The sequence below is a fragment of the Asterias rubens genome, chromosome 8 (genome assembly GCF_902459465.1).
Source record: "Asterias rubens chromosome 8, eAstRub1.3, whole genome shotgun sequence".
In the NCBI taxonomy this organism is placed as follows: Eukaryota; Metazoa; Echinodermata; class Asteroidea; order Forcipulatida; family Asteriidae; genus Asterias; species Asterias rubens.
In genome coordinates, this window is record NC_047069.1 from 6,744,848 (window position 1) to 6,855,385 (window position 110,538).

The following is a 110,538-nucleotide window of genomic DNA, read 5'->3' on the forward strand; positions in this document are numbered from 1 at the left end:
GCCATAGTTTTCGAGAAAGAAGTAATTTTCCATGAATTTGATTTCGAGACCTCAGATTTAGAACTTGAGGTCTCGAAATCAACCATCTAAAGCAACACAACTTCGTAGGACAAGGTGGTTTTTTCTTTCATTATTATCTCGCAACATTGATGACCAATTGAGCTCAAACTTTCACAGGTTTGTTATTTTATGCAGATGTTGAGATACACCAACTGTGAAGGCCAGTCTTTGACAATTACCAATAGTGTCCACTGCCTTTAAACCCATTTTATTGCAACTTTTAGAAACTACCAATAGTGTCCACTGCCTTTAAACCCATTTTATTGCAACTTTTAGAAACTGCAGTCATGAAGGGTTACTCATAAAGTTGAACTTGAATGGACTCCGTTGTGGGACCTAACCTTGATTAACTCTTAAGAAACATATCCATCATGATGTAAGTCATACTTTAAATGATTAGTTTCGAGTACTCTCACTAACAAATGCCAGTCTTCCGTACTAATTATTGTAACTACAAAACCAATATGTGTAAGCTTCTCAAACCTTGTGAAAATGTTAACAATAATGAGTAAATAAATATTCTGTATAAAAAAAACAATTTGCATGAGGTTTTGATCTTTGACAGAAAGGTCACTTCGGGCGACGTTTACAGTGTTTTACCAATACACAGTTTGTGTGGTAAACACTGGAAACTTCACATGAACCGATGAACTAATATTTGTTGTGATGCTACATTAGGCCTAATCTTTACCAAATACCAACCTAAACACTTGGTGTCCAAAGTCTAGACAGAAATGTTACCAAACTATCGGTCATTGTTACTGTCAGTTGGTTTTGAATGTGTATAACATTATCACGTATCAAAAGGGGAGTTTTAAGTCCCTGGGAGGTGCCTCCCCCAGTTTAAATATATTTGTCATGATAAGTAATCTATGGAAATTAAAACATACACATTTAGGTCTTAAGCCAAAATGATCACATGCACCCCTAGTTGATCACCTCGCACAACCCTAACCAAAATGATGACATGCCCCCCTAGTTGATCACCTGCTTGTATCTGAGTCAAGTGATTATAACGTCGGGCCAGTAAACTCATGTCCAATGGTCTAGTCTTTTTGAATAATAACACCACTGATTAATACACATGTATTTCAATTTTTTTGATTATTGAAGTTTAATCCATAATAAAAAAAAAATAGATGTGTGACCCAATCTGGGTGTCATTTTTGATTCAATGATGACGTTCAAGAACCACATTTCTAACACGGTTCGTTCTGCTTCATTTCACATCCGCAACATAGGAAGGATCCAAAAATATCTTGATCACGCTTCCACAGAACAGATTGTCCACTCCTTTGTTAAATCTCGTCTTGATATGGGAAATTCTCTTTTATTTGGGCTTCCAGATGTTCAGCTATCCCGCCTTCAACGCATACAAAACACTGCTGCTCGTGTGGTCACCTTAACAACGAAAAACTCCCATATAAAACCTGTTCTTTTAGATCTTCACTGGCTCCCAGTATCTTCTAGAATCATCTATAAACTCTTGCTCATTGTCTTCAAATCTCTAAATGGGCAAGCACCTGCTTACATCCAAGACATGCTCAACATCTACAAACCATCTCGCAATCTTCGTTCTGCTAACAGATATCTTCTTCAAGAAATCAAGTCTAATCGCACCTGGGGGGACAGATATTTTTCTATTGCAGCACCTCATCTCTGGAATCAACTTCCTCTTCACATCAAAACATCCACTTCTATTCACTCTTTCAAAACATCTATCAAAACACACCTCATTTCGAGAAACCGTTTTTTTAAATTATTTAATCTGTTCTTTGTGGTTTTCTTTGTTTGAGTTTCTTTGTAATAGCGCCCTGAGCACTTTTGTGGATATGTGCGCTCTATAAAACTTTGTTATTATTGTTAATATTCATTAGTACTAATCCAAAGACAGCTCAATTTGTGAAACTGTAGGTAGTGTTCTTCTCAATTTGATACTGGTCTTGTAGCGCATTCTCTAGTCCAGTACAAGTTCTGAGCTACAATCCCTGAAGTCTTGAGGTTTTCTTTCACCTTCAGCCTATGGCAGGGCCCAATTTCATAGAGCTGCTTTCTAAAAGCATAACAAGTTATGCTTACCAGAATAAGGTTACGTGCTTAAATACCATTTTACACATACACAAAGTAACTTGTATATCCTGCTTAGTTGAGCTTAGCAGACAAATGTTAAGCAATATTTTATGCAATAAGCAGCTCTATGAAACTGGGCCCTTGTTATATATAAGTACATTGATGTTGTTTATGTGTGACACATTCTCACAGTGTATTATTTTGTTTACAAGCTAACCACCACCTAAAAAACAGATCAATCAGGAAACACTTTGAGAGATTGATCTAGAATGTGGATGCAGTGCAGCCGAAGGGAGAGCTCATATAGATATATCTGGATGGCAATATTACTTACTAGCTCTGACGTGTGACAAAGTAACCTAAATCAGATGGGAGGAAGAAGAAAGAAAAAAAAAACATGAAATAGTGATCAACATGTTGGTACATGTATGTTGTCGGAGATATATGCCGATACCTTTGGCATGCGCATGGTCGTTGAGGATGCAATCTAAACTCATCAGCTGATTGTTAGATGTCTATCGCTCGGCATTCACACACCTACATTCATTGTAACATGCCTAACGGCATAAACAGTGTTACACTCAAAATACCCACTGGACCCCTTGATGCAAGTCCAGTGTTGCAAGCTATTCCTCTATTTTTCTTCATTTTCTGTGCACAAAAGTATAGGAATGTTATCGTTTCCTCTTTTTTTCTTGCCCGGTTTTCTCGTTTCCTCTTCTTTCATGGATAGTTACTCACATGCCTGTTTGACAAACAATGTAGTTCAAAATTGTGATCAAAAAGCACAAAACTGCTCAGAAAGAATTTATCGTGGTGTTTCGTCTTGTCTCGCAAAGATCCTGAACCATTAAACTTTAATATCTGTGGATGTAATGTTTGGAGTCACAAACCCTTCTATTATGTCTATGTACTCGAACAAGATGAACTTGATTTAATCAATGAGGAGAGTTGGTGAGTGGATGTTGGTGAGTTTTTCTCGTTTCCGAATATCCTGCCAGTGAAATTTGTTTAATTAGATATATTCATAGGCCAAGGGCTTGGTTTAAAAACGTCTGGGATGTTTACAGGTGGAAACTCTGCAGTCCATGCAGTCAGGCTTGAAATTTGCAAGGATGCCTCTCTTGCCCATCGCCTTGGCCTTAGTGCTGGCCTTCAAACTACTCCTGTAGCAGGCCTGTATGTTTTGTTTTTGAAAGGGCAAGGGCACCAAGGCGTTTTTCTCCTTAGTAAAGGGCACCTTCTTGAAAATTGTAAATTTCTACTGGAGTATTTCAAGGGCACCAAGGCAATGACCAGGGGCCATTGAGGCGATCGCCTTCATTGCCTCCATGAAGTTTTGAGCCTGCCGTAGACTCTTAACATTTAAAACGGAAGTACCCTTTGCAAAAATGAACATGAGCTTACTCCTAGAGAGGTATTCCTGAATCTTGAGCCATGCAAGTGTACGCCGCTTTAACTTTAACAACCGCGCGACAGATGTCCTCTTGTATATATATTGTTTCGTGCTTCATCAACCATCATCATAAAGTCTGGCCTTGAGTTTGGGTCCTAACCGTGTTTGATCCATACCTGAGCCATCGTTGCGGTTACTATCTTCGTTTAATATGGCACCCCCCTCTGCAATGTTGACACTCCTCCTGCGTTCAATGTCTCTCTCTCTACTATTGTCCGTCTCTCTCACTGCACCATACCAAGGTGAAAGTGATAATCAATTCACCATATTATCATCTCCGCATCTCCTACGCATCAGTTTTATCCCCCCTCTTTTAATATTGAGACGGTAGAAGTCTTCTTCGCAGAGGGATTCGTATTTTCAGAAGGGATTGCTGGGAAGGATTTTTTGTAAGGATGTGCTCGCTGGTTGCTGCCTGCTTGTACGTCAGAGGCAAGTCGCTCAGGATTCAAGTATGTAATTGTGTTGTTTAGTTTTTTAAGAAGCAATTTGTCTGTTTTTAAGTGGAATTGTTTTGAATTGATCTTCATGTGGACAGGTGTATTTTATTGTTTTATCACCGATCATTGTGTACATTTCGAACACTGCTGGAATGTGAATATTTGCATACTATGTTTATAAAATTGTTAGACTTACACAAGGTACGTCCATGAAAGGGTGCTTTTGTAATGTACAGTTGTTTACGGTGGACATGTACAAAAAATGTTCATCGTGTCTGTAAAACGTGGTAGATGCTTCTTTAAAAATCATGATTGATGCGCTACTCAAAATAATTGGGTTTGTGAATTTGATTGTAAAGGTAGCAGACTTGTTATTAAACAATTTGGAGAATAAAATAGGTCTCCGTTTGCAGAATTTACTTTAAAATATTTTACTTTTATGACAAGTGGTGCTATTAAGATGTTCATTGACTTCACATTTCTTTGGTTTTAGAATCACTCTTAAATTAAATGGCAAAACAAACTTTTGCGTTTAGACAGTTCGATGACATATAGTAAGTTGAGAATCATTTTACTTTGTAGTAATGTGGTTATGGAAAAATATGCCAGTTGTCGTACCAACAAAGTTTGAATCTGAGAAGCATTAACTGATAGTAAATTTCAGATTGTGTGGATTATTCTTTCTGTCTTAAAATAACCGCTCTAGATTTGTGTTGAAAGCTTAAAAATGTGACCCTTTGAAATGATATTTTCACAGGTTTGTACATATAGGATTAAAACAAGGCATGCAACGTTTCAGCTGGTCAGCTGATTTCTTCTTTTTCTTTTCAAAACAGTGCCATAGAAGACTGAAAAACACTGTTTACAATAGTTTCGTGTGATCAGCCATTTTCTCTTAGATTTTTGCAATTAGAAAGTTTCATGTCTGGTCTATGGAAGGGGGACCATACCCCGATGACCGATTGAGCTTAATGTTTACATTATGTATGTTGTTTCATGGGTCATATAAAGTGTGTGTATACGGGTCTTTGATAATTACCAATGTTGTTCTCTGGCTTATTCAGATGACAGTACACAACAGAAACACTATCCTGTGTTCCACCTTTTTATGCACTGTTCCTCTCCCATTTTCCCGCCGAACATATTATGCAAATGCGCCATGAATGTCTCTAGATGGATACCATCACGTTGTAAATGTGCTTTGCTATTACTATTTTTCTGTTCAATCAAACCCACGGTTACCAGTGATTATATTTGACCTTTTTGCACCCGTCGAACAGCATAGGAAATTATTACGAGAAAGAGTAAAATCAAAGGGCAATACTGTTTTGTTAGCGCATGGAAAATTCACGGAGCAAAAAGGCTTGGGATGTTGTTTTAGAGTCGCTTGATAGGCTGCATGTGTTTTTTCATAAAACATAAATGATAACAGGCTTGGATAAAATTGACTTCAGGGAGGTAATGTTTTCGAATAACTCCGAAAACAGGGTGAAGACATTTTTGCTTGGGGATGAACACTGTGGAAGATTTTTATGAAATCAATTAAAGAACAAATTTACAAAATGTGTCTTTTAAAAGAAAATGGAAAAGAATATCTGAATCTTTAGTGCATTAAAGTTTATGTTTGAATGGGTCAAGTTTAAGTTTTAAGAAAATATTTTGTGATTTTTATTTTTCCTTCAATCAATTGTTGTGTGATGTAAGACATAATCTACCTTCGGAAAAACAGTATTATTTGTTTACAATGTTTCAAAGATATATGTCATACGTCAATGATATATGATATATGATAATGCCATATGATAATGCCATGTTATTAGGATATTCAGTCACCTTGTATTCTGTTTTATTCAACATGACATTGATTTGAAAGTTGTGCAATTGAGAAAAACATCATAAAAATCTTGTCGTTAACAAGGAATAATTCTTCACAATAATTCTTTCATCTTGTGCCCCCATGTGCTTGTTCCAATTTCTAGAAATCATATTAGTTTGAATGTAACAGTATTTTAAAATGACATTCGTGACGCCAGGCACCACCCTAACTAAAAGGGTTACATTCATGAATTTGTCGCACACTGATGACTCTCTCTAAACTAAACCCCATGTTGTAACTCCCTGCTATGTGTATAATTGCGTTAACCTATTTAGTGGCGGCCATTATGTTTCACCAATGTACATTAGATTGAGGACTACATGCGTTACTGTTGCTATGAAGGCTCGCCAGGGCTTTTTCTTTGATTAACCTTGATGTCTCTGAATGTGAAGACTAACATTTAGGACGGCGCTGATGGTAATTAAAGGCACTGGACACTATTGGTAAATACTCAAAATATATGTTAGAACCTACAAACTTACTTGGTAATGAGCAATGTAGAGATGCTAATAGTATAAAACATTGTGATAAATGGCTCCCTCTGAAGTAACATTGTTTTGGGAAAGGGGTAATTCCTCACCTAAAAATTAAAAGACTTCATGACTGAAGCCTTTTATTGTGCATCTGAAAGCACACAAATTGGTGCAACAATGACTTTTCTTCTTTCATCATTCTCTTGCAACTTCGATGACCAATTGAGTTCAAGTTTTCACAGGTTTGTTATTTTATGCATATATGTTGAACTACACCAAGTGAGAAGACTGGTCTTTGACAATTACCAATAGTGTCCATCCAGTGCCTTGTCGCCCAAGTTGTGTGCTTTCAGATGCTTGATTTCGAGTCCTCAGCTGATGTCTCAAAATCAATTCAAATATTTTAATGAGAAATAACTTCTTTCTCAAAAACTACCTTACTTCAGAGGGAGTTGTTTCTCACAATGTTTTAAACTATCAACAGCTCTCCATTGCTTGTTACCAAGTAAGGTTTTATGCTGACATTATTAATTACCAATAGTGTCCAGTGCCTTTAAACAACTCAATAATTAAGTGTCTTGCTGAGGGTTATTGTCAAGCAGACTCCCTTTCAAGCTTCGGGGCTGTGTATGATTAAACATTGCAGGGTGTTCCTGTGGATGGTTGATCGGCAGACTACAAAACTAAAAACCAAGGTTTGCAGGAAACACCATGAGATAGTCTAGCTAATGAGTTCTGCTTTTGAATTGAACTGATCAGCAAACACATAGATGTAGTAGATTTGCTGGAATACCATGAAATACATGTGTGTTACATGTATGAGTTGTCATGGATGAGGGCACGGGACTCTAACGCCGGTTCAGCAGAGTGTGGGTTCGAGTCCCTGTCGTGACACTTGTAGCCCTAAGCCTAAGCAAGAAAATTCAAACCATTATTGCTGCATCCTTAGGATGGAACAAGCTGTTGGTCCTGTTGTGAAATATCTTTGGAGTTGTGGATTGTTCTGAATTGAACTGTATAGCGAACTATAGTTGTAGAAGGTTTGCTGGAACACCATATTATATGTTTTGAGTTGTGGATTACTTGTTCTACAGATATACATGTAGAATGTTTACTGGAAACACCATCTCACCAAACAAAAATGTGTCTTGCTGATTTGTGTTCTTGAGTGATAATGCCCTCTTGTGACACCTACAATTGTTTACATATTTTGAGTACATAAAACAGATCGTACATTTGTTTGATAATTGCGCCTTTGTTGTACATAAAAGTAGATAGTTCATGTGTATTTGCAAAGATAAAAAGTTATACAGCATTTAAGGCAGTAGACACTATTGTAATTACTCAGAATAGTTGTTAGGATAAAACCTTACTTGGTAAAGAGTAATGGGGAGAGGTTGATAGTATTGTAAGAAACAGCTCCCTCTGAAGTGACGTAGTTTTTTGCGAAAGAAGCAATTTTCCACGAATTTGATTTCGAGACCTCAGATTTAGAATTTGAGGTCTCGAAATCAAGTATCTGAAAGCACACAACGTTGTGTGACCATGGTGCGACAAGGGTGTTTTTTTCCTCGTAACTTCGATGACCAATTGAGCTCAATGTTTGTTATTTTATGAATATGTTGAGATACACCACCTGTGAAGACTAGTCTTTGACAATTGCCATTAGTGTCCACTGGCTTTAAAGCATTGAACCCACAAGAGGCACAGCACCAAATTGATAGTCAAAATCAGAAAATGAATAACAATTATAGTAAAAACAGTTTATGCAACAACACCAGATACATAACCATTCATCATCAAAACAAGTGTGGAGATTGAATTTCATAACGATGAAAAATGATACATCAGGATTTGTTTTGAATAGAAGAAAGAAATAGCGGTCTCTCTTTGCAATAATTAATCAAACAAATCAATGGACTGTTTATACAGTGTCTGTACATCTATTCTCTCTCGTTCGGTTGAAGCAATAGAAACGTCATTTATAAACCCGCAGGGGATTTTCTTTCCCAATTACATCTCAGCGATAATTTAATCAGACCTATTGGCTAGTATGATTAAAGAGTGTATGTGTCTGTGTTTTCATCGGTCGTGCTCTACTGGATAAAACACATGGTTTCGCACTGGAGGGGGATCCCTCACAGGGCCAGACTTCATTCAGTGAGTCAGTACGATTTAATTGAAACTTCAAAGGTGCAGTGAACATGTACTGTAATTTTTTTTTGGGGGGGGGGGGGAGTTATTTTTGGTAATTTTTTAATTTTTTGTTTGCGCAGTTGTCAGTCTCAAAGTGAAGTAGGGATTCGCCAGAGCAAAAGTCTCTCACAATAATTTCATAGTGGCTTCTCATATAGCACTTATACTATGTATCCGTCACTCAGTGACGCTCAAGGCACTTCAACGCTCAGTATTTTCCTGCAAGGTATTGTGGAGCTACGTTTGAATATTGTGAGACCTTTTTCCTTTACTTAGCACCATGTTATGGTTCTGGTTGTGGTGAAATACTGCATAATCTCCAAATACGGGGATTTACACATGTGCAGGTGTACAAATAAGATTTACAGGGTGCTGCGTTACAATGCAATATGCTGCCAATCAAACCAGGCACACTAGGGTAAACCCCTTCTCTTTTCGATAAGTGCACTATAGGTACTTTTACATGCATTAATCAAATTTTACGTGCGTTATGTTCATAATGAATTCAGGAAGGCTGTAAGAGCAAACTGTGGCCCTTTGCAAAGTTGCAATACATATTTACATTTTCCTCATATTAGCCTACTGCCCCTTACTATAGAAAAATTACTGTACCCCTTCAAGAGCGATTCAAGGCATGCAAACCTGTATCAGAGATGCAATTTTTCTGATTTTAATCGGAAAAACATACTTTTTTGTTTTTTACCCCTTAAATGTATCAATCGGATCGAAAATGTCGGATATTTGCCAAATTTATGCTTCCAAATTTGCTGTTTTTAAATCCGAAAAATTTGAAAATCGCTGATAAAACTTTAACACAATCCCGTCTGGTAAAAAAACATCAGTCCAGGTTTAGGTCTGTGAGGTGGGCGTGGTTAGTGTCCAAAATGTAACCACAACATTATTCAGATTTTTTTTTCAACACCTGGGTTGCATCTCTGCTGTATGTATTTATGAGTTGATCAAAATGTTATGAGTTGTCACCGACCGAACTATCAACATTTACAGCATGAATCGTACCAGTCGGTTGTTATTTCCGACGTGCGATATACTTTTGAATGAGTTGGTCACGCAATTACGCTCCGCACATATTCCTCGAATCCCCGTAGACATTCCAGATGACCTTCCTAACAAGTTTGGTAAATTCCACTGTCAGTCTGAAGCCAGAATCGGCCTCACCCACGTAAAGTGACATTTATGTCTGGATAGGGAATTGTGAAAACAATCAGTGAGAACTGAGAATGTGGTGAACGCTCCGTGATTGATCACACCAAAGATGTGTCCCGAGTGTGACGTTAAAGAACTTAACGGGTCTCTTTCTCTGTTCCCCCCCCCTCCCAACCTCCCCAAGGCGATCATCAACTAAACTTAAGTCATGTAGATGAAACAAGAGAGGGCAAAGCCTGTTGATGAAAACCTAGGTGTTAATAGTTTGCTAACCCCTTGAAACTTAAAAGGCTGTGAACTTTGTTACCATGATCATCTGTGTATTAAGAACACAAATGGAAGAGGGGGTGGCCTTTACAGGCACGGAAAGGGAAAGGGCACCAAGGCATTTTCTCCTTGGTAAAGGTCACCCTATAAGCAAATTGTTAATTTCTACTAAAGCAATTCAAGGGCACCAAGGGAAGGAATCTGGGCTTAGAGGCAATCACCTTCATTGCCTCCGTGTGAAGTATGGGGCCTGCCTGTAATTTTGCTGCAATTTTCAGTTGAAACCATTTAAGTTTGTCAAATGACTAAGTTAAAAAGTAAACAAGGTTACAGACTTTTTTTTTTTCTTCAGATTTATGATACTGATCAAACTTGATTAGCTATGTAACTCAATAGAGACCATTAATTTATGTGTAATTGTTAAGATATGACTGGATTTTAACAATTATTTTGTTTAATCAGATTTCTTAGCCCATATGTGTCATGATAGTTATAATACATACCATACACAATATTCTCAAAAAGAATTCTAGACATGCAAAATCATTCAAAGGGTTTACCCTTGTGATGGTTTGCGGCCCTGCTATTTCGTTCCTTTAGATAGCCTCTAGAGGGATTATTACGTATTTATCTTTGATTCTCTTTTACACTGCGTGGTACGTGGTACATTTGCAAACAACCCATCGCAGTGTCAACAGGGTCAATATTGTTTGACACACCACATCTCTCTCCGCTCGTGTTAATTAATTTCCAAGCAAGACATTGTAGTCCGTTTTGCGGCTTAGTCAGATGCTTGTGATCGTCCTCAAACAAAAAGACAATCAATATTGTCATAATTAAGCATCCTACGACGAGATAGTAATGCATGAATGTTTTTTGGGGTTTTTTTTCTTGGTCATTATTCCATCTGTGCTGAGGATATCTTGTCCACCATCGTGGTGATGTTTGCACATTTTTTAATGAAATTTTTTTCTTCAGTTTTTAAAGGGATGATGGTGCGTCATGAATTAGAAATCCCAATAGATCCATTTGGTATAAAGCCACAAGTTCAAACAGTGCCCCAAATGAGGTAAAAGGAAGACTTAGTGGCTGAGAGATATGCATGCCACATACGCTTCTATTGTGTGACCTCAGTGATCCAAGCAAGTGGTTATGTTCCCATTGGACTTTTGTTTCCGCTGCTAGGCGGAAAGTTACCAGGACTGACTTTGGTGTAATTCTACCAAACCTTCCCATCTGGACTTTTATTTTGTGACGTTTGCATAGAGCTTTACAGGGAATTCACGCTAGATTTAGATTTACAGCGCGGAGCCATTCCCATTGTACTTTAAGCAAACCTTTCAATTTACCTTGACAGCGCGGAAGTTTTCCCACGACCCCTTTCGGCCTGTTAGTTTTTACATCACAGTCGTGGTAAATTGACAGGGAGGACATGCAGTTTACCTTGTGTCCCCATTGGATTGGATTTCGTCATTCTACAGAAAAGTTGTGGTACTTTAACAAAACAAAGTCTAATAGGAACACTGCTTAATTACTCATTTGGGAGTGCCATTTTGAACGTATTATTCTATTCTTGTTATTCTTATAAACTATGATACCTAGACCTACACAAAATTTCATGCCAGAGAACACAGTTTTTCTTGTTACGATTTCACAAGTAGAATAGAAAATCAGCTTGTACGACATCCCTGACTTGGTTATTCATCAGGATTTTCTGGCAAGCACAACCACTCTATGTGATGAATTTTTTTGAGTTAAGATGTGTGGCTTATTGAAACTAGAGGATTGCATTGAGTTTCTTGCCCAAAACCAACAATCCTTTAAATGTAATTTAGTGTATCCTTTCGGAGTTATTCCTGTAAAAAGTTCTCATTGTGAGGAAACTTGCTGATATTCTCAAATTACATTTTTTATATTCTCAAATTTACAAAATCTGTTAGTGAAGGGAAGGCAAATGTGGCCACCTTCATTATATCCACATCAACGAACAAAAGTGTTGACTTATTTGAATCCCTGAATAAATCCATAGACTCGCCAAATCTATCTAACAACAGTTACCACAATGACGATGCGTTCTGACCATTTTCTAACTATGTGTTTTTGTGTTCCTGCAGTGTAAGATCCGTAAGGTTCAATCAAAGTGTCGCCATGCCCACAATCAAAACCTCTGTAATCTATGTAATGCACTTTGTGTTTACCTACGTGCAAACGCAAAGATATAATGCTGCCTGCTGCAAGCGTAGCATTTATTACTGCTGCAAGCGCATTACTTCATTGCCTGTCTTAAAATGTAGAACTGCTACCATAAGCACTATTCTTGTTCCCCTACTATATTGTCGCTTGTAAGCAGTATGAAACCCTGAGAGGTACATGAGAGTGATACATGTATTCTAACAAAGTTATGAATATGTCTTTTTATATGAATTCGATGGAGTCTGCAGAATTCTAGCAGACATTGCAGTTGATATTTTGGTCGGAAAACCACTGATGGTTCTCCACCATGATAAAGGACACAATATTGTCAATATCTTAGTTTGGAGAGTGCCAGTCAGAAGCCATGCAACTGTTAACTGCCATGTAGCCAAGGTTTATAGGTTAGTAGGTTTATACTTCACAGTACAGTGATATCCAAAATAAATTGTGACACTTTTTTTCTCATTAATTATTATAAAAAAGACTTAATAAATCGCATCAACTTAATAAATCGCATTGTGTTGCATGGATACTGATGTGGCTTTTACATTCTCTGTGAAGTATGATCTCAATTATTTTGTAACCATGCAAAGCTTGTTGTGGTTGCATTTATTTGTAATGAAAGAAAAACAAAATGGCCGCTGCCATGCTGGAGGTTTGTTGACACCACAACTGTGCCTAAATGAGACTGGTCCCTGACTTTATCCTCACGGATAAAGACAGGCATGGTTTTTCAGACCCAATGATTTCATTGGATGCAATGATTTAATTGAATAAAATGTGCTGTGACATAAGCGTTCCATATCTGTGTTGTGATTGGTCCGAGAATTGCACTTTTGATCGGCTGCGTCTACTTGCAGCGTACATGTACTTGTGCATAAAGTTGTGTGTAGTGTTGTTTTGTTCATTATGTAGTATGTGTACTACAATCATGTGAACTGACTGCGAATCTCCATGTGAAATGAATGTGAGTTCAAATGTGTACATGTAGCAACATCTATTCAGGCTGGTAGGTGGATTCATGAGCCTCGGTGTATGAAGTCAGATGTTCAGGCTATAGTGCCTCGTTAGTGTCAGCGGCTGTTGCTAAGGGCGTATTGGCCTGATCTGCTTCAACACTTGTAGTCATATAGCCGCATTCTTAGTCGCCAACTTGGACGAGGCCTAATAGAGTTTATTGCAGCTAGATTTAGCTATCTTTAATGTAATTACACTAATCATCCAATTATCTGAACACTGTATAGGTCTAATAGGATTTGTGTTAGAGGGGATAGCCAACTTGCACTGACAAATTGCATCTGGAGGCCAGAGGTTGTTTAATTAAATAAACCATTTGGGAGTAACAATTTGAATAATGTCTGATATAGTAACAACTAGAGGTCCAATTGTCAATCTAACAGATTGGAGGGATTATTGCCATATCACCTGGGTCCAATTTCATAAAGCCTGTAAGCACAAAAGCGTGCTAAGCAGAGACAGAAAAAGTATACTAGGCATTCCCTACATTAAATTCCTGCTAGATAGCTTTATGAAATTGGGCCAAAGGCCCAGATTTATAGAGCTGCTAAAGCACACAAAGGTAACCATCCAAACTACCATGTCAATTTGTGACTGGCATCCTGCTCATTTCTGCTTAACAGAAAATTGTTCAGCAATATTTTCTTAGTTCGTTTGTGGCAAACAACAGTATCAAAGACCAGTGTCTGCCCTTTGTGATAAGTGAAACAAACCCTGAAAGTCAAAACTCAGAGGTCGAAATCAATTGTTTAACTCATAAATTCACAATTTGTTATTTTTTTCTAAATGGCTACTCAATGCACTTTGTTTTTAGAAAAACTCGGAATGTGAATTAACGTGACTGACATTGAGCTTGAGTACAGAAGTAAACTCAACGAGTTATCCGATAAGATGTCACTGTTTGATTGACATTTTAATTAAGTGAAGCACACACTGCTACGCTTCTAGATCTTGTTGTGTATTTAGTGGTGTGTATGTATCAAGAACGAATGTACCACACCTTTAGGATGGGAGAAGAATTCCATTTGAACTTAATCAAAATGTAGTCAGGAGGGCTATGAAATTGCAAAACAGAGCACAAACAAAAAGTATTTAAAGGTATTTAAAATTAATTGGCTTAAAGGCAGTAGACACTATTGGTAATTACTAAAAATAATTAATAAAACCTCACTTGGTAACGAGTAATGGGGAGAGGTTGATAGTATAAAACATTGTGAGAAATGGCTCCCTCTGAAGTGACGTAGTTTTTGAGAAAGAAGTAATTTTCCACGAATTTGATTTCGAGACCTCAGATTTAGAATTTGAGGTTTTGAAATCAAGCATCTGAAAGCACACAACTTCGTGTGACAAGGGTGTTTTTTCTTTCATTATTATCTCGCAGCTTTCGACGACCGATTGAGCTCAAATTTACACAGGTTTGTTATTTTATGCATATTTTGAGATATACCAAGTGAGAAGACTGATCTTTGACAATTACCAATAGTGTCCACTGTCTTTAAAGGTAGAGGCCAAATTTCATGGAGCAATTTCATACAAATTTACATTTTTCCTCATAGAGTGGCCCACCCCAGAAGAAAATTGCTATGCCCCTTTAAGAGCAAAGTTCAAAGCCTGATATTGTATTAATGAGGGCATATGTTGATAAAGACGTCAGTCAGTCCAACTACTGAAAATATTTGGGTTATTTTGATATATAATAAAAACTGATTTGATGGTCCAACAAGGATATCAAACCATTCTTTACACTCTATTGGTAAATTTCAAAGAATTTCATTAAAGCAGCCAACCACAGTTGACCGATTTACTTCTTTGATGTTTGCAGACCAGAAGTTAAACGTAACCAATTTTTTTTTAAAACAAACTTTGATCGGTGATTATAGGGTTTGATTAGGGTCATTTACATTGAGTGTTGCGGTAGCTACCATCATCAGACTTTGCTGTAAGAAGTAAACAATTTTATTTAGATTATGATCCCCCATTTTTTCTTTGTGCAAAAGGATTGTTCTTTTTTTATTTTGGGCCGACAGTCTGTATTGACTCGAGTTGTAGGGGCCAGCAAAGTATGCATAAAACAAACAAGTCGGATCCCTATAAAACGTTGACCGCATTCCCGTATCACAGAACGATATATCGTTGTCTGGAATGTGTTGTGACAGGCCGACCAGGTTTTTCATTCTGTAACCATGTTATCTTCATGTTTGGTAGTTACTCAGGATTGCTTTGGAAGACTATACCTCTATGTACGCTAATCCAATGTCTTAGTATAAAGGCATGTTCCAAGAGTTGCCTGTGGAAACGAGGAATAAACTTGTTGCGGCAGTGAGATTTAGTCCGTTCTTCAATGCATGAGTGCAACACTGATATATCTTGCTTGCTATCATGGATGTCCTGCAAACAGTAGATGAATAGATCTAGCGAGGAACAAGTTCCATTTGGTTTGATGGTTTTATGCACTTGCCACGAAGTGACAGCGAGGATTTTTTAAAGACTGTTCGGGCAGCGCACGGATAATGTCATTATTAAAGAGTTACCGATCCCTTTCATTGCCAATGGTTAGTGGAAGGCCGTCATCAGGTGGAAATGCGTTAGTTGCTGAGTTCAGCTGGTTAGAGGTATGGAGTTTGTTTTGAAATTTAAAAAAAGGCAGTAATTTGGGTGGAGAAAGGTGGAAGAGGGAGGTCATGATCTTTGATTTGCAGGTCGTGTTAATCGGTTGAGAGCACTGGACTCTAGTTCTGGTGTTTCTGATCCCCAGACACAGATTTGTATGATTTATTTTATGAATGTAGTATGACAAATTTTGTGTAATTTATCAAGGAAAGTTTAAGAGAATGTCACACATGTGTTAATTGTTTAATGAATGCAGTCTGACAACTTTTCTGTATACTTAGTATTTTCAAAACAAAAGGAGCATGAAGCAAGTTTAGTTTCTACAAACTTAGACTTGCTTTAAAGACACTGGACACTATTGGTAATTGTCAAAGACCAGTCTTCTCACTTGGTGTATCTCAACATATGCATAAAATATATGCTGTAAAAATTTGAGCTCAATTGGTTGTCAGAGTTGCGAGATAACTATGAAAGAAAAAAACACCCTTGTCACACGAAGTTGTGTGCTTTTAGATGCTTGATTTTGAGACCTCAAATTCTAAACTTGAGGTTTCGAAATCAAATTCGTGGAAAATTACTTCTTTCTCGAGAACTACGTCACTTCAGAGGGAGCCGTTTCTCACAATGTTTTATACTATCAACCTCTCCTCATTACTCGTTATCAAGTAAGGTTTTATGCCAATAATTAGTTTGAGTAATAACAAATAGTGTCCACTGCCTTTAAGAAGGACAATATTATGTACACATGTGTATGTCTCTAAATTCCGCTGCTCTACATTAACATTTAGGAGCATCACGCTGTCACTTTGCTGGCGATTACCTCCAAGGGATCTAGAGAAAAGTGCATAGGTTCACTTTACCGTGCCCCCTATAACAAAAAAAGCTTGATGTTATTAATGGTTTTAATATCCAGGCGTTTTAGGCGACCAGTTTTACAAATATCCCTCGGTCAAGCGTTCTGACATTTCCAATCGAATTAAGGAAAGACAACTGACTTTTTGGGATTGTTTGTAATACGTTTGTGCAGCTGTTTGTGTTCCCTGAAGCAGAGGGGGCAAATATTAACGTGATCGATTTGGACGGGCTGGGGATTTATTTTTTCCTTTCTTTTTGTTTTTTTCCTCGGAGGCGTTTCTTTCATCTTGAATGTTCTTGCGCTAGCTTCTTTTAGATTGTTACAGACAGGGGGATGGCATTTGAATGCTGGTTAAGGTGTTTGATGTTTGTTTGTTTGTTTGTTTGTTTGTTTGTTTGTTTGCTGCAGAAGATCTGCTGTTATGATTACAGATATAATGATATAATATCGACCAAACAAGGTACTCAAGGCGCTGAGTATGTACAAACTTTCGGAGTTGGAGTGATGATTTCTGAGACCCTTTTATTTAGCACCTTGAAAGGGTTAAGGTGCTACGGTGCATAGGCCTACAGCAGCCAGAGCCAGGAACACCGGGGCGAACCCCTTCTCTTTTCGATAAGTACACTTGGGCTCTTTTACATGCGTTACACAACACATGGACGATGATATGTACATGTAGCTGAACTGGTCAATGTGCTATACAGATTTAATATATTTAACCTCTGGTCCTCGCTATTTTCCTTTCTCATAAACATTAACTAACCAGTACCTGGTAATTGGTACCAGCAGCATTTAAAGGCACTGTACACGTTTTGTAATTACTCAAAATATATATAAGCATAAAAACTTACTTGGTATTATGCAACGGAGAGCTGTTGATAGTATAAAACAGTGTGAGAAAGACTCTCTGAAGTAACAAGTTTTTGAGAAAAAAGCAATTTCTCACTTAGAACATTTGAATTTGATTTCGAGACCTTAAAGTTAGATGTTGAGGTCTCTAAATCAACCATCAGAAAGCACACAATTTGTTCAACAAGGGCGTCTTTTCTTCCATTATTCTCTCGCAACTTCGAGGACCAATTTAGCCCAAATTTTCACAGGCTTGTTATTTTGTGCATGAGTTACACCAAGTAGTAGACTGGTCTTTGACAATTACCAAAGGTGTTGGAGTGCCTTTAATGATGCCTTAAATCCCTGATTTTTATTCCAACTTCAAAACTCTAGCAATATCAATTCAGGTAATCCCTACCCTGTCCATTTGCTATACTGCACCATATCACCAATACTGTATCAAGCAGTGCATTCATGGCAGTACCAAGCATTATAGTGTGTGGTGTATGCCACCACACAGTGGATAACCTATTGAATAATTCCACCTTGTTCGCTAAACGCTATTCATGCAGTGTGCCCCTATTAGTTTCCTGCACGGTGTCCGATTCATCTTTAACTACTCGGGATCAACCGTAAGGCTGGATACCAGGTGGGATCCTATTAATTCCAGCATAAATAAACCATTATTCCCCCAACGAGGAGTTGACGTATTCAAAAGTACCGAGGTAGTGTTTTCTTTCCATGTAACCCGTACCCTCCTCCTCAGTACATATTAATTAGCGTCTATCCGCGCTGGCGAGGAAAAGTGGTCTCACTGAGATAAAATATCGGGTTACTTCCGTTGAAGGTGCATGCTAAGAATGGGGTTGGATACCGCTCGTTTTGATTAAGCCATAGAAGCCTCCTGCTGTTACAACCAGGGTAGATAATTTCCCTGAAGAGGACCAAGTCATAAACAAGACGATTATCCTTTTTTCTTCTTCTCCATCTTCTACTTCTTGGGGTAAAGTCACTTACCGAACTGGTACAGTGTACGTGGTGACCTGGTTGTCGTTTAAAGATGTGCGCACGCAGGACGGTTGTTAGTTCTAATGTTTTCCTGTAGACGCTTCATTTCGGCTTGTTTGGATTGGACTGATGATTAGTGTGTTTTAACTGCGTGGACCATGGCATATTGTGTGCATGCCGCCCTCTCACAGACTGAAATGAACTATAGCCGAAACTCCATCCTGTGAACATCTTTACTCTCTTGGTAGGCAGATGATTTCAGAACTCGTTTCCTCCCTCGGCTCATTTGTTTCTGAGGAGGAAACTTTTTCGGAGGGTGTAATTACCAAAGACATACCTTTTGCTGAGAGTAACTACCCTATACATGTACCTGGATTTCACCCGCTGAGTCAGAGATTTACTAAAACGATTCTAACTCTGAAACTCAATACATCTGGTGCAGATTTTCATTGTGGATTAACTTTAATGAAAGTCCATCCTGTACTGTTGAGTAGAGAAAGACTTTGAAAATCCAACTCTTTATTCCTGAACTTTTTCATCAAGAACGGAAAATAGTATGCACAGCTTCAAGTTCAGATGTTATCTAATCTAAGTGGACTTCTTTCTTGTTGAGAAATGTATACAAGTAACTAGTTTATCATCTACAATGATCAACACTTCTCTCTCTCTCTCTGGATGAATTTCAAAGTTTGGAGGACTACAAATGCTGTTTGGGGAGATTTGTGTGTGTATCTTTAGTTCCACTTCACTGTTGATTAAGTTGATAAACGTCAAGGACAGAACAGATCAAGCATTACTGTGGAGTGAGTGAAACATTTTGACACTTCTTGAAGAGGATAGCCTCCATGTAGTGTAGGAACTAAACATCGGATGCACTCACTGTTCAGAATTTCAAACTTTTAGTAACTATGGAGGGCTACAAGAACTACAGACAGGTAAATGAAGAATCGTGTTGGATGCCACAAAACTTTGTTAAACAAAGAACCGATTTGGATTCTTCAAACTGTTTATGAAAGAACAATTAGTCTTGGATTCTACAAACAATTGATAAAAGAAAAATTAGTTTTGGATCAACACAATGATGGTTAAAAAGAATTTATGTCAGATTCTGCAAACTGTTGGTAAAGAAGGTCCCGTGTTGGATTCTACAAGCTGCTAGCATATGTGATTTTAATTACTGTTGGAGAAAGTTTATGTGACATAATCTAAAAGATATTGATTAACACAAACTAATGCTCAATAAACTCGTTAAAAAAAATCAGCACAGGCAACATTTACACATAATTTCTTCAGGCCATGGGATTTAAGCGATTAAGTTTTCATGTATGCAAAGCCATAGTTTAACTTGAAATGACGTCAGGCCCTCTCTTGGGGCTTCGGGGAAGGAGGTGACTGTCTCGTCAAGTCACACCTACTTTAAACGATCCCTAGCACGATGTTAAAGACAGAATATCTCAACTCCGTCTGAAACGAGACTGGTAGCCGAACTGGTAGCCGCAGTATAAATTGATACGTCCTGCTTGCTTGCCAGAAAATGTTTTTCCGGGGCTAATAGATGCGTTTGTGGTGATTTGGTTGCGGAAGTCTAGTTGGATAGCTTTGGATTGTTGAAGGTGTTCATTCTGGAATCGAGATGGATATAGCCTGGGACGAAAACTTCTGGTTTGAGGTATGATGTACTTTTACTCAGGCAAATTTGAGTTATTTCCATTATTCATTCATGTTTTGTTGTTTTTGGATACATTGCTGAGGGTAAGATGGGAAAGAAAAGAATAGAGGAAGTGGGTTGTAGGAAACATGTACAAAATGCTGATAAAATATAGGATTTAAACTGCCACTAGCAACCGGGCATTCTGGCAATCGCATTCGCAGGACGAACCAGGCCTAACAGTACATGAATACACAGTCTAGGAATCTCAGACACAAATTTTGGCTATAAAAACTTTTAGCTTTTTACATAGTGAAACAATTTTCAAAATGCTTTATAGGTGCAAAAGCTGCTGTAGGTTTCTAACCAAAAGGTATTATTTCCATTAACATCAAGAGTGAGTAGAAAATGCTTTCTTTCCCTTGTTAAATAGTCAAACTCAGAGGGGGATTGGTCACTTACAAATGCTGTACCTTCACTATGGATTGTGAAGTACCTTCAAAATCAAAGTATTTGTTTTTTAGTTAAATTGTTTTGTACAAAACTTTTTAAATGCCCGCAAGACTGACTTGTCCAAATTAACTTTGATGAAACTTGAGAGTTGTTGTGTTTGTGATTTGATTGCATTCTGTGATTGCCATTTATGTGTTTGTATATAATTGCATTTTCTGTGCCTTGGGCATCTGATTAAGATTGAATGGCCAATTAGAAAGACATTTTATGATTCTTGTTGTCTAGACTGGGTGCCTTACACAATAATTGGTATGGAAATAACCAAACTGATGCCTCGTAATTGTTCTACTGAAAACAAGACCAAATGAGTTTGTGGACCATGTCCGTTCAAAATTATGCTGGTCCTTAGAAAAAAAACATTAATTGGGAAATGTTTTCCGCCCTGGTGTGGTTTTGGGCAATTTTATTTGTGCACTGATTGTATTCACTTATATGAGCTCTGTGCATTGAATTGAATGAAAGCTTTTTACCGCATTAGGACCCAAAATGTACGTAATAGCATGTTCTTTAGTTTATCATTAATTTTGTCCATTGTACATCACTGCTATGGATGGAATAAGTTATACGTCATGTATGAAACTGGTATCATGGTTTACATGTATCAAACGTACAGAAATGATCAACGTGACTGGAAACCTCAAGATCAAAGCATAATTAAAATAATGCGGTTATTTTGCACTGGGTTATGAAAACTACAGCTTTTATTATTTAATTCGTCAAATATTTTTTTAATTTTGTTATTGTTGAAAATCTTTGAAAGGAAACAGGCAAGATTAATTCAGCGTTTTGTGTGATGGTCGTAAATAGTGAACATTCTGCCAGTGATGGTTGGAGAATTCTGAGTTCTATTGTCATGGTTTTGCAGCACTGACCACTGTTGGCCAATCCATGACAATAGATGACAGGTTGCGTACTAAACAAGTCAGAAAACACCTTATGCACCATATGTCACACTACAATGCAGTATTGCCATAATAAGAATTATCATCTCAATTGGCCACTTGACACACAGTAAGTGCTTAACAAGATTGGATGATCGGATTTTAACGAGATTGGGTGGGTTTGATTTAAAACGAGCAACACTAATTGAGTCATCATGTCATTACAGCGAAATACTATACAGCACAAAGCGTAACCAGATCTCACTCACAACGAGTTTATGCAAATGAGAATCATTAGCAACATAAGTCGTCTGCAATAGTCTTTAAGCACTACCAACCGGGGAGTAGTACATTTACATTTTAATTAATCTGTGAAAAGTGTTTGTCGTTCAGGGCATTATAAATTAGCAGCTGGACATGACGTGTGGTCCTTAATAGTTCAATTTGAATATATATATAAAAAATGCAATTGCATTCATGCAGTCAGTGGTAATATAGCTTGAATGGTGTATGTAGAAGAGGTATTAGTGGTCGTCCAACACTTTATTTACCATCATGACCAAGTTAGAATGTGACTTCTGAATGTTTGGATGTATATGATTTCTGTGGACGGCGTTTGGGGACAACACTCGTCTTGTCGTTGTCGTGAGGATTAGATTTATGTCAGATGTATGCCAGACTGTATGGACCAATAACATGGAGACTACTGCTTGCTCACAGATGTCTGGTAAACTTGTCTAAGTATTAGGGATTGATTACGTTTATTGGAACCCACTGTTTGTTACAAATTGTAGATATATAACATCAAACTAACCTGTGAAAATTGCATTTGAAAAGATGGTAGTGCTTTTGAGATATTGGCAAAGATCTGGAGCGGTTTTGTCCATAGGGGAGGGAGATTGATCTGCTGTTGGAATAGACAGTCTGAGAAACGTTTCTGTCAGCCAAATTTAAATTGTTTGGGATAACTGATTCCTGAAAATCGCTGGATTTCTAGCTTCAGAAGTTTTGAAGGAAATTATTAGCTGGCATTTACAGTAGAAGCATCTTGACAACCCATAGTGCAAGGTTACAAAGTTGCATCAACCACACAGTACTTAAAATGGATGCTGTCTGTTCTTTCACATTACACTCGGCTGGTTTTGTGTTGGTTTTGTGTAAAGAGCCGTGGCGTAGTACAATATCAAGACGTGCTCCCAGTAGCGCTTGATGGTTGATGTGGGAATTGCTGTTCGCTACTCTGCCTGTAGGGTTTGTTCAGTGACTAGTCAGTAGGACTAGTAAGTTAGCTCGGCATTTCGCTAGACATTCAGCTTTTTCACCGGTCAATCTCGTATGAAATCTAGAACGCTTTTCAATGTAGGTGTTTTGTAAAGACTGGGAGTGCTCCGTAAGGATTTTTGTGTGCAAAGTCTATGGGAGGTTCTTAATTACAGGGACGAAGGAAAGAACAAAAGATGTCTCCACATGGAGGGAGGGGGTGTCTGTAAAATGTGTTTTGGCAAAATGAGTTCTCAATTTTGTGTCTTTTCACTTTACATAAAGATAGGCACCCGGCAGCTGTTGAAAATAACGTGCACCATCATGGGCCTTGTGAGTACTATCTATCAACTGATACAGAATGTGATATCGAAAGTGGAGCATGACATCTGGGATGTACACATCATTGTGTTCAATATTTTGAGCTAGAAATCCTATTTGCTGTCGATGGTGCAGTCAAATTGAGCTGGACTCCAATATTATAGTGAAATCTGGCTTTTCCAATTCATCGACCTCACCTTGTGAAATGGAATAGTGCAGATGTGACCGTGTGATTATGTTCTGCAACAGTGCACTCATATGCATCCAATATTTGTATAACAACATATTTGTAATGACATTCTGCACACATCCTTAGAGTATACATCCTGAAACCAAACTTAAAGGCACTGGACACTATCGGTTATCACTCAAAATAATTGTTAGAGTAAAAACTTACTTGGTAACGAGCAATGGAGAGCTGTTGATAGTATAAAACTTTGTTAGAAAATGGCTCCCTCTGAAGTAACGTAACTTTTGAGAAAAGTATAATATTTGATTTGATTTTGAGACGTCAGCTGAGGTCTCAAATTCAAGCATCTGAAAGCACACAAGACGAGGGTGTTTGTTCTTCCCTTATTCTCTCGCAACTTTGACGCCCAACTGAGTTTAAATTTAAGGTTTGTTATTTTTAATGTCAGACAAATTCATTCACATGTCATCATGTAATGATGTGAAGTGGGTTTGGGTGATAAACAAATGAAACCAAAAATGGGACCTAATAGTCCCATCAGTTGACTGTAGTATAAGATCCGCACAGTCTAAACAAATACTGTATACACTCATGTCTTGAACTTCGTTATTGAAGGGGCAAAGCAATTTCCCTCTAGTAAGGGGCACTTCTATGAGGAACATTTTAGTTTAGATTGGACACCATAGCAAAGGGCACCACAGCAAAAGCAAAGGGCACCACTGCAATTTGCTGTTGGTGCCGTGGGTTATTTGAAGGCCCGGTATACATGCACCTACATGTATGTACAATATGTATTCTACAATGTGGTTTTGATTATAGTTATGATAGAGGTGCTCAGATTTCCCAGTGCTGCAGGGCACTTTGTTTTATTTATTCCTCTAAAGGTATCAGCGCATTGTGTGGTACAGCAATTATTATATAACACCCAAGCAGATCCTTGCCATTTGATTGGAGGATTGTCCGTCACGTGATAGCAAATAAAAGTACCATTGCACGCTGAGTCACTCACCGTGCTTTTTCGTTCCATCCGAAAAGTACCATTGCACGCTGCCAGCGTGCAATGGTACTTTTCGGATGGAACGAAAAAGCTGAGTAAAAACATCACTGCGTGCGCGTGTCGTAACGCAGCAGTGTTACTGCAAGGCATATTAGTAAAATTACTAGCATTCGGCTTCTACAATTAAAAATTGTAGGCCTACGCTTTGTTTGTTTTGAAAGTTGTATCTTTCAATCAAAATGACAAAGATCTACTTGGATGTTATATAAAACAAATAATGAATGTTTTTCATTCGTGCAATGGTGCGAAAATGTTCATTCGTTGAAAGCTGGAATGTTCCATTCAACTCGGCTCCGCCTCATTGAATAGAACATTCCATCTTTCAACTCATGAACATATTTGCACCATTGCACTCATAAACATTCATTATGTGTATACTATTGATTAAAACCAGTTATATCATAACACAATACATAATGCATTTGTAATTGATGTACAGACACGTTCCTACATGTACATCCATTGATTGGCATAATGGTTTTTCATCTTTACTTTCAGTACCTTATGCCAACTGTATTGCGGTTCAAGGTTCCACAATAAATATATTTTTAAAAGCTAAATTTAAAATGTTAAAGACAGTGGACACTATTGTTAATTACTCAAAATAATTGTCATCATAAAACCTGTCTTGATTCAGGTAATGGTGAGAGGTTGATAGTATAAAACATTGGGAGAAACGGCTCCCTCTGAAGTGATGTAGTCGTTTTCAAGAAGAAAAACAAATTTCCACTAATTTGATTTCGAGACCTCAGATTTAGAATTTGAGGTCTCGAAGTCAAGCATCTAAACGCACACAGCTTCGTCTGACCATGGTGCGACAAGGTTGATTTTTCCTTTCATTAATATCTCGCAACTTCGACGACCGATTCATTGTTTGCCCCTTGCTGTTTTCTGTATGCTTTCTATAAACCCCATTCATGTATTTCCACTTCACTGCTTGTGTTTCACTTAGTTACCTGTTCATGTTTGTTGTGTTGTCATTTAGCCTTCGAGAAAGACTCTGCTAGGGTCGAAACGTCAGGCCATTAACTATTTTTTTAGTTCAATTTTCATGGGTTTATTATTTTATGCATATAATGTTGAGTTACAGCAAGTGAGAAGACTGGTCTTTGACAATTACCAATAGTGGCCAGTGTCTTTAAGATGCCCTTGGACGGCATGTCTACATGTTCATTATCTACACTTCTGATTTGACCTGGGTGACTAGTGTTGAAGTTGCAACCATAGTGATGTATTGTTGCAAAGCAAACTTCACATTTCAACCTGAATTTTACCTTCTTGTGCTTGCTGCGACCCGTAATCTTTGGTTTTGAAAATAGTTGCGGGTAGTGATTGAAATTTGTCTCATAATTACAAAACTTTAAAGGCAGTGGACACTATTGGTAATTACTCAAAATAATTATTGTCATAAAACCTTTCTTGGTGACGAGTAATGGGGAGAGGTTGATGGTATAAAACATTGTGAGAAACGGCTCCGAAAAAGAAGTAATTTTCCACGAATTTGATTTTGAGACCTCAGATTTAGAACTTGAGGTCTCGAAATCAACAACTTCGTGTGACAAGGGTGTTTTTTCTTTCATTATTATCTCGCAACTTCGATGACCGATTGAGCTCAAATTTTCACAGGTTTGTTATTTTATGCATATGTTGAGATACACCAACTGTGAAGGCTAGTCTTTGACAATTACCAATAGTGTCCACTGCCTTTAAACCCATAATCTTTGGTTTTGAAAATAGTTGTGACTAGCCTCAAAGTCACAATGAATTGAAGCACCTAGTCAGGTAGTGATTGAAATTGGTCTCATAATTACAAATCTTAAAAACCTGTCTTTTAGTTTCTGTTTTTTTTTCATGTGCCGTGAGTACCTTATTGGTAGATACGTGCACTATAAGACTACAGTAAATAACTTGCACAAACATTTTGGCATTAACTGAAGAATGGGCAGTGAGCTTATGAAACTCCATCTATAAAGCCCTGTCACATCAGCAAACACACGCACGTACAAGTAAATTAACTCAAGATCCCTGTTCCTACCTTAAATGTAGCATCAACACTTTGACAAGTATCTGAAAAATTTCTTTAATTTAGAGTTCGGTCTTCGCCACACAGCCCATAGGGGGAATAACTTTGCAGCAGCTGCAACGGCTAACGACCGAAATTCACCTGCCAGCGATTAAAAAATCCTAGAATGTTTAAACTAACATGGAATCACTTGAAGTATGTTTTTTAATCAGTGAAATTCCTTTCCGGTTTGCTTGAAATAATATCTGTAAACCGTCCATGGCTCTGCATGGTAGAAATGGCTTTGAAAAAGTGCAGACGGTCAAAAGCGTGTAAAGTTATTGCCTCTAGTGGATATGGGTTATTGACTTTGCTTGGACTGTATGAGTAAGACGAATCATCAGAGGTAGTCTTTATGTAAATACAAGCATGTGACTCGCATCTGTATTTGGTGTTAAACAACTAAAACGGAAGGATAGGTCATTATCAAATAAGATTCATCACTTTCTATCTGAGAGCTCACTGATAATACTTGTACCTCTAGCAATCTATAAAAAATTATGTCACAGACATGACAGTTGGGGAATTAATATTTTAAGACTTCCGATATCACAAATTAATTGCTATTATACTTTTATAGCATGTTTATGAATTCAAACACAAATGTGGATGAAAGAGGGGGCTAGAGCTTTTTGGTCTGACAAAGTGATCCATTTATATGCTCGGAAGAAAGCAATAATTGTGAACCGCTCATTACGACAGTTGAGTAATTAATATTGTAATACTTCCAATATCACAAATTAATTGCAATAATTGTGAATCGCTCATTACGTACAAATAACTTTTGATCAGTAAGGTTTAATATCCATTTGCATGGTGGAGATCGAATCTAGTAAAGCTTTGTGGTAACACTATGCATGGTAGAGATACAATCAAACGTGTCTAATAAGGTTTGCGGTAACACTGTGAACGTGAATAGGATTTTCAATTTTGCATGGTGGAGATACAATCTAGTAAGGTTTGCAGTAACAGTCTTGTACTTGCGTAGGATTTGAAGTTTGTATGTTGAGAACACAATCTAGTAAGGTTTGCTGTAACACCATTTTCATAAGTAGAATTTGAAACTTTGCATGGTGGAGACACAATCTAGTAAGGTTTGCAGTAACACCATGTACATGAGTAGGATTTGAAACTTTGCATGGTGGAGATACAATCTAGAAAGGTTTGTAGTAACACCATGTAGGCCTACATGAGTAGGAGTTGATACTTAGCATGGTAGAGATACAATCAAACATGTCTGATAAGGTTTGCGGTAACACTGAACATGAGTAGGATTTTCAATTTTGCATGGTGGAGATACAATGTAATAAGGGTTGCAGTAACATGAGTAGGATTTAAAGTTTGCATGGTTGAGATACAATCTAGAAAGGTTTGTAGTAACACCATGTACATGAGTAGGATTTGAAACTTAGCATGGTGGAGACACAATCTAGTGTATTTGTCCTTGTAAAGTTTACCCAAATCAGCCAGAGGTTTGATCAAGGGAATCAATGTATTATTACTTACTGAGATGAAGTGGAAGTAAATTATCAAGAACCAGGCCTCGGCAGGTTTAAACCACTAGTTGAAAACCAATTCAACACACTTTGATTCCCATTCATAAAAACCTTTTCGGTAAAAAAACATCAATACTTTTTGGTCAAAACGTACAAAAAATGCAAAAATTATATTTGTTACATGATTTCTTTCAACACAACACCCCTCCAGCTATGAAATGGTAAGGCCCTCGGGTAAACAACTCCTTATTAGGAGATTGCTGTGCACATTGCGCGTATCGCGTGATGTGGCACAACTGTTCCAGCCGTTGCTCTCGACCAGTAGGAATGAAGAAACTGTCTTTATATCGCAGGTGCAAGCTCGCGTGTCACGCCCATGTTTCAACACTTTTACTGGTCAATATCAAAGGTTTAAACACCCCCACGTGACGCGCTTTCGACCAATGGGAATAGCGAAACTGTCTGAGGTATTTATGAATACTTGTTCATTCACTTTGGACTAAATCTTAATATCTGTTGGCCTTTTCTCTTTGGTTATTTCCAGGGTGGGCAGACGGCTCTGATGTGTGCTGCCCAAGCTGGTAAACTAGAGCTGGTGCAGGAGTTACTGGACAGAGGAGCTGATATCAAAGCAGTTGATGAGGTAAGTTTGTCTGGCAATCAGCATCAACAGAAGTCTTGTTCTTGTTTTTTTTACCCTCTGTTTTTCAAATGAGATATCATCTTGCATCAGGTGGCCACTTCAAGGTGAGGGCTTCACCTATCTGATTTAGACTGTCGACACTGATCTAATAAGTATAATAATAATTCAAGATTTTTAAAGCGCACATATCTGCCTATAATGGCACCCAAGGCGCATAAAGAAACACTAGAAGCAGTAGTGTCACCAGCAACCGATTTCACGAAACTCTAGGATTAATCCTAACTCGAGTTAGGACGAGTAAACCGTCCAAACTTAGGATGGGTTCAATGCGTGCTACGTATTTAGATACGGAACTCAACTCGTCCTAAGTCCTAAGATTAATACCAAGTTAGGAAGAGTTTGGTGAAATCGACGGCTGGGCACATAGCCATCTACTCCAGCCGTCATTTCACCAAACTCTTCCTAACGTTGGACAAATTGAACCCATCCTAAGTTAGGGCGGGTTACTCGTCCTAACTCGAGATAGGATTGATCCTAGCGTTTCGTAAAATCGGCTGCTGGGGGCTTAAACAGGGTTACCCCCTTCACAGTTTGTAAGGATGAAGGCATGGATGAAGGCATGGGTGTCATCCATTAGGAGCCGGGCTGGTAGAGCAGACTTTTTACGAAGCAATAGTGGTATGTGCCTGGCTCAGGGATTCAAACCCACAATCTGCTGAAGAACGGCAGGGCTTGGGTCCGGTGAACATAGACTGCTCAGCTTTACCAATCAGTGTAGTATGGGTCAACTTTATAAAGCAGCTTAAAGTCACCTGGAAGTGGTATTTTGTCAAAATAAAGCATTTGTCACTAATATATATGTGTTTTGATGAGTGGAATGTGAATAAACAGTTAACTAAGGTTTTAAAAAATTAGTTCTTATCGTATTTATGAATTAAGAGTAGGCCCTGACCTGAAAGGGCGCTGTTTGTGACGTCAATCGAGGCACAATATTTGAAGAGAAAATGCTGCACAGCGCTGAAAAAGACGTTGGACCGGACATTGCTCTTGTGAGTCTGACCAGCCATGCAGGCTGACCCTATCTTTAGTTGTTTTGCTGCATCAAGCAGCAATACACTTGGTTGGCATTGCTGGAAAAATGCAAGAAAAAAAACTTTTTTCGAAACGTACAAGCTCGCGACTTGGACTTGCATGTACTTTGCACGTGTGTTTACTCTACGCATCAAGGCAAAGTCTGCCTCGATTGACGTCACAAAAGGGGTAGGCGGAGTCATCCCCCCAAACAACTTTATCTATTTTTTAAACATATAAATCCTAAATTAATTACTAAAAAAGAATTGTTTTATTGTTACTAAACATATACTCTTATGTTTGACAAAATTAAAGTTCTATTTCCAGGCGACTTTAAGCAAGAACCAGAACCAGAACCATCACTTGATAGAACGGATTACTGCTACATACATGTAGTCCTCACCCAAAAGCTTCAGATTTGTCATAGCCTTGTGTCATATTGTGGCCAAGCAGTCAAGCACAGTTTTTTTTGTATACATCTACATTTATAAAGGGATCATTACAATTGAACGGTTCCAAAAACCAAAGGTATACTTTGCCTTATAACCATTGTACACTTTCAGCTCAGAAAAAAAATAACAGTTCACAGATTTACAAATAACTTACAGGGTTTACAGAAGGTAATAGTGAAAGACTTCTCTTGAAATATTGTTCCATGAAATGCTTTACTTTTCAAGAAAACATTAAAACAAGTATCAATTCTCGTTGTCGAGAATTACGGATTTATTTTAAACACATGTCATGACACGGCGAAACGTGCGGAAACAAGGGTGGGTTTCCCCCGTTATTTTTCCCCGACTCCGATGACCGATTGAGCCTAAATTTTCACAGTTTTGTTATTTTTTATATCAGTTGTGATACACGAAGTGTGGGCCTTTGGACAATACTGTTTACTGAGAGTGTCCAATGGCTTTAAAATGTGGTTATTTATGTTGTTATTTTCTTGTACAGGACAAATGGACTGCTCTGATATTTGCGGCCAAGGATGGTCATCTAGATATAGTAAAAGGTCTCCTCACCAAGGGAGCGGAGATCGACCATACAGATGTCGTAAGTATCAAATATTATGTTCATTTTTTTTTGTTTTTTTTTTGTTTTGTTTACGCCTGAAGTTGGAGAGGAGACAGTACTCCAATATTTGTAAATTCGTTTTACTACAAAACGAACAGACTTGGAGTGTTTGAGACACTAAGTGTCAGCAAACTTAGGTAACTTTCCCATTGTTCTTGTAGCTGTAAGTGTGCTCGCATTTTGGAGAACAATAGATCTAGCTGCAGGCCTGTCAAGCTGGTAATGGGAGACTTTAGAGACACTGGCGACAGTAGACATAGCGGTCCTTTTTTGCAGCTCTGAGCATGTGCGCACATGCTTAGTATGGCGCGCATTAGGTCTGAGCACTCGCAGTACTGGAGAGAACTGAAAAAGGACCGTCCAAAAGTCTCCCATTCAGCTGCCTCTTAAAAAACACTGAACACTATTTGTAATTGTCAAAGATTTGCCTTCACAGTTGGTGTATCTCAACATATGCATAAAATTACAAACGAGTGAAAGTATGAGCTCAATGGGTTGTCGAAGTTGCGAGATAATAATGAAAGAAAAAACACCCTTGTCACACCAAGTTGTGTGCTTTCAGATGCTTGATTTTGAGATCTCAAATTCTAAATCTGAGATCTCAAAATCAAATTCGTGGAAAATTACTTCTTTTTTGAAACTACATTACTTTAGAGAAAGCTGTTTCTCACAATGTTTATACTATCAACCTCTCCCCATTACTCGTTACCAAGAAAGGTTTTATGCTAATAATTAGTTTGAGTAGTAACCAATAGTGTCCACTCCCTTTAAACCACCCTCAAAGTCTCCCATTGGTTCTGTTTAAATTCATAATAAACAAGAGGGAAGAGTCAAAGTTTATTTTGTGGTTGATGTTGTTGGCTTGAGGCTGTCATTGTTTAGGATATTCTTGTGACAAATCTGATATGTCAGCAATGAGTGAAGATAGGAAGTTGCAAATGATCTCTACACACCTTTGAGGAACACTCAATTTTTTCCTCCTCGTTCGGGTCAATATTATTTGAGGAAACTCACTTGCAGCCATTTCGCTCTTGAAAGAGGGGAGAACCATTTGTGTACACAATGTAACTATATCTCTTCCTTTTTGGTCAAAACATGACTTTATTTGCTAGGCCCATTTTTTTGCATGGGAGGTTTACTGGATAATTTTGGCGCTTCAAATAGAGAGAGAGACCAAAGTTTTTTTTAGAGTTTAATATTCTAATCTCTGACCCAGCTTATCTGTGTACCCTTGCACTGCATTGAATGCATTATAGTATTCACATGAACAGTTCAAATAAAATTTTCAAGACTTTTACACGTTTCAGAATTTTCTGCGGTGAGTCTGGAGACTGTAATATGAAAATTAACACTCCGTTTAAAAAACTTGCTTAGCACAAATAATCGGCAAAAAAAGGTTACCAGGCAGATTATCATTTATCATTGCTGTGACTGGTATCCCACTCACTTCTTGCTTAGCAGAATTTTCTGCTTAACAGCTTTATGAAATTGGGCAAAGTGCGCATTTGGTAATTACTTAAAAATGTATATTAGCATAAAAACTTACTTGGTAACGAGCAATGGAGAGCTGTTTATAGTATAAAACATTGTGAAAAACGGCTCCCTCTGAAGTAACGTAGTTTTTGAGAAGGAGGTAATTTCTCACTAAAATATTTAAATCTGAGAAAGACTTAAGCCCTGAAGTCTTCTGAAAGCACACAAATTTGTGCAACAAGGGTCAATGGTATTTTCCATTGTTTTCTTGCAACTTCAAATACCAATTGAGCCCAAATGTTGGAATACTGGTCTTTGACAATTATGGTCATCCAAGTTGCAAGAAAATAATGAAAGAAAAAAACACCCTTGTTACTTAAATTTGTGTGCTTTCAGATGTCTAAAATTTTGATAAAATACTTTAGGTCTGAAGCCTCTCTCAAAAACTTTATCCGTTTCTCACAATGTTATATACTATCAACAGCTCTCTCCATCGCTCATTACCAAGTAAGTCTTTATGCTAACAGTTATTTTGAATAATTACCAAAAGTGTCCAGGGCCTTTAAAGCAGATTCCTGAGGTTGGCCTATCTTTAAAGGTGCTTATGTCAATATTTCCCCTGGGTGAAATCGTATCTCCTTGAGATGATTAGACCAATCACACTCTGTACATAACAGGTCTCTCATCAACTCAACGCAAACTAATTGAGTCATCAATCTCTTAAAACCACAACTGCCAATTGGCTTCTTGTTATAATCCTGTCATGTCTTTTAAATAAATAATGGGTGAGTCATGGCTGATTGCTGTACCCATTTATAATAGCTAATAGATGTCTGTGTATAGGGATGTGCTTATAGAATAATGGTGTGAAGTAAGGGCATTTTGATTTGGTGCACCATTGGGACGGGATTCAATTAGACTTATAAATTAGGTTTGGTTAAACAGGATTAGTCCAGCCTGATGATTAAATACTGAAGGACATTTCATGCACTATTGTCAATTAATTTCTTGCTTGGGTAAAAACTATAAATGGCTCTGTTAGCCATTAGCCAAATGCACCGAAAGTAGATTTTGTACATTTAATTTGAAATGGCAGATGGGTATTTTGTATTACTGTCATTAAAAAACTGCTGGATATTTATTGGCTGTAAACGAAAAGTGCAGGGAAAGCAAGGTTTTAGGTTGTTTTTTTCTTTCAAAGAGACTGTCTGAAAGTTATGGCTAGCCCTTACAGCCATTGTCTGCGCTTTAATTTTACACTGGAATGCAGGCCTGCGGCAAGTCTGGCTGTCTTGTGTTTTTGTTCAAATGGTGACTTTTAGTCTGATGGTAGAAATATGTTGATGAAGACTTCTCTTGCATAATATACAATTTTTTTTCTTTTTCAAGTTTCTCACTTCAATTCTTGTCGTTAAAAATATGTTGAGCTATTTACAAGCCCTGTGGTCTTGTGGGTGTCCTACTGCTGCACCGTTGTATGCAATAATGGAGTCAAACTCTATCCAAATTTCAGCACAAGTCAGTTAGAAGCCATTGGGGGGGGGGGAGAAGGGGACACTTAGAAGTTCATGGCTTTTTATTCACACCCCGAACAAAGATATTTTACAAATAGGCACAACGCAAACAATAGATGACTCAGTTGGTCAGGGATAAACAAAATATCAGACTTTTATCTGAATTTATACTTTGGTTTATGTCTGCCTGGTCAAAAAATAGCTGTTATTTTTTCATTCGAAAAGATATCCTGCTTATTGATCTGCCTCTCTAGTGCTTTGGATACTGTTCCCAGAAGCTCCTTAAAATCCATAATGCCCGGTTGATACTTCCTGCCAATTTGAGTGCGATGCAAATTTTGACGTCACAACTTTGCAACTAATAATTTGCAACAGTTGCACTGTGTTCAACTCCTAAGAAACATTTGCCGTGAAAACAGCCATATGATGCCACAATCTGCTTTGTATTCGCAGGAGTATGAACCGTGCTAAACTCAGGCATGCAACTCTTCCGCGTTTCCCGCAGAATTCGTTATTTGCTTGTCCTTATTTTGTTGTATGAGAAACCTACTGGATAATTATTGTGCTGAAAATAGAGAGAGAAAGTCTAGTTGAGATCAACATTCTAATCTCAAACAGTGCTTACATGTGTACTCAAGCTCTGGTGATTCTGTTTATCAGAGTGTTGGTTCAAATCCCGATCGGGACACTTCTGTCCCTGAGCAAAACACTTCACTATAATTGCTTCTCTCCACCCAGGGGTAAATGGGTACCTGTGAGGGCAGAGTTGGTTCTTGTGGTTGGATTAGCCTTGATTGCGCTACATATTTGGCGGCACAGGCTGTATACTCCCCAGGGAGCTGAGATGGTTTAATGTTGAAGCGCCATGAGCATCACTGCTTGACGGGCCTGAGCGCTATATAAGAAGCCACTATTACTATTATTATTATTATTACCTTGGCACTGCATTTAATTCATTCTAGGAATGAATTTTTATAACTGGGTTAGAAAAGTAGAAAAGTTTATTTCAATGTACCTCCTAAAGTTTTGATCATGTTGTCCGACCTTTTGACTTTCACCTCTGTTTGGTAGAGTGCCGGCATGTTAATCCAGTAGTTGCAGGTTCAAATATTTGTCTTTGTTCAACCCATAGCGAAATAAATGATACTGCTCATGCTCATCATGGCTCGTTCATTGAACATCAATATCGGAAAGCAATATATTTGACCGCGGTGCTACAAAGCTGTCGGTTATTGATTTTTTAGTTCAGTGGATTGGTTACCGACTGACAGAAGGCAAGTACTCCACTGTTATTGTCAGTTCATGGATTTGTCACACGTCTGTGATCCGAGAAACATCATCTAAAAGACATGGGCTTTGTTGAGTTTGTGTTTCCTGTTTGTTCTAGCGTATGTTAGCGGTCTCTATTTTCTATAATATCTTTTTGACATTTACTCAAATTTGTGTAGGTTACTTAGTTAAAAAACCCTCGAAACTCTGTATGTTACTTACGTCATACTACACAAGGAAAAAAAAGAGGGAAAACTAAAAGCCCTTCACATTTTTTAATTAAAATTTTTCAAATAGATTAATTATCAGCAATCATAAGATGGTCACTGTTTCCACTTGAGTGTTGGAATTTGCCCTTTTGATCCCTTCGAGTGGAATCTAAAAAATGGGAGAAATTTCAAGATCACGTTTTTCCGTCTCCAGCCTCTTGGATAAGTAGAAGCAGTCCTTCATTATGAGGCAGGATAATTGCAGAGTCTTGTGGGTTGCTATGCTGCAGACGACAAGACTGGGAATGTGCAATTAAGGACTGAGACCAGGGTACAGAATGGAAGGGTAGCTATAAGAGAAGAAGCCCTGTGTGGTTTTGTCTTCAGTCTTTATCTTGATTCAATGCTTAGGAAATTTAAAGGCAGGGTCTACTTTTTGTAATTTGTCAAAGATTGTTATCCTCAATTTGGTGAACAAAGCTGTGAAAATTTGGGCACAATTGGTCAATGTAGTTCCAAGCAAATTACAAAAGAAAAAACACTATTGTTTAATAGAGTTGTGTGCTTTCAGATGCCTGTGAAAGGCTGAAGCATATAGACGATGTGACCTCTGACCTCACACGAAAACCATAACATGATTCGCGCGCATACCGCCGGGCAAAACCTTTGTGTTTTGGCAGCCAGCTAGAAAGTGTATGCAAACTTACCATGACTACATGTCTTTTTGCCCGGCGAAACATGACGTATACAGTGTTTTTTCAACAGAGGGCGGTTTGAATGTAAACATGGGTCACATCGCCTATATCAGATTCATAATTTGTAGTGGAACTTACCTCATAGGGAATCATTTCTCACAATGTTTTTATATTATCAACAGCTTTTCAGTGTCCAATACCAAGTAGGTTTGTATGGTCATTGTGGTGGCACAAGATTAGTTTGGTAGTAGACTTTTTAGGGGGAGGGACCCTAGCTTGATCATAGGGGAGGGACAGTCTTGTAGGCAGGATAGTGTAATCTGTATCTTTGCCCATTGTAGGACTGTTTTGTTTACAACTTATGGAAGTGTCGTGGCCGAGCAGTTAAGAGCACCAAATTCAAACTCTGGTGTTTCTGATCAGCATAGTGTGGGTTCGAATCTCCAGCCAAGACAGTTGTGTCCTTAAGCAAGACACTTAACCATTGCTTCGTCCTTCGGATGGGACGTAAAGCCGTTGGTCCCATGTGTTGTGTAACGCATGTAAAATAACCCAGTGCACTTATCAAAAAGAGAAGGGGTTCGCCCCGGTGTTCCTGGCTCTGGCTGCTTAATGCGCCGTAGCACATTGTAAACCCTGGTGCTAAATAATTGGGTCTCAGAATTCATCACTTCAATAACCTATCTTTCTGAAAGTTTCTGCTGTATTTCCACATATTATATCAATAATATGTTGGGCAAGTTATGGAAAATGGTTATCAACCCTTTGTTAAAAAAAAGAAAAAAAAAGAAAAAAGAAGATGAACTGATTTCCTCGAACGTTGCTGAACTACTCTACTCAATTAAGAGCAAACATCGTTGAAAGGGGTCGATTTCACAAAGATAGTGCAAACTTAGGATTAGTCCTAGGACTCTTTAGGAGTTATTAAAAACCTAAGGCTATGCGTCCTTAAATAAGAACAAGTTACTCGTTCTAACTTGAGATGAGACTGTAGTCTTAACTCTGTGAAATCCAACCTGGAACATCATGTTTGAGAGGGCAAGACCATTTTTCATTTTCCAAAGCGCCTTTCCATTTCCCGTGTATGGGAAACTTTTGAAGAGGCGCTAAGGCTAATACCAGGGCAACGGAGGCAATGGCCTGCGTGTAATTCCAGGTCTGAATAGGAGCAGAGATTTCAATCAATCAATCAGTCAATCAGTCAATCAATCAATCAATCAATCAATCAATCAATCAATCAATCAATCAATCAATCAAACAAAATTTGTATAGCGTCTAAATCAAAAGTTTGCTCAAAGGCGCTGAGGCGCAGAAGAAATAATAAGTCATTGCTGGTAGGCTTCCTGAAACAAGTGGGCTTTCAGAAGTGCCTTGAATGTGTTGAAAGATGTTGGGTCCCTGATGTGATTGGAAACAATAAGGTCCTCTGATCCAATCTTCTTCTCTGAATTGCCGCGTGTGAACTTAATGTAAACAAGTTAATCTCTATTATCTTCCAGTACGCGCTAATCCACCAATCAGAAGCTCGAACTACTAGGGGGATAAAAACATATATGCTACGACCTCTGTTTTATATCCTACTTCCCCTGTTTTATTACACAGTGCGTATTGTGAAATGTCATTTTGTCACGCTCCGTATACGGAGAGTGCAAAAATTACATTCTAAACTTTGTGCGCGTGAAATAACGCTCTGAAATTTTAAATTTTGCGCGCTGCAAATTCGGCCTCATTGGATATGGGACGCAGAAGCGCTATATTTTTTCGTATTCCACTCGTGCTTGTGTGATAACTTATAATACATGTCAATGATTGATGAAGAAGAGCATCTAGCTAGTGTTACTCTTCTTAGTTTGAGACAGATTGACTTGTCACAGGTATCATTGAAATCTGAATGAGTTTCAGGAGAACAGGAGAATGAGAGTAAGGCCTGTGATCCAACCTTGCAGTGTCCTTCCTAATTGTCATGCATGACTTCACTACCAATCTGCATGGCGATGTGACATGGCTTTCGGCATCATTCCCATTCAGGCACTCTATTTGCAACGACGCTGCCTAAACATGCTTGACTGGATAGTGGGACTCCGTAAGAATTGAGGCCGCAGAAGCCGGCAATCAGGCGGAAAGTTTTATCAAGAGAAGGCCGATCATACCTTACTCTCTCTTTCTTTGGAATCATGATGTTGATAATGCATAAGATTTAATCAAAGGACAAATTCTAGTCTAGACATTGCACATAATATATCACATAGCTTTGCTTGTCTTTTTATTGAGTTTGGAGGGGGGGGGGGGGTGGTCAAATTTCGTTCAAAATAACAAGCAGGTTCGTGGCTCCAACCACCCATGCATTGCTCAAAGTTGCGCACAGTTGATGCATTACATGGTAATTTTGACCCCCAATCGTTGCAGCGGTGGGTGATGACGCCAGTTGATGCAGGGGGCTCTCGATCGTTGCAAGTTGGTGAAGTAACCCTCGACTTCATTATAACTGGGTCAAATCTTGTGTCAGGCACAAAGTCTACTCTATTTGTACATGACAGAAAATAGCTGTAGCTGTTGCAAACTGCATACCAACCAAAAGGACCTGTGGTATTAATGCAAAACATAGTTAATGGCCTGGCGCTTCGACCCTAGCAAAGTCTTTCTCTTTAGCCTTTGAGAAAGACTCTGCTAGGGTGGAATTTTGTAAATTATACATGTATTGTCAGGTGTGTGATTTCTTTTGACTTTCTCAAAACCTCCAAACCATCCAATCCCATCTCTGACATTTCAGAATTGTTAACTCATGTGTGCAAAGGGCTTATTTTATTTTTGATTTTGACCCCCCCCCCCCCAAGATTTCATTTGTTACAATTATATTTTCATATTGGTCAGCCGGCCATACTTGTGAATACTATTTTGATAAAGTGCCTTTAGGCTTATCTCTCTTGGGGCGGGGGTTAGCATTTCATAAATGTTTCCCTACTATTTTATTACATGTATACATATAGAACATAAACCAAAAAGGGTTTTTTTTCTGAATAGAAAAACTTGCGAGTAGAAGTGCTCTGTAGACTTGCTCCAAGAACATTTGTAACCAAATCTATTTCTGGCGAGAAGATTTTCCCTAATATAATTTGCTTAACGAGTTTCGTTTAATTACAATTCTTTGTGGCACTGTTTTGAGGGAGACGCATCTAAGTACATGTCAAGTGTATAAAATAAAAGGCAAGTTGTGTATAACCAACATGCCCTTGGTTTATTAAGCATGCAGAGCAGTATTTTAAGCCCACAAGCCAGACAGTTTATTAATAGTACCTCTTACTCGCTCCGATGATTTCATTGCACCTTTTCATCTGACGCAGATTGGCACTTGACAAGGAGCACATTTCCTGTAATCTATTTATGTGTTGTTTTTAATTCATGGCTATCTAGTTTAAAAAAACATTATTTATGGTGTTTTTTTTACGGAAATGCTTATTACATTGTTGGTTAATAATGTATGGTTAAATTCACAACGTTAAAATGTTCTTACTGGGCCAAATTTCATGGATCTGCTTACCGTAAGCAAAGGAAGCAGGGAATTACGCACTTACGTCAGGCATATTTCCTGGGTCAGCTGGAAATGTTTTGCTTGTGCGCGTGGTTACTCCACGTTACTGGGCATTCTTTGTTATACACCAGGTAGCGCAGAAATTCGGTGCTGAAACATTAAGCAGAGAGTGGTGATCGCAATCGCAGATTTCAGCATTAAGCCGAGCAATGAAACTAAGTCCCACTATACATTGTAGTTAATTCGTTCGTCCACTGACCGGTCACAATTAAAATCCCCTTAGAAAATCAGTTGTGAAAATGAAAAAAAATAGATTGCATGACCAAACAGTTTTCAGAATGGGAAAGAGGACTCATGAGGGTGCTATTGTGAATTTTATTTGGGGTCGCCATTTGCACCAAAAAATTGCCAATCAGACCAGGAACACCAGGGCGAACCCCTGCTCTTTTTGATAAGTACACTGGTTTCTTACATTACATAACACATCCAAGGACGAAGCAATGGTCAAGTGTCTTGCTTAAGGACACAAGTGTCACAGCTGAGGATTCGAACCCACACTGATCAGAAACACCAGAGTTTGAATTCAGTGCTCCTAACCGCTCGGCCACGACACTTCCACAATGAGACCAATGACATTAGTTCATCTGTTTTTAACTAAACTCTTTCATTGCCAGTGCTTTGTTTTGCGTTATTAGCCTAAAATGCTCAGCTTTTTGAAAATTCTGTGAACAAAAAAGGTCTCTCTCACCAAACAAAATGTATCTCGCTGATTTGTATTGCCTTGGTACATTAGTCAACAGTATTTCTTGAGTGTTAAAGGCAGTGGACACTATTGGTAATTACTCAAAATAATTATTAGCCTAAAACCTTTCTTGGTGACGAGTAATGGGGAGAGGTTGATGGTATAAAACATTGTGAGAAACGGCTCCCTCTGAAGTGCCATAGTTTTTGAGAAAGAAGTAATTTTCCAGACCTCAGATTAAGAACTTGAGGTCTCGAAATCAATCATCTAAACGCACACAACTTCGTGTGACATTGGCGTTCTATTCTTTCATTATTATCTCGCAAGTTCGAAGACCGATTGAGCTCAAATTTTTACAGGTTTGTAATTTTATGCATATGTTGAGATACACCAACTGTGAAGGCTAGTCTTTGATAATGACCAATAGTGTCCACTGCCTTTAATGACCTCTTGCGTTATAAAATGTATTTTATTGGTTGTGCATGTATGATTTATGATTCTTTTTGAGTCATAAAAAAGATCTGACCTGTACGTTTATGGCGCTTTTAGAATACATACAGACATAGGATACATGTAGATTGTACATGTAGGACCTTGGCACTGAAAGAGTGAACATTGTAGAAACATTGCTTATAAACTTCATAAAATTGGTTTGAAATGCCAAGCAATATTGCTTAATGATGACGAAGTCATGTCGTGAATCTGTCCTTGTCAATATGAGTCTGTGCTTGGGACAATATTACATTGGTCCAAACTCGCTGGATTGAAACTATCAACTGTGAGCATTCTAAGTCATTAATGTTCAGAACTATGTTCACAGATGCTGAAACGTTAAATTGGATTTGGGGGGGGGGGGGGCGGTTCACGATCAGGGGTTGGGGGAATTAACACAGCGTGAGGAACAGCAAGCGTTCTGTAATTTTATTACAGAGAGAGAACGTAAAGATTAAGTTTTCTGTGTTGTTTGTCCTTTTTTCTTATCTCAAAAAATATGGGAGATGTGGATGTGCCTTTTGCACTAGCGAAACTTCCCAGCTGATTCCGTATTGGGCATTATTTTGTCATTGGCTCCTCCTGCCTGGCAGTTGATCTTGATAAAACAATAATTCCCATCCAACTTTTGGTAGCATTAGGCGGCAGCAGACTGACCAGATAAACCCATTGTTCTTGGAAATGTGCGCATTGCAGGAGCTCAGGGCCCAATTACATGGCTCTGGTTACGTCTGCGCTTACGATCTCAATTCGGCGCTTACTCTGCAAGTACCAAATTTTTGCATAAGCTGTGTAAGCGCAGAATGCCTAGTATTGTGGAATACGCACGAGCAGAAGCAAAAATACCTGCTAACCCGTGAAATACACTTGACGTAAGCGCGGAATTCCCTGCTTCCGTAAGCGCCGATTCTTTGCTTACTGTAACCAGATCCATGAACTTGGGCCCTGCTAACATTTCCAGCTTAGAATCCGCAAGATTTTGTACAACAATCATGGAGCTAGAATTTTGTATGGAGTGGAAACAATTTCCCCTACTATGTTGAATGTAATTTTAAATATCTCCTCTATTGTTTAATATTGTATTTGTGGTTGTCCTGTGTATCATTTCAGAATGGTTGGTCAGCGTTGATGTGGGCAAGCTACAAGGGCCATGCAGAGGTTGCCGAAGAACTACTACAGCAAGGGGCCTCGCCGAACGTCCAAGCACATGTAAGTTCAGATCTATAATCTTCATTAGGCCCTGCATGTATTTCTTGGCTCTGCTTACCGCCAAACTCTGCACTTTGGATACCATTCTCTGCTTGCCTGCAAGCGCTGAATTTCTGTGCTAGCCGTGTTCATGGTGTAAGCGTAAAATGCCTGAGTACTGTGAAGTATGCACACACACACGCCAAATTCTCCGCTAACCCATGAAATACGCTTGACGTAAGCACAGAATTTCCTGCTCCCGCAAGCGCTGATTCTTTGCTTCAGTAAGCAGAGCCAAGAAATTGGGCCCTGTGTAGTGAAGACTTACATTAACTAGTTAATGACATTGTAGGGCATACTTCTCCAGAAGACGATCAGAGCATACTGATCGAAACGTCGAGTCAATCCAATGGTTCTTTTCAGAACCACCCCAACTCATTGAGAGATTGTTATTACATGGTGTTACCGCAAACTTTTCTATATAGACATTGTAGGGATTGACATTTGTGTTGGGAATGGGCCAAAGTCCTTGGCTCATATTCATTGAGCAGTTTAAACAGCACATGTTGCTTAACAGCTTTCTGCTAAGCCCAACTAAGCAGGGTACCAGTCGATGATGGTACATGTGGAATGGTAGTTTGGCTGGTTACCTTATTCTAGTATTAAGCGTAGTTTTGTTCTGCTGGGCGCTGTTTTGTGATTCTTAGCTTTTTGAAATCGGGCTCCTGGTCTTATGCTCATATCTCTTCTACTAGGCTTTTGGAAAATTCTTGTTAGGGTGTGAATAATCCTGTAGGCCATCATCCCAGTCTTAGGATTGGGGATATATATTCCACCCCCCCCCCCTCTCTCTATCCTCAAACAATTTCAGAGTATTGATCACAAAGCTTCCATCAAAATGTTCATAATTGGTATTGATAGCTACGAGTGGGAGTGCAAGTTGTTCAACTTGTCTGCAGTTGACGAGCCTCTGATTAAAAAAAAAGTCAACTCTTCGTCCCCAAAGAGGAAATAGACTTTATGCTTTGTCCCGCTGGCCTGGCAACCTCCACTCCCTCTGAAGTGAGGGGCACTTAAGATCGGCAAAGACCATAAGTTGGTCTTTAACCGAGTCTAGCGCTTGTAAAAAGAAAGAAAACTTAAACAGAATGAACGAGATTGCGCCAGATTTAGAACAGATAATCAAAATCTGGCGTGGCATTGGAGACACTCAAAGTCTGGAACGTGATTTCACTTTTGATTGTGTTGCTTTTGAATGAGATGAGAGTCTGTTTTTAAAGAGTGTCGCTGTGTGTGTGGAGATCTCTTTGTCCGCTTTCTCAAGTGTTTACATTGTCAGAGTAATCAGTGACTCTTCAATCACTCTTATTCACGTTAGTAATAGTTGATTTAAAGGGTTTGTGTACTTTTTGTCTGACACAAACATCCACGGATTTCGTTAAACTTACACAGTGTTTGATGGTAGAAAGCTTCCTTTTTAACAAATATTACTTGCCAAAGTGCTGTAGCTTTTGAGATGCGAATGTATTGAAAAACTTGCTCTGTGATTTTCACTCTTTGTGTTCTGAAAAACTTGTCGACTCATGAAGCTGAAACTTACGGGATTAATATCACGGCCAAAAACTTGATGTACAAAAAGGTATCTAAACCCTCTAAAGAAGTGGCTTTAATTTGTACAGAGCTTCTCCCTTCATCTTTAGCTTCTACTCAGCACGTAGTGCAGTGAAAATTACAAAAAGGTGGATACTGAAACAATAGTATTTTATAGAAGTAATTAATAAGGGAATACATATGTGCTTGGCGGGTTTTAAACACTATGTTTAACCTGTTTTAAACCTAGTGTTTAATACCGGCACATTTTTATTCCCATTCAAAAAAAACTTTTGGGTCAAAAAAACATCAAAACCTTTTGGTCCAAAAGTTTGAAAAATGCTAAGATATGATTGTTCAATGATTTCTTTCAACAAAACTCCCCTCCAGCTATGAAATGGTAAGGCCCTCTCGTAAAAACTCCTTATAAGGAGATTGGGGTACCTGTCGGGTGTATCACGTGATGTGGCACAACTGTTCCAGCCGTTGTTCTCTACCAAAAGGAATGAATAAACTGTCTTATCAGCACCGGTGCAAGCTCGAGTGTCACTCCTATGTTTAAACACTTCTGACTGTGGTTATATCATCCATTTGAACACCCCACGTGATGTCCTTTCAACCAATCAAAATAGAGAAACTGACCAGGTGTTTATGGATAACAATTATAATACTGAGTTCGTATATAGCGCTTTATTACACAGGCGTCTAAAAGTGCTTAGGATGTTTTCCTGCAAGGTATGAGACATTTTCCCTTTACATACATGTAGCACCAAGTATTGGTTTACAAAGTTCCGTGGACTAATATGCAGCCAATCAAACCGGGAACACTGGGGTGAACCCCTTCTCTTTACGATAAGTGCACTGGGTTATGTTACATGCATTCTACAGTACACAGGACCTTCGGCTTAACATCCCATCCGAAGGACGCAGCAATAATGGTTAAGTGCCTTGCTTTTAAGGACCCAAGTGCCACAAACAGGACTCCAACCCACACTCTGCTGATCAGAAACCACCAGAGCTGGAGTCTGGTGCTCTTAACCGCTGAGCACAACAAATGCTCATTAGAAATACGAATACCGGCCACTATTGTCCACTATGCTCGTATGTGACTGGTATCCTGCTCATTTAATTAGCAGCTGAATGAAATTGGGAAGTACCAGGGTCCTATTTCATAAAGCCTGTATATATTATACAAAACTTGCTAAGCACAGACATGTATTGCTTTTTATAACACCCCTTACAAATATTCTGCCTTTTCATTGGTTTAGAGCGCGTCACATGATGTCTTAGTTTTACTAGAAGAGACGGCCACGTGATAGTGCATTAACTGTTTTCCATGTGATAGTCCGACGACTATCACACGGCGTGCAGTACCTAGACGTCTTTTACCCACCTCAAACCCAATCAGTTGTGCATCTGTGTATCTGAAATGGGCGTACGAATGTTGGTTGTATGAGGATGATAAATTATAATAGTCTGTTAGGGTGTTATAAAATAAATATTGACTGCTTTTACTCAGGCTACATGTATGATTAAAACTCTGACCTAGGTGATCCCCGGACCGTTCCCCCGCGGGATCATCTCGGGAGTCGTAGTTTTAACCATTGCACTCGAAGCAGTCAAAATTTGTATAATAACTGTAGCAAGTTACCAGCCAAAAATACACTAAGTTTACATTGTTGTGACTGGCACCCCACTAAAAAATGTCTTTGCAAAGAAATTTGTGAAGCAGTGATTTTCTGCTTATAATTTACAGCTTCATGAAATTTGGCCCAGAAGTTTTTGAAAGCATTGGGTTTTTGCTTAAACTGTAGTTGGCCATGCACTGGACACGTACAATGGAACGATCATTTTCTGTCCCGGCCTTAAAAAAAATGTATAGGAGGGGAAATTCTTGAGGGACCAGTTGTGTTTTCATTCCTGGCGATAAAACCATTCATCTAAGCTGTCTTTGTTTTTAATCCGGGCTCAGACTGTATCAACTGTTCCAGTTGCAAAGGACCTAGCTGGTTCCCATTGGACTAGGGGAACCGGTAAGAACAAGTAGTTAGTTGGTCTTATGTACACCAACTGTGGGATTTACCCAGGCAGCGGCTTATCCCAGGGGGGATGAACTCAAAAGAAGAAGTGATTAGTCCTGCAAAGCTGCTAGGTGGCTGGGGGAAAATTAGAGACCCTTTTAATGCTGTTTAAAGTGGGCCGGTGCAATGTGACCAATAATGGATTATTTGAACGCAACATTGAGAAAAATGTGACAATAAAATAAATTCTGGAGAAATAAACTAAGTACATAAAGACCTTATGCACATGATGTCGTATCAGTAGGGCGCCCTCATCACCTAGAGGTAAAAAAGCGACACAGCGTTTACATGTAAACCTATGGGCCCACCAAAATGGTGAGCGTGCCATAGTCGCCACGCATGATGTGCGCGCAATGGGTCAATAGGGGTATTGGCAACAGACAGCTCAGGAGAGAGTGAAATGGAGAATTAGTGAAGAGGCTAGATTGAACTGCTAGAAAGAAGGAAGGTAGAAACCCACTCACTCACTCACTCACTCACTCACTTACTCGCTTGTCATTTGATTGCTGGAACATACATCTTGCGTCATGTATGCTCGTGTTTACTGCAGCGAAGTTGGGCTGTCATATCACATTTTTGCAGACTGACAGACCACATCTATTCACCACATCGTTATCCAAATTGTAACTCAGTTTAGTACATGCAATTATTGCTTGTCAAATATCTACATTGTCCAATTACTCAGAGAGGTGGGGTGTGGATGGTGCCACTCGTTCATGGCAACGTGTACTGTTGTGTTTCTAGAACAGGTCTCTCATGTCATTCAAACACTTTTTGGACCTGCTTGGTTCCAGGTGATTCTTTTTTAAATATGTGCAGGAAGGAGAAGCGAACATTTTAGCCCCTGTCACACCAGAGCATTTCCTTGCTCAGTTGTAGCATGGTTTTACCACTCAGGGTGCTAATCAATCCTGGGGTCGATTTCACAAAAAGTTAGGACTCGTCTTTTTTTGAGTTAGGACGAATAACTCGTCCTAAACTCGTCCTAACTTAGGATTAATCTTAAGGTCTGCATGCTACAGTGCAGGGTTGGGACTCGTCCTAAGTTCTAAGATTAGTCTTAAGTTAGGAAGAGTTTTGTGAAATCGATGGCAGGTTACTTTAAAAACATGGGCTTTTGAGCCTAAGCCTGAGCTACACATGTACAGCCTTTGCTTTCTTTTTACAGGACATGCACTGTTTTTGGTTTACATTGTCTCTGCGCAGAATATCTCTTAAGATTGATATGGCGTAGTACAAATACCTTATTACAGCCAAAGCTTTGGTACCAGACAAGATGGCCGCTTGTACAGGGATATTCCAGCCTTATTGAAAGCGCAATCTTATCTGTGGGATCTGACAAGTCATTATCACCCACTGCCCTGAGTGTCTGATATCACAGACAGTATGTATTGATCAGTGGTCGTGCATACAAACCTTAATATATGCGGCTTATCAACAACGATGTGTAAACGAAACGTTCTTTATCAAACCTTCCCTCAACCCATCTGCCCTTAGCACTTCCTGTTTCGATATTTATGAAGTTGTTTGTCGTCGCGATCCTTTTTTCTTCTTATATTCTCCGGCTGTCTCGGTGTTCAGCGTTTAGTCATTCTGAAATGGATCCCATACGAAATCTGATGAGCTTGATTTTTAATGGGGGGAGTCCATTAACCTACTTCCATCTGCATTCCAACTTGGTCGCTGATGATGTGGACGCCAAACTAGCGTGATTCACTATGGCATGAGGTGTAGTATTTCTCTGTTTCCTATTTGGGCATGGAGAAAGAAATTGGGCATATTTTTTAGCACAATTGGCCAACTTGGAATTTTATTCTAGCAGTTCCATTTCTTTAAAATGCACTGTAAGCTTGTTTATGTGCTTTTTATGTCCATCGTCGATTTGTTTGAAATAATAGGTTTTTGAAGGGTGCGTCGTACGGGACAATTGACCTTTATCATGGTTCGGCCATGTTACTTTCCTTCTATTCGACTCATTATACCCCAAACATTGGCTGAAAGGAAACAAAAAGTCTGGTTCCTTTCATTATGTTACAGTTAGATCAGCTATTGTCACTGTTGTATGCAGGGTACCTGACACAAATGACCCTGATCGGATACTAACATGTCTATATGGTTTGGGGGAAGAGCAACAACAACAACCATCAAGAGGAGGAACACTCCCAAACACACCCCTAAAGATGATAACATCTATTACAAAATCTCATTCAGATTGTAGCCTTTGAGGAAGACTCGCTAGGGTTCGAAACGTCAGGCCTCTATCTACTTTTTGTTGCAACATCTCATTTACCCAGCTGCATGCTCTGTTTAAAACTGACACAGTAGCCTAACTGTCTAAATGTACATTCTCAAGTACAACAGCGAAACGTAGATCTGGTTGCCGTTGTGCAAATGAAGGTGAATATGATGCAACTTGATTGAGATTCAGCGAGGGGGTTGCAACGTGAAGCATCGCCATTTCCATTTTGGATGGGGCGAAATTGGATAGCCCCCCGCGAATTAAAGCGTCAATCACGATGTGCAGTTGTTGCACTCTTCTTTTTTCTTCTCTATCTACAGTACTATGTCGATAGCTCAATCACAATCTAAAACACTGCATTAATTGGATGATCATAAATTATGATTCAACAAATTAGTTGAATGTGAGTTTTAGCTGTGGAAGAATTGATTATGAAGCAGGGCTTATCAAGGGCTGGGGGAAGATCCACAACACTACAGAGCTTGTTGAAGCTCAACGTTTTGTACTGGACCTGAATGTTTTTGTACAAGACCAGAATCAAAATGCGTTGAACATTCCCTGAGATCAGATCTATCTTCTTTGATACTCAACAGAATTGAAAAATACTCCAATCAAACTCATTGTCAACAATTTTGCACACAGGTAGTACCATAGAGTCTTTGTCCTTACTCTATGGTAGTACACAATGAGGTGTAGCCTAACTAATATTCAATTGACGAAGCACAAGACCACCGGACTTGTCAGGTTGTGAGTTTGGCCTCTGATTATTATATATAGAATGTTTAAAAGGCACTGATTACTTTTACCTCATATTGTTTTCAAGTTTTCCTTATAAACATGCAACATATCGATTGTGGGCCCAATTTCATAGCACTGCTTCAGCAGAAAATTAGCAGGATACCATTTACAAACTGACATGTGACATGGCAATTTAGCTTGTAGCCTTATTCTGGTAAGCATAATTTTGTTGTGCTTAGCTTGTTGTTGTGCTTCAAAGCAGCTCTGTGAAACTGGACCCTGAAAATGTCAAAGGTTCATGTACATGATTTGTGGTTGGATGGTGAGGTATCAATGTTTGGTTGTCGGTAACACCATGTGTGTATCATACTTGCAAGGTAGAGTTTGTTCTTTAGAGAACTGTCTTGCTATATATTCTTTCAAAAAGAACGTTCAGCCCCTCCTTTAAGGGCCAGAGCTTTCACATTGAAATGCAGTCCGCTGAGTGCATCATACATCAAAGCAGGCACATGCTCAAATGCAGGTAGCCACTCAAACACCTAGCCCTCGACCAAAGATTTGATACGCATTTTATCAATTTGTATGTAGCAAGGGCACCTGTTTGGCAGAAACACTTACCACAGAACGGATCCCTGGGGTGTGCTTGGGGGTTTCTGTCCAACTTGTGAAAAATAAAATCCCTCGGGAATTTCAGCCCTACAGCTGTGTGTGTACCAGATTAAACGATTATCACATAGAAAAACATCTGTCTCGCACTTAACCTAACTTAACTTAAATGCATTTATAAAGCGTTTCAAAGCGCTGTACAGTCAAGAAAAACATTAAAATGCAGCATTAAAAAACATGAGCAAAAATAGCAATATGGTTTTTTAAAAAAAATACACAGCAGTTAAAAAAGTTTTGTGTGATGAAGAAATTTTTTTCGTAAGAGGGATTTGTGCAAGTTTGGGGAGAAGTTGGACTAATCCTTATTGTGATCAAGTTTATTTATGGTAGAGTCTGGATTGAAAGTACTTGCATCATTCATGATTGCTTCGACAGACTTGAGGCAAAACTTATAATTTTGTTTTTTCAAGGACACAAGTGTCAAGACTTGGACCCAGACTCTGATGATCAGAAACACCAGAGCACGAGTTTAGTTCTCTTAACAGATTGGCCATGACAAGGGGCATACAGGACTTTAGTGAATTTAATCTTCCAACAACCAGCAGTGTATCACACCTGTCCGCCTTTTAACAACAAAACTAAATTCGTGTTTCTGACAATGGGAGACTTTTGAGACCCTGAAGGCAGCAGACATAGTGGTCCTTTTTTTTGTAGCTCTGCGCGTACTACATGCTCAGTATTGCGCGCGTAGGTCTGAGCACGCGCATTATTGGCGATAACTGTGCAAGGACCCTTCAAAAGTCTCTCATTATACCAGGACTGCTGATGTTTTATATGTATAGGTGATTTAAATGACCAATGTTTATAATGTGCAAGGCTTTAACTTCCCTCTTAAAGACGTCTGGACACTATTGGTAATTGTCAAAGACCAATCTTCTCACTTGGTGTATCTCAAAATTTGCATTAAATAACAAACCTGTGAAAATTTGAGCTCAATTGGTCATCGAAGTTGCGAGATAATAATGAAAGAAAAACACCCTTGTCACATGGAGTTGTGTGCTTTCAGATGATCGATTTTGTGACCTCAAAAACTAAACTTGAGGTCTCGAAATCAAATTCATGGAAAATTACTTCTTTCTCGAAAACTACGTCACTTCAGAGGGAGCCGTTTCTCACAATGTTTTATACTATCAACCTCTCCCCATTGCTCATTATCAAGTAAGGTTTTATGCTAATAATTATTTTGAGTAATTACCAATAGTGTCCACTGCCTTTAAAAGTCCACTGCAATTTCCCTTTGGTAAGGGGCACCTCTATGAAGAAAATACAAAATGTGTTATTTCAAGGACGTAATGTGAATGGAATTTCCCACTGTGCATAAAAGATCATCATGCAAAATAAAATTACAACAATAAAAATGGGTCGCGAGAAAGAAGTGTCAGCTCTAGTTGATGAAATAAAACTGACTTGCTGATTGAATCTTACGCAGTACAGGCACTACTCAGGCGTATGTTCCCCCCCCCCCCCCCGACATCTTGATTTATACTTAGCAGTTTAAAAAAACACATTTTGCAGTGAAGTTGCCACTGAAAGATGTGAAGCAGAACTATACCTTGATGATTGAGAACGGACAACTCTGCAAAAGCATACATATAAGCTTTCCTTGTTAAAGGGTCGTCAGTGTTTTTTTGAAAGAGTTAAATCATTCCTGTCCTCTTCTAATAACAATACTGGGTTCTTATACGGTGCTTTATCACACCCCTATGGGCATATCAAAGTGCTTAGAATTTGTTTCCTGGAGCTCTGTTTTTAAAGTATGAGACCTATTCCTTTATAGCACCATGTAATGGTTTACAAGGTACACTATTCGATAAGTACACTGGATTCTTATATGTGCGTTACACAACACAGGACCTGTGCCTTTCGTCCTATCTGAAGGACACAGTAATTATGGTCAAGATTTAAAATACAGACAAGTAACTTATGAAAGTTTCAACACTATAAAGTGAAAGCACCTAAAGTTAATATTTCTTATTTGGTATTTGAGACATCGCATGGTGAGGTATCAATATGTGTTTGGTTTGCGGTAACACTATGTGTGTGTCTACTTGCCAGCTAGATTTTGTTCTTTAGAGAACCGTCTTGCTTTATATTCTTCTACCGCGGAGTAGATTTTTGGAATTTGGAGACTACTAAGTTCTGAAAAGAACTGTTCTGCTTGATAACTACTACCTGGGCGGAAGGTAAAAAATCGGCCGGGACTACTTCTTTAGCTGTAGTGGATCTTTATCAATTTTACTACCGCAGAGTGAGTTTTTAATTGGTCTCAATATTTCGTCAAGCTTGCTCTTTATTGTCATCGTTAGGAGACTGTATATTCAATATTTCTTTCTTTCTTGTTTTATCTGACAGCATGGCGTTACTCCCATCATTTGGGCAGCAGGTCGAGGGCAGACTGCTGTTGTGGAGTGTCTACTACGGCATGGTGCTAAGGCAAACTCAGCAGACAAGGTATGTGTCTAGTGAATTAGAGCTGCAACGACTGGTCCAAATATTGCCAGATAATTGCATCATTTCAGTTCAATTCAGAAGTATTTATTCCACCATAAATTCTCTAAGAATGTGTTGTGAATGCACACTTGACATCAGGACTCCCGCAAGAACTGGAAAATAAGCTGTGTGAATGATAATTGAAAATACTGCAGATGCTCACACAAACCCAGTTCAAGTGGTTACCATATAGGGCGCCACCAATAGTTTGCCTGGGAGAGGCTATTGTTCACACTATGTATAGACTGGTCCCCTGTCTTTATCTGCAGACAGGTATTGGTTTATGAATAGACATGTAAAGTCAGTTTTAACTGTGAATCTCCAGAGTCATGATGACGGCCATGTGAAATGATGCAAGGTCAAAGGTGGTTATATATGTGGGGCTCAATGGCAGATCTCATGTACATGTCTGACCTTGGCACTGAAAGAGTAAAGCCCGGTTCATACTTCCTGCTAATGCGAAGCGAATGTTGACATCACAAATTCGCAACGAACAATTCACAGCAGTTGAATTCTGCTCGACTCACTTGCGAAAATCACTGCGAAAGGAGGGTTGTCACGTCAAATTCGCTTCGCATTCGCATGAAGTATGAACCGGGCTTAAACCTTTAAACTAAACATTCTTACATAAGTGAGTGTGATGTCATGATGTGCATCGTTCAATGGTTGATATGGATAGGTTTCTTCTTTTGTTTTAGTATGGCACAACGGGACTGGTTTGGGCAGCAAGGAAGGGTCATATAGGATGTGTAAAAGCCCTACTACACAATGGCGCCAACGTGGATATAGCCGGCATGGTAAGGGTATCATTCATTCTAATCCTTACACATTAAAGGCACTGGACACTACTGGTACTTACTCAAAATATCTGTTACCTTGAAACTTACTTGGTACAGTAATAAGCAATGGAGAGCTGTTGATGGTATAAAACATTGTGAGAAACGGCTCCCTCTGAAGTATGATAGTTTTTGTGAAAGGGGTAATTTCTCAATCAAATATTAGAAGAATTAATATCTAAAGCCTTTTTTAGGCATCTAAAAGCACACATATTTGTGCAACTCTCTTGCGACTTTGATGACCAATTGAGTTCTAATTTTCACAGGCTTGTTATTTTCTGCATACATGTATGTTGAGATACACCAAGTGAGAATACTGGTCTTTGAAAATTTCCGAAGGTGTCCAGTTTCCAATACTGATCGTTAGCAAACGATCAGTATTGGAAACCATTGAAATTCACCATAATTGGTGTTCATCCGGATTTGTATTAGACTGTTAGAAACTATCAATATTGTCAATATGATTTGCATTGCTTTACTTTAAAGGCACTGGACACCTTCTCACTTGGTGTATCCCAACATACATCAATCATTTCTAATATATTATTTGTTTAATATAATTAGTACTGATCAATATTGCTCATGCATGGTTAGACTGCAGGACAAGGTTGTGGGTTTGAATCCCCAGAGCTTAAACACTGATTTCACTTTGATTACCTCTATGCCAATCATGATCAATACCAACCATTAGTAATATTGATCATCAGCAATACTGATATATAACAAGAGTCCGCCGTAGTGAAATGATAGAAACTACCCTTCCCCGTGATGTTTAATCTTGCCTTGATACTTTTTTCCAACAAGCGTTTTCATTATATACCTCTGCATCTTTAAAGACACTGGACACTATTGGTAATTGTCAAAGAATAGTTTTCACAGTTGCTGTTTCTCAACATATGCATAAAATAACAAACCTGTGAAAATTTGAGCTTAATCAGTGGTCGAAGTTGCGAGGTAATGATGAAAGAAAAACACCCAAGTCACACGAAGTTGTGAGCATTCAGATGCTTGATTTCGGGACCTCAAATTCTAAACCTGAGGTCTCAAAATCAAATTCGAAAACTCCTCCACTTCAGAGGGAGCCGTTTCTCACAATATGTTATACTACCAACATCTCCCCATTACTCGTTACCAAGTAAGGTTTTATGCTTATAAATATTTTGAGTAATTACCAATAGTGTCCACTGCCTTAAATGACAAACATATTTCTTTTATAAACAGTTTAGCCGTAATTGTGAATGTTTTCAACCTGAACTAGATCACACAAACCAATCCCTCAGGGAAATAAATTGCCAAGGGTTTAATCTTACAAATTGAACTCATGTGAAAGACTCCAATTGCTTGCGTTTACTAAGCGTTTCTCATTCGAAGGCCACAGCTTTACATTTGTATATATACATTTGTCTTGCCGCAAGGGGGGAGATCACTTGCTTCGTAAAGCACTCTGACGTCATTTATGGCCTCCACAATAATTCATTGTGATCCCAAGACAGTATTATGACAAATATCCAAACCGGCATTTGTTTGTAATTATGGTACAATATTTATTGAGGCGATATTTTTTAGGAAGAAAAAAGTGGTTTGTTGGTGGACTTTTGAGTCTTGCTACCCGTGTGCAAATAGCAGTTGTAGATGCATCACAAAAAAGGGCTCAGACAACTTAACCCTCCAAGTCCTTGTTTTGGTTGCATTGATTTGAAAGGATCTGTGGTCCAGTGGTTAGACTGCGTGACTTGCAATCACAAGGTTGTGGGTTCGAATCCGCCTAAGATAACTATGACTACAGTGTAATTGTCGTCTAGTTACTGAATCACTGTTTTGAATTCATAATCATAGGCGTTTAAACAATGTTTGTATGAGTGAGATTGGCCGTTGCAAAAAATCTACCTGGCTTTGCAAGTAGATACACACATGGTGTCACTGCAGACCAAGTATTGATACCTTACCATGCAATGCCTCAAATCCCATATAAAATAAATAGAGTACATGGACCATGCACAGTGTGTAGTTTCAAGATCTACAGTGTTTGCTACTGCATAAAAGCCCATTAAGAGCAAGCGTAATGTTGACAGCGTAAACACTTTTAGTGGACGGGCGCCTCTCTTTTTCAGGCCCCTGATATCCGGATTATTCAGTTTAGGCTGAAATATACGTACGTCCATATCGAATGTTGCGGCATTTGATCACACTTGACCAAGCTGAAGTTTACATAGTGACAGGAGTTCGCTGACACAGTTCACTGACGGTTCAATGGCATCATTTGTGTTTGAGCTGTTGTTGCCGCGTGGGGTACGCTGAGCACCACAACATTCTATGCAATGAGCAGTACATCTCACAAAACAAGGAACTTGAAGCAAGCCTGTAACAACATTATGAAGAGGGAAGGAAAATAGCTACCACTTTTGTTTCTGGGTTAGTCATGTTAGTAGGGGGGTTGGGAAGCATTAAAAAAAACAGTTGAAAACGTTGCTAGGAATGAACTAAATGTTCGCACCCTGTCCTTCTACATTCTTGATGTATGTTTGGGATGGGCCTGAATCAACTGTAAGCTGGTAAGGGTCCCCAGTAAAGAGCCGAATGTCTTGCTGTTGGTGCTGTTTTATCCAGCAGTGGTTGCTTAAAGGCTCATGACACTGTTGGTAATTACTCAACAAAATCGTTAGCATAAAAACTTACTTCGAAAACAAGTAATGGAGAGTTCCTTCTGAAGTAACCTTAGTTTTTGAGAAAGAGGTAATTTCTCACTCAAACATTTAAATACTGTAGGCCTCAAGCCTTTTTTAGGCACCTGAAAGCACAACAATTTGTGCAAAAGGGTGTTTTTTATTTCATTATTCTCTCGAAACTTGAAACAATTGACTTCAAAATTTCACAGGTTTGTTATTTTGTGCATATGTTGGGATACACCAAAGTTAGAGTATAATCTTTGAAATTTACCAAACATGTCCAGTGCCTTTAACCAGTGGTTAAAGACAATCCACTCTGTCATTTGCAGGATTTGGTTGCTTTTTGTAACACAAAAACACATGGTCCACAGATTTACATGTAACTTACACTGTTTAAAGATAGTGATGGTAGAAAAGTTCCCTTAAAATATTACTTGCTGAGGTGCTTTAATTTTTGAGAAATGAAAAAAACAAAAACAATGTCGCGAAAATATGTTTTACATACTTAAAAACAATTCATCTCACTGAGACAATAACTATTTTTGTGACTTGTTTTACTATTTTCTAATTTTCTCAAAAACAACAATACCTCTGCAAGAAATATTTGAAGTGAAGCTTTCTACCACCATTATCTTCAAACTGTATAAGTTAAATGTAAATCTGTGAACATTGTGTTTTTGTGTCCTTTAAAAAGTACCCAGACCCCTTGAATGTAACCCTTCCCCGTGGTATAGGGGTATGTTCATTTTGGAATAAAACAAGAAACCTAATCAAATCAATTAATCGTTAGATGTGATTTTTAAAAACTGCCCTTTCTATTTGTTTTATTCCCGTCAGAACTCGTGGACAGCGTTGATTGTAGCATCACGGGGAGGTTTCACTGAGGTAGTGGAGATGATACTACAGGAAGAACCCAATGTCAATGCCGTCGATAAGGTCAGTCCAGCATTGTGTGATTCCCATCAGACCGAGCTCAATCAAATATTATAACACTCTTAAGAGTTACAAATGAGCCTTGGCTGACAATATAAAACCTCACAATTGTGTTGAGGTATTCAATTATGTAGACGGGTCGAGACAGGTGACAGCAGAGCCGTCAAACGCAGTCCGCTATCGTTGAAGTCTTTCTCTAAAGGAGTTGGGGTCAAGCACTGCTTGAAGATCCTGGTTATTTTTGTGGGATTCAAATGGAATATGCACACATGTCTGGACTCTCGTGTTATAGATTTATTTGCAAAGGAGTCAAGTGGCTGTTCTTGCAGCCTCTTTGTGACAGCAACGTTGATTTCTATATAGTAGACAGGTGAGGACTTGAGCAATATTTTTGGAAGTGTTGCTGTATTATGGATTGCAACTTGTTTTTGTCCACTTGCTGTATTTTAAAGAATTCTGCGGAGATTGTCTAAAACAAACATGGTGAATCTGTCGTGCGTTGACTGTATGTGAAGGATAATCTTAACCAAGTTGAGTGAACTTGTGTACTACTGATAATGATTTCTAAACCGCTTTTGTGCTTCACTGAAACATCTGGATCTGGATATGATATTCTCAACGCTCTTATTAGAGCCAAACGGAAGAGAGAAGACAATGAGGAAATTTCAGTTTTAGATGTGGGAGTAAAACCCCAGAGAATCATTCCAGGGAGAAACCCACGCAGTCAGGTAGGGACTGAAAACCAAATTCACATAGTGACCCCGATTGGATTCGAACAGGGGTCCCGGAGGTGGGAAGCGAAGCAAGACACCACTTCACCCACCTGACCGCCCAGTAACCCCAAGGGTCATGCTTCATGGTAGCCCACAAAAATTAGCCCTGGACTCTCTTTGGGATCAATGACAATAGCTTGCCTCTGCTCTATAACTTATAAGTTTCTTTATGAACGTTGGTACATCACCAGGGTTAATTGCTGTGATACATTACATTCTTCATCAAAAACTTCATCTGAAGTTGGCTTAGTGGTTTCTTCCTGGACTTTCAACTCTGTGAACCCTGGTTCGAATCCCGCTTCGGAGGCATGTAATTTGGATTGGGTTTTTCAGTCCCAGTCTGGGTATTCTCTACTAGGGCGGTTACTCTCCCACATCGAAAACTTTTTAAGATTCTCTGAATCCATTGCCAGAGCAATATAAAAATCTGCTATTTACACAAACTGCTCGCCTCTACATTTAATGTTCATTTCATACTAATTAAAGGAACACGTTGCCTTGGATTGGTCGAGTTGGTCTTTGAAAAGGCTTTGTAACCGTTTGTTATAAAATGATTAGAAAGATATTTTAAAAGTAGAATATAATGATCCACACTAGTATCTCTCGTAATTGCATGGTTTTCCTTTTACCTCATCGACTAACACGGTCGGCCATTTATGGGAGTCAAATTTTCTCCCATAATTGGTCGATCGTATAAGTTCGCAAAGTAAAAGGAAAACCACGCAATTTCGAATGATACTTGTGTGGATCATTATATTCTACTTTTAAAATATCTTTCTAATCATATGCATTTTATAACAAACGGTTACAGAACGCTTTTTAAAGACCAACTCGACCGATCCAAGGCAACGTGTTTCTTTAAGTTGGGAAGGTAGGGCATTCTGCTCTACCAGCCAGGCTCCTGATGTATGATACCCATGCCTACATCCTTACGGACTGTGAAGGGGTTACGGAGTGTTTCAGCCCAAGTAGCAACTGGCAATGTGTCCCTGGTGACAGTTGATTTGGGTCGACAGCCGAAATCATAAAAGTGTAGGCACTTTTCGGCCTAGTGATGTTATGCGATATCTCATATAAAATATTGAGTTTGGTTTCTACATCTATTTGCATCTTCTTATTTTTCAGGAGGGAATGACAAGTATCTGCTGTGCTGCAAAAGAGGGCAACACTGAAGTTGTGAAATTACTCCTGGCGCATTCAGCCTACATGAACATCCAGGACAAGGTAAGTCTGTGTTTTGTATTCGTCAAGTGTCAACAGCTATTGCACACCAGTCAAAATAATTAGATTAAAGACACTGGACACTATTGATAATTACTCAAAATAAATATTTGCATAAAACTTTACTTGGTAATGAGTAATAGGGAGAGGTTGATGGTGTAAAACAGTGTAGAAACGGCTCCCTCTGAAGTACATGTAATGTAGTTTTCGAGAAAGAAGTAATTTTCCACGAATTTGATTTCAAGACCTCAGATTTAGAATTTGAGGTCACGAAATCAAGCATCTGAAAGCACACAACTTCATGTAACAAGGTTGTTTGTTCTTTTATTAATATCTTGCAACTTCGACGACCAATTGAGCTCAAATTTGCACAGGTTTGTTATTTATGCATTGTTGAAATACACCATAGTGTCCAGTGTCTTTAAAGGGAAGGTAAACTATTGGTAATTGTCAAAGACCAGTGTTCTCACTTGGTGTATCTCAACATTTGTATAAAATAACACACCTGTGAAAATTTGAGCTCAATTGGTCATCGGAGTTGGGAGAAAATGATGAAAGAAAAAACACCCTTGTTGGACGAATTTGTGTGCTTTCAGATAGGAATAAAAGACTTATTTTAATGAGAAATTACCTCTATTTCAAAATCTATGCTACTTTAGAGGGAGCCGTTTCTCACAATGTTTTATACTATCAACAGCTCTCCAATGCTCGTTACCAAATCAGTTTTTAAGTTAACTTGTTTTGAGTAATTACCAAACGTGTACCTTCCCTTTAAGTCTCGAATCCTACAATGCTACTATTTCTTTATATTCATGTTTTCATTTCATCTATGTTTACGTATATTTGAAAGCGTTTTATAGCAGCTGTAAATAATTTTCTACTTTTACAGGTAAGGGGGACACACACTCATAAATTGTCATGCGCCACTAAGACTTTTGAGTCAACATGCTGTTGTAATAATTTCCCTGGAGGGTTAGACAATTACAGGGTTGTGCCGCTTTGTTTCTTATTGCCGACTCAAGCTATCTCAACTGCAAGGGAACATTCCAATCTGAAATCCTCTCAACCGTACCATGGAAACGATGATGCTAAAGATAGTTGGTAGTGGCGATTGTCAGAAGCAAGAATTTGTCTGATTGTCAGAAGCAAGAATTTGTCTGCTGATGTTCAATCTATCTCTGCTTAGCAAGACAAGAGATGTGGATGATGCAAGATTTGTTTTAGATAATTGTAACTCAATTAGTTACCTGTTCATGTTTGTTGTGTTGTCATTTAGCCTTGGAGAAAGACTCTGCTAGGGTTGAAACGTCAGGCCATGAACTATTTTTTGCATTTATACCATATTTCCTTTCGGTTGGTAAGCAGTTTGCAACAGCTATTTCTATTTTCCCAATTTTGTGTGGAAGAAAGAATATTTGACTAGTATACAAATATTGACTGCTTCAAGTCCTATTTTTGGTTAAAACTATGTCTGAGACCAAAATTTTCCTTTGTTGCAATGTATTTTCCAGAGGTAAAGACGAGGGAAAATTAACCGCTCTGGGGATCACTGAGGGAGTTTTAGTTCAAAACATAGCACAAGCAAAATTTAAAATCCTTTCTGCCTGCTAGAGTCGAACTGTGAGGGCAATTCACTATTTTTGCACATATCTTAATTCACATACATGTAGCATTAAAACAATTAAACGGCTCCAAAAACCAAAGTTAGTGGACACTAATGGTAATTACTCAAAATAATTATCAGCTTAAAACCTTTCTTGATGACGAGTAATGGGGAGAGGTTGATAGTATAACACATTGTGAGAAACAGCTCCCTCTGAAATGAGGTACTTTTCGAGGAAGAAGTAATTTTCCACAAATTTGATTTTGAGACCTCAGATTTAGAACTTGAGGTCTCGAAATCAAGCATCAGAAAGCACACAACTTCGTGTGACAAGGGGTGTTTTTCTTTCATTATTATCTCGCAACATCGATGAAACATTGAGCTCAAATTTTCACAGGTTTGTTATTTTGTGCATTTGTTGAGATACACTAAGTGAGAAGATTGGTCTTTGACAAGTACCAATAGTGTCCAGTGTCTTTAAGCCCTTTGCATGAGACAACAAAATAAGAAACAATAAGAAATAAGTATTCGACACTTCCTCCATAGACTTTAATAATCCAGACACACAGAATGTTATCTAAGCCAAATTAACCCAAAACCGTCGCAGGCTTTCCATCTTAAGTCCAAAACAAAACACACTTCCATAAATTGTTTTCATCCACCGTCGAATTTGAGTAAACACACCGGTCCCCCATCGGTTGGTAATCAATAGTTGGGGTAATTTCCCTTGTGTGTCGATGTAGTCGGGATGTTATTTTTTCTCTTTTGCTCTTTTTTTATATTTAGCGTTGGGAATGTTGTTGCTTGCTAGGGATTTTTTGTTGAGGGTATTAAAGTTTACATGGCCGATGGGAAGTAGTGTCTGGGCACTCACGAAGCAGGGACATTGATGTGGTGTGTTTATGTTGGGGCACCGTTGGGATATCCTTAAGAGAATTTAAGCAAATTTGTTTTAGCTTTGGCTTGGACTTGATTTTAAAAAACACTCGGATTCAGTTTCAGTTTTTGAGTCTGCTATATCGCCATAGACAATTGTATTGTGACATCCCTCTTTGCTTTACAGCAATTAAGATTGATACACTCTCAATACAACTTCTTTGCTGTTTTGGATATTGAGCCCTGGGTCCAATTTTATAGAGCTGCTTAGGCAGAAAATGGTGCTTGAACATTTTATGCTTAGCAAAAATATAGGAGACCAGTCACAGATTGAACATGTAACATTGTACTTAAGCTGGTGAACTTAGTCTGGTAAGCATAATTTAATTGTGCTTGGCAACTTTTTGTGCGTGTGCAGTTCTATGAAATTAGGCCCAGGTTTGCTACGATGAGCCAGAGGTCGCCAAACGGGCAATTGCATGGCTACTCATTAACGTAATTAGTCGCATAGCGTTGACCGTGGGAATATGTAATTGTACAAAATCTGGGCTGAATTTCACAGAGCTGCTTGAGCAGACAATTTTACTTGTTTGTTCTAAGCAAAAATTAGCAGGATACCAATCAGAAATGGTGCATACATTTTTGCCCGGTAACCTTATTCTGGTAAGCATAGTTTTGTTGTGCTAAGTCACTTATTGTTCTTAAGCAGCTCTATGAAATTTTTCCCATATTTTTTTTGACTTTGAACTGTTGTGTAAGTGATAACAAACAAATAAAATATCGAACATGTCCTCACATTTTCTCTTAAGTTAAACCTGTGTGATGCGGTTTTCCCAACGCACCAATTTATTTTTAGATAAAAGTAAACCAACATGGCTGACAGAATATTGCTTTCTGATATTGCTCAGTTCCCTTACAGTTGTCTGTTGCAATTTCATAACCCATGGTCCAATTAAATTTCAAACCCCATATAATTCTGTCAAGGCATGGAGCTAGGCGACCCAAGTACAATTAAAGCTCCTTCATTTAGTCTTTATTAATTTGTGCTGGCTTCAGATTCGCCATGGTCGGAGCCCAACAGAACGTGTGATTGAATTCATCCTAAAAAGACTCGATCGAGGGTTTTACAAGCGAGACGGATTGCAATAATGTGATTAAAAAGCATTCGGCAATCACAGACAGAACGCATCTTTCTACATGTCTATAAGTAAACAGTTCCCCATGACTACGTACATAGAGACTGCCGAGTGCAGGCTGGCGTTCTGGAGTCTCCCCGCTCGTCTCTGACCTGTACTTTTTTTATGGTCTTGTTTCCGCTGAGGACTTATCGTTGCTCATTTTTTGTATTCATTTATTTCTTATTCCGATTGTATAGAGTGAAGACACCGTTCTAATCCATGCTGTAAAAGGTGGACACACCGAAATTGTTAAAGCTCTGCTGGACAAATACGCAGATGTCAACCTTCAAGGACATGTAAGTATTGTTCGTTGACCACAGTTTGTTATTTCTCCTCTCATCTCATTCCATTCTGTCGTCTTAGTTGCTAATGCGTTTCAGTTGGTGTGTTAAGCTGATCGGAAATCTGGGCCCGATTTCTGTGTTAATCTGATCAGAAATTTGGGCCCGGTTTCAGGGCTCTGCTTACAGCTTATTGAAATACTTACTTTATAGGACGCCGTCAGTGCAGTTGCGGTAAGCAGAGCCATGAAATTGGATCCGGGGCCTGGTTTCATAGAGCTGCTTAAGCAGAAACTATTGCTAAACATTGTTTTGCTAAGCAGAATACCAGTCACAAATATTACATGTGACATACTGGTTTGGGTGGTATTATTTTGGTAGTTTTGTTGTGCTTAAACTACTTTTTGTGCTTAATCGGCTCTATGAAATTTAGCCACGTGCAAAAGTTCATTCAATCATTCATCGGAATGTTTTGAGCTATAATCTATGATTACAAACTATGTTCATGCCGAATTTCACAAAGTGATCTGATCGGCCATGAAATAATCAGACCAATGTAGTGATCTGCGTGGCCAAGGGAATTTGTGATGTCAACTAAAATCCTGTGCATTTAAGATCCTGGACAAAAAAAAACTGGGGGGAAAAAAAACCCCTGAAGAGCCCAATTTCATAGTTCTTCTTACTGCGGTTCTCTGCACCTACAACCCATAGATTCCAGTATTTCATAGGGCATCGTAAGCGTAGAATTCTGCGGAAATCTGTGCTATGACATTGAGTCCTGCTCTGGTGGGGGTCGAGGGTTTGAATCCCAACACTGGGTTTGTCCCCGCAGGACCCCTGGGAATGGACGAACTGTAAACAGTCCTTATCATCTATTGATGTGCAGGGTGTTACTGTTTGTAAATAAGCGCATTGATGCCACTGCTTATGCGCTATATAAATGTTGCCTATTATCATCATGATTATTTTTATCCCCAATGGAACATTTTCATCCAAAAATCTACAGTGTCTTAAATATAAAGACAGCAATAAAAGTAACACAGCTGTTGGAAAAGCACCTATAATTTAAAAATTGTTAGTCGTATTCTAAAAATGAACTCCTATTGACATGATTGATCTCTCCTCTGATTCAGCGTGAAGCTAATAGCGGGAATTTTTAAAAGCTGTTCTCGTCAATAGGAGTTACTGCAACAATGGAAATGGGCATTTTTCACCTGTAATCACTTACCGCGACAACAATACTCGACCGATTGTAACCAAACAAGGTGTCAAAGTCAAATAAATTTTCCGTCTCCTTGTATTTTTATTTTTAAAATACGAGTAACAATTTTAAAATAACAGGTGCTCTTCCAACAGCTACGTCACTTTTTTGGCCGTCTTTAGGTTATTTATGAGTGCAGGCATTTATTGAATGCTGAGTGTTGTATGTATGCGATCTGATCAATTCACTTAGTGACCATAATGGCCAATTCGATCACACTTTATGGCATGTACTAAAACTTACATTTTTTTAACGACACTAGACTGTGTGAGTATTTTAGCATTAAAGGGTCTATGTAACTTTTGTAGGACAAAAAACACAATGTCCACAGATTTACACTAAACTTACATAGTTTGAAGATAATGATAGTAGAAAGCTTCCCTGAAAATATTACCTGCTGAGGTGCTGTAGTTTTTGGGAAATGAGTAAAACAATGTCATGAAAATTATTTCAATCATTTACAAACGTATTTTCATGACATTGTTTTACTCATTTCTCAAAAACTACAGCACCTCAGTAAGTAAGATTTGAAGGGAAGCTTTCCACTATCATTATCTTCAAACCCTGTAAGTTTAATGTAAATCTAATGCACGCGTGTATTCATGGTTTCCAGAAGTGTTTGAACACAGAAGATGGATTGCACATAAAGTGTTTGAATACAATTCACGTAATTTCAAATACAAATTTATTTCCATACTTCCATGAAAAATATCAACAATTACATGGATTATATTATGGAGCAAAGCAAAATATCATTAAGTTACGGTAAACATTAATGTAACAAATAGCGTATTGGGCTGTTTTGATAAGCAGAATAGATAAGTCATCGGCCACCATCGTGGATGAAACCTGCAAGCGTGAAAGGCTATCATTGACTGAGATATGTGCGCAGCATGCACTTTTGCGTTGTTTCTCATTAAGTATGGCGGTCAATGACACTTACATTGTGCAATACATCTATTGCAATTTGCACAGTCTATTTATACATTTATTCTTGAAATTTAGACTGGCAAAATGAGTGTATGCTCCTCTGAAAATGATCCATTGTAATCAGTAGGTTGATTATCATCCTTTTAGTTTTATTGATAAGGGAAGCTTATCGGAAAAGAAGTATTGATTTTGGAGACTATTTTTTAGGGAAGGTATTTGTTTGGTACTCATGATCACTCTTTAAATCGCCGTATAACACCTCCTTCTTACATAATTCAGTGTTTCCTTGATACCATATATCTTTGTTTTTCTGTTATTCTTTTCTGGTAAATCTGAGCTGCAGTGAACCATTTGATTAGCCCATCAGAGGTCATCTTTTAAGATCCTTCAGTCTGATTCAAATTTCATTCTGTTCATTGACCGTGTCAATGTCTATTGGGCTATTGTTCACATTTGCTCCTTATATAAAATAAAAATTTAAAAAAAAAACCCGCAGAATTAGGAGATAAGCAGAGGCATGAAATTGGGCCCTGATGTGTTCCCATTAAACCACCTAGCCAGTCTTATATTTTAGCGGTGGGTTCTGCAATAATTTAATAGGTGTTAAATTTGCATCCGGAATAAAGAATAATATTTGTGTATTTTCTGATGCAGAATCCCCCCCCCCCCTGCTCTAACCATGGTTTGGTTTATCTACTGTTGTATGAAAATCCTTTTGGCGTCACCACAATGTCTATTCCTTTCTCTTGTTTGTTGGAACATTATTCAGTCACTACATACAAGTTGTGGAATAATGAAAGCTTATATGACATTGATTATAGTGATTTAGGCATGGTAGAATTCCAGCCTACACATTGTTTCCTGGCATAAGGGTATTTTTTTCAACGGCCAGTAAGATTTGATTTGTGTGGGCTTATGAGACCAATTATTGGATCAGTTTCCAGGTTCCATTTTTATTGCCATTCTGTACTTTCTAAATCCTACCAGTACATTGCGCTGTCTGTGTTTTACAAATATTTCAGTTATTTGGTGGGAAGGGAGGGGATGTTTATGATGGATAGTACAGGAAACCTTTTGCTGATGATGGGGCGGATGCACTTTGGAGTTTTTTTCACTGTCTTTAGGGGGAATGCACAGGTGGAAAATTGAATTTATTGCAGACAGCCCTTGGGGTGCTGAGTTTGGAGTCGATGGTTATATACAGTAGGTTCACCTGTTAGGGGGCTCGAGCTCTTTACAAAATGTAGGTCCAATTTCATGAAGCTACTAGTAAAGAGAGATTTGTTTCGTGCAACCAAATTTGGCTAAGCAGAAACAGGGCTCAATTTCATAAAGCTGTTAAGCAGAAAATACTGCTTAACTAAAATCACTTTGTTGAACAAGAAATGAGTAGGGTACCAGTCACAACAATGGTAACTGTACCGTTTTTGGCTGGTAACCTTTTTTTGTTAACCAAGAGTTTTCTGTGCTTAGCAAATTTTTGTGCTTATTAATGAAATTTTGCCCTGATTACATGGTGAACTTAAATTGAATTTGAAGGAAAGGTATACACTTGGTAGTCAATTTTTAAATTAAAGGCAGCAAAGACGGTTACAAGCCTACAGAAGCTTTTAAAAGTACAAAGCATATTGAGAAACATTTCACTTCAATGGATATATTAAATAAGTAGGGTTCTTTTAAAACCAACACTACTCAAAAAGGGATTACCCACATAGTGTTACAAGAAATTCTCCTAGTTGATAATATGGTTAAGTAATTCACTGCTCCAGAGTTTTTATCTGAGAAGTGTACCAAAATGTATTCCTTCCCTTTGAAGCCATTGGACACTTTCTAAACAGAAATTTTTTTTAAAAGTTCACAGATTTACAAATAACTTACAGGGTTTACAGAAGGTAATGGTGGAAGACTTCCCTTGAAATATTATTCCATGAAATGCTTTACTTTTTGAGAAAACATTAAAACAGTTATCAATTCGAGAATCACTGATTTATTTTAAACACATGTCTTGACACGGCGAAACGTGCGGAAACAAGGGTGGGTTTTCCCGTTATTTTCTCCCGACTCCAAAGATCGATTGGGCCTACATTTTCACAGGTTTGTTATTTTATACATATAAGTTGTGATACATGCAGTGTGGGCCTTTAGACAGTACTGTTTACCGATGCTGTGCGATTGCTTTAAGCAAGTGCAGCCACTTCACTTCAACAGTGACAGAGCAGGAATCGCACGTTCAGGAACTGCTTATAGTGTAGCGTGGGTCGATGAAGCTTTTATTCACAACCTTGCACATTAAAGGGAGAAATATATTTATTACCGTTGGTAACTACTCCAAAAATTAATGACCATAAAATCTTAATGGGTACGAAGTACTGCAGCTGTTGATTTTGAGAAACGATTCCCATCCAAGGAAAATGGTTCTTCAAAAAGTGTTCAATCTGAGAAATGTTTCAAATGTTTCATGCAGAAATGTTTCTCAGAGTGTATATTTTATGGGTTATATTTTGTGTGTTGACATTACTGCTTCAGATTTAAGGTCTTTACATTTTTGGTAAGGGAAATTCAACAATATTCAATCAAAATGACATTGAATTTTACCATTTGGCCATTGCCAAAATCCCTTTTTGGAATGTGCAGACCATTTGTTGTTGATATCAAACGACCTCATGTTTCCAATTTACAAATGTAGCCCTGAAATAGTATCAAATGTAATGGCAATTAATACCATTTTATTATGAGGTTAGAGACTTGCCAAAAATAGTTAATGGCCTGAGATTTCTACCACTGTTGTACATGTTGGAAATTGAATGCATCACAAAAATGAATTTGACCTTGGCACCCTGCCCATCTTTAAATAATGAAGTGCCTCCCAGATTCAATTCAAATCAATTTTATTATATTTTTATTCATGTATTTTGGGTCTGTTCGTTCTATATGCTCTGACGTATGTTGGAAACAGCGCAGCGATTCCACACAGGAAGCCATCAGAACATACTCAATTGAAACAATGAGTAGTATGTCAACCACCAGTTCTTCTTAAAACCCACACTACTCAAAGGAAATTTTCATGTTGTGTTTCGACAAGGCAGTCAGATTGGCATATAAGTGTCTGACCTTGCCTTCCACCTTGGGGATCCAGGGCCCAACTTCATAGAGCTGCTAAGCACAAACATTTGCTTAGCATGAAATTTCTTCCTTGATAAAAACAGGATTACCAACCAAATTTCCATTTGTTGCATAGTGTTTGTTACCGGTGCTCAGCTGTTGTTTGCTTATCCTGAAAATCACAAGGAAATTTGGTTGGTAATCCTGTTTTTATTGAGGCGAAAATTCCATGCTAAGCAAATTTTTGTGCTTAGCAGCTCTATGAAACTGGGCCCTGGTTTGAATCCCACCGGGGGCACTTTGTGGATTGGGTTTTCAGTCCCTACCTGACTGCGTGGGTTTTCCCTGGAATAATTCACTAAGGTTTTTTTCCCATTTCAAAAACTTAAATTTCTTCATTGTCTTCTCTTATCTCAGTTAGAGATTATCATTACATGGTGTTACTGCAAACCTTTTCAATATCGTATTAATAATAATAATATTAAAGTCTTATATAGCGGCTGTATCTACCAACAAGGTACTCAAGGCGCTGACTGACATTTTTATACAGAGAGAGAGTTTTTTTAAAGTTCTGAATTCTGAGATCCAATTATGTAGCACGGTTGGCTTTTGCGTAAAGTGCGATTCCCGGCCAGGGCCAAAAAAGCCCGACCCGAGAGGGCGTTGTTCGTGACGTCAATCGAGGCGCAATGAATCGCATGCAGTGCCAACACAAGATAGTGACGCTTGGCGCAAGCTAAAAATATGCCCTCAAAGTTGAAACAATACCTGATTTTTTTCACATTAGGCAAATGCTCCTTTAGGTTCGTTACGTCTTTCAGGTACCTTCTTCGACTTCCCCACTAGCTGGAAAAATTGTTGGGATGGCATCATGTTTTAGAAAAGAACTTCTCTTCATGTCAAAATGTGTAGTGTAGTCCGGATTCTCGAAGCATGACGGCTCAAAGTGTTTGCTGCATAGCGCTGGAAAAGACGTCGGACCGGACCACTTTGCAAACTGACCCCATCTTTAGTTGTTTTGTTGCAGCAATACACCTGGTCGACATTGCTGGAAAAATGCAAGAAAAAAACTTTTTCGAAATGTACAAACTCACGACTAGGACTTGAATGTACTTGCACGTACGTGTGTTCGATGTTCGATGGAGGCAAAGTCTCGATTGGCGTCACAAAAGGGGTAGGCGGAGTCACCCCCCCCCCCCCACAACTTTATTATTTTTTTTTTTTTACATATAAATCATTAAAAACAATTACTCAAAAAAGTATGTTATTGTTCAGAAACATATACACTGTTTGAAGAAAACAAATTATATTTCCAGGTGACTTTAAATGAGCGACATCTAGCACCCATAATTGCTGTCTCCTGTCAGACCACCTGCATGTTAACAGATAACCCATACGCCCCAGTAAGCCGACAAATCAAATTGGATTGCTTGGGCAGGTAGGAAAGATTCACCGCCCTATCAATTGTGCAAATATGCAAACCCAATAATTAGATAGTAGGGGAACGCCGTCACATTATATTAATACTTCTCCATTTTCTGTCCATGTCGTGAGGTCGTTTATTCCCCTCAAGTTCCTCAGTGTTTGGTGGGAGTTTTTGTCAATAGTGTTAAAAAATAAAATGTATGAAACGTTTCATTTAAATGAGGGAGTAAAAGAGTAGCGACGAGTTCTTTAACATCCAGTTAAAACCGGCAGGGTCGTTGTTGTGTGATAAAGGCCCGAGCTGAAAGCAAGGTTTTAAAGGGACGTTTAAGAATGAGTCACTACTCTTTTATTCCAATTCATAAATGCCCTTTTGTTAATAAACGTTAACAAAAATACAATTATAGACACTTTGACAAATGAAAATTTGAGGTTTGAAATATTTTTTTTAAAATGTGTCAAAAATATGTTGCGTGTGGGTTGTGTGTACGTGCACGCGTAGAAATAGATTACGCGTGCGTGTTAAGAAATACATTACGCGCTGTTACTAATAGCTATGAATCTTGCGCGCGTGCACCCGACGCGTGCGGAAGCCAGCCTGTTATAAACACTGGTCATTATCAACCATTTAAACATCCCCACATCCCACACTCTCCACCAATAGGAGTAGAGAAACTGTCTGGGGTATTTATGAATAATATTTTAAGGGAAGCTTTCTCTTATAGTTGTCTTTAAACCGTGTAAGTTTAATGTAAATCAGTGGATGTTTGTGTTTTGTCTCAAACCCTTTAATAGATTGCAAAATATGCAGGTCGATAAAAAGTGAATTTGTGTAACCTTGACTTTTTCTAGTCATTTGCTGTAATTCTAATCCTTGAGGATTGGTTTGGGAGTTTCTGCTCTGTTTATTATTTGCAGTGGATTATGGAGGAATCGTAGGCTGCTGTTGGTCATGAAATATGTAGGGAAATTAAGATTGCTTGTTGTTCAACGATATGAACACAGGGTTAATGGGATTAAAGTCACTGCATTTAAACATATGGTTTGATTATTTTGAGGGATCTTGTTTCCATGGTGTTTCTGGGTTTCATCATCAGCAAATCCACTGATGGTGTTTTATACTTTGTACTAAATTGATTTGTTTCTAAATGCTCTTTATCGGTAAATTGTTAAAGAACCAAATAGTTGTGAAATGCAGAGCTGCCAACTCGTTTATTCTGCAGAAAATAAACCAAACTTTCAATATACTGATGAACAAGCTGCAAAATTGTCCTGATTATGAACACTTTGTCCCTGTTATGTTGAATGTAAATCTGGAATATGTATATCTTCCTGATTTTTGTTATATATTTTCTGCGATTGCAAGACGCAGTACAGGCTTGTAATATGTACTGGGAATTAACTGTGAATCTCCCTGTGAAACGAATGAGAGGTCAAGGGTATACCTGGCAGGGGGGCAAGACCTGTATCTGACATTGAATTCATGGCTTTGCTTTTACCCTGTGAGCAAAGAATCAGCGCTTATGGTAGCAGGGAAATTCAGCGCAGACATTGCTTGTGCTGGTGCTCCATGTTACTAGGCATTCTGCGCTTACATAATGTAGATTAGCAGATAGCGCAGAAATTTTGCGCTTGCTCCATTAAGTGGAGAAAAATTATCAAAGCACAGAATTTGGCTGTAAACAGAGTCTCAGCCATGACATTGGGCCCAGGGGCTAATTTCATAGAGCTGCTTAAGCAAAAAATTTGCTTAAGCACGAAAATAGCTTGCTTATTTTACACATGTTACTGGACAAAATTTCATGACATATACATTTAATAGATGTTAAATTTGCATCGGGGATAAAGAATATCAATTTTTTTTTTTTTTTTACCCATACACCGATGTGTGTTAGCACTGTATACTCAGTACTTTCCCGAGTCCTGTGAAAAAATATCACAGGCATGTTACTCGGGTGGGATTCGAACCCACGACCCTTGCAATTCAAGAGCAGTGTCTTACCAACTAGACTACCGAGGTTGCCCTGTAGCTAGGGGCAGTTCAAATCCTATGTTTTGGCAGCGGGTACCGCAACAATATAATAAATGTTAAATTTACATCGGGGATAAAGAATATTTAAAAAAAATCAGGTTCAGGTTTGGCACTTTTTCATTAGTTGCCATGCCACGTGTGCATCAAATGTAGTATGGCATTTTTCCATGGTCAAACAGTCCATGTACCAAACCTCACAGATCGTAGACACATTTAATTAAGCAATTCAGACAGAAAGCTGCAAAGCACAGAATGATAGTGCTTAGCAAAAAAAAAAAATGGCTGTCAGTCCAGATGTTGTGTAAGTGCTTTGCTGAGCATATTTTTTTTGCTAAGTGGCTTTAAGGGTCTGACTCCTGGTACTGTGGAGTTATTGTGGGAGAGATGGGATTATCATTTAAGATGATTTAATTATTTAGGTGATTGTTTTTAAGCTTATAATTAATCTAATGTGTTCCCTGACCCATGAAGATAAAGCAAATCAAAACATGGATACCTTGTTAAGTTGGGTTACACAGCAAAAAATAAGTTGCTAGAGGCAGTTCGAATCCTATGTTTTGGCAGCGGGTACCGCAACGATATAATAGATGTTAAATTTGCATCGGGGATAAAGAATATTAATTTTGGTTTTTTTTACCCATACACCGATGTGTGTTAGCACTGTATACTTAGTACTTTCCCGAGTCCTGTGAAAAAATATCACAGGCATGTTACTCGGGTGGGATTGACATATTGACATATACATTGCTTGTGACTGGTATTTAGCTGTTGTTTACTTAGCATAACAATTGAGTTGAGTCTTGGCCGGTACTCTGATTTTACTAAGCAAGGATATTTCTGCTTGAGCAAATGTTTTTGCTTAAGCAGCTCTATGAAATTGGGCCCAGATGTTCAGGCTATGTAACTGCCAGACCACACCCCCACTGTGTGTTCTTAAACATTTATCCTGAAAACGCAAATATCTGAAGTGTTTGTTATTATCCCATATCCTACATTAGGACAAGAAGACGGCGTTGTTCTGGGCTGCCGACAAGGGTCTTGTAGACATCGCTGAAGCCCTCCTGGAGTGCAATGCAAACACGGAAATATCAAATAAGGTACAGAGTTACAATCTCAACAGCACGAGTGATGCTAAATTTAAGCACTTGAATGTGTATGCAATACATTAGGGCACTCCTCTCTCCCTCTCTCTCTGGACAAGTGTCTCGCTAAAAACATTCGTCTGTCTTGTCAAATGAGTAGAAAGCTATTGTCTATCTCTGCAAAATGTTAATAATTTTTTGCGAGAGTTTGATTAGTGTACGTATGTTTGTTGACTGTTGCCATGGTGATATTGAGCAAATTGACGTAATGGAAAATGAGTACTTTTCAGAAGAGAGTGGAAAGTAATCAGTGTGAAATTGGACGACCACCTAAAACGTGCTTCTTGTTTTGTAAACCATTAGAGTAATAATGAATATGATTTTTAATGGAGAGAAGCTGATCTTCTGGTTTTTTTTTCTGCGTACATGTATTTACCCCCTGTGTCTGTATTTTGTTTGTGTGTAGGAAGGGGAAACACCGTTACTGAGAGGTGCACGAAATAGAAATCGTGAGATTGTGCGTTTATTGCTGGATAAGAACGCCAAAGTATCTGCAACAGACAAGGTAAGACTAGAAAGGTCGTGCAGAGGTATTTGTTTGTTTGTTTGTTTAGATGATCTTCCCATCAAGGGAACTCTGCAAACCATCACAAGGGGAAATAAACACCAAGCTGGCAACAACCAATCTCTCTCTTACAAACATTGGTTTAAAGTCTATGATTATGAATCACACAAATCAAGAAATTGCGATTCAGTAACTAGATGAGAATACTTATTCTAGCTAATGTGAATCCAGTGGTTAGCTTAGGGGATTCGAACCCACAACCATGCAAGACCTGCAATCTAACCACTGGACCAAGGTAACACTTTAAGTGTAAATTGCTAGATACCTAATGCCTATTCTCTTGCATTAAAGATGCTGCCTGTAGCCACAGCTGTAGCCAGAGTCACTATCAAACCAACGTGACTTTAAATGCACTGTACATGTTTGGTAATTGTCAAAAGACCAGTCTTCTCACTTGGTGTATCCCATCATAACCATAAAATAACAAGCCTGTCAAAATTTGGGCTCAATTGGTCATCGAAGTTGTGAGAAAATGATGAAAGAAAAAAACATCCTTGTAGGACGAAATTGTGTGCTTTCAGATAGGAATAAAAGACTTCTAGCTAGAAGTCTTTTAATATTTTAGTGAGAAATTTCTTTCTCAAAAACTGAATTACCTCAGAGGGAGCCGTTTCTCATAATGTTTTATACTATCAACAGCTCCCCAATACTCGTTACCAAGTCAGATTTTAAGTTAATATTTGTTTTAAGTAATTACCAAACGTGTACCTTCCCTTTAAAGAGCATCATCTGTTGAAATTTACTCTGAGAAAATGCCTTTAACAAAAATTGTATGTGTGTAAAAATTGGGCCACGCAACTTTAAAGTAATTCCTCATGAAGAAATCACTTATGTTTAGAACGCTTGCATAATGATGTCAAACTTCTAAAAGGTGCCATCCCAGAAGCCAAAAAGAGGAATGTCATTGGATAATTGACACTGTAGCATGGTTGTTAGACCGAAGGACTTGCAAGCACAAGGTTATGAGTTCGAGTCCCCCAGCTAACCGCTGATTACACAATGACTAGAATAAATATTATCGTCTAGTTAATGAATCACAGTTTCTTGATTTGTTTAATTCAAAATCATGGACGTTAAACCAATGTTTGTATGAGAGAGATTGGCTGTTGCCAGCTCGGTGTTTATATCCCTCTGGGGGAGTGTGCCGAGTTCCCTTGATGGGAAGATCATTCAAACAAACAAATAAACAAACAAATAGCTACACAGGGCACAGCCAAAGATCAAAAGTGTTTGATTTTTTCCCGAGGGAGGAAAACCGGACGGTCTGGAAAACCCTCATAGCACAGCAGAGAACCAACGTACAACTCAACTCACATATGGCCCCGGTCACCTTGGTGAGAGGCGAGCGCTTAACGCACAAGCCAACCATGCCACCTGTCATGCTCAGTATTGTGCGCGTAGGTCTGAGCATGCGCACTACAGGCGAGAACGGTGAAAATTCTCCTATTGCTGGAGCCATTTTTGGAGCAACAGAGCATTTTACAATTTTCAAGAATCAATTTCCTTTTCCTTCTAGCGTGGGGACACAGCCCTTCACATAGCCATTCGCTTCCGTGATAAGAAAGTATCGGAGCTACTCCTACGGAATCCCAAAGATGGCCGCCTGTTGTATAAACCCAACAAAGAAGGGGAGACGCCATACAACATAGACTGCAACCATCAGAAGGGCATTCTCACTCAGATCTTTGGAGCAAGTAAGTCTTAACAAATATCGTAGAGATTGGGTTGATTATTTGAAAAGATATGTAAACTGAGGATATTTAAACTGCCAGTTTATTGGCTTTGTGTAAAATTGGTAGATAAAGTGCAGGCCTTGAAATAACTCAAGGCACCCTAGCAATTGCAGTGGTGCCTTTTGCTTTTGCTGTGGTGCCCTGTGCAAGGTTTTCCCACTAGAAGTGTCCTTTACCAGAGAGACATTGCTGTGCCCCTTCAAGAACGAAGTCCAAGGCCTGGAAGTGGAGTGAAACATCCTTTGATATAAAAATGGTTGTTGAATTTGCTTAAAACCCTTCCTGCACATACAATTGAAGTGTCTTTCTGGTCGATATGAATGTAATAATGCCCTTTCACTCAGTCAATAGTTCATACTAAATGGCCTTATAAAAGGAGTAATACACCAAGCAGGTAAAACCGTATTGGCTTTGTGTAAAAGGGGTTGATACAAAAAATGTATATTTGTGCACTGTACTTTCCAGTCATTATGAATGAAATAATGCCCTTTTAACCAGTCAATAGTTCACACTAATTGACCTGTCAAACACATGTGACTCAGATTATGTTCAAGTTCTTCAAGTGGATCTTTCAGACCACTGTCAGTCAATATTTATATACTAATGCCCTTCAGACCAGTCAACAGTTCACTTGTTTTGACCCCCATCCAGGAAGTTTCACACCAGGCGAGGAAGCCGATAGTGAAATGAGTGATCTATGCAGTAGCGCCCTGGCCGATATTCTGAGTGAGCCGACTCTAGCCCCACCCATAACCGTTGGTCTATATGCTCGGTGGGGAAGCGGAAAGTCCTTCATTCTCAAGAAACTGCAAGGTAAAGAAAGTCAGTATAGCGAAGCATATGACACATGGGAAAGTCACTCTGCCTGAGACGCATAGTGCCGTCATAGTACATTAGGCATGTTAGGGTTCTACCTGTGCATAAGCTAGTGTATAGGGCCAATGGGCTCAAATTGCGTGCCGATAGGCGCACATTTTGGCTGATATGATAAGGACGGGGGAAAATTCATTCTAATAATTTCGCCCAAAAAAACCATGAAGAGTAAACAATATAGTATGCTCCAGATTAACAGTATGGCTTTTAAAACTAAGATGCCTTTCGGTCAATTTCAATGTCTACATGTATATAAACCATGCCCAATATATGGCACAGGCATAAAGCACCCCCCCTCCCCCCCCCCCAACAAACCTTAAAGGCACTGGACACTATTGGTAATTACTCAAAATAGTTTTCAGCATAAAAACTCACTTGGTAATGAGCAATGGAGAGCTGTTGATAGTATAAAACATAGGGCCACTGATTTTCCGCGATCGCGGAAAACGGACGGAATTCGCGGAATCCGCCCTTTGAAACGGAAAACGGGATTTCAGAAAATTTGATTTTTTTTTTTTTTTTTTTTTTTTTCTTGACGCCAAAACTATTGAAATTGCATTCTTTATTTAAGATTCTTTTTGTTAAACTAAAAAGGCATCAGAAATCAGACCATTAAAAAGTACGAGATCGTAACCGTGGATCATTCTGTTCTACTTCACACCATCCTCAATGTTTACACACATGATGTACACACGTTGTCAACATGGTTAAGCGAAGGGCATTATTCGCGGCACGTTTTAAACATTTTTTGTTCACCCAAATTGCATTTTCTCCCTCTCTTTTACCAACAATAATACACAAACTAGCTTACCTATGATCTATAAGAACACATACAATGTTTTTTCATCTCGGAAAGGTCTAAAATAAAACCGTAAACTGTCAACATTCTGTCGCCAAAGCGAAAACAAAATGGCTGACATTTTGTTTGTGGATGGAGAATGGTCACGTCCATAGACTTGGTCCCAAGTCTTTGATCATGCTGAAACAGCGCCCTCTTGTGGATACACTCCTGTCATTAGCCTACAATGTGGCTGATGCAGAGAATCAACTGCAGTTTTAGACTTGGAATCAAGTCTATCACATCATGTGCATTGATACTGCAGTCACAGTGCAACCTTTTTAGAACAGCAGTATACAAAATAATCCACAATTATAAAAAAAAGTATTTTTTTGAAATTTGTCAGTTCAAATGAACATTTTACGAAGTCAACAGTGCAACTTATCTCAAATTGATTTTTATAAGTGTGTCCCTGGGTATTAAACAACCTTTTATCTAATTAAAAAAACATGAAACGGAATTTTTTGTGCCTGAAACGGAATTCATGTTTTTGCCAAACGGAATTTGCACTTTTCTGAAACGGAAAATCAGTGGCCCTAAAAACATTGTGAGAAACGGCTCCCTCTGAAGTTACATAGTTTTTGAGAAAGAGGTCATTTCTCCCTCAAATATCAAAAGTTATCAAGTCTTTTTTTTAGCCATCTGAAAGCACACACATTTTTTGCACCAAGGATTTTTTTTCTTTCATTAATCCCTTGCAACTTCAATGACCAATTGAGTCCAAATTTTTACGGGTTTGTTATTTTATGCATATTTTGGGATATGTACACCAAGTTCGGATACTCTAATTTGACAATTACCAGAGAAGTGTATCTATACTACCACACCCATTGACTTATCTTCCTTCATTCCCCCTTCAGATGAAATGCGTCAGTTCACCGTGCACAGCAGCAAACCCATCTTTAGATTCTCCTGTCTTGTGTTCATCGTCTGTCTTCTACTCAGCGCCGTGCTGGGCGCGGCCGTACTCTTTATATTCAGCAATTCGCCCGGGGCGTCTGTCGGAGTGTTTTTTACCTTATTCTTCTCACTGTATTTTATACTAGGTAAGTAAACTAAACATTACCCGAGTAATGTGCCTGTGATATTTTTTTGACAGGACTTGGGAAAGTACTGAGTATGCAGTGCTAACACACATCGGTGTATGGGTAAAAACCAAAATTCATATTCTTTATCCCCGATGCAAATTTAACATCTATTATATCGTTGCGGTACCCGCTGCCAAAACATAAGATTCGAACTGCCCCTAGCTACCGGGCAATCTCGGTAGTCTAGTTGGTAAGACACTGCTCTAGAATTGCAAGGGTCGTGGGTTCGAATCCCACCCAAGTTATATGCCTGTGAAATTTTTTCACAGGACTCGGGAAAGTACTGAGTATACAGTACTAACATACATCGGTGTATGGGTAAAAACCAAAATTAAAAAACAAAACTTCCTTTCTTTTTTTCAGAAAGGTAGGATTTGAAATTTTGTATGATGGGCATAGAGCTATATATATTGACTAGAGCGCTAACTTGCTCTGCGTTTTGAAGCCACCCTGAGGGCAGACATGTTTGATGTGTTGTGTGAGTTCTGAACGATTTTAATTTTAAGAGAACACACATTGCCGCGATTTGTTTACATTCGGCGTGTGCGCTTACGTACGCGACTGTCCACTTGCGTACGTCCGCGCTACGAAAACCGTAACTTCGACTTGATTGACGTACTAAAAAAAGTATACGCGCCTTTTAAACATGACGCACATGATGCTCGCAGTTTGTGCGCTGGTCAGCAGATTGTGCGTTCACATTTGCTGCATTTTTTGCTTCGATGACACATAAAAAAGAACAAACGCACTATCATGCAAATAGCCGTACAATTGCCGTACAAAATTTCAAGCTTTTGTATTGGTTTGTACATAAACATGGTTGCGCCCACACGGCTTCAAAACCTTAGTGCGTGTATAACTGGGTGTTAGCGCTCTAGTCAATATATATAGCTCTATGATGATGTGAGTATTACTAGGTGAGGTTTGCGGTTGCACCATGTGTAAAACTCTTTTGAGTAGTGTTGGTTCTGAAATGAACCTGTGGTTGACAACGTTTCGATCAGTATGCTCTGATCATCTTCAGGGGGATGCAGCTTTAATTATGATTATACGGTGCTTTATAGACACCAGTAAAGGGTAAAAACAAATTATATTCTTTATCCCTAATGCAGAAATAACATCTATTCAATAGTATCATTATGTTAAGGAGAATGGACGAGAAAGTGTAGATTCGTAGATAGAATGCACCAGCCGAAGGCGAGTACAATGTAATCACGAATCTACACTTTAGAGTCTATTCTCTGAATGAAACTATTTTCCCCAATCTTTGTTCTTTTGGTCACATTTATAACTATTTTGCAAAATTTATAAGCTTAATATTAAGATTATAGTGCTTGCAACATTATTGAGTCGAATGAAATGTAAATGGTTGTCTTGTCGTTTGTCGCAGGTCTTGTGTATCTAGGCAATCGCAAGAAATGGCGCGGTATGCGAACTACGTCTTCTTGGTTGGCTAAGCAGCTGAACTACCTACGTCTTCTTCTTGCCATGATTTACTGTAACCCTCCCCCTAAGCCACCCCAGAATAACAAGGCTCTACCCATCAGGTGAGTGAAGAACTACCCGTTACTTACCCCACTAAGCCACCCAGGAACCTATACCCCTCCCCCTAAGCCACCCCAGAATAACAAGGCTCTACCCATCAAGTGAGTGAAGAACTACCCGTTACTTACCCCACTAAGCCACCCAGGAACCTATACCCCTCCCCCTAAGCCACCCCAGAATAACAAGGCTCTACCCATCAGGTGAGTGAAGAACTACCCGTTACTTACCCCACTAAGCCACCCAGGAACCCATACCCCTCCCCCTAAGCCACCCCAGAATAACAAGGCTCTACCCATCAGGTGAGTGAAGAACTACCCGTTACTTACCCCACTAAGCCACCCAGGAACCTATACCCCTCCCCCTAAGCCACCCCAGAATAACAAGGCTCTACCCATCAGGTGAGTGAAGAACTACCCGTTACTTACCCCACTAAGCCACCCAGGAACCCATACCCCTCCCCCTAAGCCACCCCAGAATAACAAGGCTTTACCAATCAGGTGAGTGAAGAACTACCTGTTACTTACCCCACTAAGCCACCCAGGAACCCATACCCCTCCCCCTAAGCCACCCCAGAATAACAAGGCTTTACCAATCAGGTGAGTGAAGAACTACCTGTTACTTACCCCACACGCATATGGGCAATTCCAGCATTACGGACGTTACATTTCATACAATTTTTACTACTTAATGAGCTCAGTAAATACATCTGCCAAATGTTTATCTAAAATCTTTCATTACCACAACATAGTAGTCATTAGGGACAGCATACACTGTGAAGTTGAGTCTGTATCTCTTCATCATTTATTAGATATCACACATTAATTGCTGCTGTTACGGACATTAAAATTAAAATGCCCCCATTTAATTTGGTTTCATGTTACTTTATTATCCCAAATGGTAAAGTTTACATCTGTTTAAATGGTTTTGATGGTACATTTGCTGGCAAATTTTCTTTCCTGATTCACAAATATGAACATTAAAAATATAAACAAATGAAAAAATGAAAAAATGACTGTGAATGATTAGTTTACTAAGCACAATGTAGTTCAGGGGACAAATTCAACTCTTGCATATTAATTACACACCAAATAAATCATATTATGAAACGCTACAAATGTTACGGACATTACGTGTAAACTATCACATACATGTCTAGTCATTATGGTTGTTCTCAAAACATTAAGGCCTTGGTAGGAGCCGCATATCATAAGTAATTATTCTGCAATAATATCATTCTGGAATGAACAACGGTTCCTGTTGTCCAGTGTTGGGTAAGGGAGAGCTTCCATGATTTGGTCTTGTTCAACATAGGACTCTTCCTCATCACAATTGATAAAGAGACTGGTAGAGCCCTGTCTCCTTAGAAATGTCATAGTGTATCCATCACTGTGAACTCCAGTTATTTGAGCAACAAAGTACTTCCTTGACTTCTTTGTGAGGAACTTGACTCGAGCAAAGGATCCAACTAGTAGGGATTCTCTTGTGTGACTCTGTTGCTCCTCATCTATCTTATCTTCTCCACTGTTTTCCTCAAAGAAATGCAAGCTTGTAGAGTTGCTTGAATCTGCTAATGAGTATGGTTTGTGTTGAATGGATATCCTGCTTACAGGCTTCAACCAGTGGATTCCTTGAGTACCCTTTATTGGAGAAACACCTGTCCACAGTTCACCTAGGTGTTTTTCTGTTATAAACCATCTATGTCAATGTGCATGTAGATGTAATGTCCGTAACAATTTGATATGTAATGTCCGTAACGCTGTTTTTGGAAGAAGTACAAAAGATATAAAAAATGTTTTTCATATGTTAGTTGATATCACATTTTAGCTTTGCAAATGAATTAGGAACAAAAATGAAGCAACACTTAAGCTGTTATAAAAACTTTTATATCTAAAATGTTACGGACATTACGCGACTATAAGGTGAAAATAGGCTCACTTTCAAGGACTGTGTTAGCTTTATATTTGACTTTCTGCTAATTTCCATTCTGGTGGTATATATATGAAGCCTTTACTTTCCTTCTGAGGCAGAAATAAATGTGGTAGGGCCTTTTGATTAATTTATTCAATTTTATACAATATCATTGAAATTTTTACCATTTAGAACTTTACAATGATTGTAAAATGCGGTTTCTTTCAATGTCTGAAAAAATGTCAAAATTATGCAATTTCTTACTTTCTTCATTTGATCACCAAAATATAGACCTTCATTGAGTTTCAGTTGAAAACTAAGCTTGTGTATAAATTAAATTTGTTCACCTTGATGTAACATTTTCTGTGGAATTGCCCATATGTTGAGAATACTGGTCGTTGACAATTTTCAAACGTGTCCAGTGCCTTTCACATAAATCTCTCATTTTCTTTTTAGATTTATATTTGGGGATCATTTACACCTGTCCAACATTGGAGGAGAGACGCCGTTATCGAAGGCTGTAGCGTCACTCAGTGCAGCGGTTGAGAGAGACCTCGGCTTCATGGCATCCAGGGTGTACAGAGTCACCAGAAACAAATACGCAGAAGGTAATAATAATAATGTCAACAAGATTTTGTAAACACTTTTATGGGGTGTTGTCTAGAGCGAGTGTCAATCACGACACTTGTCGTTTAATTAATTCACATGTTTAATTAATTAATCTGACTGGCACTCCCGAACAAAGATATTGACAAAATAGGGACACCGCCAATATAGGGCTAGATAGCTCAGTTGGTAGAGCGCCGGCACGTTAATCCGGAGGTCGTTGGTTTGAAAAAATTTACCCAGTCAGTTTCCCTTGTGGTTTATATTGATATCTGAAACAAAAAGTCGCATCCCCTTAAGGTGATCCCCTGGCTGCCGCTTCCCAGGTTGTATCGTAATTTGGGTGTGATCCCTGGCTACATGGCAGTTTACGGTTGTATGGCTTCTGACTGGCACTCCCGAACAAAGATATTGACAAAATAGGGACACTGCCAACATAGGGCTAGATAGCTCAGTTGGTAGAGCGCCGTCACGTTAATCCGGAGGTCGTTGGTTCGAATCCCACTCAAGTCAATTCTTTGTTCAACCCCAAAAATCATTTCAAAATTTACCCAGTCAGTTTCCCTTGTGGTTTATATTGATAATTAATTTTAAGTAACTGTTCTCCTCCCTATAAGAGTGACCAGTACTTCTCTCTCTCAGTTTTTCTGTGTAAGATTTAGGCCATTTTAGATAGTAATGTAATAATTTACTCCAAATTTTTAACTATGTAACTGTTCATGTAATTCTGCTGCTGGCAGCGAATTGAATAGATTTTTAATAAACCATTGAATGAATGTATGAATGAAACTTGTGTCCTTGAGCAAGTCACTTTATCCTAATTGTTTCTCTCCACCCAGTAGTACAAATGGGCATCCTGTCCAGGGGGAATAGAAATATTCTCAGTCGTTTAATGCCAAGGAAACTGGGTATAAACTTTTTTTGAGTATTTAAATTTGACATAGGAATATGTAGGAATTTTAGACGCGAAATATAAATCGCGATATAATTGAATATCGCGATATTTTATGACTATTCATCGTGTGATAATAAGAGCAGTATTGCCCAAGCTTAGTCCCTAGTTTAAGCTTTGCCACCAGCTCATCCATGGTTTGTTGTGGTTCTTTTCCAACAGGTCAATCCAGATGGAAACATCGTTGCTGTATACCACGGTTCCTTGTCACGCTTCTTGTCCTAGCTTGCCTCATCGCCTTCCTAGTCCTTCTCTTCTATTACTTCCTGAACGGCCACACCCTCGCCCAGAAGATGAAGAAGCACATCTTTATCGCCATGATAACCAACGGCTGCGTGGTCGCCGTGGCCCTCCTCGTCAACCTCATCGGACTACTGCAGTTCATTTTCAATGTGGTGTGGTCGCCTCAGCTGCGGTTACGGCGCGGCGCCACCCGCAACTGCGACCTGAAATCAGAGAGCTTCCTGCGGGCGCTGAAGTCGGAGGCGGACACGTTGTCGCAGTTTGTGCACTGCGTCGATGGCTACCAAGGAACGCAGACCCGCATGGTGGTGGTCGTTGACGGGTTGGACAGCTGCGAGCAAGAGCAGATCCTTCACCTATTGGACTCTATTAAGGCCCTGTTCTCCTCGCCTGACAACCCGTACATAACCATCCTTGCTATTGACCCGTACATCATTGCAAAGGCCATCGATCAAAATCTACACACTGTCTTCAAGGAATCTAATATCAGAGGGCACGACTACCTGAGGAATCTTGTTCACCTGCCATTCTACTTGGAAGTTGGGATCAAGCTGAAGGATAATGCTGAATGTGGGAGCCCCACGACGAACCATGTGGCACCGTCGAATCAAAAGGTAATACAAAGTCTTGTATGCTTCATTTTGAAAGGGCAAGGGCACCAAGGCATTTACTTATTGGTAAAGGGCACCATATGAGCATTTCATGGGCACCAGGGCAATTACCAAAGAGCTTGTAAGCAATCGCCTATGTGAAGTATCAGGCCTGAATACATAATTCTTGTCACCTTCTGTTCCAATTTGCCAATGGAAAATCCCCGTCTCCTGCAGTCAATGTTGCTCAATGAGATGTCTGTTGTTTTTTTGTTGCCGTTGAGTGTTCCCTTTTTTGCTGTTATAAAAACAGTCAAATAAACATGTTCAATGATTCTGAACCATCAACCTAAATTAGTTTTAACCTTGAACTCAGTAAACCCAAAAGGCTTTTTAAGAAAAAAATGTTCTTAAAACTTTTCCTCCCCCATCACAGTTTTTAAGACATGCCTTTTATTTCGGACAGGTCAAAATAGTTTTAACCTCAATGCACATTTCTCATGTTGTCAGGTTTATACCTACACCATTTGTTTATATATATATTTTGTTTAATATAATGAGTAGGGTAGCTTTCGACCCAAACCAACCGGACCTTCTTCAGATTATTTTTTTTTGTATTAAAAATAAAAATGTAATGGAGTTTTATACAAAATTTGTGTAATTTATTTTAATTTTATTTTAGTTTGCTTTCTTCTTTAAAGCAAAGGACTGTGCAAGTCTTGCTGGATCAAACAAAAAGTGCGGTATACAAGTCTTTGACAAAAGAGCATGAAGCCAACATAGTTTTTAGACCTTTTGTGACTTTACCCATCTTTGAAATATCAATCAGTCTTTACTTTCTTCACATCTATTTCAACATAACATGGACACAAAATAAGAGGAATGTAAATTTGGAATTTTTGATATTGCAACTTGCAAGCTCGTTGCCAAATCATTGTTTTCCTACATTGTATACGTTCAGCACACAGCAGCCATCTTTGTAATATTCCCTGTCTCCCCCCATTGGCAATGATATTACTAACTTCATGTAGTCTAGCAAGGTACCAGACCACTTCCTTTTCAGCCTCATTGTGGTTGCATCACTTTGAATGGAAATAAATCGGAATAGCCACACACCATGATCACTTTTTCAAATCCCCTGACAAATATTCATAGTGTAGGTCACTTTGCTAAAAAAGACCAATTTTCTCTCATGGCCCAAACATACTGAGTTTCTGTTTTTAGCATTAGTGCAGAGTGTTAGTTGATAAGTAGAAAACTTGTGGATTTAAAATCATGCATTGAACCTTAAAGCCATTGGACACTTTCGGTAAACATATTGTCCAAAGGCCCACACTTCGTGTATCACAACTTACATATAAAATAACAATTCTGTGAAAATTTAGGCTCAATCAGTCATTGGAGTCGCGATAAAATAACGGGAAAACCCACCCTTGTTTCCTCACGCTTCGTGTCATGACATGTGTTTAAAATAAATCTGTAACTCTTGATATCGAGTATTGGTAATTGTTTTTATGTTTTCTCAAAAAGTAAAGCATTTCATGGAATAATATTTCAAGGGAAGTCTTTCACCATTACCTTTTGTAAACCCTGTAAGTTATTTGGAAATCTGTGAACTTTTTTTTTTTTTTTTTTCTGTTCCGAAAGTGTATAATGGCTTTAATTGAAAAAGGTACAGATGTCTCCAGATTATGAAAACACACCGAGCTCGAAGCAGTACCAATCCTCCTGTAAAAATGTCCATCTGGAGCACTCTCAAAGTCGAGAAACTAGCATTGGGCTTTTCAATTGCCGAAATAAGCTTGATAAAAATGTGCACCAAATCTCTGAAAAAAAGCAATAGTTGTTTTCTGTTGGCTTCACTTGAAGGTCACCACCGAATACGATGAAGTTTTCACAGGTTGGTTCATGTGAGTGTTTTTGAGAACTAGAGGGTTGGAATGATTTTTCTCTTTAAAAAAAGGGTGTCATTTCCCTTTAAAGGATTTTTATATCTCTTGTAGGATGTTTTGGGCCATGACTTGACTCCTTACTCACTGTGAATGAAGATATACGTGATCAAATTTACCCCTAGAAGTTTCAGCTTCATTAGTTGTCAAGTTTTTGAGAGAGAAAAAGTGAAAATCACAGAGCAATTTTTTCAGGAGAGTCGGGTAAATCTGTTGATTATGCTAAAATGATTTTCGTCTCACTGAGACAAATTTATTTTTGGGGTGAATTTATTTTACTCATTTCTCAAAAACTACAGCACCAATAATACTATAATTGAAGCTTTTTACCATCATCTTTAAACCGTGTAATTTTAATGTAAATCTGTGGATTTTTGTTTTTTTGTGTCGTACAAAAAGTACCCAAACCCTTTAAGTTAAAAAAGGACTTTAAACATTTTCTGTGCACAGCAATTGCGGTGGGGTCTCCCAAGCATCTCCGAAAATCAAGATAACGAAAACAGTCGTCGAGCGGTCAGATTTACACAGAAAATCAGGGTAAACTGAATCTATAAAGAAACAGTGATCAAGCAACTTGTAACAAACTGTTTGATTTCTTTTATGTATGATCTGTGGATAGTGGCATCTTTGGCATGGTGCATGACTCATGGAATGAGAACCCAACTCCACCCCTCCCCCCCTTCATTCCTGGTACTGTACATTATCAAGTGAGTGCATGTGAAGAAAATTTGGACGTCAAATATCAAAACAAGAATTTGCTGTATATCAATATATATTGATACCTCATCACCATGCAATGAATTTGCAGTGACTAGTAAACTTACGGGCACAACCATACAGAACCCACAGCAATTGAAGATTCTTGAATGTCCTTTTTCACAGTTCTTGCCAGTAGTGCGCATGCGCAAACCTACATGTACATGCGCAATACTGAGCATATAAGGGCACGCTTAGCGTCTGAAAGGTTTCCCATTGCTGTGGTGCCCTCTGTTTTTGCTGTTGTACCCTCTGCAAAGTTCCAATTTAAACTTACATTTTCCTCATAGATATGCCCCTTATTTTCAGAGGAAAGTTGCTGTACCCGTTCTAGAACGAAATTAAAGGCCTGACCGTATAGGCCTATAGAGCTCTTTTCGAGGAGTGTTTCCTCTGAAACTGAGCCTGTTATGGTTTCATTCATTCAAACAGTATACTCTGCATTTCTGAAGATCATTAAGCCATCAGATTTACAAAGAAAATCAGAGGAAAACAAAAAACTCCCCAAAAACATATTTATATTTTTTTCAAAACGTCAATACCATACTGGTTATTTTCATAGCAAATATATTTCCCAAGAGATGTTTATACTATGTACATGGTAGTACCTGCTAGTTTACAAGTCAAAAGTACTTACTATCCACACCATGCAAAGCATCAAACAGCACTTTAAAAAAAAAAACATGTTTTTTAAAAGATCCTTAAAGGGAAGGTACACGTTTGGTAATGACTCAAAACAAATATCAACTTAAATACTGACTTGGTAACGAGCATTGGAGAGCTGTTGATGGTATAAAACATTGTGTGAAACGACTCCCTCTGAGGTGACGTAGTTTTTGAGAAAGAGGTATTTTCTCACTAAAATAATAAAAGACTTCTAGCTTGAAGTCTTTTATTCCTATCTGAAAGCACACAAATTCGTCCAACAATGGTGTTGTTTCTTTCATCATTTTCTCGCAACTTCGATGACCCGATTGGGCCCAAATTTTCACGGGCTTGTTATTTTATGCTTATGATGGGATACACCAAGTGAGAACACTGGTCTTGAACAATTATCAAACGTATACAGTGCCTTCAAGAAGGTTACAAGTGTGGCTTTAGAAAGGCGAAGAATTGGTGCAACAAATTGAATCTAGTTTTCAAGACTTGTATTAGCAAGTTTTCAAAATGATACAGAATTTGGCGTGTTATATTCTTTTTGAGTGAAGAGCATGGTTACAATGTTTTGTTGTCAGAAATATTTTCCATTTGTGTGGTGTGCTCATTTCTCTTGCCTTTTGAGATTGCATGCAAACATTCTCAAAAGATGAGATTTAAAAGAGAATTACTCCTCTAGAAACAAACAAACTTTTACACTAAGTAAAGTCAGAGTTATTTTGATTTGGGGGGGGGGGGGCTGCTGGGGAAAATCACCTGAGCCATACTTTTAACACTTTCAGAAGAAACATCTTTGCAAACTTGTTGACAAATTTGAGCAGAGATCTGTTTGAGGAACTCTGGTTTTTTTTATTACCGTTAGATTTTCTTAGTACGATGATAAACCAGCTGTCATTCTAACCCACATTAATAAATCCATTCACATGCAAAATTACTTTCGTTTATTAATATTCAACTCCTCTAAAATGTGTCTTAAAAAAGTTGTCCACTAATTATTTTTTATCTTCCCATTATTCATATGTATCCTTTAAAGAAACACGTTGCCTTGGATCGGACGAGTTGGTCTATAAAAAGCGCTCGTAACCGTTTTTTATCAAATGCATGGTTGGCAAGATATTTTAAAAGTTGAATACAATGATCCACACAAATTTGCCTCGAAATTGCCTGGTTTTCTGTTTACTGTGCAAACTAACACGGTCGGCCATTTATGGGATAAATGGCCGAACGTGTTAGTCGACAAGGTAAAAGGAAAACCATGCAATTTCGAGGCATGTTTGTGTGGATCACTGTATTCTACTTTTACAACATCTTTCTACCCATTGCATTTTATAAAAAAAACAGTTAAAAACGCTTTTCAAAGACCAACTCGACCGATCCAAGGCAACGTGTTCCTTTAAAACATGTAAAAAAAAACTTCATTATACTGCCTGATTGTGGATGATTTACATGTAGGGCTCCTGGCCCAAACAGCAACCAATGGGTCAGGCATACCTATCTTTTCCCAAGTCCAAATTCTTTGGTGTTGAGTAACCATAGGGTGAAGGATTTCGGAGGATTTAGGAAATTCTCCAGCCAAAGATGCATACATTTGAAATGATTTTTCTCAGTTTCTTTGGTCTTATTATTGTGCAATAGGCCTAATATACAATCATGGCCAAAATGAACATTTCTGTAGGTAAGTATTCTTGGCACTTGAGTCTGATTTTTGTTACTCTTGGAAAAATAAACTAAATTGTAGTTTCGATGATCTGAAATGTCAATTAAAGCCTACACCATGTGTACAAGTAGGTCAGCCACTGGCTTAATAAAGTATTGCTACTTTTTTTTCCAACGGCAAAATATCATGCCTGATCTGTGATAACAGACATATGAAATGCATTACACACTTCATTGATTTGTCATGTTTTAGGGACCCATTATAAAATAAACATGAATGTGGAAATTTCATAATCATTTGGAAAAGATTAGAAGTCACTTGTTTACATTACTGATGTTTTTTTTTTGTAGAATGTGTTTAATTTTATTTGCTTAGCAGAACTCGGTTACCAGTCAAAATTTCATGTAATGTACAATGCTGGTATTCTGCTTACTTATGGTAAGCAAAAGAAATTGATGGGCAAGCTTTTCTGCTAAGCAGCCATAAATATTGGCCCCAAGTCTTGGCGTCAACGAACTCGGTGTATTTCATCTTGGTACCCGGGACCATAATGCACATTTTGCTTTTGGGAAACTGATTACTACAATGTATACTCAACACAGCATTTGAACTTGTTTTCCATATAATATCTGTTAGATAGGCATGAAGTTAATAATAGCATTAATTGTGTATCCACACACTAGTTTTGTTTTGTTTTGTTGTTTACAGTTTGTGTGCAGTTTGTGTACTTAAGTACTGGAATTATTAAATATATGTGCACAAAACTACATGTACATGGGGGGGGGGGGGGCCTTCAGCGCAATAAGAAGCTTAAATCCTTGATCCTTGTGGCATAAGAAAGCTAGTTTAAGTTAAACCAAGATAGATAATGAATCATCTACAAATCCAGTTGCACTTTTACATAGTGTAGCGTCGATTGCTAAGAATATAAATACTGGTTTTTCTATCCCTTGTTCCGGAGCTTTAAATATTTACACTAAAAAAAGGTCATGACTATTATACGAATAAGAACACCTAAGCCAGAGGACGCCCTCTATGGCAAGTGGGTCCCTTGATCGGCCTGCAGGGGTGGCCAACAGTGCTTTGACATGGAGTCGTGCTGGCGCCCCCTACCAGTCGATCGGCAGCAGTTATAATAATTTCCCAACAAAACCTTCTTCACTACACAACCACCCCCCCTCCCCTAAAGTTAAACTACTCAACTGTCTTTGTTGTTTACAGGGCCCAATGTTAATAAGTTGTTAAGCAGAAATACTGCTTGGCAGAGCTCTTTGCTAAGCAAACATTTAGTCTGGCACCAGTCACAGCAATGTTGTGAACTCCATGTAATGGCTGAAATCTATTGCATATGCAATACTTGACTGTGCTATGCAAGTTTTTTCGGGCCTGCAGGCTTTTTGAAATTAGACCCTGATCTGTTTGTGTGTTGCTTAATTAATAGCTTACTTAAAGGCAGTGGAAACTATTGGCAATTACTCAAAATAATTATTAGCATAAACCCTCACTTGGTAACGAGTAATGGGAGAGGTTGAAGTAACGTAGTTTTCAAGAAAGAAGTAATTTTCCACGAATTTTGTTTGACCTCAGATTTAGGTCTCGAAATCAAAACATAAAAATAATTGCATTGTCTTGCATCAATTTGGGGTTCAGTTCAATTTCGGCTATTGGGGAAAAACTGGGATTGAAATTGGGAGTGTGTTGATGCAAAGAATTGAATTTTTTTATTTGACAGCCATTTGTAAGATGTTAAATAACTGTACTGAATGTTGTGGAGCTCCAAGTGTGCCTACCACTTATCGGGAAAATTTATATCGCTAAGTTAACTTACTGAAAATAAGATCATTTATCTCGCTAAGTCAACTTAACTAAAACTAACTTGTGACTAATTGTGATAAATAATCCCACTAAGATAACTAACGAAACTGAGATGCTGACTTACTGTGTTAATTTGTCTTGCTAAAAAACTTAACTGAAACTAACATTATCAAGATATTTTATCTTGTAAGTTGAATTACTGAAACTAAGATGATTTATCTCGCTAAGTCAACTTAACTAAAACTAACATATCGTGATAGTTTAACCCACTAGGTTTTAATTGAAACTAAGATGGTCACTTTGGGTGATTTATTGTAACTAAGAATAAGATGGAAGGTCGATTTTTGGTTGTCAGTATGTCATCTCCTTGGTCAAATAAATGATCACGCCAAGTTGACTTATTCCATAAAAAGGTCAAACTTTGAGAGAAGATGAATTATCTTGATATATCTGGATAAATAGTGTGATACTATTGCGCTCGATTTCTCAAAACACTAAGGTTTATCTCTCAGGTTAATTATAACCATCAACATAGTGATTTGTGTTGTGATGATCATACTTGGTTAGGCACTGTGGCGTGTCATGGCCGAGCGGTTAAGAGCACTGGATTCAAGCTCTGGTGTTTGATCAGCAGGGTGTGGGTTCGGATCCCGGTTGTGACACTTGCTACGTAAAATTGGGGAGGTAGTGCTCTCTGCTCTACGGGCCAGGCTTCGGATTGATGATACCCAAGCCCACATCCGTATGGACTGTAAAAGGGGGTAACCCTGTTTCAGCCCTAGGAGTAGGTGGTAACGGCCTCTGGAAAAAAAAAAACAGTTGTAGCCCACACTTTGAAGTGGCCTTCAGGCCTTGTGTGTCTGGCGACTTGCATCAAAAAAACTATACAAAAAAACTAGACCACACAAGTCTTGTCTGTGTTCAAACCACTTTGGTCCCCCATTCATTGCGATAACACCTGATGAAGGAAGCAAGCTCCCTCATTTTGCTGGTCCCAATACTTGAATATGTGAAAGACTTGCACAGTCTAGTCGTGATTTCAATATAAATTCTTTGTGAAACCGAGCCTGGATCTTCAAAGAATGGTTTCACAATGCAGTGAGTTTAACTTCAAAGTAACCCAAAGTAACATCTATTAAATCGTTGCGGTACCCGCTGCTAAAACATAGGATTTGAACTGCCTCTAGCTACCAGGCAATCTATTTAGTTTAGCTGGTAAGGCTGGTAAGACACTGCTCTAGAATTTCAAAGCTTGTGGGTTTGAATCCCACCCAAGTATCTTATGCCTGTGATTTTTGTTCACAGAACTCAGGAAAGTATCGAGTATACAGTGCTAAAACACACATCGGTGTATATGGGTAAAGCCAAAATGAACTGTTTGGAAAGTGATGGCACTGTCGCATTCAGTGACGCTTCAACAGAGTTGACTTGAGATAAACACACCAAACTGTAAAATATTTTTTTATAATTTTTGCGTTTTGTTTGTTATTTTATCAGGTTGTCCCTGGGGTAGTTGACCAACATAATGGGACCAGAGGAACCGATTGACAAATGTGTCACTAGTAGATTTTTTTGGGGAGACCTCGAGGATACTTTTTTAAATTCCTTTTTTTTTTTAGTGTCACGGCTGGGGATTCGAACCAACATTCTGCTGAACAGAAATACCAGAGCTTGAGTTCGGTGCTCTTAACCGCTCGGCCACGACACCCCACAGTGCTAAGACACATCGGTGATGGGTACAACCAAAGTGAATATTCTTTATCCCCAATGCAAATTTACCATCTATTTAACCAAAATATCGTTGTCATTTTTCTCTTTTGCCTTCAACTATCCAGCCTGAGATGAACCAGCAGACAATCACAACAACCTCAAAGCAAGACCACTTATCCAAAGATGAGAGCGACAACCAGGCGCTAGGTAGGATGCACTCCGGCACCACTAGGGATGTGTCGCAGCTCCTAGCGTCAGACGAACAGTTCAGCGATCTTAGTCCTCGTAGCATGAGTCGTCTTCTTAATATCGTATCCATCACAGGTATGTAAATTTACACAGCACACTCCAATCTAGACACAATTCACAGCATGCAAGACCTACCATCTGTTCTCACCCAAAGACTGCTTCAAATATTATAAGTTATCATACAAGCGTGAGTAGAATACAGAAAATAAATAGCGAGGCAGATGGCCGAGTTGGATATGGGACACAGACGCGTTCCATGTTTTCGTATTCCACAAGCGTGTGTGTGATACGTATTTCTCTTCAAGCAAACTTGGCGCTCAGTTTGAACACACAAGACGCAGGGTGTGATATGTGCCATGCAATATGAGTTTATACCCCACTCTGGTTGCTATGGATCAACCAATCAGAATAACGGAGTTAAGCCTGCTTGAAGATCAATTATTTTATACCCCCAAAAGTTTTAAGACTGGAACACATTACCACCGGACATCATATCGATCAAGAGGACAATAAGACTTTTAAAGGAGCCATTATAACCCATCTCAGAAGCAACTAAAGACTGTACCGCGCACAGAAGAGACAGAGCACAGATGTTAAGAAGCAACTAAAACTATACTGCCCACAAAAGTGACAGAACGCAGATGTTAAAACGTACTTGACAATGATCGCTTTGGCAGATAGTGACAACATATTTTTGAGAGTGCCCCATCCTTGCAGTAAAAAATATGGCGGAGTATGGATTTCCATTTCTCTGTCAAATTTAAGTTTTCCACATTGGCTAGTAGGCCTAAATGTCTGAGAACTGTCAAATTTGTCGAACTTGGTTTTCTCCAAATGCTCATCTGGTTGTTAGTTGCATGTAAAAGAACCCAGTGCACTTATCGAAAAGAGAAGGGGTTCGCCCCGGTGTTCCTGGCTGGATTGGCAGCATATTGCGCCACAGCACCTTGTAAACCATTACATGGCGCTTAAAGATTAGGTCTTATATCTCAAAAATTCACCCCACTCCTTGCAGTAATAATACCTGGCGCTTTGTATCCTTTGGCAAAAGGCGTGTTATAAATACGGTTATTATTATTATTATTATTTTTACTTCCAGCCTGGAATAATAATAATAATAATGTTTATTTGGGCAATCACATTAACAAGCACATGTACATACATTAAAAATATTTAAGACAACTAAGTAAAACAACAGTGGGGTGCCCAGGAGAGCATAAAAGTTAACAAAATAACTATCGTCAAAGGGCGTACAATGTATGTCTCCTAAACATATAATGTCTGTATGTTGTGCTGCTGGAAACCCAATGAAACAATCAGGTATAAAGTGGAAAAAAGCCAAGTCAGACATGAAAGTGCTAATAGTGCTATAATTCAGATGTGCCGTGACCTTGCAGGTCGTCTCTTGAGGGCCAATAGCATTACGTTCCAATGGCAGCGACTGGCCTCGTGGGTCAATCTGACTGAGAAGTGGCCATACAGGACTTCACGTCTTGCCGTCTACTATCGGGGCCATGAGGATGCATTTGATGACGAGTTACCACTCAAGGCTCTGTTCGAAAGGTTTGGACGTTTTTCTCATTCACACATTTCTTTCCTTACTTTGTGTACACAATAAAAAATAACTAGAAACCTGTCAACCATTCCAATTGAATCAGAATTTCCATCCTTTGTTTAGTTTTAAAACTGTAGCCAAATCAGACATTCCAAATTCTGGAAAAGGGCATTTTAATGCATCATGTCACCAAAAGGCACTGGACTCCTTTGGTAATTTTCAAAGACCAGTTTTCTCACTTGGTGTATCCCAACATTATGCACTAAATAGAACATCTGTGATTATTTTGGACTCAATTGGTCATCAAAGTTGCATGAGAATCATAATAGAACAAAACACATTTGTTGCACAAATGTGTGTATTTCGAATGCCTATTAGGCTTCAGGCCTGAAGTCTTAATATTTGAATTACCTCTTTCTCAGAGACTTCTTTACTTCAGAGGGAGCTTTCTCTCGATGTTTTATACTATCAACAGCTCTTCATTGCTCTTTACCAAGTAAACTTTCATGCTAAAACATATTTTGAGTAATTTCCAATAGTTTTCTTTAAGTTCTGGAAATGCTTGGGTGCCGTGCTGACTGCATCAAGGGGATGCCTTGGGACCAAAGAGGGTACCATCCAACCTCGTTTCCAGGGGTGATCGATCTTACCGCGCCATTTTTTCCTAGCATGCCTTGCTCGATCATAACCCCTGGAAGTGTAACTCCAAAATATCCAAACACATGGGATATTAAAATTAGTCCTGTGGTTGATCCGTTCTGTGTTGGGCGTTAGTCGCGCACACGCTGGATGCGCTGTGTGTAATAAAAGTCATAAACTTGCCTTGGCGTTTAGTGTTGCGTGACAAAAAAAGTGAATACGTACATCTTTAAATGCACCCGTTTCGACGTAAATAGCTTTTTGAAGATGCACAGTGTTTCATATTTTGCACGTAAATGATAGCCAATAAAAGACACGGATCGGAGTTTCCCTCCCAGAGCTAGCGGGTGATACGGCGCGCTGCCCATGGTAGCGAGGGTTGGGTACCATATCCTTTGAGGGTTTGTTTCCCGTCTCTGTCCTGAAAAACCTACAAGCTGTTTGTTTTCACCCCTAGAATTCTGGATGAGATCCCAACAAGCAGAGAAGCTGAGCCTCTACTGGACCTAGACCAAGATGGGCGGAGTTTCCTTGTATACCTGACCAAGCACAACCCTGTGCTGACGGTCAGTGACTTACGGCGCTTCCTACCCTGTGCCTGCCATCTGGATCCCTATCTACGCAAACAGATTAAAGGTGAGTGTGTGCGGATGTCACAAGAGGGCTCTGTATTTTATGTTAATATTTAGTTGAGTGTAATAAACAGAAACATAATTCTTTGGGCGTTGCACTACGCCATATGCCATTATATGTTGGAAGTTTTAGCACAGTTTCTTTTGTTCAGTAATTTCTTGCACAGCCACCAAACTTTTTGTTTGATAACTCTGCCCATCCGCGGTATTATTTGTTTGAACCTTTTGGAACTTCTTGAGTAATAATTTTTTTTTGAAATATCATTGCCACAATAAAACCCTGACTTGGCAAAGAAAACAAATGTCCTCATTATCAGCTGTCTGTAAGGATGTAGGCATGGGTATTATCCACCACTTCCCAACGTTTCTGAAACAATTATGGTTAAGTACCTTGCCCAAGGGCAAAAGGGTCATGACCGGTATTTGAACCCACACTCTGCTGCTGACAACACCAGGGCTTGTGTCTGGTGAACTAGACTACTCATACCACGACACGCCACAGTGATACTAACAACGCATCTTAAGATGAATCTAATTTTAAGTGCTTTGTGAAACCGTGCTGTGAAGTATAGAAATTGAAGATTTTTCCTCTTAAAGGATTTGGGTACTTTTTCAAAATGTCCATAGATTTACATTAAACTTACAGGGTTTGAAGATAACGATAGTGGAAAGCTTCCCTTCAGATATTACTTCCTGAGGTGTTGTAGTTTTTGGGAAATGAGTAAAACAATGTCATGAAAATACCTTTGTAAATTATTAAAATAATTTTCGTCTCATGAGACGAAAATTACATTCATGACATTGTTTTACTCATTTCCCAAAAACTACAGCACCTCAGCACGTAATATTTCCAGGGAAGCTTTCGACTATCATTATCTTGAAACTGTGTAAGTTTTTAATAAATCTGTGGACATTGTGTTTTTTGTCCTACAAAAGTTACATAGAGCCTTTAAGTGGTCTTCACTTTAGGACAAGTTTGTTGCCTTGTTAAGTGCCCTAACACCCGTTTCAGACAGGGGATGCCAGAGTAAAATAGATTAGGTCCAAATAGATTAGGAGCGACTCTAGGTCAACCCTAATCAATTTTGGTTTCAGACAGGCGAACTTATCATAGCATTTACATTAGGTTCATCTCATGACCAGATCAACTTCTAAAACCAAGGCGCTCCAGAGCCATTCGGAACGACGGCAACAGTTGCTCTCTGGACTTCTGGAGCGTCCAGTCACTCCTAACTGTTTCAGACGTCAAACTTTTCATGTACTAAATTCAGACTTTGGTTCGGCGCGACTCTGGAGCACCTGTCTGAAATGTGTGCTACACTCTTTAAAACTGTTGAAGCGTCTTTATTTTTACATTTATCCCTTAAAGATTCGCTGGAGAGCCAGGATTTGGCGGGAGCACTGCCCAACATCACCGCCCTGCCACGCCCACAGAGTTTCGGCAGTAACTTCCCCAATCAAGTGTCAAGCCGATCATCTGTGTACTCCACCCTGAGTGACACACCATCAAGGCTCAGCTATCAGATGGCTGCCATCAATCCATTCTCTAAAAAGGTACATTGTGAATAAACCGACGTTTTTTAATCCTCTGCCTTCAGTTATAGACTAATTTCGCGGCTCTGCTTAACGTATTGAAGTGTTGAATCCACGAGTTTAGCAAGGAATTTTTGCTTGTGCGCGTGCGTGAAAGCATAAGTTCAGAAAACAAGAATTCATAATCTTTCAATTTCGCCATGAGGTGTATTGAAATTTCCATCTTCTCGCCAAACAGAGAACGTAAGGCTGTCTTTTTATTTTCAGAACCACACCATGTATTGTTTCTGTACAGAAGTTGCACAGTCTTTGCCTTTTACATTTCACATTTCACCCGCTCTTGACGAAACCATCATAGCTTGAATTTCTTTTGATCGCCACGACTGAATATCTTTTTTTGTTCTGTTTTCATCGTTTCGTCATCCAGCCTGAAATAATTATTATACCAGTAGCTAAGGTAATAAAACCTTCTAGTATGTTTCTACTTTTGACTGGCCCCTTCCCTTTTGCTTTTATCCTCACTCCTTCACACACACACATTTTCTGTTTGATTCTCCCCTATCCATTTCCATAGTACCTAGCTATCCAATCTAACCCCAACCGTTGTTGTGGACACCAGTTAAAAAAAATATCTATAAACGAACAAATCTTCCCGAATTTCTGAAATGTGTTTTCCTTTTGATCTAACTTTGACCCCCTTTCTGCTGACCTCTTTGTGGCGTAGATTTCTGAACTACTTTTGATGGGTTTTGTTTTTTCTCCCTCCTGATGTTGTGCTGTTTGTTTTGACACAACTCCTCCCTGTTTGATAAGGACAGTACAACCAACGACAATTCCTGCTTTTCAATCAAATACATTTTCTAAGCTCTCTCCATTAACAAATTACGTGTGTAGCTGGGCCCCATCTCATAATTTGCTTAGCATTAAATTTACTCCTTGATAAAAACAGGATTACCAACCAAATTTTGATTTGTTACATATTGCTTGACACTGGTATTCAGCTGTTGTTTGCTTATCCTAAAAGTCACATGGCATTTTTGTCGGTAATCCTGTTTTTATCAAGGAAAAAGTTTCATGCTAAGCACATTTTTGTGCTTACAGGTTTTATGAAATTGGGCCCAGTGTGTCAGAATCTTGAGATTCCCTTTTTTTATTAAATCAATCATTGTGAAACAAATCTTCATAAGTTTTTCTGAAAAATTTACTCTTCTTTTGTGAGAGTTCACTTACAGTTTTTACAATGTGCGAGCAAAAGGTTTAGAATAAGTCTTTAAGTAGGATTAAACTTGTTGTTTGTTCATGAATTTTGCAAGTTCAGCTATGGGAAATGTTCAAAAGGAGTTTTTGGCTTAGTTTGGTTCAGGTTTTGGGGTAATTTAAACTGTTAAATTTTCTGTCTTCTTAGTTTAAAATCACTCAAAATTCAAGAATTGTAATAGAATTTTCTAATGCGATTGTCCATTTTAGTTCTAAGTTACTATTACACTCAAAACAATTTTTGAAGTATCTTTATTGTTTGTGGATCGTTCTTCATGCAGTCACTCACTGGTCAGTAAGCTTTTGTCAAAAATATTTCCCAAAGAAGGGTTAGAAAAAATGGACCAGAACAACTTTGTAAGAATTTTGTGAAAAGCATCATTTATATTTCAAGTGAAAGCAAATTTTCGTAGCAGGGAATTTGTGATGTGAAAAAAACAAACTTAGACTTAATTCCAGTCTCGTTTTCGTGCGAAATGTCCCCCTACACTCATAAGTACTTAACCCCACACAAAAAACAAATGAACGAGTCTCCTTTTTGAAAACGTCTGATTGGACAAAACATATCACGCAGCATGGTTTACATATGCGTAAGTGAATAAATTTACATATCAGGAAACTGCGGGGTTCGTCAAGTCCCTATCCCCAGCGCAGCACAGTTTGGGGGAGTTTCTGACGTTAGGCCATGGGACTGAACTTTAAAAGACTAAAAACTCTGTGTTATTCATCGTGAGAATTCTTTCCTCCTTTCGACCATCATAGCTTTCAAGTTCCATGTGAAGCAGGCATGCAACTTTTCAGCTGATCAGCTGATTCCCTCTTTTTCTTTTCAAAAAAGTGCCATAGAAAATTGAGAAACACTGTACAAAAGTTAAGCATGATCGGACATGTCCTCTTGCATGTCTGATGAAGTGTTGATCACATGGGGTTTGAGGCATTGCATGGTGAGGTATCACTGTATTTTTAGTAGTGTTCCATTTGTGTATATCTGAATTCCACAGCTGGGGCACCAGTTTTTTTAAACTCGTAACTACTTAAAGTGCGCCCTCACATGTTTGCTAATTCTGCAACTGGATTGGTTGTATGTGTAGTTGCGATGCATTCTGCGAAGGGATGTTTTAACTTCGCTTTGCTTTCACAATTTGCATGAAGTATGAATGAGGCTTTACCCTTCCCAATAACAACACTTTCAATTAACGTTAATGGTTTGAATCCTACTTTAGAAATCTGTTATAGCTGTGAACCTTTCCAAAAAACTTGAACTGGTATAGACCAATCCGATGCACACCGGGCGCTAAGTGTTGAAACCGCGTGCCATTTGCTGCGGTGTCTTCAATGCTTAGACACCGCAGTTGGTAATTTTCAATAGAGGGCGCTACCAATTTTGTTTCGGCGGATTGGTCTATATCATACAAAACAGCCAAGCCACTAACATTTAGCCTCTTTCCCAGACAGCTATGGTTGCTCAATGGAAGAGCTAATGGGATAATAAGCCATTCACGAGTCAGATTTGAATGATGTCTGGTACCATGACTTGTTCATTCAAGAGTGAATGTTCAATGTCGAATTCCTCAGACTGAATTCCGATGTTGTATGTCACATGGATTACACAGAGATGCAACTTTTCCGATTTAAATCGGAAAACCAACTTTTCTTATTTTTACCCCCAAAATTTTTCAGGTTTTGTTTTGTTCAAAATCTAAAATGTATAAATCGGATAAAAAATGCCAGATATTTCCAAGATTTATGCTTCCGAATTCGCTATTTTTAAATTCGAAAAACTTGAAAATCGTCATTAAAACCATGGAGAACTCCATGGCTTGTCAGCGATCGCGCGCGAATCACACCCGGTCTTACTAATAGCCGTCAACTCGCTTGTGTCAGTCAATTCGCCGTCAACTCTCAACCACGCAGATATGGCAGGCATGGATAAGTTTTAGTCTTGACCCAAGACGGCACCGATCAATTTACACGTAGCACAGTACATAATACACCATGCAATACCGATCATTGACGACTTAGGTCTAAAGTAGTAGTCCCGACTGATTTTCTACATGTAACTTCCCCCAGGTAGTAGTTAAGAAGCAGGGCAGTTTTTTTCAGAACTGAGAAGTCTCCAGAATTTCCAAAAAATCTATTCCGCCATAATAGAATTTAAAGTAAGACAAGTTCTCAAAAGAACATAATCTACCCAGCAAGTACATGTAGATACATGCTTTAGTGGATCGAGCAGACTTCTTGTTTTATTCACTAACCACAAACCAAATATATATTGACACATGTACATGTACCTCACCATGCAATGCCCAAATCCCATATTAGTCAAAAATATGTCAAACTTTGGTGTTTTACACACTTTGATGTTTTCTTTGACATCAATATATAGTATACAATAGTTTTATAATTTCACTGATAACACTCAGCACTGATGGCGTCACTTTTGTTTCATGTCACCATGATATACAGCAAAATTCCTAGGCAGCCATTCACTACTTGTGAACATCACATAACATTTTGGTTGGTGACATTTCTTTTGAACAGCAATCATGTTCTGTTAAGCGATTTATTTTCTGAAAAGCTTCATGAAAAAGAGCCCAGACTGCGGTAAAGGTCTCAATGTTTGGAAACAGAAACATATTTCTAATTCTAGTGTTCTTTGGTGAATGCCCAGTCTATTGTGGAAGTGTCATGGCCGAGTGGTTAAGAGCACCAAATTCAAACTCTGGTGTTTCTGATCAGCAGAGTGTGGGTTCGAATCCCCAGCCGTGACACTTGTGTCCTTAAGCAAGACACTTACCATTGCTTCGTCCTTCGGATGGGACGTAAAGCTGTTGATCCAATGTGTTGTGTAATGCATGTAAAAGAACCCAGTGCACTTATCAAAAAGTGGAGGGGTTCGCCCCAGTGTTCCTGGCTGTGGCTGCTGTATGCGCCGTAGCACCTTGTAAACCCTTATAAGGTGCTACATAATTGCGCTCAGAATTCATTACTTCAATAACTTATCTTTCTGAAAGTTTGTATATACTCAGCGCCTTGAGTACCTTGTTTGGTAGATACGTGCGCTATATAAGACTTTGATATTATAATTAAACTTATTGTTCTTAAATCCTAGATACCGAGTCCTGCTGTGAGTGGTACCCCGAGCCCTGGTTTCCTAACAGTCAAGGATGTGTGTGATCGTCTACTTCAACTGGAGGGCATTGACAAACATTCAATTCCACGGTACCAGACTAGAATTGCAGAGCACAATGTCAACGGTCACGTACTGATGCAGTGTGATCTTGAGGAACTCAAGGAAGTCTTAGGGATGAATTTCGGCGACTGGCAACTATTTCGTTCTCTAGTGCTGACCATGCGGGGTCAGGCGCTGAGCTGCACGCATTCCCCGAGCATGTCTAGCAGTGATGTCCTACAAATGGAATCCACGCAAGGAGAGATTGCCGCGAACGGAACAAACGGCGTCGGAAGCAACAACACCATACCGATCTCTCCGCAATCGCAGAATGACTATTTGAACCTCAGCTTTGAAGAGCTTCGTAAGAGCTCGCAGCATTCCTCACAGCACTCGTCCCTCCACAACTCGCGTCTTTCTCTGGGGACGTCACTAAGCGAATCATCTCAGCTCATCGACCAATCGGGGGTGAGCGAAACGGAAGACGAAGTGTCGCCGAAACATGTGCCGCGAACGGACCATGCAAATCTCCTGCGTGCAATGGATGAGAAAGGCGGATGCGTGGATCGTGAGGGCATCACACAATTCATGGGTGTGGTCCCTGACTATGATTATGAAGATTCTGAGCAGTATGAATTGTCGTCAGTCCTGGTGCATCAGGATGTTGGGTTGACCCCTGCTGAGGAGATATTACCCAGCGTGGGTTTGAAACGTAACCATTCATTCAAATCGGAGGATTCTATTAAGCCAAAGACAAACGGAGTGCATTATATTGCCATGGAGGGCTCCAAACAGGAAAGAACTCCAATGGGGAAAGCTTCCCTGGAAGGCAAACACAAAATGAAAAGACCACGGAGTCTGAGCGAAGAAAGCAGCGAATCAGAACATAGAGAGGACCAACCTTTAATGAAGGGTCATGCTAAGGAAGACAAAGAACAGGATAAACATAAAAAGGATGGAGCTGCAAGGAGAAGCCCAGTCAAAACTTCTAAAGTTAAACCCGGGGAGACAATCCAACAAACAGAAAACGGGCATGTCGACAAAGCAAAGAGTCGACAGCTGTATAGCCCCGAACCAAACATAATCAGTCCGGATTTAAAAGCTCAAGTTGTACAGGATGTTGAACGGATGTTTGAGAATTTAGAATGTGAGTTGGCCCATAGGAAGGAACTATCACCACCCTTGGAGGTACCACCTTCCCTTGAGCCAACCCCAACCAAATCGGCAAACTTCCGCTTCCCTAAGAGCCCTTTCAAAGGGGAGCAGCAAACCCACGATCTGTCTCTTCTTGCCGGATACTCCAGCTTCACCCCGATGATGCGGGAATTGCAGAGCGTCCCTGAGTCGGACATCATGAGCGTGACGACTAACTCAGACGACATCATGTCCACACCAGGATCGGATCAGCCGCGTTATCGTCGACCCCTCGTACGTCAATCGCAGTCAAGCGACGTGTTGTTGCGTAACCCCCCGCAGCCCTCGGTGTCTATGGAGGACAAGCCAATGATGCGCAGCGTCTCTCAACCCAATCGCTTCACGGACACCGGACTCAGCCAGCAGTCCCAACAGCAGCGGACTCTGGATCAGAGTTTCGACGAGTTCATCATGCTCTCTCTTGAGGAACAGCGGAAAAAACGGACTCCTGAAAACGAAGAGCACGAACAGAATCCCCCGAAAAATGCCACCAATAGAGGGCCAGGCAGCCCGTATTGGAGACAATCTGCCCCCTCGCTCGGCGCAAACTGTGAAAATAAAGACAATGTGTTTATGGTCAGTATCGGGGATGCTGGACCCAGCACAGCCAACCAAAGAACAGCTGTACACAAAGGAAGTCTGAATCTATAGAACTAGGCTCTCTCTTTTGGAGCCTGCAAGCTTCCAGTGTCTGAAGGATCATTGCTCGGTTTAAGGGTTGTTGGGGTTTTTCTTTTTGAATAGATTCTACAAATGTTGGTGAACAAATCTACTTATTAATTGTTACCTGTGGTGTGACACAGGGTGTTCTAAACAGTTCTTAATTGAGTTTAGAGTTATAATTAATTGATATATTTTGTGAACTATACATTTTTGACGGTTGGTATATATCGCAATTAACTACATGTACAACCAAATCAATACTGTCGTCAAGACTTATACTGAGTCTTGAATTTTTTACACAGGACAAAATGGGCCAAATACTAAGTGAAAAGTTGCAAGACAGCCTCTGAAAACATGGCTGTTTATTTTGTTACATGTGGCTTCTTCGTATCCAGAGCCAATTTCATAGAGCTGCTTAAGCAGAAAATACCGCTCAGCAATTTCCTCTGCAAAGCCAAAATTGAGCGTGGCACCAGTCACATTAATGTCAACTTTAGCTGGTAACCTATTTCTGTTAAGCAATACTTTTTTTCTGTGCTTAGCAAGTATTTGTGCTTACAGGCTTTATGAAATTGACCTCATGGCCTAATTTGGTATAGCTGCTTACGCAAAATAATATTGCTTAATTATCTTTTTAAAAAATATTGATTAATAATTTCCTGCTAAGCAATAACAAACAAGATACCAGTCACAAATTTTTCAAATTGTTATTTTGGCTGGTTTCATCTTATTCTGCTTAGCATGACTTGTTTGGCTAAGCTCCTTTTTGTGCTTAAGCAGCTCTTTTGAAATTTTGGCCCAGAACAAAGAAGTAAAGTGTAGCTCCAGACAAAAGTCTGCATTTATCTTGTAAGCATGCTCCGGACAGTAAACTTGTCAAGTCATCCAGGCTCTTGGTTCAACATAAAACAAAATTTGACTTAGCGCTTTTGTTTTTTTCATAGAACCTAGATCAGCACTGAACCTGATGCCTTTATGTAAACCTGCGAACATGAAATAAAATAATCGCAAAACGCAGAGTTCGCAGTTTGTTACTGAAATTTCTTTTAAGCCTAAGGTGAAACAAGAACTTTCATTGTCAGTGGCATTTCAAGGGCATTATTTTTCTGTGGGAGAGTGTGTTGCAGCGTATTTGCCAACTTGCCAACTACCACTAATACTCTCATCTATTTCAAGTAAGACTAACAGTCCAACTTGTGAACCCTGCTCTGGTCGATAATCTCAAAGCAACATTTGCAAAGTATGTTTTTTTTTAAGGAAATTAATTATTCTTGTCAGCGTCTGAATGTCTTTGTTCTCTACTTGACCTATTCCATCAATTGTCCCTTTTGATGGCACTTCAATAGCAGCAGCTCCCATTGGTTTTGTACAGCATTTCAACTGGGGACCTTCCCCCAACCAGGTACAAGTTTCACTCAAATTTGATGACATTTCCACTTATATAAAATGTCGGCAGACAGTTATAAACAAATTTTACGATATTCACAAGTGCTGTAGAAAAACAGTTACACGCCTATGTTTTGACACCCCTGATGTATTTTCCTGATCCTAACCCAACCCTAAATGCCGGTTTATGGTTGGTTGCGCGATGGTCGAGCGATGGAAATCTTGAAGCGCGAAAAAAAAACACAACACAGTTTTGACTATAAACTGTGTCGCGCGTCAAGATTTTCATTGCGAGACCGACTATAAACCGGCCTTTACCCTTCCTGGTGTGTAGATCACCAGCGGTTGTCAGAACATAGAGGTGTTGGAACTTATTAGAGCAGTCACTGAGGAAAAAACACTTGTTATTAATTAATGCAATATGGCTGACCTGTACGTCTACACAACAAAATCCTCTTCCACTAAAAGCAGAGCGGTGCTATTGGGTCTAGGAATCCTAACTATAGAAGCTCGTCATTGGCTGAAAATGGTCTGTAAAGCCCGGTTCATACTTCCTGGGAATGCTTCCAGCGAAGCGAATTTCTCTGCGTCACAAAGGGAAATGGAGTGCGTACAAATTGTTGCGCCACCAAAATTCACTTCGCATTCGCTTTCTCAGGAAGTATGAACCAGGCTTAAGCCATGTTAACAAATTCATGTGCTTATAAATAATATCACACGGAACTAGTCTTAAGTATTTTCCCAATGCAGAGTTTTTTGGGTTGCTAGCCTGTTTTGCGAGACCTAACTTTCACTGTTTCTTTAAGCAGCGTTGTCAAATTTGGGGCCTGTTTCATAACCGTATGCTTACACACAAACTATTTTGTAAGCAAAGAAAAGATATTGCTTAGCACAGACTGGTTACAATACCATGTAGCATATCTCATTTTTCAGTGGTTCTCTCTGAACCTTTGCCTGCTCAGAAGATCAATCCAATAAACAAAGTTTTCTGATCACAGCTGCTTCATGAAAATTGCTTAGCACAGAACAGGTTACCAACCAAATTTACATGTAGCCTATCTTATTTTTCACTGGTTCTCATCTAACTTTTGCTAAGCAGACACTCTTATAAGCAAGTTTTTTTTATACATGCTTCTCTATGACGATTGGTTTACATGTAGGTTAATATAGCTCTTGTACCAATGATGGTACTTTTGGGAAAACTGCCCCCCTAGCTCTATGATATTTTACTCTACCTAGAGCTGAATTAATAGTTTTCATATGAGGAGTGCAATCAATGTAAACATTTTATGCCAAAGATAGGTGGTCTGTTTGATTATACCGCTGAGGCTGGCATTCATTTTCTGTCAACAACAACCATATATATATATATACACATGTACTCTATAATTTTTAATTGTAAATTGTGCAAATTGTATTCTGACTTCAGTCAGAGGTGTCAGGTTTTGTCGAAAATTCTGTTATTAAAATTTGTCTCAACTAATATTGGTCATCTTACCAAAAACCAGGGTAGTTATATATATATATCATACACATGATCAAAGTGAACTTTTTCACTTGTTTTTTCTTTTGTGGGCAAATATTGTAACACCATACTTTTCACCTTTAAGGTGACTTTTCATTTATCTCGGACTGTAACATAACAAGTTAACGGAATTCGACTTTTAATTGTGGTAGATGGGGTTTTTTTTCTGGCGGTCAAATTTGAATTTCTGCTCCTGTGTGTGCTTCTTTAAATTTCAACTGAGACAACATGAATTTTTTTGTTACTGAAACATTCTTGAATACTCTGTACACATTAGATTGTGAATAATGAACAGGAAATATTTGCATATTGTATGACCACTAGTTGCCCACCTATCAACTTTTACCTTACCAATTTACAAAAACGGCACTGAAATATACCATTTGTTCTGTACTGTCCCTTTAACCCGTTAGAGGACACAGCTTGAAGTAAAACCAAGAGAACACTGAGCCTGACTGCCATTACGTGAATCACCCAAAGCATAAAACCCTAGTTTGCCTATGACAAACTCAGGTTGCGATACTCAACGGAAACAGCAGTTTACAACAAGATCTTTCCTATCTGACCAAAAGGTAATCAAGCACAAAGAAGTTGTTTAGGGGACCACTGCCGGTGAGTTTTCTGACAAAAATTTCGCAAAATTTCACCAGTTTTTTAGTTGAAATTTGAATATTTGGGGGAAAAGTGTTAAATTTGTCATGAAAGCAAAAGAATCGACAACATAAATGTTGTTTGAAGATAAATCGATAAATGTTGTTTGAATTGAATTGGATTGAAGACATTTATCTTGATTATCGAATAAGAAACTAATCTTCATTATTTCTGTTATTTGACACAAGACGTTGGCCTGTGGATGACCATAATAATAATAACAAATTATTATATAATGTAGCGCATTTCACAATAACCGTATCAATGCTCTTTACATTAGTGCCCTGGTCATGGGGCCAATAACATCTTTCTCAGCTCCCTTGGGAGTACAGCCCTGAACTGACTGTAAGGCGCTTGTGGCTTTTTCATACACAATATCAACCTCTACCCTCGCAGGTACCCATTTATACCCCTGGGTGAAGAGAAGCAATTATAGTCAAGTGTCTTGCTCAAGGACACAAGTGTCACGACCGGGATTCGAACCCACACTCCGGTGAATCAGCACCAGAACTTGAATTCGATGCTCTTAACCACTTGACCATCACTGGCCTTTATAGAGAAAGTGGGTCTAGGCTGAATGTTAGTATTTATTTACATTGCTTTACTGACGACAACTGATAAGAGTCAAAATGAAACCATCGAGTAGAGTTTAGAGATTTTGGTTAGTGGTAAATTCACGTAATGGCAGTGCAATGTGTCGTAGGCTGTGAGGATTGATACCATGTGACACGCGTGAACGGCAAAACCATATCACATAACGGGAGTGTATTGCAAAACACAATCACATGATGCGCGTGTATTGCAAAACGATGTCACATGATGTGCGTGTTTTGCAAAACGATATCACATGATGCGCGTGTACGGCAAAACAATATCACATGGTGCGCGTGTATTGCAAAACGATGTCACATGACGGGCGTGTACTGCAAAACCATATCACATGACGGGCGTGTACGGCAAAACCATATCACGAAACAGGCCTGTACGGCAAAACAATATCACATGATGCGCACGTATTGCAAAACGATGTCACATGATGCGCGTGTGTTGCAGAACGATATCACATGATACACGTGTATTGTAAACAATGTCACATGATGTGCGTGTATTGCAAAACGATAAGAATAGGAATTAGAAAACGGAACTGCATGCAAGTTAAGGACTATGGAAAGACATCATTGTTAAAAAGGTAGCCATTTTGGTTCTGAAAGCTTTATGCTACACATGAGCCTCAAAGTGTTGTATGTGTAGCGTGCCTAGCAGAAGGTTGCGGAGCCTTACATCCTTGTGCCGGGCTATCAACAAAATGCTGCTTTATCAAGAACACTCGGTTTTTTAGGTGCATATGGATTCTGTATAATATATGTCCAACTGAAGCAACTCAACCAAACCTAACTCTAACTCTAAGCCTCGCCTAACCCTTATAACCACTATACAAAAGCACAAGCCTAACTCTATCAACTAAACTGGTCTGGTTATGTTTTTAACGTTTTCTTATTTATTCAGTATTGGTTTCTAGTAATAATTTAAATAATAAAAAAGTTCTTTTATAATTTTGAAAAGAATGTTTAGAAGAATTTTTAACACAAAATACTTTCTAATGTTCTTTTTACATAAATTTTTATTATTTATAATAAGTTGAGACAATCTATATTAATTTTTATGTACAGGTTTGTGGCAATTTATTCGGAGGGAAAAAAGTATACCGAGTATTATTTTATACTGTTTGTAAAAAACCATAACATCAAAAAAGTGCAAAACACAGCTGATTTGTTTGTAAGCAAATCATGTGTTAGTTACACAAATAATCTTTTATTTAAAACATAAAAACCAGTTCATGCAACATGTGCTGTTGGCACTAGAAGATTCTCTATGGAATGAGTTTGTCGTAGGTCCGAACCTCTGCCAAAAACTATTGTCCTTTCACACGAGGTGCATTTTGTAAAATTTTACAACCATGCTACAATTTAGCAAGGGCTTGCTAAATTGCTTTTGTGTGAAAGGGGCTTTAGTATTCTTATTTAGAGATACAGGTTCCAATCAACAATATTGAAACTCAAGCGGGAACAACCTATATTAGGAGGCACAATATCCCTGGCAAAACTTAAAGCATTTGTTATTTCACTCAAATATGACCACCACCAGTTTTGATGTAAACTTCACCTGCTGGTTCTTTGGTGTGGTTATTGAAATTTAGAGGATGTGAATTATTTGACCCTTTCACAAAACAAAAGTGATGTAGTACATGAATCCGAAAGTCAAAACATGATACTAGACTTAAAATTTACTCCAAATACCACCTGTTTTGCTTTTAACTACATGCGTTAATGCAAGGAATGGAGGAACAAAGCACAGGAAGCAGTAAAATTGAAGTTGTCTAATATTGAGTTTGTTTAAAAGATATTCATCATAACAAGCTCACAATGTCATCTAGGAAAACCCAACAAAGTTTGTTAATACCTCATTTTCGGAATTTTGTTCTATAAAGTACTCAACAGTTGGAATTGGTACTTATCAGTTGGCCCATCCCAAGTCGTATACTTGAGTACTACTCGGCAACCCTAGTACTCCGGAGTACTTGAACCCTAGTACTCCGGAGTACTTAACTCACGACTGGAAAGCTCTCGACTACAACACTGCAAAAACAATCGGCTTTAATGGGTCATTCAGTTAAGAAAAAAGGCAAGAGGTTTGAATGCTGGGGCAAGTAACTGTTGAATGTTCTGATGCTAGTATATTTTGTTGAAAACTTCTGTTTGTAATTGTGGAATGCAAACTGCTACAAATGCAAACCTGAACGAGTTTGAATTTAAAAAATGTTTGGATGTCAGCCAGGAGTGTATTCCAATCCCTTTTTCATATTTTGTTTTAATGTCCTGTTTATGGACACTTTTTTCCTGAATTATTAATAAAATATCTAGATATACAATTGTACGATTTTTTGAAGTGATAGTGAATTCATAAAGTTGAAATTCACCACGATTCTGTCTTTGAAGTTTTTTACGAGATCAAATTGGTTGTATGCAGCATTATTTGCCAATACATTTGTACCTTATTCAGAATTGAATCTTTCTTTCATTTGAAGCAACATGTATGCAAAATGAATAGGTAAAACCTGAAATACATATGTGTACCTTGTTTTGTTTGTATTGTTTCATATTTTGGTACCCGCCAAAAAAGAAGGGACATATAAATTAGTGCGACCGAGATAGAACACACGATCAAGTTGTAGGACAGTTTGTAATTTACAGTGGCAGTTCAGAACTTGTAAACAATAAGCCAGAGCTTTTGATTGGTTTGCCCAGAGTCATTTCAATGTAGATGTAATACAATAAGCCAATCAAAATCCGCTTGACATGTTGATTGGTGATGTGGTGTCAAGGAATGTGTACATGTATATAGGTTGTATTGTTTGGCTGGTTATCATGTTGTAAAGGTTTGGAGAATTTTGAGTTTTTTGGGGGGTTTTCTCGGTGTTGTCGAGAAGAGATTTAGTTTATTAGAAAGATTCTGCCGTAATTAGACTGGCAGTGCTGGAAATTGTCAAATGGTTTAATATAATGGATCTTTAAAATACTGCCTCATTTGTAATAGAATGGTAAAGGGAAGGTACAACATTGGTTACCGTTTCGAAGTGCGGCTAAAGTAAGACATTCTTGACAAATCTATTGCCAAGTAAAAGATTTGCAAAACTTTTTCAGTAATACTTACATCTCACAACAGCTGAAAGAAAGTTCAGTGATTTTCTGGAAATGAATATTTGGTTGAATCTGACTGGATAAAAATGCTTGTACGTAGACTAAAAAAAGAAGTTTGGGAAAATATTAATATTATGACCTCTTACACAGTTTGGAAAAATTAAAAATATAGTATAGTTAAATCTTCATAGGTCATATCTTATTGATATATTTGTTGCAAGTTGTTGAATGGAAGTGGTATATTCACTCCTTTAAAACCAATGTTGTAGCTTTTCCTTCCACTAAAGTTTGTAAGTTATAAGTGTGCATTATAAAGTGCAACTGAAACAACAATGTTTAGCAATATTTGTTTGAACTGAATACAACAATAAAAACAAACGACCTGAATTTGTATTTAACCCTATGAATTGTCTTTACCGAGTCTTTATTGTGGATGAGTCTTTAGGCCAAGTCACACTGCAGCGATAACGAAAATGATAACGATCCCGACGCAAAAAAATGCATTCTATTGGTTGATTGAGCGTGTGCGTGGAGCAATTCAACCAATAGAAAGCATTCTCTTAGCCTCGCGATCGTTATCATTACCGCTGCAGTGTGACTCTGCCTTTAGGCACTTGTCCGAGATCAGTGTTATCGCTTGCTGTATCCCAATATATGCATACATGCATAAAATAATAAATCTGTGAACATTTTGACTCAATTGGTCATTGAATTTGCAAGAGAATTATGGAATAAAAAACACCCTTGTTGCACAAATTTGTTTGTTTTCAGATTCCTGAGAAAAAGCTTCAGGCCTGAAGCCTTTTAATATTTGAGTGAGAAAAAATACCTCTTTCTTAAAAACTACGTAACTTCAGATGGAGCCGTTTCTCGCATTGTTTGATACTATCAACAGATCTCCGTTGTAGGTTACCAAGTAAGTTTTTATGCAATCAATTGTGAGTATTTTTTGCGCTAAGCAGCTCAATGAAATTGGGCCCTGGTGGTGTGTTGAG

At 38.7% G+C, this 110,538-nt stretch overlaps 1 protein-coding gene and 1 non-coding gene across 3 annotated transcripts; one reads left to right on the top strand and one right to left on the bottom strand.

Moving 5' to 3' along the window:
* Positions 1-3,850: 3,850 nt before the first annotated feature.
* Positions 3,851-102,965, top strand: LOC117293424 (kinase D-interacting substrate of 220 kDa B-like). 2 transcript variants are annotated; one of them, XM_033775753.1, is made up of 22 exons: positions 3,851-4,038; positions 28,490-28,588; positions 30,611-30,709; positions 41,764-41,862; positions 51,508-51,606; positions 52,344-52,442; positions 55,985-56,083; positions 57,979-58,077; positions 61,929-62,027; positions 71,761-71,859; positions 72,311-72,409; positions 73,986-74,163; positions 74,854-75,015; positions 76,774-76,959; positions 78,392-78,548; positions 80,911-81,062; positions 82,175-82,869; positions 91,515-91,713; positions 93,036-93,201; positions 94,290-94,468; positions 95,834-96,018; positions 100,367-102,965. In XM_033775753.1, the coding sequence occupies exons 1-22, from the start codon at positions 3,982-3,984 to the stop codon at positions 102,269-102,271; spliced, it is 5,211 nt and encodes a 1,736-aa protein (XP_033631644.1). In that variant the 5' UTR covers positions 3,851-3,981; the 3' UTR covers positions 102,272-102,965. The 2 variants fall into 2 exon arrangements, with proteins under 2 accessions (XP_033631644.1, XP_033631645.1); XM_033775754.1 differs by lacking the exon at positions 3,851-4,038 and adding an exon at positions 19,991-20,186.
* On the bottom strand, positions 70,678-70,750 carry Trnas-uga. The gene has a single exon. It is a non-coding gene; the product is annotated as a tRNA-Ser (tRNA).
* Positions 102,966-110,538: the final 7,573 nt, after the last annotated feature.

What these genes read in the sequence shown, in the direction of transcription:
- LOC117293424 (XM_033775753.1), top strand. Translation starts at nt 3,982, where the DNA reads ATGTGCTCGCTGGTTGCTGCCTGCTTGTACGTCAGAGGCAAGTCGCTC. An exon ending in GCAAGTCGCTCAGGATTCAA is followed by an intron (nt 4,039 to 28,489) that starts GTATGTAATTGT and finishes GGTTATTTCCAG; the next exon opens with GGTGGGCAGACGGCTCTGAT. An exon ending in ACATGAACATCCAGGACAAG is followed by an intron (nt 58,078 to 61,928) that starts GTAAGTCTGTGT and finishes CCGATTGTATAG; the next exon opens with AGTGAAGACACCGTTCTAAT.